The following is a 144,179-nucleotide window of genomic DNA, read 5'->3' as shown; positions in this document are numbered from 1 at the left end:
GACGTTGATGTGGGTGTGGGAGGGGTCAGGACCATCTGAAGCCTCATGCACAGTTGGAGAGGGGAGGTTAGGGGGTCATCTAAGAGAGTCACAAGTAAGGAAGTGGGGAACCTCCAATTTTCTAGGGGTCTCCCCATCAAGCCCACTTCTTAGGCAGACTTAGTGTGGGGTCCTTTGAAAGGGAGGTGTGAGAGGAGTTACAAAACTGACCAAGTCAATACCCCCTAGTGAAAAACGGCAGCTGAGACCCCCCCCCACCCCCCGCCTCGGTGGCTGTTTTGGTTGAAAGACCAATGTCCCTGTCTTGAAAGAAAAGGATCCACATGGGGACGGTGGCCAACCCTAGGCCCCTGTTACCTGTGCCTTCAGCTCCAGTGGGAACCTGGGTGCCTGGCTGAAGGCCCACTTTCGGGGCTGGGGGCCCCCGAGGATCCAGCTTCGGTGGGTCCTGCGCGCACTGCATCCACTGCAAATTCTGAATGTGCATATCCTCCTCGGCTGCAAATTCCATGAACCTGGGGGGTGACGGAGGCACAGGCCACCCTGAGAAAAACGCCTGGGTTCTGGAGCCCAACAAAGGCAGCCAAGAATGAGGCACTGGGAGAGGATGTGCCTTGGGGCCGTCAAGGCCCTGTGAGGTGCTGTCCACAGGAGAGAGCTGCTCCTGGAAGTGATAACAAGATCTGGGACCCTTCCTGCCTCACCAGCACTGCAGGGCATTCAACAGCATAGACCCAGGTCGCTGAATTGAACCAGGTCAACGGGACACATGGCTGACCCAGGGGGCACCCTCCTCATGCCCCCGTCCCCATCCAGGACCACATGCAGGGCTGCCAGCCAGAGGCTGGAACAGGCATGTGCTCCCCACAGGGGTCCTTGCCCGAATCCAGGACCCTGGGCTAGGACTGAGAGTCCTGCAACATAGACCTGGAGACAGGGCCCAGGAGAGGCTGGACGATGTGGATGCTGAGCTTAGAGGAGAGGCCTTCCCTTCCTCTGAGAGGCGCTCGTTTGTTTGGTTTTGTTTCTTAAACCAAGGGGATTACCATGGAGCAAACACTGGAAGGGCCGGAGACCCTTGGGCTGACGACAGCTGGCTTCCCCAGCCTCTTCAGGGATGCCAGGGTACCCACTCAGGGCACTCTTCATGAGGAGAGGTGGTCCCAAATCTATGTTAGTGGCCGCCAGCCACCCACCACTAAGGAAGCAGCAGGCTGGCGGGTGGAGCTCTTTCCCCGCCCCAGCCCATATGGCCGGAGTGGGACCCCTACTGGACTCACAGCTTCACCCTGCCCCGTCCTGAGACCTTCATGTCAAGGCAAGGGTAGGTCAAAATCAGGGGAGGGCAGAGCTCCTGGTGGAGGAAGGACAGAAGTCTCAATCTCTCAAGGTGAGGGAGGGGTTTCTGGGGGACAGTAGGGCCCCTGGGCTGCGGGGACCCTGTGCTGGGTGACAGCCCTTCTCCTCTGTCCTCTCTGATGAGCATCCCCACGGCCAGACCCTGCCCTCACCCACTCGCCTCACCCTCCACGCAGCCCCTGGGCCCAGGACGCTGACTCACTTTTGCGCCGTCTCGTAGTAGATCTTCCGGTCAAGGTTGCTCAGGCGCCGCCATTCCTGCACGGCCCTCCACAGTCCCTCCTCCAGCAGCATGGTGGGATTCAGGCGGGCCACGGATCGAAGCACTGGGCTGTAAGCCCTCGGGGTCAGTCTCCGGGCCCAGCCCAGCCCCCACCTGCCTGACCCCACCCGCCCATGTGGACCACACATCACTCAACCCAGAATGACTGAGCAACAGGAGGGTGAGAGGCGGGCGTCTGGGAGGGCAAAGACAAGCCTTCCCGGCCACTGCTGTCACCGCCTCACACTCACTCAAGGATGACCATCCACTCCCAGGCTAGAGCTGGCACATTGTGCCTTGGGGAGCTCTTTTCCTCCTCAAGGCTGCATTTTCATAATAAAAATCACTATCATCAATGAGGCATGGCAAGTGCCAAGCAATCTGCTCACACTTCATAGATTAGTCCAAGGCGTCTTCTGCACAGTCCTCTGAGTGAAGTGTAATTGTCCCCTTTTTACGAGGGATCGGAAGTTTAGGATGGAAATGCCTGCCAGGCTCACAACTCTAGTGGGAGAGAGCCCACGCCCTTAGGAGAGCTCTACCATCACCCTGTTCCTAGTGGAATTCTCCACAACGAAGTGGAGGCACGCATAAAGCGCTCTCCTGGGCCCCGCGCTCCTCCCCCTCCTCTGAAGTGACCTCCCCTGGCCATGTACGCTCAAGTCCTGTATGAAGGACACGGCACCACAGGAGAGTGCGGCATCCGCTCCTCGGCTCCTCACCTTACACCACGACCCTCTCTGACTGCAAGTCTTCAGTCCATATTACCATGAGCATCATGGAAGAGCAAGCTGGCCAGACTCACACGGTGGTGGGGCCAGTTGAGATAGGGCACATGTCAGTCATGATGTCACGGACTGGCAGGCCCACCCATGTGACCGACAGTGTGCCTTCTCATAGCATGGACATCGCCCTCACACCTTCCTTCCAGTATCCCTAGAAACCTAACGTGCGAGTCCATCCCCAGTTCCTCTTTATCTAAAAGCTCCCATAAGCTCAGGACCCCCTGAGCGTTCACTCACATGAGAAAGCAGGAAAAAGCTTCTGCATCAGGACTCAGGTGAAAGTGTCTCCGGGCCAGGGGCTTGATGTGCTGCCAACGTCGGAAGTTACTGTACTCTCTCTGGGTGTTAGAGGAGCCATCCTGCGAGGTGTTGGACTGGTTGGTGGCCAGGTGGCCCTCCCTGGAAGTGCCATGTGGCCATGGCCCAGAGTTCACTGGGCGAATGAGAGGGGCCAGCTGGGCAGCTGGTGGTGGAGCTTGAGGAGGAAAGCCTGGGGTCCAGCCTCCCTTGCCAGCCTGACGTCCTCGAGAGGGAACAAAGACTCTGAGCACGACCGGGCCAGTGTCTGCTCGGATGGGCCTATGAAGAGCCTCAACATCAATCTCTGGTGGGCAGGCTTCATCACTGACCCCTCGATGGCGGTCTTGGTCGTGCCTCTGGGCACCTTGGCCGGCGTGGGACTCAGATGGACTTGAGCCCATTCCGGGTGCACTGTGGCTCGGGGCTGCCGACCCACCCTCGTCCTCTTTCAAGGCCAGGAGTCGTTTCTGCACCAGCTGGTAGGAGGGAGGAGGACAGTGACGGCTCCACGCGCACGTGTGAGAGGAGGAGCACTGGGCAGTGGGACAATGGCCCTGGGGGGGAGGAGGGGACGGGTGACCCCAGGACTAGACTCCAAATCCAGACACGTTGGCATTCCTGCCATCCTCCTGCACCTTATTCCCAGCTGTGTGTCCTTCCCTGCGCTCCCGGCTCCCCATCCTCCCCTTCCTATCACCCTGCGCTGCACCCACCCCAGAGAGGGCCCTTCCCCATGCCAGGCCTCCGAGGCAGGGAAGGGATGGACAGAGCCATGTGGGCCTCCTGCTCTGGGGCCCTACCTCTCCCCTGCTCACTGGGGTCCCTCCGTGCCCTGGTCTTCCTGGGTGTCCCTTGTCTCCCCTGTTCTACCTGCGATCCCTCCCTCCTCTGGCTCCCCTGGGCCACCTGGTTTCCCCTGTCCCCTGGATCACCTGGGGTCCCCCCTCCCCTGGAGTCCCCTGGCTCCCTAAGTGTCCCTCTCCCTCCCCTGGCTCACTTCTTCAGGGGTGAGTCCTTCCTCCTGCTTCGACTCCTCAGCAAGGGCCGAGACATCCAGCTGTGGGTCTGGGGAAAACAATTCTGCCGGGAATCGAGGGTGAATGACTGCCTCCACCTCGGACAGAAAGAAGAGGCTGTGAGCATCCTTGGCCAGGAGTGGCCTGTGACACAAGAAGACCAGGAGGGAAAGTGAAAAGCAGAGACCCACCCCCACTCTCCTCCACAAGGCGGGGATGGTCAGCACACACACACACACACACACAGGCACATACACAGTCACACAGAAAAGAGCACATATACAGATGCACATACACAGACACACCAAGGCATACACACAGACACAAACATATACACACATACATCTGCGTAAACCTCCCCTAACACCAGGCTCAGGAACAAGGAGCTGAGCTTAAGTCCCATCGGCCTGAGCAGAACCCAGATCTTGGGTGCTGAGAGTTCCATGCCCTGGCATCTTGTAGACCCCAGGCTCCAGGCCCAGCCTACCTTGGTGACAGAGTGTTCCCGGGAACGCAGCTCGTCAGTGTAGCTCAAGAGACACGGGTCCAAGTAGGTGTCGTCCTCTTCCTGCTTCAGCTCATTTCCGGCCTTTCCACATTCTGCATGTGACTTGCTTGGGGCTGAGTGGACGGGCCCCACCAGCGCCTCCATCCTGTCCACATCCTCCCTCACAGCCTCAGGGGGAATCTCCTTGGGCGCCTTGGGCTCCGGGTTCCGCTGGGATCTGTGTGGCTTCGGGTGCGAGGTCTGGGCCCTGGGGCCGGACATCCTGGGAGCACAGGCTGAGGCAGAGCAGGAGGAAGGGAAGGAAGGTGAGGGACTCCCGGTCCACCTCCTGACCACCGAGCGCACGTTGGTGAGGGCATTGTTTGGGGGACGTTGATGTGGGTGTGGGAGGGGTCAGGACCATCTGAAGCCTCATGCACAGTTGGAGAGGGGAGGTTAGGGGGTCATCTAAGAGAGTCACAAGTAAGGAAGTGGGGAACCTCCAATTTTCTAGGGGTCTCCCCATCAAGCCCACTTCTTAGGCAGACTTAGTGTGGGGTCCTTTGAAAGGGAGGTGTGAGAGGAGTTACAAAACTGACCAAGTCAATACCCCCTAGTGAAAAACGGCAGCTGAGACCCCCCCCCACCCCCCGCCTCGGTGGCTGTTTTGGTTGAAAGACCAATGCCCCTGTCTTGAAAGAAAAGGATCCACATGGGGACGGTGGCCAACCCTAGGCCCCTGTTACCTGTGCCTTCAGCTCCAGTGGGAACCTGGGTGCCTGGCTGAAGGCCCACTTTCGGGGCTGGGGGCCCCCGAGGATCCAGCTTCGGTGGGTCCTGCGCGCACTGCATCCACTGCAAATTCTGAATGTGCATCTCCTCCTCGGCTGCAAATTCCATGAACCTGGGGGGTGACGGAGGCACAGGCCACCCTGAGAAAAACGCCTGGGTTCTGGAGCCCAACAAAGGCAGCCAAGAATGAGGCACTGGGAGAGGATGTGCCTTGGGGCCGTCAAGGCCCTGTGAGGTGCTGTCCACAGGAGAGAGCTGCTCCTGGAAGTGATAACAAGATCTGGGACCCTTCCTGCCTCACCAGCACTGCAGGGCATTCAACAGCATAGACCCAGGTCGCTGAATTGAACCAGGTCAACGGGACACATGGCTGACCCAGGGGGCACCCTCCTCATGCCCCCGTCCCCATCCAGGACCACATGCAGGGCTGCCAGCCAGAGGCTGGAACAGGCATGTGCTCCCCACAGGGGTCCTTGCCCGAATCCAGGACCCTGGGCTAGGACTGAGAGTCCTGCAACATAGACCTGGAGACAGGGCCCAGGAGAGGCTGGACGATGTGGATGCTGAGCTTAGAGGAGAGGCCTTCCCTTCCTCTGAGAGGCGCTCGTTTGTTTGGTTTTGTTTCTTAAACCAAGGGGATTACCATGGAGCAAACACTGGAAGGGCCGGAGACCCTTGGGCTGACGACAGCTGGCTTCCCCAGCCTCTTCAGGGATGCCAGGGTACCCACTCAGGGCACTCTTCATGAGGAGAGGTGGTCCCAAATCTATGTTAGTGGCCGCCAGCCACCCACCACTAAGGAAGCAGCAGGCTGGCGGGTGGAGCTCTTTCCCCGCCCCAGCCCATATGGCCGGAGTGGGACCCCTACTGGACTCACAGCTTCACCCTGCCCCGTCCTGAGACCTTCATGTCAAGGTAAGGGTAGGTCAAAATCAGGGGAGGGCAGAGCTCCTGGTGGAGGAAGGACAGAAGTCTCAATCTCTCAAGGTGAGGGAGGGGTTTCTGGGGGACAGTAGGGCCCCTGGGCTGCGGGGACCCTGTGCTGGGTGACAGCCCTTCTCCTCTGTCCTCTCTGATGCGCACCCCCACGGCCAGACCCTGCCCTCACCCACTCGCCTCACCCTCCACGCAGCCCCTGGGCCCAGGACGCTGACTCACTTTTGCGCCGTCTCGTAGTAGATCTTCCGGTCAAACTTGCTCAGGCGCCGCCATTCCTGCACGGCCCTCCACAGTCCCTCCTCCAGCAGCATGGTGGGATTCAGGCGGGCCACGGATCGAAGCACTGGGCTGTAAGCCCTCGGGGTCAGTCTCCGGGCCCAGCCCAGCCCCCACCTGCCTGACCCCACCCGCCCATGTGGACCACACATCACTCAACCCAGAATGACTGAGCAACAGGAGGGTGAGAGGCGGGCGTCTGGGAGGGCAAAGACAAGCCTTCCCGGCCACTGCTGTCACCGCCTCACACTCACTCAAGGATGACCATCCACTCCCAGGCTAGAGCTGGCACATTGTGCCTTGGGGAGCTCTTTTCCTCCTCAAGGCTGCATTTTCATAATAAAAATCACTATCATCAATGAGGCATGGCAAGTGCCAAGCAATCTGCTCACACTTCATAGATTAGTCCAAGGCGTCTTCTGCACAGTCCTCTGAGTGAAGTGTAATTGTCCCCTTTTTACGAGGGACCGGAAGTTTAGGATGGAAATGCCTGCCAGGCTCACAACTCTAGTGGGAGAGAGCCCACGCCCTTAGGAGAGCTCTACCATCACCCTGTTCCTAGTGGAATTCTCCACAACGAAGTGGAGGCATGCATAAAGCGCTCTCCTGGGCCCCGCGCTCCTCCCCCTCCTCTGAAGTGACCTCCCCTGGCCATGTACGCTCAAGTCCTGTATGAAGGACACGGCACCACAGGAGAGTGCGGCATCCGCTCCTCGGCTCCTCACCTTACACCACGACCCTCTCTGACTGCAAGTCTTCAGTCCATATTACCATGAGAATCATGGAAGAGCAAGCTGGCCAGACTCACAGGGTGGTGGGGCCAGTTGAGATAGGGCACATGTCAGTCCTGATGTCACGGACTGGCAGGCCCACCCATGTGACCGACAGTGTGCCTTCTCATAGCATGGACATCGCCCTCACACCTTCCTTCCAGTATCCCTAGAAACCTAACGTGCGAGTCCATCCCCAGTTCCTCTTTATCTAAAAGCTCCCATAAGCTCAGGACCCCCTGAGCGTTCACTCACATGAGAAAGCAGGAAAAAGCTTCTGCATCAGGACTCAGGCAAAAGTGTCTCCGGGCCAGGGGCTTGACGTGCTGCCAACGTAGGAAGTTACTGTACTCTCTCTGGGGGTTGGAGGAGCCATCCTGCGAGGCGTTGGACTGGTTGGTGGCCAGGCGGCCCTCCCTGGAAGTGCCATGTGGCCATGGCCCAGAGTTCACTGGGCGAATGAGAGGGGCCAGCTGGGCAGCTGGTGGTGGAGCTTGAGGAGGAAAGCCTGGGGTCCGGCCTCCCTTGCCAGCCTGACTAACTCCAACAGCTGAAGCAGTCACCACGCTCCCCATCACAGGGGTTGCTACGAATACGGGTGCAGGACATGAAGCACTCCTGCTGAGGGCCCCTGCCGCGCTCCAGTTGAGGGGGGCCTGAGTAACGACAAAGGTCTGAGTCTGGGGGACCTCCACTGTCCTTCCTTGTGATCTGACTTGTACAGTGAGGTTGCAAGCCCCAGGGGCACTGGGGCCACGGCCACCATTAGCCACCAAAGGCGTCCTGGGGAAAGCTGGCAACAGCAGGCTGCTGCCAGGAGGGAATGCTGGCGTGATGGGACGTGGCAGGTGCTGCTGCCAGGGTGGCCGGTGCTGGGCGCCAGGAATGGGTGGAGGGAAGGGCACTGCCGTGAAAGTAGACAAGGAGGCCCCGGGGCTCATGGTCATATCCGTTCCCAGCACTGCAGATGCTGTGGAGGCAAAGGAAAGGAGTGAATGCAGGAGGAGAATGGGCACGTGGCACTGAGGCTTTCTGTGGCATCAGAGTGTAAATCTCCACAGGGGAGGGACACTTGGACAAGGGAAACTGTGCAGCGTGCAAATGTCTTCCAGTGATTTTCATGCCCTGACCTCCAGTTGAGAATTATTCCACTGCTGACCCCGCGCCCATCCACCAAGGTCCCTGACCCCTGTCTGCCGAGAAGAAATCGCCTCAGCAAGCACTGACTTGGAGAGCCTCCCTAAGGCACCCCCTGGCACCTAAGCCTCACAGGCTGTCTCCCAAGACCTGGAACTGTGTGGACATCCGCTCTGTGAGAAATGCCCCTCAGCCGGCGTACTAGCAGGTAGGGACCTTCTCCAAAGTAAGTTCTAGGCACCCAAAGGCCCTTTGTGGACAGGTATTGTGTAAACTATTAGGGCCCCACCTCCTCCTCAGTCCTCCTTTTCCTGATGCTCAGTAGAAATCCCCTCTTTCTTTCCTAGCCTCACAAAACAAAACAAAATGCTGGAAAATATCTCTCTAATGGAATCCCGATACAAACCCAGAACACTGGCCCAGAATGCACCTGCATCTCAGAACAACCCACAGCAGACACGTAACATGGGCCAGGTCCTGCCACCCCCTCCCCAGTGCCCAGAGTCACTGTCATCACTCAGGAGTTCTGTTCCTAGGAGGCGGGGGTGGGGGGAGTGGTGTGTGAGAAGTAGGCACGTGTCCCTTAGATTCTGTCATTTCACAGCCAGTGATGGCTGCAGAGGATTAAACAAGGGCCAGGGAATTGTCATGTTACATTGGTCATGGGAGTACAGACCGCCTGTGGTCCTTCCCCCTCCAGCTCCCAATAACGGAAAGGCAATCTGAGAAGCAGGCATAAGCCAGTTGCCATGGCGATCAAGTTGTCTGGATCACATCCCTGTTCAGGAGAACAAGGTACACACCACGGTGCACCTAATTAACCAGAACAGGTGTCATAGGACGTTTAATAATAACACAGAAGATCGTCTTCCTGCCCCTGGGCTACACTCCTTCCCCCTTTAAAAGAGGAAGCAGCCTTCACAGACATTCCACCCGAAACAACCCCACTCCACATCTGTCCCCTGTCCATGAAGGAGTGACAGGAAATATGAACAAACTCTTCCTCTCAAGGCAGCCTGAGGGTCCACCATGAGATACTGGACGAGATGAAGTAGGTCTGAAGTACTGCGATTCCACAAAAGGAAGAACAATTCAGAGCAACTCAGGAACCTGAGCCCTCTCTTGGCTGAAGTTACACGGTTGCCCATCCCCTGTGGAATCCAAAGCAACAGTTGCCTGAACTGAGAAGTGAGCTCTGGGCTGGGAGGAGTGGACGAGGTGTGGGCTGCGGCAGTTCGAGTAACCTCCGGCCTAGCTCTCGGAGAGGACACTTCACTGCAGGCGTGGCCACACACAGCCCCACTGAATAGTTTTCTCACCAAGACCATCTCTCCCCACGGCCCCCTGAGACACAGTATGCTCCTGTTCAAATCCCGTAGAAAGATACGGTGAGGCAAGCTTCAGGCGCCTCAGGAACACAAGACAGGTCTAGGCTTTCCTCATGACCCTCCCTGTGTCACCACCAGGACATCACACACATCCTTACACACACGTTTCAAAGTGGCTGGTCTCCCTTCTAGAAAGAATCAACCTGCCTGCTGCCATCCTTTCTCCATAGCCAGGGCGATTCCTCTTGATCCACCTCCAATGACCCCTCCTCCCCAGTGCAGTCTCAGGTTTCTTCAGGCTCCCCAGTCTCCCAGGTGAAATGTCCTTGTGTGTCCAGGGCTCTCTTCTCCCTCTACTTCAGTCCAACTGTGTGCCCACCGTGAAGTGTCACGTGTGAACCCGAAGGATGGGAGGGATGGCAGGGTCTCTGAGAACACACCCCCAGCCTATAGGCTTACCTCCTTCTGAAGCCATCCTGCAGGCTTGGGCACGGACTACTGCTGCCTGGTAGCCTCCATGAGAAAAGTCAAGACCAGGACCCAGAGAGTGACCTGCTTCAGCAGACGCTCAGGATCCAAGTGAAGGAGGGCCAGGTTTGAATCATAAAAGTAGAATGTGGCTGAAACGTTCTGCAGTGGGGGAGGGGCAGAGGGCACGTGGGTCTGGGTAGGGTGGGGGTGGGGAGACATTCCACGAGGGCTCTGGCAGGTAGGCAAGAACCGGAAGTTCCTTCCACCTCACACAGTGGCAACACAATTGGCGTGGGCCTCTTTACGCAGTTTATAGACTGTTTTCTTGATTCACGGCACCGAGGTTGGACTTGACGGTCCCTTCCTTTCACTTCTTTTTCCATCAACCTAGTTTTGTGTCCCTCAACACACTCTGCTTCCTACCTGGCTCTTGACTTACTTCAACAGAGACTAGACTTCCTGAACAAAATTCAGAACTGTTAGTCTGATAAACACTTGGGTATTTATGGCCACATGGAACTGAGTATTTGCAATTAGGATTGTCTCAGCAGATCCAGTGTCTTTGACTGCTGTATGTACATCACTCCTAAGGGAGTGGTCCTTGTGCTCCAACCAACATCCAGCAGGACCAGCCTTACTAATGTTCCTTTGTGCTGGAAAGCCCCCGTCCATGAAAAAACCATCATGCAGCCCCCATGTCCAAGACCAGAATTCACTAAATGTCTTTCTCATAGTATTCCATGGTTGTAAAAGATTTAGTTTTGTACCTTTTAAATGATTTTAGTATAATATTTTAAGCGAGCCACACCTTCTCATGGTTCAAAATTAAATTGTGCAAAATGGAATATGCAGTGGCGAGTCCTCCTCCCACCTCTTTCCCCTGTCAACCCAATCCTCTTTCCCGGAGGAAACCAGTGTTATCTCTTTCACTAAAATCTTCCCAGAGATACGTCATGCAACTAAAAGCGAAGGCAATCTGTTTTCAGTTTTTAAAATGCCTTCATTTTTTTTCTAGTTGAAAATTCATGTATGTTCCAATATATCTGAGGATATTTCCAATGATTGTCTTTGTACGGGTATCGTGGCTCCTCTGTTTCTGCACTAGATTCCTAGAACAAGAATTTCTAGTCTCTTAAAATTCAAAGCACCTGAAAGAATAGGGTGGCTCGATCTAGTAAAGAAAAGTAACAAATGCCTAACTGAATTTGACTTTTGAATTTCACATAAACAATGAATTCATTTTTAGTACAACTTTGTCCCATGCAACATTTTGGACATAGTTTTACTGCAAATTCTTTCCCTGTTTATCTGAAATTTACATTTAACTCGAAATCTGTATTTTATCTGGCAACACTACCAGAAAATCAGAACATACTAAGCTATTCTCAGTTACTCATCCTTATGACAAAGAGAACTTGGAGTGACGAGACTCAAGTGTGCACCTTGGTTCCAACAGAAAACACAACTGTAAACATCCACAAAATCTGCAGGCTCTTTGGATGAAATGGATTTGGAAGAGTCATCATATAGCACTGAACATCTTGGCTTAGTAGCGGTAAGGACAGAAGTAAGGAACAAGAAGGCAGAAAATCTTCTTCTCTTTCCTTATGTTAAAGGGACTAAACATCCTAGAGCCCTGGTTTTTCTAGGTGTTAAAAGTCCACTACCCATGAGATGGATGTGCACCTTGACACAGTGCCAAGAGTTTATCCACCAGTGTCCAATCCCCAGACAAGCCCACTTCCATCGAAATCCTAGCCTGCAAGCCCTGCTTACAAGTTTGTTCATTTCCTGTCTGCATTACATACACTTGCTCTTTACAATCTAGGCTCATCATTGCATATGGCCCCATCTGCATGGGAATCATGGTAGCATTCCTTTTACAAAACTTGTTTGATTATGATTTTCATATTGAGAATCCATGTCAGTCAGTTTACCACTATCAAAATGATATGAAAGAGTATTCGTGTTTTGTGTCGTGAGAAGAGAGGACTGTTAGGAAACTTGTCAAGGGAGATGAAGGCTGAAAACCTCAGAGGATGGCAACCAAATCTCTTGGGAGACGAGATTCTCTCACTGCTGTAGCTGCAGTAGAACTCCAACTGATTGTGGGGTGTTGGGGAAGGAAACAGAGGTTTAGAAGGACTGTTCCACAGTGTGAAAAAGACTCCTGTTGGTGCTTAAGAAGTTCCTTGCCCCTTGTCAGGAAAAACTGACTCCGAAGAAGATGAGAAGATAAGGTGAGAATATTTCAAGCAACATCATGGTGAACTTTATATCTAAAGAAACTCCTGTCGGGGGCTGAAAAAAATAAACAGTTTGGGAATATCGCTCAGTACTGGAGCTTTTACAATGAAGGAAAACGCATATGATTTTCACCCAATAACTTCATACTAGAGGGATGGTGAGGCAAAATATTGTACCCAGGCACTCGAGAAAGGCAGGCTTCCTTGTTGCTTCCTCCCTTTGTTCAGTCATTCAACCAATTATTTACAAGATTCTCACTCATAATTCTGATACAGTATTTGAAGGACTCTTCTCAAGGCCACTGATACAAAAATTGCACTGTGCAAAAATTAGCCAGTCCCAATTCTGCAATCACTTTTGTAATACTTCAAAATCCCACACCCCAGGGACAGAGATAATCAAATTAGCCCAAATGTAATTTGGGAAGAGCAGTCACAGAAGGGAGTATCTAAAATTCCTTTGGATCATGATCTCTGACTATTCCTGCACAGAGGCTGCGGGCAGGCATTGACTACTGAGAAAAAACAACTCTGGACATGCATCACAAGCCTCAGAAGACAGTTCATCTTCCACTCAATCACGAAACATTAAAAAAACGAAGAGATACCATGTTTGTGTCTTGTGGAGTTTTCAAGTCTGTGCACTTGGAGGCGCTTAGTGCTGTTAGACGTGAGGGGTCTTCAGAGGCATCCTGTTGAGTGAGAAATGCTCTAATCTTGCAATTGACCAGAAAGAGGATCTGATGATTGAAGTTTCTTTGGGAAGTATTACAAAGTCAGGTCAGTAAGTTGATCCCGCTACTATTTTTGCTGTTGTTGTTGTTATTTTTAATGCCAACTGAAAGTCTGCAAGATATTACAAAAAAAGGAGGGAGGGAAAGTAAAATTGTTCCCATACTACCTGCTGTGTTGAAATTGGCCCAGATTGTCCACTCTCTCTCAAAGTTATTTAAAAAAAAAAAAAACCGTACAAAGGAAACACCTGTGAATCAACATTTATTGAAAAACCTCCATGTATTAAATACACTGAGAAAAAATATTCTAGTAGAGTAAATGCATTTGGAAAAACTTTAGGAACGGAGTCAGGAGACAGTAGCTTAAGAGTGTTTCCCAGGTCTGAATTCTTTGCTAGAATTGTTCTTTAACGGAAACTTCAGGCTTGCTAAGAAAAAGGACCTACTGTTTTTTGAAAGGCATAAACAAGAACCAAGGAACTGCAGTCCAAAGGGCATGAAAGCACTTGCCCCAATTGGAGGCTACTGTGCTTAGAGCAGAGCTCTCCAGAACTCTTTGTAGCTAAGTGCATGGGTTTCACACGTGCAATAGAAAAATCACGAGTGCACATCTCACAAGAGCTGGTTTTAAGAAGAGACCATCACGAAAGTTCCCGGCGAGGAGCGTCGCCAGAGACGCTCCGCAGCGTGCCCGACACTCCACCTCTCTCCTTTCTGGCAGAGAGCTGCCAGAGCAGGTCCCCGCGCGCCCCGCGCCTGCACGCCTGCGCACGCTCACTAGGGCGGGGCTCTTGGGCACGCGGACCGCCGTCCTCCAACTGCTCCTGGCGTCTGTTGGGGCAGTCGGCTCCGGAAGACAGGAGCGCATGCGCGAGCGCGGAGGGTGGGGCCCCAAGGGCCGTCCGGCGGGGGAGGGGCCTGTCATGGCGGCCTCGAGAGTCAATTCCAGGAACCCTGAGGTAAAGGGTACGGGGACTTTTGACCCCTCAGGTGTCACCGCTCTGCGCTGTTGTTCACCCTGTGGGTTGTCTGTGCCCTTGTCCGTGTAAGGAGACTCCCCACAATGTGGATTCACGCCCCCATAGAGCTCGATTCCCTTGAGGGGTTTACCCCAGGGTTATTGGCCCCACTGGAGAGCCGGCTGCATGAAGTGTTCAGTGAATGCGAGGCCTACAGTGGGGGGGAAATAGTGTGTGTGAGCTATTAAACAGGTGCCGTTCTAGGCTGCGCGTTCTGAAGAGTACAAAACCTATAGGGACGTTCTTGCGAGTTGAAAACCCTCATCTGGTTCCAAAGGTGTAGCTCAGGTGATTGGAAAATGAGTGAAGAGCGAAGGAACACACTCATGGTTTCAATAGTGTCTTCCTTCTTATCATAAAAACATCAATCACCACTTATGTTCAAACTGCATTCTTTTGTCAGTGATGGGAGCAACTTTGCTGAATGTGGTAATAAACATGTATTTGTAGTCTGATGTCACATCATGATTGATTTGCAAGCATAGATGGGGTCTGTACATATTTAATTGGTTGGTGGGAATCTGATATGTAGTCAAATGTGTGGGTTGGTTTTGTCTGTGGATGTTTGTGTCTGAAGGGAGGTCGTGCCTGTGTTTTTGTGAGAGCGTGTAAGAGTGAGTGTTGTACTTGGAGGGTGTTGAGATGTGACGCAGGCATACTCAAGGAGTTGGTGGTTAGGTGTTTGTAATTAGGTGTTTGGGGAATATGTTTACATGTGTTTTTTTCACCCATGAATTTGGGGATTTATGTGTGTCTAATGGTGGATTTGGAAGGATTATCTGCATGTGCATAAGGGCAATGTCAGGAAAAGTTGTGGTGTATATTACTTTGGGTGTCCAGTCTGTTTATTTTGTATATTTGGGGAATGTAGGATGATCATTTGTGTATTCAGGGCATGTTGTATGGTTATGGGGTGTTTGGGTGTGTGCATTTTCAGGAGCTGTCTATGTATATTTCGATGTGTAGAGGGCAAGTCTGTGGCTATTTTATGGGACTGGTGGATGTTGTATATGTAGGTATGTTGTGTTTGTATGATTCTGTATTCTGCAAGATGGCAGAGTTAGTTCTGTGTGAGAGGTTGGGAATGTGGGGTTATGTATATGCCAGTAGTGTGGTACTGTATGTGTATTTGGAACAAAGGGCATATAGGGTGATATTATTGCATATTTGTAGTGTACTGGGTAATTGTGGTTCTATTTGGAACTTGTGGAGAGTTATGTGTTAAATGAGTTTGTGTGTGTATTCAAGGGGCATGGCCACTTGGAGGAATATTTGCTGAGGCTGTGCATTTGTAATTTTCGGTAGGAGCCTCTGAAGCTTATGTATTTTGGGAAGTGAGTATATGTGTATCCGATAAAGAGGTGGGGTTCTATGTTTCTACAGGGAAGTTGGACAATTGCATTTCTATGTATTAGAAATATGTGATACGGGTATTTGTGAGTACTTGCATATGTGTGAGCTGGCTCCTAATAGCTAGGGATAATTTGATATATGGAAGTTGTTTCATAAATGGTTTGCTGGAGACACTTCCATGTATCTTACTTGTGTATTCTAATCTGTGTGTGTGTCCATCATCAGGTTCATGCATTATCAAAGTTTGTTCATAAGGTATGGAGTTGTTAGGAGTATTCAAAGTGTATATCTTTGGAGAATGCTAGGGTGTTTATACATGTGTTTGGTAGGAGTAAGAGGTGGTCTGTCTATATATTCAGGGTGAGGGTAGAAATATATATATATGAACACCCACACACACATACACAGTTTATATGTTGGGGTAGTGGCGGGGAGCTTGTGTTCTGGAGAGGTAGCATAATGTATAGTGTTTGGGAGGGGATCTGTATGTTCAGGGCTTGGGAATATTTGCATGTGTGTGTCCATACGTGTGTGAGAATTGTGTATGTATATTAGTAAGACTGCAGAGGTTGTTGGTGTTTTTCTGTTTTGAGTGTGTCTGAGCATTTGGGGTGTATATTCATGAGTAGTTTGTGGGTGTGTGTATTTGTGATTTGTGAGTATAGCAGGAGGCTTAGAGTCCTCTATGTATCTATTTCAAAATGTAATGCCTGAAGAATTGAGTGGTGTTGCTTGTATGTGTGTTCTCAGTATTAGTGAGGTGGACTTATATGTACCGTTGACCCTTGAACTACACACGTTTGAACCACACGGGTCCACTTATAGTGGATTTTTTTCCCAGTAAATACTACAGGACTACTACACGATCCATGGATGCAGAACCACTGCATGGAGGGTTGGCGCCCTAACCCCCAAGTTGTTCAAGGGTCAGCTGTATTTGATAAGTATAGGTTATTTGTGGCTGTGTGTGTTTTTGAGTTCCTGGGGCTTCTGGGGTATGTATTCTGGGGGATGTGAGAGTTTAGTTTGTGTGTTTGGAAACCAGTAGACGGTGTAGGTTATGTGTGTGTGCAGGAATCCTGAAGTATATGTATTTTAGGGCTGTGGGACTGCATATGGGTCTTTTTTGGGTTGCACGTGAGACAGTTGTGTACTTGGTGAGCCTGTGTGTTTAGGTACTCAGTGTGTACATCTGGATGGCATATTGGTTGCACGTGTTTGTTTTCAGGCCCATGTTGTGCGTGTATATATAGTTGTGAGAGTGGAATGTGAATATTCAGGGTGAGTAAGGTTTCGTCTGTAAAAATTTAGATAGTAAGAGGTGGTCTGTTTGTGTATCTATTCAGGGTGAGGGTAGAAATGTACGTGTGTGTTCAGGATATATATATATATATGTATGTATATGTACAAACACATATGTATATGTGGTATCCTTTTGGTTGTATATCTGTGGTGGGAGTTGAGGGGTCTACTTGGGGTGTAAGTGGATTGTGTGCACAAATTCATAGGAAAAGGTATGGGATGTGCTGGAACTGGTTCATACTATCTTGGGATAGTCAATGGTGCATACCTCTTCCCAGCTCTGTGTTCAGTGATGTCAGGTGGGTAGCTTGAAATTGGTCATGCTGGGAATATTTATACCATGTAGATAGCATAAGTGAAGTCTTTCCCACCTTTCTCGGAGAGTTTTTTAGCGCTTCCCAGCAGACCACTGATGTGCGTGTTTGGATGTATGTATGTATGAAGCAAGAATATTTGGGCATCGGTGGATACGTATGGGACACCCATGTGAATTGTGAGTGGGGCACCTGGGGCTATGGGCCCCTGTATATGTGCATTGACCCTGGTAATTGTGAATCATTGCATTGCTCCTATCAGGTTGGTCTGTTCTTTAGGGCCAAAGAATCCCCATAAATGTTGTAGATTCCCAGTAGAAATCATGCAGATGGATACAGGGGTGTCTGTACCTTAGTCAGGTGGACACTCCTTCAGCATTTGGGTGGTCCTAGCATCTGTGTCCCTAGAAGGGGGGGCCTGGTGGACAGATGGCCATGCAGAGCAGAACCTTCACAGGTGTGTTGTTGGCGTGACAGGCAGCAGTCAGAAAGTCACGGGGCTTCCTGGATAGGAGGTCAGATGACCAAGGGCTCTCCCAGGAAAATACCCTGAGAATCAGTTGGACAGCTACAGGCGTTACTGGCTCTTCTGGGGCACAGCTGACGTGCAAGGACACCCTCCACATGGGGTCCAGAGCCACGTGTCCCTGAGCCCAACTGCCCCAGGGTGGTGGGAACTGTTGCGTATCAGGCTGGTCAACTGTATCACTAGGTCTCAACCAACCTGTCTCCATGGAAATCTAAGTCCTCAGGGGTAGGCAGGACCTCTAGGGATCAGTGAGCTGACTAGGACAGGGGTGGGGAGGCTTTGTCCCTGAGGGAGAGTTGGGGACTGAGACCTGGAGAGCCTGGGGAGTCCCACTCTGAGGAGATATGGCTCTGTTGTTCCCAAACCCTTTAGCCATGTTCTCTGTTCTTTTCTGAAGGCTCATGATGCTTCTAGCAGTGGGAAGCTTATCTCAGTTTCATGTTTCTCTGATAGGATGAACTGACCCTTTTATTCACTATTCCACATCGAGCTGCAAACCCATCAGATGGAACCACGTGATCATTGTGGCCACCAGCTGACCCCACAGCCACCTTGTGCCTCCCTTGGACCCACCCAGGAATTTCTGAGCCTTCTTTATGGTGAGTCTTGTGGCCTTTTCTCCCTCATTGGGAATCCTCCTGCCAATAAAACATGCTGTGAATGTTAACAAAAGGAAACCTCAACTAGAATTGGAGTCTGGAAGGCCCGTAGAGGGAGCTCTCATGCCGTGTCACTCATCATCAATTACCCCAAGAGGAAGAGGTCATTCACTGACCCCAAACAGGAAGTGCGACCACTTTACTACCCCAGCTGGAGGAGGCAAGACTTCCTTCCTGGCCAGCAACAAGAAATAGAACATAGAAATAGCTAATAGAGAATTCCGCAGTTTAGCCAATGAGAAGCCATTGTCACCTGAAGTTTCACTTTCCTCCAGTGAACTTTCATTTTTTCCCTTGATGATGACTTTCTTTCCTTGTCCCACCCTCTTTACTTTGAAAGCCTTCTGGGACTTTCCTGGTGGTCCAGGGGCTAAGACTCTGCTCTTCCAATGCACGGGGCATGGGTTCGATCCCTGGTCGGGGAACTAAGATTTCCACATGCCATGTGGCGTGGCCAAAAAACAAAAAGCCTTCCATGTTGTGTAACCCGTTGGAGTATCTCCCTTTCTATCAGATGAGATGCTGCCTGATTCATGAATCGTTTAATAAAGCCAATTTATTCAAACTTCAAAGTAAATCTTCACATTTACTCAGTTAAATTTTGTTTTTTAATACATTGGTGGCATTCAGAGGTGGCCGCTAACAGTTTCATATGTATCCCTCCAGAAATGTTCTGTATCAAAATAGGTATGTGCACTTTTTTAAAATCCACTCTTATGATTCCTCTTGCTAACAGGATGATTTTATGATTAAATGCTTATCTTTTTAAAAAGAAAAACATAAATATATTGGTGGCAGTGATGGGATCTGAAGCAAATTTCTGATAACATTTGGGACAAGGAGAAACAGGTGTAGTGCCCACAACTCCTTTGAGTTCACTGTCTTTCTTGCCATTCCTGAAGGTTGTTGGTAAGCTCCTCTTGGTTTGAGCTCCATTCTCTTTGATTGAGTTTGTGCTCGCAATCTAATTGGCTTTCCTTTACAGGGCAGGTCAGTTTGTCTGGTAGAGGATTCTCCCTGAGGCCAAACCCCTAGCCTTTCAGATGGAAATTCCCAGGACACAGTAACATCTCTTGGTTATTGCCAGTATATTTTTGAGTGGGAAACCCTAGCCCCTAATTTTGTTCCCTGGATTCCACATTGGGCACTGCTGGCAGTGTAGTCTGCACTTGCCCATCTGTTTGGAATCAGCCCTCAGTTTCCATGCTTGGAACTGTTGGTGGCGGCTATAGTTCTCCATTTTGTTTGGCATCAGTTTGCAGTCCCCATTCCTTGGGATTTGCTGGTTGGATCTTTTTCCTCAGTCCAGGGATCCCTGGGAATTGGTGGTGGTGCATACCAGGCCTTCTTTTGGCCAGGACATAGTGACATCTCTTTGTTACTGCTGATATATTAAGGCGCAGTTCTTTTGTGTGTTCTTTTGGGTTGACAAAGGCTAGCTAAGGAAATGAGATCCTTTATCACCAAAGAGTTGAGAATGCCAGCTTCTGGCACACCTGCTTATTTTATATTTGAGAACTATGGTCCTGGAGGCTGTAGATATTTAGAAAGATGGCAAAATTATACTAATATTGAGCTAGAATTACAATGGTCATTGTGGGGAATGTTCCAGTTAGACAAGATTGTTCATTTAAGGAAAACACTAGAGAGCAAGTGTTCCCAAATTGGACAGGGAGAATGAGATGCCTGCTTTAGTTGGTATGTAAAAGTTTACAGAAGGTTTCAAGATTCCAAAATAGCTTCGTTTAGAGACTTAGAACAAAAAGCTAATGAAAAATTGAAGAGACAAAAGGTACCTGAAACAAAAGACCATAGGACGGATGTGACTGCAGATTGAACTCCTACTGTCCCCCCCTTTCCTTTTTCACCTGAGTACTCTTGTTTTACTCATTTTCTGTCTGAAATACTTTTCTATTCCAAAGAGAATATTTAACAATTGCCATTTAAAGTAAAACTAGCTGAGGTTGCAGGTGAGCCCCCTCAGGTGTCCTTTACCCCTTGGTCAAAGACTGAACTGAGAGCTATAGTCAAAGAATTCTCTAAACCTAGCGAGGAACGCCCAACATTTTTTGAAGAATTTAGAGTCACTGTCACGGCCTATGTCCCCAAACTGCTAGATCTTTATCCGCTTGTACACATGTTGGTAGGACTGGGGGAAGCCCCAGAATGGACGTGGGAAGCAAAATGACATAATCCCTAGGATGATATTCAAGATCCTCGACCTAAAAAGGCTTGCAGAATAACAACTAACCTTTTATAAGCTATTCCTAAAATCTTCCCTGCTCACACTTGGTCTATTATTAATTGGCCTAATAATGATTGGCCTATTATTCACTCATACAAACAAAAGAGGGGTGAATCTGTGGAAGACTTTAGAGCCAGTTTGTAGGCTCTCTTTTTACAGCATTTGGGGTTCCAAGCAATAAAAAGGCCACTCAGCCTACTTTAACTGCCCTCTTTGTAAATGGATTATCTTCTGAGATTAATGGATTGATAAACGGGCAGAAAATAGGCTGGGAGGCTGTAGGTCTGACTGAACTCCTGACTATAGCTGAGCATTTTGAAAGGACCTTGGAGTAAGATCACAAACAGAAATCCACCAAGCTCATAGCCTTACAGTTACAGCAGCTCTAAGGCAAGAGACACAAAATAACACCTAGGCCTCCCCCATTACAACCTCCTAGGGGTCCATGATCAATTCGATGACCCAAAGTTGATGTTTCATTTGTAATCAGTGAGGACACTGGGAAAAAAGGTGTCCTCAAAGGTCCTATGCAAACTCTTCACAAATGCTCTCATATCTGTCTCAAAGGGAGGGCCCCCCCATGACCCTCTCCCCTAGTTGGCAGAACTCCAGAGGTTCTCTGGTAAACTATTACCAGCAATTACCTTAAACAGCCCAGAGGAAAATAGAATGAAAATTAATGAAAAACTGCCAAATTTTAGTTGATAGTGGAGCTATGCTTTCTACTTTAAAACCCACTCTCATATTCTACTTTGAAATCTACATTAAACCCTAACCCTAACTGTAAACGTAATTACCTAACCCTTTAACACCCTAGCCCTAGCCCTAACCAGATCTGTGCTTTCTACTCTAAATCCCACCCTCAAAGAACAACAGGTCCCTCTGAGTCAAGAGGATGCTTCCATGGTGGGAGTACCTAATAAAGTTCACAGAGAATTTTTATCTCAACCAAGACTCCTTTTTGCTATGCAATATACCCCAGTTAACCTATTTGGTAGAGATCTCTTTTCTAACTTAAAAGGGCCAGTACATTTTGCCTCCAGTGGAGATCTCACCTTAAAGTTTCCTGATCAACCTGAACCTGATTATTTATGTTCCTTACAATCTGTCCTGGACATAAAAGAGGAAGTTCAGCACAAGTTCTCTAATTTGATGGAGATGCCTGCAAATTTGGGGGCTACTTCTGACAGCGTTAACATCAGAAGAATAAAAAAATGCAAACCTATAAAGATTCAGATAGATGTAGCTAAACCTCTCCCTAGGTTTCCTCAACAACTATTAAAGCCTGCGGTCATACAAGGTCTCACACCTATTGTAGAAGACTTAATTTCCCGGGAGGTAGTCATTCCTGTACTCGTCCCTGCAGCATGCCAATCTTGCCTGGTTGGAAACCTGGCAGGATGGCGATTTGTCCAGGACTTGGGAGCTGTTAATAAAAATAGTTATTCCCTGTTTTCCTGTTGTTCCAAACCTAGCCACCCTTCTGTCACAAGTTTCAACTGACTTGGAATGGTTTACTGTTGCAGACCTTTGTTCACCTTTCTTCAGCATCCCGGAGACCCAACAGCCAATATCTATATGCCTTTACTTGGAACAATCAACAATATACCTGCATTTTTATGCCTCAAGTGTTCACTGGGACCCCTTCTTTTTTCTCCCAAGTACTTCACCAAGATTTAAGTACCCTCTAGTTCCCTGAGAAATCCACCTTTTTACCATATGGAGATAACCTTCTGCTGTACTCAGCTACTGTAAAGATTCCATTAGGCATGCATAAAAGATTCCATTTATTTGCTGCAACAGTTAGCTGAGAAAGAACACGAAGGAAAAATTACAATTATCTCTAGACACTGTTCATTACCTAGGACATAATCTAAGCACTGAAGGAATTCAGCTATGTCCAGAGAGAATTCGGCTGATACAGGAACTTCCTAGACTCACAACTAAGTGCTAGCATTGTGGATTTCTAGGTTTAGCTGGTTATTGCAAGCTCTGGGTTCCAAATTTTTCTCTGTTACCTCTTCCACTCTATGAACTTATTAAAGATTTAGTTCCTGAATCCTTTGCTTGGGAAGATAAACATAAGCAGGCTTTTATAAGGCTAAAACAAGCACTGCAAGAGCTGCCTGCCTTAGGGTTCCCCAAATGATCAGGTTCAGGTTGATCCGGAAACTTTAAGGTGAGATCTCCACTGGAGGCAAAATATATTAGCCCTTTTAAGTTAGCAAAGAGATCTCTACCTAATAGATTAACTTTAGGTTATTCAAAACCTTTTACTTGATTTGTGCATGAATGGCATAATCAGGCCCCGCGGAACTATGTGAGCATGGTAGTAAACATAGGCCTATTGCCTATTATAGCATGCAACTTGATTCAGTTGCTTATGCCTATCTCAGTTGTCTTAAGGTTATAGCCACAACTGCAAATTTAGTGGAAGCCTTGGCAGATTTGACTCTAGAAAATGAAGTTTATTTGCAAACTCCACACATTGTCCACAGTCTTCTTAACTCTGAATTGGCAACGTTTCACTGCAAGTGTCACAAGATTCACTTCCTGTGAAATCCTGCTTTCACCACCTAATCTTTATCTTAAACTTTACAACGTTCTCCATCCTGCTGCACTACTACCTCTGTCTGACAAAGGTGAGGACCATGACTGCAAGGTAACAGTGTCCCATGGGAATTCCCTGGTAGGCCATTGCTTAGGACTCCGAGCTTCCACTGCAGGGAGCGCGGGTTCGATCTCTGGTCGAGGAACTAAGATCCCACAAGCCACGTGGCGCAGCCCAAAACAAAAACAAACACAAAAACAAAACAAACAAACAAAACAATGTCCCATTTTGTGACACCGTGTCCTGAGTAAAGATGTTACCAAGTCCAAGCTTGCTGTGCTTGCCGCACGACAGGCCAATAAATCGGAGATGAGGTGTTGAGGCAAGGAATATGACTTTATTCGGATGGTGACAGGGAATACCTGGAAGGGAGTTTTCCTCTTCCCTGACTCATATGCTGACACTTCCCGTTTAGGGTGTCCCAGTCAGCCTCCGTGGGGTCAAGGGATGATTTGCAACAGCAGCAAGAATTGCAGCAACATAGGAGGCACTTACCTCAGCGGCATTTGCCCGCTCGGGGTGCCATGATGCCCCTGGTAGAGCTGCCTCTGTCATGGGTTAGGGCTGTGTGGGGAACTCATGGATGTATGTTTGGGGTATAGGACGGTTTGGGGTAATAGTAAAGCTGTGTAGAGACTGTGTATGTGTGATCTGGGGAGAGATGAGGGGCCTGAGTGCCTTTATGAGTGTACGGTTGGTGTAGCATGGTGCGGCTGGGTGGTGGGGCTGGTTCTGGGTGTTTTGAGGCTCTGTGTGCAGGCATTTGAGAAGAGGCAGGGGTATGCATTTTAATGTTTTGTGTGTTGGATCTGTGTGTATTCAGAGTATAGGGGTTATACATATGCTCATCCTGTAGGGTAAGAGTTTAGGGAGTGTATTTTTGGTGTGGAGGAATTTGCAGAGACTGGGGATGTCAGTGTAAATTGGGGTTGTTAGCTGTGTGTGTATAATCAGGGGATGTGACAGAGGCTGTTTATGGTATCTCAAGAGGGAGATGGGTGTATGTTTGTATTGGGGGTGTGAGTTCATCATGTGTTCTGGGGGGAGTATTTAGGAGAAGGTTGGAAACATTGTGTCTCTCTGATGGTATTTTGTGTTTGTCTCAGCTTCTGAGGCATTGTACATACGTGGATGTTCACAGCTGTGGGGGGACTGTATGTGTTATATTTGGATTTTGGGGTTTGTGTCTTATATTAAGAAGTATGTGAGTTTGGTTTGAATGTATTTGGCTATTGTTGAAGGGTTTGTGTGTTTGCATTGGGGGGTTATATGGGGTTGGGTGGATTTTTGTGGGATGTGAGGATTTCGGAGTTTGATTATCGGGGGCCGTTGGGGGTGTGTTTTTGTATTCAAGACTGTGGCTGTGATTTTATTGGGGTTTGTAGCGCATGTATATTGGAGCAGGAGGGGTCTGGGCACACAGGCATCTGCTTATAGGTAGGGAGTTTGTGTGTTTGAGGATGTTTGGAGCTCTGTGGGGCTGTGTGATGGTGGCACAGGCGACTGTGGGCAGGTGGAGTGTGTGTTGGGCTGGAAGGGAAACTCGAGGGCATGTTGGTGACTGTGAGGCGCCCATGTGAACTCCCACGTGGACTGACCTTTGTTCCTTCTGACCTTCTATGGCTTGTACCCATCCTGATCTTCTGTGGCAGCTACTCCCCTGGAATGGTCAGCAATACTCTGCTCATTCTTAGCCAGATGAGTCAGGAAATGTCACTTCCTCTGGCAGCTGGATGTGTCTCTTGCAAGTGAGTGGTCCTGGAGTCCAGGGTGCAGGACTGGTGGACAGATGCAGAGTGAGGCTGATTCCCCCGTGAGCCCTCTCCTCAGTGAGGTGGCCAGGAGGTCAGGGCTGTATCTCCAGAGGGTCAGACATGGCCAGTCCTCTCTAGAATGTGCTGGAGGGGCCAACTCATTGAACGGACCCTGCCAGGAGATAAACAGACCCCGAGGACAATTCCTAAGGGAGAAGTCTATACCTACCCATCTTCCACTTTCTCCTTTGGATGGCCTCTACCACAAGGTAAAAGCTAAGCCCCCTCACATGGCCCTTCTTGGCCTGGTCTTACTGACCGGCCAGTCTCTCCCCACATCCTGGCTCACTCTGGGCCCTCTGGTGATACCAGCATGAGGCCCCCCTGCATGTCAGTTCTCACCTCCTTGCCTTAGCCCTTGCTGTTTGCCCTGCTCTTCCTCCCCCAAGGCCGTGAGTCACCTTCTCCAGGTGGGAAGGATCCACTGAAAATGCAACTTTGGGTAATTACTGCATCACCTGAGTCTCTAGCACGTGCCAGGCACTATGACGCTTGCCAAATCCATAAAAACCCCACAAAGCGGATGTGCTATTAGTTGCACTTTGCAGGTGATGAAGCTGAGGTTCAGAGGTGAGCAACCATGACCAAGTACCCTGTATGTACCAGAATATCAATCAGACTGGTCAACGTATCCAATAAAGCCAAACATTAGTCTGATCAGGACGCCTAGATGCCAGGCTGTAAAGGCGCAAAATATGTCCCAGCAAGAGAAGGAGCAGTGCCAAGTACCCCAGCAAAGAAGCAGAGTTCATATCCTGCTTTCTTAATCAAAATAGCTGCAGATCAACCCACAGTTTCCTACTCTGTTAATAGGAGGAAAATACCAATGTGCGTTGCCCCATAAAACTACCTTAAGACAGTATGTATGATCCCGAGTGCTTTGGTAATGACCCCAAATCATCATCATGAAGTTGGGATACTTCTTAAAACACTGCAAGTCTTACACACTGGCATATAGAATCTGTAAAGTCAGTTCTTTGGGTAATGATGGTAGATAGAAGTGGCCCAGAAGGACAGAAGACAGAAAATAGAGCAGAAACTATTTGTCCAGAGGTGACAATGGGTCATAGCCAAGGTTCAAGCATTACTAGGGACGTGGTGAAAATAGTAATGGGCATAGAGTGTAATAAGTCAAGGATATCTCATGTAGTTTCCAATGAAAGTTTGTGAAAGACATATAACTAAAAAGATAATAGGCTGGGAGGTGAAATAGTACAAAACATTTGATATATTTTTTACAAGGATAAAAGAAGATAGAAATGAACATTAAAGAAGTCGGTCAAATAGAAACACTGTAAGATGGTAATAACCTCACAATATGATGAGGCAACTTAGATTTATTTTGTTTAAATAAATTGGTAGACTATATTTAGAGTAGTTTTAAGTTTAAAGAGAATTTGAGCAGAGTATAGAGTTCTCATACACCCCCTCACATCTATTCCCCAAACCAAAGTTTCCCCTATTATTAACGTCTTGCATTAGTGTGGGGCATTTTTTACAATTGATGAGCCAAAGTTCATACATTACTATTAACTAATATCCATAGTTTACATTACAGTTTACTCTGTTGCATATCCTATGGGTTTTGACGAATGTATGACAAGCGTTGACCATTACAGTATCATACAGAATAGTTTCAGTGCCCTACCTTTTCCAGGATGTCATATAGCTGAAATCATACAGTATGTATCCATTTCAGTTTGGCCTCTTTCATTTAGCAATATGTGTTTAGGGTTCCTCCATGTCTCTTCCATTTAGTACTCTTATAGCTCAAGCTGCCATAACATAATACTATAGGCTTGGTGACTTTAACAACTCACAGTTCTAGAGGCTTGGAAGTCTAAGATCACGGTGCTGGCCAATTCAGTGCCTGGTGAGGGCTCTCTTCCTGGCTTGCAGACAACTGTCTTTTCACTGTGTCCTCACATGGTGGAGAGAGACAGAAAAAACTCTCTGGTTTCCTCTTACAGGGGCACTAATAGAGCCTAATCCTCATGACATCATTTAATCTCATTACCTGCCAAAGGCCTCATCTCCAAATACCATCACTTTGTTAGAGCTTGAATGTATGAATTTTGGGGGGACAGAATTCAGTTGATAGCCTCATTCTTCTAACAGTCTAAAATATGACGAATAAAGAAAGCTCATCATTAAATTATCTCTTTTCTAGAGTTTCTGTCCCCATGTAGTTATCAACTCCTGGGTAAGATAGCCTGGGAAAGCAAAATTTTAAAAAACACATGAACAAGTTTTTTTGAATCTCAAAATGATTTGAAGGCAAGAAACAGTGTTTGAGAGAAAATTGGGGAACCTTACTTGCATAAGAAAAGGTGATATTCCTCCTGTTCAGAGTTGAATGCCATTTTGGAGCCAGTCAAGCCAGGCTGAGGAAGCACATTCTAAGCAGAAGCAATAAAAATTGTGTGCAAAGAGCCAGGCTTGTTCTAGAAATTAAACAAGCCCCACTGTGAATGTGGAAGAGTGAATGAAGGGATGAGAAGCAGGATAGGTGAATGGAAACTAGGTTACAGAGGCCTATGAGTACAGATGGGCATATGCATGTAAGAACACTACTCATGGCAGGGAAAGAACCACCTGGATGTATCAGAAGGAACAAGTTCTTAACACTCACAAAGGGAAAAAAAAAAAGAAAGCCTGGTCTTCCCAGCTAGAATGGAAAACTGTTTAATACATGAGTATTCAGAATAGTTTTCAATCCTGAAATGTGGGGAAAAAGTTAACATGGTCTAAACATTACTTGGGTTCCACCTAAAAAGCTTAAAAGCAAGACTCAGAAGGATAAAATTATTTTTAAGTAATTTAACTGCATCCCAGAACAAAGTTCAAGAATATGTACAGAAATACTAAAATATTTAGCACCAGAAAAAGAAAATCTACAGTGACTGTCATCCAATAAAAAAATTACCAGGTATATCAAGAAGCACGAATATAGAACCACAATGAAGGGGAAAAAACCTAATTAAAACTGACCCAGAAATAGAAAAATTAAAGCATTAGTAGACAACAAAACTAAAGTAGATATTATAATTATATTTCATATTTTCAAGAAGCTACAGGAGGGATTGGACATGTAAAGGAAGGTATTTTTTAAAAAGCAAATCAACGTTTTAGAGATTAAAATTAAAATAGCTGAGATTAAAAGTACATTGGATAGAATTAACAGTAGATTAGACATTGCAGAAAAGAATTAGTTAACTGAAGAAAAAGCAATATACATTATTCAAAATAAACACACAAAGAAAAGAAAAAAAACTTTAAAAAGATATGAATATCAAGAGAATGGGAAGTCAAGTCATAGATGGGGAGAAAAAATTTGTAAAAGACAAATCAGATAAAGGATTGGTATGAAAATATACAAAGAACACTTACTGCTTACCACTAAAAAAAGAGGACAACCTGATTAAAAGTGGACAAAAAATCTAAACTGACACCTCAGTAAAGAAGATATAAAATATCAAATAGGCATATGACAAGATGCTCAACACCTTATGTGTTTGGAGAACTGCAAATTAAAACAGCAATGAGAAACCACTATGCAGCTATGAAGAGGACAAAAATTCAGAACACTGACAACACCAAATGCTGGTGAGGATGCAGAGCAGTAGGAACTCTCATGATTGCTGTAGGGAATGCAAAATGGTACAGACTCTTTGGAAGACAGTTTGGCAGTTTAATAAAAGAGTAAATATACATTTACCATAAAATGCAGCAATCAAGCTCTTTGGTATATACCCCAAAGAGCTGAAAATTTACGTCCATACAAAAGCCTGCACATGAATGATTGTGGCAGCTTTATTCATAATTGCCAAAAATTAGAGGCAACCAAGGTGCCCTTCCATAGATGGATGGATTAAAAACAAAGAAACAAACAAACAAAAACCTGTTCCATATTCATACAATGGAATATTATTCAGCAATAAAAGGAAATAAACTACCCATGAAAAGACATGGAGGAACTTAAATGCATATTACTAGGTGAAATAAACCAATCTGAAAGGGCTACGTACTGTATAATTCTTAACTATATGATATTTTAGAAGGCAAAGCTATGGAGACTGTAAAAAGATCAGTGGTTGTTGGGGGTTTGGGTGGAGGAAGGGAAGAGTAGGTTGAATAGGTGGAACACAGGGGATTCTTAGGTCAGTAAAAGTATTCTGTGTGATATTACAGTGGTGGATACATGTTGTATTAGTCAGAATTCTCCAAAGAAGCAGAACCTATAGAATACATGCATGTGTTTGTAACAGGGAATTAGCTCTTATGATAATGGAAGCTGAGAAATCCCACAGTCTGCCATCTGTAAGCTGGAGGCCCCAGAAAGCTAGTGATATAATTCAATCCTAGTCCAATGGCCTGAGAACCAGGGGAGGTGGTGATATAAATTCCAGTCTGAGGTCAGGAGAAGATGAAATATCTCACCTCACACCATGAGGCAGGAAAAAGGGGCAAATTCTTCCTTCCCCCAGCTCTTGTTCTATTCAAGCCCTCAACAGACTGGATGATGTCCACCCACATTGGGGGGGCGGCAATCAACTTTACTGAGTCCACCAATTTCAATGCTCATTTCACCTGGAAATTCCCTCACAAAATATACCCAGAAATAATTTTTAATCTGGGTCCCCCATAGCCAGTTAAGTTGACACATGAAACTAATCATCACAAGTCGACCCTGTGTCAACATGACACCCATATGCATCTCCTCAAATCTTACTTAATCCCCAAATAAGACAATAACAAGGTCTTAATTCCACTTAATATGATACAACAATTCTGAGTCCAATCAAAATACACTAACCTTATCCCCAGAAGAGGAGGTAAATCCTTGTGATATAACTGAAAGTACTATAATGTAAAATTAAGAGTACTTACATATTATGATATAAAATCAATACAACTCATGTTACATAATAAGGGAATATGAGAGAGAAAAAACAAATACACACTTAACACAAATATATTCATAGCAAAAAAAAATGGTGTACTCATGACAATTACAGTCCTCGTTTCTGTAAGTGGTCAGTTATAGCTGGTCTTTGTAACTACTTTCTTATACCCATTCTGTATTCTTTCTATCTTCAGCAAGCACCTCAGCAGATCGTGGTTCTTCCCTGGTGGGTGACCAAATCCTTCCTTCTTGAATAGTCTGGGTCATTAGTAGCCCTGCCTAGACTGGGTTGTTGTAGTTTTCCACTGAGCTTAATCAAAGAACATGGTAATACTAAGGGATGCCTTAAGCGATCTACTATATCCAGATACACTTTTCCTTACCCGCCGGTGGGGTCCGCATTTCTGGGGGGCCGGGCGCCTCAAGCCGGAGAGGGGATGGCGGCTCCGTTGCCATAACGGAGAGCTGAAGCGGCAGCAGCAGCGAGAGCAGGGAAGAAAATAAGGCGGAGGGAGGGGACGCCGGAGAACCCGGGGGTCGCTCAGGCTCGGCCGCGAGGAGGCCCGGGGGTTCCTGCGGCTGGTGCCCTCTGTGGCCCGAGGAGGGGGCCCATGACGCCGCGAAGGCGCGGGCTCTGCCGTGCCCAACACTCGGCGGAGCGCGTCTCTCGGCTCCCGGCTCTCGCTGCTCAGCCGCCGCGGCCGCCGACCCGGGCGCAGCCCAGGAGACTGACCTCAGCGGATAAGCGGCGGCGGCGGTGGCGCCCCGCGCTCCCTCAAGAGTTCTTTATATGTTCTTTATAGATACAAGTTCTTTATCAAATACGTTACTTACAAGTATTTTCTCCAGTCCATGGCTCCTATTTCGATTTTCTTAACTGTGAATGCTTTTTTCAAAGAGCAGACATTTTTATCATGATGAAGTCCAGTTTATTGATTTTTTCTTTTATGTATTGTGATTTTAGTGTCATATCAAAGAAATATTTGCCTAACCCAAGTTCACAAAGATTTTCTCCTATGTTTTCTTGTAAAAGTTGTATAATTTTAGGTTTTACAATTAGGTCTACAATCCATTTTGAGCTAACTTTTGTATAAAGTGTGCGATATGAATGAAAATTTATTTTTTGTTTACACAAGGATCAAATTGCTCCAGGACTATCTGTTGAACAGACGATCTTTTCTCTACTGAGTTGCCTTTGTAGCACAAAATCAAAACTATTATGTCATGAGTTTTGCCCAAACCCAGTCAAATTCCCATCTTGAAAATCCACCTTAAACCATTGGAGTTCAGACCCCTAATCTTGTAAATATGTTCCCACAACTCCTGCTTCTGATAACTGCTAAGATTCTGCCAAGGTGTGGTGTTCTCACTCGCTGATGGAGGTTTAAAAAACTTAGCGGTGCTTCATGGAGAGATAACCAACTGACAAATTCCAACCCAATCTGATAATTTCTTTATTTTAAATTGAAATAATTATTTAAGAATGTGTTTAGATAGGAGATAGTATACATAATTAGGGTTCATTTTGTCAGGTGTGATTTCACAAGGAATTTTTTTATCATAACTTAAGATTTACTGTTGTGAAAAATATTTGACAGTAGCTTTTGAAAAGCACAATTAGTCAAATTTGCACTTAAAATTATAATTCTTTTATTTTTCAATTAGAACTGTTTATCCTTTAATATTTAATAAGGGCTTCATAGGAGTGCTTCTCACTTTTATTTGTTTATTCATTCAAAAATTACTTTGGGGAAACATTAGTTTGTAACACTGCAACAAGAAACTACAGGAACTATAGGACTAAAAACAGTAACATTTGGTCACAGCAACTCATGGCAAACATAATATAAACTACAGCTTAGAGACCACGATGGTATAGATTAAATCTTTGGGATAGAAATGAGTGATCCAAAATGCATTAGGTTATAAAACATATTCTTATTAGCTTCTTGTATTTATTTCTGTTAGTAATTATAAATATAAGCCATTTATTGAAGTCTCATGATATTTCTAGCCGTGACCATTTTCCAGGAAGTGTTTGTATAAAATACACGTGATTTTATTCTCATATTAAAAATGTGGATACTGAGGGCTTCCCTGGTGACGCAGTGGTTAAGAATCCACTTGCCAATGCAGGGGACACGGGTTCGAGCCCTGGTCTGGGAAGATCTCACATGCTGCGGAGCAGCTAAGCCTGCAAGCTACAACTACTGAAGCCCGCGCCTAGATCCCGTGCTCTGCAACAAGAGAAGCCACCGCAATGAGAAGCCTGCGCACCGCAAGAAAGAGTAGCTCCCGCTTGCCGCAGCTAGAGAAAGCCCACGAGCCCAAGGCAACCAAAAATAAAATAAATAAACATAAATAAATTTTTTTTAAAATGTGGATACTGAGATTTAGAGAGCTCTGGTGAGGAGCAGAGCTCCAACGCCTTCCTTGTCTCCTATCCTGTTGGGCTCTGTACCCTCTCCTTCCCTAGGTCCACAGAGCCTCAAGTCTATTGAAACTGATTTGGTCCTCTCTCCTCAACGTCAACCTGCCTGTTTTCTTTGTTACTTCTTTGCTCTAATACACTACCCAGATCGTGGCTTGGAGGATTTGTATGCGGGGTTATTTACCATACACAATTAGGAAACCCCTCCCCGTGTGTTCTTCGGTCTCTGGCCATGGCGTTGGCAGTAGTCTGGGCTCACTCTCACTTATCACTGAGCCTCTGATTGGAGTCCTGGCGGCCGAGGCACTGTCACTCATGACAGCACAGCCTTTCTCCTTTGATACTTTCATAATCTGAAAATGAAATGCACATCTTTCACTGGTGGATTAGAAATAGAATTTTCTTCTCTACTTTTCGTTTGCAGACTAGGTTTTATAGCCTCAAGTGACTGTGTGAACTTTATCTTGTCTCTGCCAGCAGTCTGCATCAGCAGCATGGGGTGACTTTGGTTGCTAGACCTTTCTCATGCTATCCACCCATCAAATGGCTTCAACCCAGGGTCCCAGGAGTGTGTTGGTTTCCTGAGGAACAAAATCCTATCTTCCAATAGAACGCTTACTTCCAGCTACTCACTGGCACATACAGAGTCATACAGAGTTTGTAAACCTAGCTTTTCTTCTTACTACTTGGAGATTAATCCTATAATGCCCTCATTCTTCCAGAACAATAGTTCTCCACATGAGAATTAAACAACTGCTTCTTTAAGCCACATTGAGCCACATCTGGCAGGAAATGTTGTACTGAAAATTGGAAGATCTAACTGGTGGCTGGATTTGACATCGCTGAGTCTTTTGTAATATTCTCTGCTTCATTTTGCTGAGAAATGAAAGTTTGCATTAGGTGGTCTGGAGTTGTGAAACACAAATGTGGACATATGGAAAAAATTCTCAAAGCTCTTTTTATTTTTCTTGAAGTGACAATATTGCCTTATGTTTAAATCCACTGAGTAGAATAATATTACTTATTTAAAAGCCTACATATTTTCAGCTTTATAATATCAGGCACGCCTATGGAAAGAAGCCTTTCATCAGAGAGGGGAAATAGTGAGTATTTAGAATGACAATTGTAATTTTAGCAGTTTAACTGGGACTTTTTATTTTTTATTATTTGGTTAAAGGGCCAGATAGTAAATATTTAGGCTCTGTGGGCCTGCAACTCCTGAACGCTGCCACTGCAGAGTGAAAGCAGCCTTGGACTGTACTTAATGAATGGGTGTGGCAGTGTTTCAATGAAACATTGTTTAGACAGGAACAAAGCAGATTTGGACCTCATGCCAGTTTGTTGACCCTTACCCTAGAAAAAACTCTGAGTTTCACATTCTTTTTTTATATCCCCATGACCCTCCTTTTTAAAATCATCTGCCATCTATACCGTGCAGTGCAATGTTAGGTTGCCAGATTTATATTTGTTGATTGTAAGTATGTCTCCCAAACTATATATTTATATGAAATTCAAATTTATCTGGGCATGGTGTATTTTACCTGGCAACCCTATCCCAGTGACCTTTTTCCCACATATTCCACCTTAATTTGGAGCTTGATGTCCTTCCCTAGATCAAAATCTTCTTTGGAAAATGTCTGAAGTTCTTAAAGATCAGCTGAGGGGGAATTTAGGGCCACACTGCCTTTCCTACAATTGCCTTTGTTGCATGTTAGGAACAATAATGAAGGAAAAGGAACAAAGTTTTTGTCTCAGGCTAAATACAAACACATCTGTACTTGTGCAAGAGAGGTTTGGTGGAGCCGTAATTTCCTTTCCATTCCCTGAACATCTGCCCTGGTCACAGGTTACCTATTGTTTCTAGGTAAGTGAATCCTGATGGAGTCAACATGGAGGACGATATTCAGAGAAGAGGGGTCTTAAAGGGATATGATACAGAAGAGAACCTACCTAGTACAGAGTAAATGCTTCAGTGCATACATGTTCATTATCATTCCCTAGTCCTTTAACATCCCAATTATTTCAATTCATTCAATATAAAATATTCAAAGAAAAATTCTGCCCATATACTCTGTACTTGCTTAATAAATAAGCCTCATTAAAGTTAAAATTTAGAAGAATGAGACTATACAAGTCACAAGATCAAGGTATTATTTCAGTCATTCTAAATGATGTTGGTATTTGAGTTCAAATTACATTGCACGCTGGCTCTGAAAGGGGCAGAATTATTTTCCAGAAAATGTTGGCAAAGATCTGCTAGGCTGTGAGAAGTTGGTTCTCATGTACTCTGGGCTGTGAGAGAACACTGTCTTTTCCCATAAACACGAGGGAAGGTGAAAGGGCTCTGGGGACTTCTGATGGGGAAGATAATGAAAGGTGCCTTCATACCTCAGCTGTTCAGCACCATGAACCTTCCCAGTAATTGAAACACACAAAAGGGGGGGGGGGTAAGTGAGAGGCCTCCCTCTCATATATTACCTGGCAGGTACAATTACTTAAGCCTTCAAATAAAGGAACGACTTTAGGTTCCTTTTAAACCATTCTTTACAAAAAAATCAACCAAAGCTTTTTGTTTTTTAACTCTAATGTTATAATCATTTCTTTCTTTTGATTTGTGCCTGTGGATTAAAGCATACCCAGCTCAATAAGGTGGGCATTTGTTATTTAATTAATGTAACTAATAAAGTCCACCATGTAGAAAAGGTTACAGCAACAAAAAAAAGAGGTCTTAAAGGTTTACCATAGGAGACCAATTTACGATTCAAAGTGGTTTTAGACTGACAGGCAAAAATAAGATTTCATTTTCCACATGGAAATGAAAAATACAAATGCAAAATTTTAATCTAGTTCAAGCTGAGGAATAACATCATATTGTAATTACAATACAAGGAAAATGAACCTAATCCTATAAATGTGTGTATGGACATGAAGGAAACTAGTTTTCATCAGTTATGTCAATGACATAACAATAGAGCAATGGAAGTGTCTGTGTGTGTGTGTGTGTGTGTGTGTGTGTGTAGGGAGTTGTTATTAACACTTCTCTATGCGAATTATACATGTACATATAAGAATGTATTTCTGTGATAAGACAAGAACATCTAGAAAAGCATTTTAAAAAGTAGTTATCTTTGCAAAAGCTAAAAGTTCCTATAATTAAAAAGCAAGTCATCCAGCTCATGTCACATACTCACAGTATCATCCAGTGGCATTTATATCAAAACTTGCTATTATAAGTTAGATTGTATTTGCTTTTGAATCTACTTGAATTATGCAGCCATTATTTGAGCTAAATTACAAAAATGTTAAATGTTTCTATTATCTAAATCACGATGAAACAGAAAGATATTTCAAAGTTTCTGATACAATTTTTTTTTCTTTTTTAAAGGGGAAGAGGAGGAAATGAGGAGTCTTTTTTTTTTTTAATTGATTGATTGATTGATTGCTATGTTGGGTCTTCGTTTCTGTGCACGGGCTTTCTCTAGTTGCGGCAAGCGGGGGCCACTCTTCATCGCGGTGCGCGGGCCTCTCACTATCGTGGCCTCTCTCGTTGCGGAGCACAGGCTCCAGACGCGCAGGCTCAGTAGTTGTGGCTCACGGGCCTAGTTGCTCGGCAGCATGTGGGATCTTCCCAGACCAGGGCTCGAACCCGTGTCCCCTGCATTAGCAGGCAGATTCTCAACCACTGCGCCACCAGGGAAGCCCTCTGATACAATTTTAAGTGAAAATGGTGAGAAAGTGAAGCTGCCAGATGGCAAATATTTAATTTCTGCTCAGTTTTCTTCCATCACAAATACCCTGTGCTGGGCAGAGACTGAGGTCTAAATGGTCCTCATTCTTCACGCTCCTGGATTCACCCTCTTTGACACATGGCTTTTCAGCTCCTTTTACTGAAGAGGCAGAATCTGTTCTCCCGACGCTTGATCCCGAGTTAGGTTATGAGATTTACTTCGGTCAATGGAATGCCAGCTGATGTGACACACGAAGATCAGAACAGACTTGTATTTTTCTGCTTCTTCTCTTAGTTCTGTGCCACCGCGGTGAGAGGTGCCTGGGTTTGTTTGCTGAGCAATGATACACAAGTCCAGTCATCTCAGATGGGGCCATTCTCCATCAGCGGACAACAGCCTCCCCAAGGCAGGTGCGCAGGAGACCAGAACACCTGCTGAGCCAAGAGTGTGGTCTTGAGACCCCTGAGCTCAGTAAAGTGGTGTCTGCCACTGAGGTTTCTGGTTGATTCACAGCATTATTATGGCAGTAAATAACGGATATTGCTGCTTATGTTTTTTAACTCCCATTTTTCAGTTACATTTCTATTTGGAATAGTGTGGTAAAGTAGATGTCAATGGATTCAATGTTTTTCTAGAGTTTCTGTATTCCTTTTTAAAAACAACTTTGAGATATAATTCACCTACTGTAGAATTCACCTACTTAAAGTGTCCAAATCAATTGTTTTTTTGTATATTCACAGAGTTGTGCATTCATCTCCACAATCTATTTTATCAATTTTATTGATAAAAAAAATTTTGGAAATTTTATCAATTTCCAAAAAAAGAAATCTTTCTTTTTCTAGCCTACAAGTCTCCCATCTCCCACAGCCCCAAGCAAACACTCATCTACTTTCTGTCTCTATAGGTTTGTCCTTTTTGACATTTCATATCAATGGGCTCATATAATATATGGTTCCTTATGACTAACTAATTTCACTCAGAGTATTTTCAAGATTCCTCTACATTGGAATACTTCATTCATCAGTACTTCAGCCTAAAAATATATCACTGGAATTATGGAATAAACTTAATCCTTAAGGGTGTATTTTTTTAATTAACCAGCACTATTACGAGTTCTCAGTCTTGTTTTCAATTTAAAAAGACTTTTAATGATAATCATTGAAATGCTTATGGTTGAATTTAGATTCAATTCTGTGCAATAAAATCAAAATGGTTATAACACAATAAAGGCCGTATATGAGAAGCCCATAGCTGATGTCATACTCTGTGCTTTTCCTCTAAGATCAAGAATAAGAGAAAGATGCCCACTCTCGCCACTTTTATTCAACATAGTATTAGAAGTCCTAGTCAGAGTAATTAGGCAAAAAAAAAAAAAAAGGAAATCAGCAGCACCCAGCTGGAAAGGAAGAAGTAAAATTGTCAATATTTGCAGATGACATGATATTATATATAGAAAACCCTAAAGACTCCACCAAAAAAACACTGTTAGAACTAATAAACAACTTTAGTAATATTGCAGAATACAAAATCAATATACAAAAATTGGTTGCATTTCTATATGCTAGTAATAAAACAATACCACTCACAATTGCATCAAAAGAATAAAATACCTATGAATAAATTTAACCATGGAGGTGAAAGACCTGTACATTGAAAACTATAAGACACTGATGAAAGTAACTGAAGGAGACACAAATAAATGGAAAGATATTCTGTGGCTCAAAGATTAGAAGAGTTAATATTGTTAAACTGTCCATACTACCAGAAGCAATCTACAGATTCAATTCAATCCCTATCAAAATTCCAATGGCATTTTACACAGAAACAGAGCAAAAAAATCCTAAAATGTGTAAGGAACCACAAAACACCCTGAATAACCAAAGCAATCTTAAGAGAGAACAAAGCTGGAAGCATCATGCTTCCTGATTTTAAGTTATATTACAAAACTATGGTATGGTATTGGTATAAAAACAGGCACATTGATGAATGGAGCAGAATAGAGAGCTCAGAAATAAACGCACACATATATGGTCACTTAATTTATCACAAAGGAGCCAAGAATATACAATGGGGAAAGGACAGTCTGTTCAACAAATGGTGTTGGCAAAACTGGACAGCCACATGCAAAAGAATAAAACTAGACTACTACCTTACACCATACAGAAATTAACTCAAAATGGAATAAAGACTTGAATTTAAGACCTGAAATCATGAAACTCCTAGAAGAAAACATATACGGTAAGCTCCTGGACATTGGTCATGGCCATGATTTTTTGGATATGACACCAAAAGCAAAGGCAATAAAAGTAAAAATAAACAAGTGAGACTACATCAAACTAAAAAGCTTCTGTACAGTAAAGGAAACCATCAACAAAATGAAAAGGCAACCAATTGAATGGGAGAAATATTTGCAAATCATGTATCTGATAATGGGCTAATATCTAATATATATAAAGATCTCGCACAACTCAATAGCAAACAAACAATCTAATTAAAAATGGGCAAAGGATCTGAATAGACATTTTTCCAAAGAACACATACAGTTGACCAACAGGTATAGGAAAAGATGTTCAACGTCACTAATCATCAGGGAAATGCAAATCGAAACCACAATGAGATATCACTTCACACCTGTTTGTATGATTATCATCAAAAGGTAAGAAATAACAAGTGTTGGCAAGGATGTGAAGAGAAGGAGACACTTGTGCACTCTTGGTGGGAATGTACATTGGTACAGACAGTATGGAAAATAGCATGGAGTTTCCTCAAAAGATCAAAACTGGGACTACCATATGATCCAGCAATTTCACTTCTGTGTATTTGTACAAAGAAAATGAAAACACTAACTCCAAAAGATATATGCACACCCATGTTTATTACAGAATTATTTACAATAGTTAAGACATGGGAACAACTTCAGTGTTCATTGATGGGTGAATGGATAAAAAAATGTGATACACACACTGGAATACTATTGAGCCATTAAGAAAAAGGAAATTGTGCCATTTGTGACAACATGGAGGGACTTCGAGAGCATTATGCTAAGTGAAATAAGTTAGAGAAAGATAACCTCTGGTCTCACTGATATGAGTAATCTTAAAAAGAAAAAAAAGGAGCTCATAAATACAGAGAACAGATAGTTGGTTGCCAGACTGGGGGGGTGGGGATGGGGGTGGGAAGTAGGTGACATGAGTGAAGGGGGTTCAAAAGGTACAAATTTCCAGTTATAAAATAAATAAGCCACAGGGATGTAATGTATAGCATGGTGAATATAGTTATTAATACTGTATTGCATATTTACAAGTTGCTGCAAGTAAATCTGAAAAGTTCTCATCACAAGAAGAAAGAAAAAAATCTGTGACTGTGTATGGTGATTGATGGTAACCAGATTTACTGTGATGTTCATTTTGCAATACACACAAATGTCAAATCATTGAATTGTACACCTGAAACTAATATAGTGTTCTATGTCCATTATACCTCAATAGAAAAATTCTTAGGTCAAGATCAGATGTTGATTTTAATTTTAAATTAGAAAAGGACTTTTAAGGATGCACTCAACTCTGCCTCCCTCTTCCTACCCCAAAGGAGTAAAGAAAAATTGTGACCTTTTATGCCTTTCATAAAATTAGAAATTTTGTTTAAAGGGTATAATATATCTCAATTTAAAAAGTTTAAAAAAAAAAAGAATTTTTTTTCCTGGACACTCATGTAGTTGATTCTGTGAATTTATCCTTCTTTGTGATATGATAGAAGGAAGTTCTAGAATCTCCCTTTTCTCTCTATGTATGCACCTCAGCTGCTGCCATCAGTGGACATGTGTGCAAGATGATATTGGAGACTGTGGTGCTTGAATTGGGTAGAATGCTGGACAGCTGACTCTGCACTTCATTTTAACGTTAAGCCTCTCTGATTCTACTTGTGCCAGAATGTCAGGAAAAGTGTGTTGTTTATGCACAATCCTGTGAAATGTTTATTAAGCACTTTTGGAAATACCATGCAGTATTGCTTTTATACTTCAAGTTCTTAGTTGTGGTTTGTTCTATCTTAGATACCAGTGTTTGTTAGTCCCCAAAAGTCCTACTGGGTTGAAATGGGCTGAATTGGAAAGAAATATTATAAGCAGATAAGGTAGGGGGTCTATGGAGAAAGAAAACCAGGCATGGCTTTCTGGACATAAGAGAACACCTATTAATTTAGTACAAGCCATTTTGTGATCTAAGCCTGGCCAGAGTGCTTGCCCTTGAACAGGTCTCAGTAATGAAGGATCTTAAGGGAAAACAAGAATGCTGACTGTTATCAGGCAAGAGAAGTAGCACTAGTAACAATGTATCAGTTGTAAAGACTTCCAGTTCTGTTTCCATGGTAAAGATTAGCCTGAAGCACTCAACCACCAGGTCAAACGGAATCTAAGGGATGATGGCGTTGACCTTTTCTGATCCTCCGGATTTCAATCAACTAAAGCCTGGGCTCTGCCTACCTCCCAAGCCCTTTCATGAATATACATGTACCCTTAGCTTAAAACTTCCCCAGTTTTGCTGTTTGGGGAGACACCGCTTTGGGAAAGATCCCTGGTGTTCTACTTACTTGCTGCAAGTAACAAATCCTTCCTTCTCTCACTCTTTGTCTTGGTTGTGTCTTTTGGCTCGACACCCACCAAGAGGCAAACTTAGTTTTTCGGATAACAATATGAGGCTGACTATTCTCTAGCTGAGATTTATGTAATTAGATGCATAATCCTTTGGTTGTTAAAACCAGGGCTTCCAAGGGCTAGTTACAGGGAACATAGCTCATCAGAGATAACCTGCGAAGACACCGTGCAGTGTGTTTTTTATCACACATGTGACAATTCTTCTCCCTGCAGTCTGTCTCTCCATAATTGTTCTTCAGGATTTGTTGCCTGGGGGCTTATGGGAAAAATAACTCCTAATAGAAATACGATTATATTTTATTCACAGTATTCTTTCAGAGGATTTAATGATACATCTGTTCCCATTACAAGAGTAAAGTTAAATGTATTCCCAGATTTAGATAAAACACGCAGAAATAATTTACAGGGAGAAAACTGCTGAATAGAGAAGAAAAATGAATGGAGTCATGTTTTGATCTATGGAGAGCATTGAGAAAGGATTTCATTCGGGTGGGGTGAGTTGATCCTTCCTCTTCTCGGTAGGGAATCCTGAGTGCACAGACTGCTCCCAGGTGAGCAGGATAACAGAAGACTTTGGTCAGGAAATGCCAAGGGTGTAGTTTCACTTAGAATATACTTTCCTAGGCAGCCTGTCTGCACTTACACATATGAGGGTCCACACACTTCTGAACATCGGAAGTTGATTTCTTGTCTTTTATTTGTGACGTGTGCTGATTTCAAGTTCTCTTTTGTGTTTGGTGTGAACTCTGCAGACACATACATATATGCGCGTGCGTGATTTGTGGGGTTTGAATCATCACTTATAGAAATGTGCAAGATTAGATCTACACATTTTCTTCACCTTTGCTTTGTTTTGATTTTTTAAAATTTAATTTAATTTTATATTGGAGTATAGCTGATTTACAATATTGTGTTAGTTTCAGTTGTACAGCAAAGTGATTCAGTTATACATATACATGTGTCCATTCTTTTACAGATTCTTTTCCCATATAGATTATGACAGAATGTTGAGTAGAGTTCCCTGTGCTATACAGTAGGTCCTTGTTGATTATCTGTCATCTTTCTTATATAAAAGAGCAAAGGGCTGTGCAAACAGGTCACAGAATGCAGCGGACTGCCCCTGACCTGCAGGGATTTAGCTTGGAGGCCTTGGCGGTCCCGTTAGGCATCCTTTCTCCTCTGAGCCTGGAGCTCTAGCATCAGCCTACCTGATCCAGCGCCCTGTGGATGAGCATGGTGTTAAGTACTTGACATTTATTTTCTCCTGTAACCCTTGGATCAGTTCTCTGCTGGTAAGACTTCTATTTTCTTGTGAAACAGACAACGAAGCTGAGGATCACAGATGCTGAGCAGCTGCCGGGGGTCTCACGGGTGGGTACCAACTCCCAGGGCAGCTCTGGGACTGGTACGTGGAATGCTCAGCAGTTTCCATCCCTTTGTGGGGGTTTCAGACCTGTAATTTCATAATGGCTCTATGACTGGCTATCATCACCATTCTACACACAAGAAAAGTGAAGCACAAAGCCACGAAGTCTCCAGCGAAAGAAGGCAGCTGGAAAGCGGTAAAACCAGGAGTCGCATCAGCTGTCTGCTAGCAAGTCCCTGCTTTGGGCCTTGCTTTGCCTGGTCTCTTCAAGCCTCCTCACCTGGGGCTGCCCTTGTCTTGGAAGATCATGTAACAGGCCCAGTGCTGTCCAGTGGTCAATGCTGTGCACTGCACAAGGACATCTGCCTGCAAATCTCAATCCCTCGTGGGCTGTTTCATCTCTGACTTGGAAAATCCATCCTGAATGTCTGCTCAAGTAATTTACCAGCATTGTCCTTTTTGGTTTTAATTGACATCAATTACTGAGGCGCCTTCTAACCCATTTTAAATGGATTTCCCATGAACAACTGAATAGAGTTTTCACAGGTGACAACTTTTCTGTTTCAGAGACCTGAGGGCCAGTGAGAAGGGGTTTCAGAGCTCAGCTGACCTGGTCCAAGTCTGGCTTGCTTTGTGACACATCCATTAAACTCTCTGAGGTTAGTCTGTCTATCCATTAAATGGGCAGAGTAACATTTACTTCAAAGGAATGCTGTGACCATTTATTTAGATTACACACACACACAGACTGTCTGTTGTATAGGCTTTAAAAAATATTAGACACTTAATGTAAATCATTAATTTATATTTGCTTTAAAAATTAGAAATACCATATTCAGGTTCTGGGACATGTATTAGGCACTAGGAAAATGTCTGACTAATAAATGAAGGTCACTCTACCGCTTGTGGCTTTTTTCAAGGTTCTAAATGCACCCTCCGAGCAAGCTTTGCTCAGTGTTTCCCAGGACTGCTGATTGATGGGGTGGGTGGGAAGAGTTCCTGATTCCCAGGGGCCCTGAGTAGGAGTGGAGAAAGCTGGAAAGTTGGGATCAGAATCTACATATTTGGGTCAAATTCTACTTGTAAATTCTGTGGCCTTGCCAAGCTATTTACATTTTCTATTCCTGTTTTTGTTTTTTACCCAGGTTGCAGAATAGAAATAATAAAAACAGCTTTTCTGCTTTGTTCTCAGGCATATAATGCCCTACTCAAGGTTAAAGTTACTTTCATATTCTGATCACTTTGGATGGTGCAAGAATGCCTGGACACTGTTCCTAAGTCTCAGCACATTTGTCATGAGTCTGGTCACAGTTTTAGGAGAGTATTGATCCTAGTGATGCCATGCTCATACCTCCTTCATTTACATCTGCTGGCAGCCTCTTTAGGAAGTAGAGGAGGCCATGTGACTTACCTCAAGGTCATGGGTCTTGAAATCCTTCTTCCTCCATGGGCCATCAGGCCTCTATCTGTATACTCTGAAACAATTTATCTATTTATCTGCCTATCTATCTATCCATTTATTTATCTATCCATTTATTTATTTATTTAAGATGCCTTTTATATTCCATCATTTTTCAATATGAACTTTTGGGTAATTGTATTAAAGAATTTGAATGGAAAGGAATACACATACAGTATATAGAAGTTGATTCAAAACTCTTCATTCTTCAATTAAGTGTATTCAGTTTACCTACTTAACATAAGGTCACTTCCCTGATGATATTTGGAGTAAGATTCCTTCTCCCAGGATGCCAGTTTTTAGTTTTATATATCTGCTGACCACAATTCTCAAATCTCCAAGTAGGAATATACATAATAAAATGCTGACATTATAGTAGAAGTCGGGTCGGTGTTTTAATTAATTATTTTTTACTTTGAATATTTTCCAGCTTTATTGAGATGTATTTTGACACATAACACTGTATATATAACCGTATATATTTCGAAATGATTACCATAATAAGGTTCTTTAGGTTTTTATTTTTAAATATGAATCATTAAATGAGTTGAGAAAACAAAAGCAGTCTTTTTTACAACAGTTCTCAGTACATGTAAATATTTTCTTCAAACCGGGTTAGTTACTTGTCCTAACTTCTTTTCAACCAAAAAAAAAGAAACTCACATTTTTCCTAGCATCGGTGTTAATGCTCAAGCATCATCAGCGTGGTGAAGCTCGGTCTCAGACTGAAGTCCACTGACCTGCTCAGCTGTTCAGAGTGGGAAACCAGCCGGTGAAGGAGCTAGGACCGCGGATTCGGATTCGGAGCGAGTGCAGGTTGAAGACCTTCACCGACTTGACTCGCACTTCCTCCCGCCACCGCCAGGAGCGCCCGGGATGCGTGGAGCTCGCAGCGCGGCGGGAGCGGGTGGGGGTGGGGGTGTGGCTGCAGGTTGGGGCTCCCGCCCCGCCGGCTGCGCGGGTTCGCCGAGCCCGGAGGAGGGAGCGCTAGCTACCCCGAGCGGGAGGGAGCTTGCAGACTCCGGCTCAGAGCAGCTGTCTGGACACCTTGGGTTTTGGGGTGGGGAGCCCCGGCGACTGTGAACATGGACTCCGCCGCGGGAGCCTGTCTCATGATGCTCTTTCTTTTGTCTGCCCAGCCCTGGAGTACATTACCAGCAGGGAATACTTGTGAGTACAGCAAATCTTTTAAAACTTATACTGGCAACTGAGAATTCGTGTTTTTTTAAAAAAATAATTGAATTTTACAAATGGAATCACTGGTCTGCTTCTGAAAATGAGGCATTTAAAAAACATCGCAAAGTCCCAACGCTTGGATAGGATGGTTTACAATGGTTTTTCCACTTGTCAAGTCTGTAATACACAAAGCCTGTTTTGACTTGTCTGTGAGGTGAATTTTGTCTGTGTGCTGTTGTTTTGAATATTCATTGAGAAAGCTCAAGTTCTAGTAAAACCTAAAATTAGCATGAGAATATTGAGGCGGAGAGAGACCAGAGAGAGAGAATAGCAGGAGATGAAGACAGAAGAGCATGCCAATATGTCATTTATTTCTTTTTACTATGAATACATTTTGCAGGATTTATGTCAGAAAGGAAATCGTTGTCCGACCTGGCCGGGTCCTGCATTAGCGTAGATGTTTGCAGTTGGCGCCCTGCGGAATCGGGTACCAAGAACTCGGGCGCTGCAGCGGCGGGCAGGCTCCGCAGCAGAGCCCAGGCGGCAAACCTGGTTAGTCCCCAGAATTATGAGAAGGATAGACCCCTCAGAATTAGAAGGCTTTTGCTTAAAGGAAAATCATAACCTGCCATTCAGGTTCATTTGCAAGTGCACATGCTTGTATATTGTGATGTGCTGTGTTTCTCATTTTGTTGGTTCACTGAAGATGTATTAACCTCTCAGTTCTGGACTGGCAATGTGAGTCTGATCTAAAGATGCTAGCCAAATTGATTCAGCCGACCTCAAGGCATTTTAATCTGGAAATCGGAAAAAGTTTTCGAAGTGTTATTCAGATTGAAATCTCCATCACAGGGCTTTTCTTTCCTTGAGGGATTGGAAGAAAGCCCCGTTAGTCCTACATCCACACCCCATCCCCCTCAAGAATTTTTTTTAAATCAGGTTGTAGGGAGTAAGGCAAGCTATTATGCATTTCAAGAAAGTGCTAGTAGGCATGTTAGAAACGACCTTGCTGCTGGGTATCCAGTGTTATCTGGGGGTGGGGTGGACTGGGGAACTCTGCCCTTACCAGGAAGTTTGTGCTAAAGTGAAAAGCATATTGTACAAATAGTTACCCTTCCAGCATTCATCCATATATGCCCCGAGGCTGTGATAAGTTTGTGTTGTCATCATTTAGTATCAGCTCATTTAATGCCATATTATATGAGTCACTCCTGAAAATGAGCCTTAGTCTCCTTTAAGAAAATACTGCTCCGTGTTTCAGACAGAATTTTAATTTAGCTTTGGGCACAATTTCCATGAATTAATTAAAATGGAGGCATTTACATGAAATCCTTAGGTCCTGCAGTAAAGCATTTATCACTTTGCTAAGAAATTTAAAATGTAGTACTAAATGATTTGCTAGTATAAAAGAATTGTAGAATAATTTAACATAGTACACTGAGGTGCAATTAAAAAGTCACCAGAGGTCACTCTTACTTAAAGGAAACATGGCTTCAAAAATCCTTCCCTTATAAGAGAAGCAGAGTGCTGTGCTGCCTTTCTTGTCTCCTTAGTTGTGATTACAGGATATTGCAAGATCAGTTATTTTGATATTTCTTTATTTTCTGTTTGTATTTTATTCCCTGAAATCCACAGAGGTATCATGTTCTTCATACTGAGCATCTTTTTTAAGAGTCACATGCTCTGAGGTGCTCCATGTCTGAATATCCAGGCAGATAGCCTTTTCTGAATTGAATATATCTCTAAGCTCAGTTCGTCTGGGTCTCTGGCTGACTCTTCAAATGTCAATGCTAGTTTTCACTTTTCAGCCTCTGTTTTATTTAGATGTGTTTAGTACTCTGATTAAAAGTTCAGTAAGTTAAAAGTACCTATGTAAATTTGCATGGCTAAGAACATTTTAGATACTATAGAGTCCTTGATCACCGCAAAGATGGCTACTATAGTTGTTCAAGTGTCAAGTATATATTTAAATGTCTTTGCAGACTTAAAGATTCATAGAGGGTACACAAACTGTGTTTGATAATTGCTTGCTAATCTCATTTGACAGTATCCTTTGTAGCAGTAGAAGTAATGGTGAATGAATCTTATTATAGTCTAGATTAGCTAATTTGACCAATTGGATTTTTCCTTAACTCTCGAATATTTGGGAGGTGTTTGTTTGTATGTGTAGATGTATATACAAGCAAGGTATTTCAAACCCATATTTGAAATTTGTTACTACATAAATCAAGGTAGAGGGTTCTTTTAGTCCTGTCCCATCCTTTGAGAAATTCTAAAGAGGAGTTTGCCAGCAGGATGGGATTTAGGCTACCAACAAGAAATCACGAACACCAGCATTTGCTCAAGTCTTTTGATCGCTAACCTTTTATTCCTAAGAAGTGTTTTAAGAACTCAAGTAATCTTTTCAGACAAGACTTTAAGACTAACAAAAATGAAATATTCTTAAGCCCTGATAAAATAATGAGAACTGTATGTAAATTTTTAAAAAGGTAAAGATCTTCTCCCCAAAAGGATACAGTGACATTTTTCCTCTATTTACAACTGGTTCTCAGTAGTAAATTAGTCAGACGGGGCGGGGGGGGGAGGGTCAACCTGGGTGAGGTTCTGGCATAAGACATACTCTCATACAGGACTTGGTTGAAACATTTGACATCTCAGAAATTATCCATGTTTTGACATGAATCTTTATAATTAATGGGAAATTTTAAGTCAGGAGGAGTCTACACAGGGCGAGAGTAATGTTTCTAAATAGCCAAAAACATGGGCTTTTTTTTTTTTCTCTTATTCTCTGTCTTTTTGAAGGTAAAACAAGTTGAATGGACAGCATCCTCTAGGACCTGATATTTAAAAATTGTGCATCTCTACTTGGTCTGCCTTCTAGAACTCTTTGTATTTAGTCAAGATGAAAGTGTTATTCTAATGGAGTTATCCTCTTAAATGGAATGCAAGAGGAAAGTTAGAATATAGATTCCAAGTTAGAGCCCTGTTTTCCAGAAGTTGTTGTGCAGACAGTGGTTGGTTTGCTCACTTCCTACCATGAGCCACAAGTGGAAGAGGGCAGTAGCTCTCTGTTTTAGGATTATCCCTGTGAATCTACTATTTGTTTATGAACTTTCAGATCTTTTGGGGGGGGGGGGGAGGAAGAAGAGATATAATCTGAATAAGAAAATGTCAGTATTTTGATTGCATATTTAGTATTGTAAATCTGTCTCCTGGATCGCATGTCACTTTGAGGAGTAATGTTCACTCTTTCCCGATTAAGGAACAACACAATTGGAAGTTAATTTACAGCTGAATTATTTTCCCCATATAAGTAAAGTGCCAGCTATAGCTAGTAGCTGCTGTCCTCCCTAACTCTGCTCCCCAGTGAAAAGAAAAAGGACTGAAGTCTCTGAAAAGGACTGAAGCCAGTGTTAGACATTTCAGCCGCTGTTGATGGTGATTATTTGACGTAAATGATGATATTTGTAGACCCAGGGGTTCAATTTAGTGAGTGTTACACACTCATCCGCACCTTGTTAAATCTCAGTACTTGTAATTTTCTCTAGAAGTCTTCTTTTGTTTCCTTCCCCTGTCAAAAGTGCCCTTCTTGTTGTGAGAAGAAAAGATGTATTTCTGGCCCACTACAGGTGGGGCACACAACTTGAATCACTGTTCTAGGAGTGGTAATCAGGATTTGTTTTTATCCAACAATGTCTCCTCCCTGTTATGTCCTGCATATGTATGAGAGGTCTCTGCCCTTGGTTGGGGGAGCAGATCAAGCCCATTTTGTTGGCCAGCATGGGAGACAAACATCATGTGCTCTTCATGTAATACCTAGTGCTTGATCTAGGCAAATATATTAGCACCTCAATTTGAAGATTTGTATCAGATTTGAATCCTTTCTTCACTGGAGCAATGGCTCCTTATGTGCTAAAGTGTTACTGTATCATCTTTAATGAAAGTTTATTAATATGATCCTCTAATAGATATTATCACACAATATTATTCTTTTAAAATAAAAATAACATACATCGTATAATAGTGAGACACTTGTATAAATTATCCTAACCCAATAACATGATTAACCTTAAGAATTTGGTATAAAAATACATGAATTGCAGAATGGAGGAACTGAACATAATGCTACAACTGCTAAGAAGTATAAAATCGTGAGAATTGATTTAAGTGAATGTCTAATAGTGTGTTTATCAAATATCTCTTCTCAAGGGTATTGTTTGTCAGAACTCCTGTCATTTCAATGGGCACAGATTCTTTGTAATTATTTGCTAAGTGTCATCAACATATTCTATTGCTATGTGAGCACAATCTCAAGTAATGCCGTGTGTGCTAAGACAATACAGTCCATAAAGAAGTTTTCACCTTGGGTAATATGGACTAAAATCCTGCTGCTGTTTTAATTGGTGCAGGCTTCTTTTTGTCTCAATAGTGTGCTTAGTGGTTTTCTAGAGTGAGTCGAATCCTCCAAGTTAATCAGGATTATCCCTGTGAATCTACTGTTTCTTTATGAATTTTCAGATCTTTGGGGAGGAAGAAGAGATATAATCTGAATAAGAAAATGTCAGTATTTTGGTTGATATTTAGATTGAATTACTTATGTCTACCTATTTCTGAAAGGCATTAGACCATATGTAATATGTTCCTTGGTTTAGGGAGGGAGCCTATCAGAAGATGTGCCCCTGGAGCAGGTGAATGGGGAATCCATTCGTGATTCAGTGAAACATGTTGGGGAAAATGAGCATAGAATATGGAGAGAGGTATTTAGTAAGCACTGGAGCTTGGACTTGTTGGAAAGAGTCTTCAACAAACTGGTAAACGGACCGTTTTTTAAAAAAAATCATATTTGAATAAACTTCCCAGAAATACTGAGGTCAGAATATTTTTGAAAACTTCGGGAAAACAACAACATTTTTTTCTCCAAAAAAACTTACAAAGTCCATGTGACTATCAACACAGAGTGACAGGCAAGGCTAGAGCTGTGAGGGTCCTGAAGCTTATGCAACTGGGGGAGACTCTTTAAGCAAACAAACAAACAAAATGACCCTAAAGACACATTATCAGTGACCCTCCCACGCCTGAAAGCCTGTTCTGGGGAGAAGACTGGAGCTCAAGAATGTCTGCTCCTTTGAGTTGATTTGGAAAAACAACCCCAAATCATTCAAGAGTACTAAATAAAGGACATATTCACTGACAAAAATCTCAATTAACTGAGCAAATTTGAATTTGAATTTTTCCCTTTAAATCAAAATCAGAATTTGAATATAAAAGTATACTTATAAAAGTATAAAAGAGTTCAAACAATTTGGAATGAATAGATCCAGGGTTTACCTGCAATTCTAATTCTAATCCTGAAAAACAAATATGAAATTAACCTCTGGATCTTCTCCCCACTTAACTTTTCAGAGCCTTTAAAGGCTTGGCTTCAACATACAAAGTTCTTCAGAGTAACTTCCAAAGTGTCCCCACTCAATCTGCCTACCTGGGGCCCGTTGCGGTGCTGATTGCTATAGGCTCTGTTGCATCATATTGAATAACTTTTAAAAACGGAATTATTTATGTCTACCTATTTCTGAGAGGCAGGAAACCATATGTAATACGTTCCTTCAAAATATCATACATGTTTTTTCCAGTTTGAGTTCTATGGCATAAGGTTAAAATCTGTGTGCTAATTAAAGTTATACACAACTTGTAAATACTGTAAAAACTAACACAACATTGTAAATCAACTATACTCCAATGTAAAATAAAAAGTTAAAAAAAGAGAGGGTATGATAGAGTGACCTTTTGACATTATGCAGGAACATTGTTTAATAGGCCCACATGATTGTTTAATTACCTAGAAGAATGCACCCATGTCTGACTTGGTCATTTACTATTTGATTGGAGTTTAGAAGCTGAAATTGATGATTTTTTTTTTTTTCAGGTACATATGGTAACTACAAAGGTTTTATTGCCCTGTAGGACATTGATCAGTTTTTTTGTAACCTAGCAATCTCATTCTAATGTTCTTCTATAAATGCCTGTAAATTCCTAGTTTCTCAAAATGCTCTTTTACTGGATTAGTCATTAATGAGTTTATGATTCTTTGGCATGCATTTGTTCTATATTTGTACGTGTTGTGTTTTTAACTTTTTGAAAACAATGCTTTGACATAGAGATTGCACATGTCTGGTAGGTGTACACATAACCTTGTGTGATAATACATGTGCTTAGTTTGAGTGTTGCTTTACAATAAATTTCCTTTCTGGTTCATTAGAAACTTTACTTTTCAATAATAATATAGGGAGTCTGGCTCGCCATAAAAAATAAAAATATTCTCCTTAGTTTCCAGGTAATGGGTATTTTCAGTGTACTGATTTGAAATAGAATTGAAACATAAAGTACTTGAAATTTTGAGTAGTTTAAAGTTAGAAACTATATAATTTTTATTTAAATATATGCCCATTTAATGGACCAGTTTAAAAAAAAACCTCCCTCCAAGGCTGTTAATCACAAATGAAAAAATGATATATTTTATCTAGGCTATGGCTTTTATTAAGTTTTTACTCGGTAGTACATCAGGAAAAGATACTCATGGAGGATGTGCTAGTTATAGCTAACTCATGGAGAGAAACTTGAAAAAAGTTTGTTTTTTAAACTGGCAAATATGATACTTTCGGATGAGTCATTTTAGGGCTATGGTAAATGGTGTATCAGATATTTAAATGTATGTGTTCCTAAGTTGTATCACCTGTGGTTCCATCTCTGGCCTTAGTGGCTGTCACCTGTGGAGAAGGCATTTTTATGCCACGTGTTCACTGGACCACTGTGGGAGGAAGGGGCTGGTGAACCTTGTTTGGAATCAGTGGCAGTTTCGATAACCTCAGAAGCCACTTAACGCTGTGGCGTAGACCTAGGGTCCCCACATGCTCGTTTCAGTAGCATCTCATTACTTGGGGTGTTCGAGACCCAACAGAGGGTTTCTCTGGAGCTTAGGAGCAAGCAGTGACATTGCTGCTTGGATGATGCAGGAGCGACCTGCTGCCTTGAGACATAAGACCAGGTGCCACCTGCAGTTCTCAAGGTTGTAATTAGTTTTTATTTTAACATTTATAAATCCTCAGGCAGCCAAAGAGCTTGATAAAGTTAAGCTAAATACACTCTTCCTCGGAGTGGTGAATTGGTGGGAGAAGTGGCAGGATGTACCATGTGTGTGTACGTATGTTTGTGTGTCTTAAGGGAGGCTGGTTGGGTAGAGAGACCTGCCGAAGGAATTAAAAACCACTGTCAATAGTTGTAAGAGAGGCACAGATTAGATTAGGTGACAATCCAGTTACGTGGGATTGAGCTATTTCTTACTTGTTACCATGCAGAACGGATATTCTCCACTTTGGATTTCTGAGCATGTGAGTAATCAGGAAATACAAAGACATCTGCCCTGACCCAGTTGAACCCCAGTTGAAACTATTGCCTTCACGTGTCAGAGGTGTTTTGTGTTCTAGGATATTGCTATGCAGCCACCGTTAGAACCAGCAGCACTTAACCTGCCTCTGAGGCCTTCCCAGGTCCTGCTTCCTGTTAATACAGTTCTAAGGAATGGCTGGTAGGATTTTGATTTAAAGGCGAGTAGATATAATAAAGGGAATCTGATTAGCATGCGAAAATAATTCAGTAATTTGATTCAGGTCAAAGAAAGTAATTTTAATATAAACTTCTATTATGGAAGAAAATATTTTAAGAACTGTTAACTATTTTAATGTCTCAGATTTGGCTGATGTAAGAAAAATAATACGTTTCTATAGACATCTGTTCAAATGTTTGGAGATTATCAAAATTAAGGATTTGTCATATAGCTTTACGTTTGCTGTGTCTTTGATGATTAGAAACTTGAGAATAAGGACATTGCTATACACTAAAAGTATAATAATACAACATAAAAAGAAAAATACAGCTGTGTAATGTCATCAAGCTGGCTAGCTGCTGTGTGTCTGTGATTCTTAGGCTTCTCTGCAACGTTGTGTTAATTCATGGAAGTTTTCTTGTTTTAATTAATTAATTAATTAATTAATTTTTGGCTGTGTTGGGTCTTCATTGCGGCACTGAGGCTACGGGCTTTCTCTAGTTGCGACCAGCGTGGGTTACTCTTTGTTGTGGTGCGCGGACTTCTCATTGAGGTGCCTTCTCTTGTTTCGGAGCGTGGGCTCTAGGCGCAAGGGCTTCAGTAGTTGTGGTGCGTGGGCTTAGTTGCTCCGCGGCACGTGGGACCTTCCTGGACTAGGGATCGAACCCGTGTTCCCTGTATTGGCAGGCGGACTCTTAACCACTACTCCACCAGGGAAGTCTCGATTCACGGAAGTTCTGATAAGAAAACCTGTGAGCCTTGACATTTCAGAGCACATCCTTTTCTATGGTGTGAACCATGCCGTCATTGCGAGGGGTTAAAAAAATTGGGGGACTGAAAGAGGATATGTTGACTAGAGTTTAGTTAAGGTACGTATAAGAGAGTTTAAGGGAGCGAACGCCAAATTACTCTTTGCTTTCTTAAAGTGACAAGGAACATTTCTGAAAACTATTTTTTCTGGCATAGAACACAGTAGAATTGACAGATCTCAGAGTCAATTACCTATTAGAGGTAAGTCAAATGATCTATTTTGAACTATGGTACAAGGTTAACAAACATAATATTGATTCTCCAGTTTATAAGAATAAACTTTGGATCATAATTATTTACTATTCTTTTGTCATGATGAACTACTGATCTATTTTAAGAAACCTGAAAACCTGATCTTTGGGAGATTTGCATCGCTATGGACTGATTTCACTTGTTCTTCTTGTAAGTGATAGGATTCATTTGTTGGAAGATAGGCTGCATGCTTGCCTAGGGAAAGTTCCTTTTCCTCATGAATATTGCTGCAAGGTGAAGCAAGAGTGGGGAGATACATCCTGCAGGCTATTGCGCATTTGAGCATGAAAAGGACATATGTTGTATCTTAATCTCCATCCCAGTTCCCTAGGGATGAGACTGGCTTACCCACCCTCCCAAGGCCTCCTTCCCAACCCCCAGCATCAACATGCCCAGAGCCTTCACGAGCATCTTCTTCCATTTTCTTAGATGGAGGTGATGCCGAATGACTTCCTGGGTTGACTTGCGTGGATTTGGCCAGCCAAAGAGGTGTCCTTCCTCCTTCACTACTTCCTGTGGGATCCATCCCCCTGAGGTCTTCCACTGTTATTCCATTTCCCAGGTGTAAGAGGGACTGAAGTGGGAGGATGGCAGTGAGAATGAAAAAGTGACACTGCACACAAAGAACACTTTCAGGACTTAATGGTTGTTTGATTCTATGTGGAGTAATAAGAAATGGGAGTGTGAAGGACTGGGGTATTGGCAAGTGACTTAAACAAAACGGGGAATTGTTGGTTCACATCATTGCATTTCAGGCAAGGTTAGATCCAGATGAGGCTGTGCCATCAGGATCAGCCTCTCTTCATGTTTCCGCTCTGTCTTCCCAGTGTCAGCTTGATGCTCAGGCAGGAATCTGCTTGGTAGCTCCATGTCCAAGGTCGACCTTCCTAATCACAGTGATAGAATGCTTTCCTCTATTTGGACTTTGGTCCTTATTACCCTGAAGCACTAAGCATGTATTTATTTGTTTATTCCCTCAGCTCAAGCTCCAAGAAAGCAGAGACTTCCTCTTTCTTTTTTGTTGTTATTCCTACTTCCTAATCCCCAGAGCACAGGGATGGTCCTGGAAGACAGTGGGTTCTCAATACATATTTGTTGGATAAGTAAAAAGGTGAATGATTCTCTTTCCCCAAACATCCAGCAAGATCCCCAGATCTGACTTCCACTGTTTTGTCTGTGTTGTGACTGCTCTTATCCAGCTACTGTGACAGGAAAGGTTGGCCCTCATGACCAGTGGTGGAGCCAGGAAGTGATTGCAACTTGATCCTTGACCAGGTGCTTTGACTGCATCACTTTGACAAGAAAGCAAAATGCACAATCCATTTAGGTAATTAGTTTAACATCTATTATGAAAAGCACTAGCTTTCAGGCTCTTACTGGCTTCATAGAACAGATGCTTGGTTACATGTCTCCCTCCTTAATCAGATTTTAAACTTCCTGAAAACAGAATCACGCTTCTTTGTTCCTGCAGTGCTTTGCTGATGGTACTCAGTAAGTACCAAATAAATGGAGAAATTAATATATTTTAAATATGCTACCTTGAAAGTATATAGAATATCTGCAGAATCCCCCCGTGTATTTTATAATCATTTTTTAGGTGGCCTAATAAAAATGAATTTTTATGTGACTATCCCTGAGCTCTCTACTAGCCAACTGATTTGTTCATGGAAGGATCCATTGGCTGATTTTGAGTGTTTTGTTTTCTTCCAGTAGGAAAATGCCTGACATAACTTCTGACCCAAGGCTTTGATAAAAAGCATGGTGCCTGTTCTAAAAGTTGCTGGGAAGCCCTGAGGGAGAGCTTGAAAAGGCCAGGTGTCAGGGGAACTACCAAAGACCAACAAGCAGCAAAGAGGAGGCCTTCTGGCAGGTATTATTAGGCAAGATGACTATTATCTAGGGAGATCTTGATCAAGTCTGATCTCAGCAAGGCTCCATATTCAGGAGGAGCCTGAAACAGAGGTGCCTGGGGGCAGTGTGTAATTGGCATTCTCCACAAGCCTGGTTCATAGTGTCTACCTGATACTTGAAGCAGCATCTAATCCAGGTGGGAAAGGCTCACTGCACATCAGGGCAGAGGGCCTGCAGGTGCACAGGTGGCCATTGCACTTCAGAGTAGGTGTCCAGTTGTCTCCTTGACACCCATGAGGCTAAATTCATTTGGGTCACAGCTGCCTCTGGGAGTGAGAACCATGGACTCTGTGTCCAGTAACCTGCAACATCAAGTGGAAGCTCCCATTGTGCTTGCAGACTTGACCCCCTGGTCTAGGGTGAGGAATTTCTGAGTCTGTTTATGGCTGGCCATTACTGTCAACAAAACCTGTTACTATCTTTGAGAAGTTTTATGACTAGCTAGCTCAAAGGCATGACAAAATGCACATGCTATCACTTAAAGACTACCTCTATTTTCAAACAAAGATTGTTCGTATTTTCAGAATTACATAGAAGGGCACAGTGGAGGTATATAAATGAAGATGATTCCAGCAGCACTCCTTCAAACAGCATAAAACTATAAAATTCAACAAGATGTACTAACATAATGAGTCACAGTTTCAGATAGGCAGTGGAATGGAGTGGTTATGAAAGGAATGTTTGGATTAGGTTTCTGCTTCCACTGATGAATGCCAGCTGTGTGACCCTGGGTAATTTGCTTATCCTTTCTGTGTCTCAGCTTCCTTGTCTCCAAAAATATAAGTAATAATTATAACCCATCTCATAGACTTGTTATAAAGATTAAATTAATTAATATATATAAATAATGCCTGGAACATAGTAAGTCCTCAGTGAATTTTAGCCATTACTATTGCTCCTGTTGATCTCAAGTGTAAAATCAGAAATGTGACTTTGGTCCATGATTTTGGGTAGAATAATCAGATAAGCAATTTTAGGGAAAGGCATTTATACTGGGTATTTCCATTATTCAAAGTATTATCACTAATACTGCAAGATTAAGACAATATTACAAAAGAAGACTATTTAAAAATAAGTTTATGTCATAGAATTAGAAACTCTAACAGTACATTGATATGTTTCAGCTTTCTGTAATATTATATCTCTCTAAGCAATAAAGCTTTTCAGATTAAGCTATTTGGATTAAATTGTCACTAGCAACTTTGACTTCTTTCGGTTTTATATATTTTTCCGTTAGCTGAAAAGGACTCCCCAGATTAAGACAATATGCTGCTGAAACATATACTGCTTGTTATCTGGCTGTTTTTTATGAAGTCTTCTAAGACATATAGTATCTGACCATCAATATGGGTTGTTTGACATTTATGATAGTGAAATGAGTGTTAGTGTCCAAGTCAAACATATTTTGTATGCTTTGGAATGTCATCTCACTTAGAATGGGTATGAAAACTTTGGTGTGGATCCTTGGAAAGAGAGCATTACTGTTTGATTGTGAAAGGTTAGGTTTAGCCCCATCTCTTGAATTTTCTCATGTCCCCTTTTCTTCAGTCATCCCATCACTGACTTATTCAAACCCTCTAAATCTCTGGCATTTACTATTGTTGTCTTCATGATTTTCCTGTCTCTACCTCACCTCCTTCTGATCCATTTGCTATCCTGCTGCCAGAATAATCTTTCTAAAGACCACTTACCTGATGATCTTGCTTTTCTGGGTAAAGATTTTCGAATCTTCCCTCACATCACACACACACACACACACACACACACACATTTATTCCTTGAAAGGTCCCTTCCCTTCACTTCCTGTTCCTAGTCCCTCCTTTAACTGACCCTAAACTACAACCACCACCTAGCTACACTGGCATTCTTCCATCAGGACTTTCAGTTACCCCTCCCTCTACTTCTGGCACTTTCTCTCCATGTCTTGTCTTCCTGTTGAATATAGTCATCTAGGCTCTTACAGATCCATTTCCAGGAAACATATGCTCACAATAAAAATAAAAACATAAAATGCAAGAGGAAGAATCATCAGAAATAATAAACTACAGAATTAGACCAAAATAAATGTATATATTGAAATAGATTTAGGATATAAAATTTGTTTTATATGTATAAAGAAATAAAAGAGTAGAAGAATGGAAAGAATAAGAGACTATCAAAATGATCAAGTAGAATTGAAAAAGAGTAGTATTGAGAAATGAAAAATGTAATCACTGAAATAAAGAATTTAGTGAATGCTGAAACAGCAGATTAGACACAGGTGAAGAGAGACTCAACAAATTAGAAGACACGTTTGAAATAAATAACCAGCATGCACTACAGAGAGATGAAGAGATGGAAAATATGAAAGCCAGGTTAGGGGACAGGGTAAAGCGATTGATTTTTGTATCTGATCTGAGTTCTAGAAGGAAGAGCATGTGGGAAAAAGAAATACTTAAGAGATAATCTATGGGAATTGCCCAAAATTGAAGAGAGTCACCAATGTTTAGATTCAGGAAACCTCTCAAATCCCTAGTGATACAAAGGAAAATAAATTCCCACCCAAAACAACACTTTATATTGGAACTGTAGAACACCAGAATCAAGAGATGTTAAAAGCAGATAAAAGGTAAGAATAACAAATAAACAAACAAAATCAGAGACAAGAACTGTTAAAGTTCTGAGAGGGAATAATTACCAACCAAGAACTGTAGACTCATTGACTTTCTCTTTCTTTCTCTTTCAAGAATGAAGGTAAGATAAAGCCATTCACAGAAATATAAAATCAAAGAGCATTTAAGGCCAATTAACCTTCACTAAAGAAGTGTTAATGGATATACTTAGCAAGAAAGAAAATTATTACAGAAGGCAGTTATGAGTACTTATAATCTAGTAGCTAGAAACAAATGGCAGGTCCTCAGGTATAATCACATATTTGAACAGTAATAAAGCTGTTTGTACAACAACATCTTTATGAAGTTGATGGAATTCAAAGAAGAAGACAAGATAAATCTAAGAGAACAATTGAAAATATAGTTGGAAAAGGCTTACCAGACTTAAAGCATTCTAAGGTCCCTGCATTATTTTGTTTAATTTTAGGCTTTGTTAAATTGTTAAGCAGAATGCAGTGTAAAATTTTAAGGATGACCACTTAAAGAAGAGTAATAAGACATACACATTTCAAACCAGTAGGAAAAATGGAATGGGATGGGGGTAGATTTCAGTCTGTTCAACAGAAAGCAAGAAGAGAGGGGAGGAGAAAATAACTGAGAAAAATAGACAAATAAGCATAAAATAGAATAAAATGAAGTGATAAGGATATAGAGATTTGAATAAATTATTTCTAACTTTGATTTTAAGGATATATATATAACAGTTAGAAAATATTATGCAGGCTTTTCAATTACATGTGGAATATTTACATTTTTACTTAACCATAAAACCAGTTTCAATAAATTTAAAAGAATTAGTAACATAAAAATAAAATTTCTTAAAACTGAAAAGCAATAATGTATCTCACTTATAAAAGCTCATATTGTGCTGCGTTAGATGAATGGAAAACAATAATTAAAAAAAAAATACCTAGAAACATGGTCACATTTTAAACCACCAAAAATAATGATATAAACTTATTTGCTATAATGGAATGAGAGCTAGTTTAACTTCAGCAGAGCTGTAATACAAGAAGCAAAAAGAAATATAGAAACAAGTATAAGTTCTGAAGGAAAATAACTTTTTTACTAGAAACTATTATTTAAACCATCGTAAAACATGAGTGGAGAGGATGAAGAGGGAGACTAAAATCTTGCTAATGTTCTTTGAGACATAAGTAGAATTTAACCATGGACATTGTTTAAAAATTGAGATAAAGTGTTGCGTTATAAATAGAAGGATGATCAGTAGAAAATAAATTAAATGTGATATTTTGTGTGCTTTTCAAAATCATGAAACTGATTTTCCTCCTCAGAAAAAGTCCTGTTTTCTGTTTCATGTTTTAATATGATTGCATGTTTTTTCATTCATTGTTCTTTCATCTGATAGTGAGAATATTCTTGGTTAAACAGTGAAAGTTTGTTTGTACTTTAGAATAGGTGTATGAAGCTGTTTAAGCATGTGGATTTTTTTACCCAATCTATTTTTTTTATAGACTACTGTTGGCTTGCGGAAGCAGACCTGTGAAAACTGTTAAGGATGATGAGTAGCACCACTGGGTGGATTTGGGTGACACAATATAATTCATGTCCTTAGCATCTTACTATTATTATACATAGAAACTTTCACCAATTATTGTTGCTGAGAAATAACTGAAACATTCTCCTGTAAGTGATTAAAATATTTGTCGATTTCTCAGATTTTTAAATAGAATGAAATTGGATCTTATCATGAATTTTCTATAAAAATCTGGAGTTCCTTTTAGGTTAACAGATTTGTATCTTTTATAAACTAATTTTAAGTTCTATAATCTTATATAATGCTTATATGTAGTCTTATGTATAATATACAGATAGTCAGGTTTACGAAAGAGAAGGCCATTTCCATACCTGGTATAATTCAACAAATTCTGTGAATTTTTAATTTCCACTTGCTGCGGAATTAAAATGTTTCACCTTCTATTTTGACATGAGTGCTGTATACCAGCACAGTTTGGAAGTTTTGTACAGAAAGGGAAAAAAACACCCTCTTCAGAAAAATTTTTAAAGAAATGTTTAGTTGTACCTTGTGAAAATAATACCAAATAGCTATTTTATCTTTTTTTTTTTTGCAAATATGGACATTTTTTTAATCATCTTTTTTGGACTATAATTGCTTTACAATGGTGTGTTAGCTTCTGCTTTATAACAAAGTGAATCAGCTATACGTATACATATATCCCCATATCCCCCATATCTCTTCCCTCTTGCGTCTCCCTCCCTCCCACCCTCTCTATCCTACTCCTCTAGGTGGTCACAAAGCACTGAGCTGATCTCCCTGTGCTATGCGGCTGCTTCCCTCCAGCTATCGGTTTTACATTTGGTAGTGTATATATGTCCACGCCACTCTCTCACATTGTCCCAGCTTACCCTTCCCCCTCCTCGTATCCTCAAGTCCATTCTCTAGTAGGTCTGCGTCTTTTTTCCCGTCTTGCCCCTAGGTTCTTCATGACCATTCTTTTTTTTTTTTTTTTTTTTTTTTAGGTTCCATATAAATGTGTTAGCATACGGTATTTGTTTTTCTTTTTCTGACTTACTTCACTCTGTATGACAGACTCTAGGTCCATCCACCTCACTACAAATACCTCAATTTCGTTTCTTTTTTAGGCTGAATAATATTCCATTGTATATATGTGCCACATCTTCTTTATCCATTCATCTGTCGATGGACACTTAGGTTGCTTCCATGTCCTGGCTATTGTAAATAGAGCTGCAATGAACATTGTGGTACATGACTCTTTTTAAATTATGGTTTTCTCAGGGTATATGTCCAGTAGTGGGATTGCTGGGTCATATGGTAGATCTGTTTTTAGTTTTTTAAGGACCCTCCATACTGTTCTCCATAGTGGCTGTATCAATTTACATTGCAAGAGTGTTCCCTTTTCTCCACACCCTCTCCAGCATTTATTGTTTGTAGATTGTTTTATGATGGCCATTCTGACTGGTGTGAGATGATATCTCATTGTAGTTTTGATTTGCATTTCTCTAATGATTAACGATGTTGAGCATTCTTTCATGTGTTTGTTGGCCATCTGTATATCTTCTTTGGAGAAATGTCTGTTTAGGTCTTCTGCCGATTTTTGGATTGGGTTGTTTGTTTTTTTGATATTGAGCTGCATGAGCTGCTTGTAAATTGTGGAGATTAATCCTTTGTCAGTTGCTTCATTTGCAAATACTTTCTCCCATTCTGAGGGTTGTCTTTTCGTCTTGCTTATGGTTTCCTTTGCTGTGCAAAAGCTTTTATGTTTCATTAGGTCCCACTTGTTTATTTTTGTTTTATTTCCATTTCTCTAGGAGGTGGGTCAAAAAGGATCTTGCTGTGATTTATGTCATAGGGTGTTCTGCCTATGTTTTCCTCTAAGAGTTTGATAGTGTCTGGCCTTACATTTAGGTCTTTAATCCATTTTGAGTTTATTTTTGTGTATGGTGTTAGGGAGTGTTCTAATTTCATTCTTTTCCACGTAGCTGTCCAGTTTTCCCGGCACCACTTATTGAAGAGGCTGTCTTTTCTCCATTGTCTATTCTTGCCAGCTTTATCAAAAATAAGGTGACCGTATGTGCTTGGGTTTATCTCTAGGCTTTCTATCCTGTTCCATTGATCTATATTTCTGTTTTTGTGCCAGTACCATACTGTCTTGATTACTGTAGCTTTGTAGTATAGTCTGAAGTCAGGGAGCCTGATTCCTCCACCTCCGTTTTTCTTTCTCAAGATTGCTTTGGCTATTTGGGGTCTTTTGTGTTTCCATACAAATTGTGAAATTTTTTGTTCTACATCTGTGAAAAATGCCAGTGGTAGTTTGATAGGGATTGCATTGAATCTGTAGACTGCTTTGGGTAGTATAGTCGTTTTCACAATGTTGATTCTTCCAATCCAAGAACATAGTATATCTCTCCATCTATTTGTCTCATCTTTAATTTCTTTCAACAGTGTCTTATAGTTTTGTGCATATAGGTCTTTTGTCTCCCTAGGTAGGTTTATTGCTAGGTATTTTATTCTTTTTGTTGCAATGGTAAATGGGAGTGTTTCCTTAATTTCTCTTTCAGATTTTTCCTCATTAGTGTATAGGAATGCCAGAGCTGTCTGTGCATTAATTTTGTATTGTGCTACTTTACCAAATTCATTGAATAGCTCTAGTAGTTTTCTGGGAGCATCTTTAGGATTCTCTATGTATAGTATCATGTTACCTGCAAACAGGGACAGCTTTACTTATTCCTTTCCGATTCGGATTCGTTTTATTTCTTTTTCTTCTCTGATTGCTGTGGCTATAACTTCCAAAGCTATGTTGAATAATAGTGGTGAGAGTGGGCACCCTTGTCTTGTTCCTGATCTTAGAGGGAATGGTTTCAGTTTTTCATCATTGAGAAAGATGTTGGCTGTGGGTTTGTCATACATGACCTTTATTATGTTGCGGTAGGTTCCCTCTATGCCTACTTTCTGGAGGGTTTTTATCATAAATGGGTGTTGAATTTTGTTGAAAGCTTTTTCTGCATCTATTGAGATGATTATATGGTTTTTATCCTTCAATTTGTTAGTATGGTGTATCTCATTCTTTGATTTGCGTATATTGAAGAAGCCTTTCATTCCTGGGATTAACCCCACTTGATCGTGGTTTATGATCCTTTTAATGTGCTGTTGGATTCTGTTTGCTAGTATTTTGTTGAGGATTTTTGCATCTATGTTCATCAGTGATATTGGCCTGTAGTTTTCTTTCTTTGTGACATCTTTGTCTGGTTTTGGTATCAGGATGATGGTGGCCTCGTAGAATGAGTTTGGGAGTGTTCCTCCCTCTGCTATATTTTGGAAGAGTTTGAGAAGGATAGGTGTTGGCTCTTCTCTAAATGTTTGATGGAATTCCCCTGTGAAGCCATCTGGTCCTGGGCTTTTGTTTGTTGGAAGATTTTTAATCACAGTGTCAATTTCAATGCTTGTGTTTGGTTTGTTTATATTTTCTATTTCTTCCTGGTTCAGCCTTGGAAGGTTGTGCTTTAATAAGAGTTTGTCCATTTCTTCCAGGTTGTCCATTTTATTGGCCTAGAGTTGCTTGCAGTAATCTCTCATGATCCTTTGTATTTCTGCATTGTCAGTTGTTACTTCTCCTTTTTCATTTCTAATTCTGTTGGTTTGAGTCTTCTCCCTTTTTTTCTTGATGAGTCTGGCTAATGGTTTATCAATTTTGTTTATCTTCTCAAAGAGCCAGCTTTTAGTTTTATTGATCTTTGCTATTGTTTCCTTCATTTCTTTTTCATTTATTTCTGATCTGATCTTTATGATTTCTTTCCTTCTGCTAACTTTGGGGGTTTTTTTGTTTTTCTTTCTGTAATTGCTTTAGGTGTAAGGTTAGGTTTTTTATTTGAGGTGTTTCTTGTTTCTTGAGGTAGCATTGTATTGCTATAAACTTCCCTCTAGGACTGCTTTTGCTGCATCCCATAGGTTTTTGGTGATCGTGTTTTCATTGTCATTTGTTTCTAGGTATTTTTTGATTTCTTCCTTGATTTCTTCAGTGATCTCTTGGTTATTAAGTAGTGTATTGTTTAGCTTCCATGTGTTTGTATTTCTTACCGATTTTTTCCTGTAATTGATATCTAGTCTCATAGCGTTGTGGTCGGAAAAGATACTTGATATGATTTCAATTTTCTCTAAATTTACCGAGGCTTGATTTGTGACCCAAGATATGATCTATCCTGGAGAATGTTCCATGAGCACTTGAGAAGAAAGTGTATTCTGTTGTTTTTGGATGGAATGTCCTATAAATATCAATTAAGTCCATCTTGTTTAGTGTATCATTTAAAGCTTGTGTTTCCTTATTTATTTTCATTTTGGATGGTCTGTCCGTTGGTGAAAGAGGGGTGTTAAAGTCCCCTACTATGATTGTGTTACTGTTGATTTCCCCTTTTATGGCTGTTAGCATTTGCCTTATGTATTGAGGTGCTCCTATGTTGGGTGCATAAATATTTACAATTTTTATATCTTCTTCTTGGATTGATCCCTTGATCATTATGTAGTGTCCTTCTTTGTCTCTTGTAATAGTCTTTGTTTTCACGTCCAAATAGTTATTTTATCTTTATATATGTATCTAATGAGGTACCTGAGAATGCACTGCTTTATTCAATAGTAATCTAATTTTTTATTTACTTGTTAAATATGTGCGTGCACGCATGCGTGTGCATGTGCACACACACACACACTTCCTAAAATGATTGGGTTTCCTACTCTTGTAACAGCAGTGGCCTGTAATTTTGAATAAACATGAACAATTAAGCATAATGATTGTTTTATGGAAACTTTTTGGTCAGAGACCCAAGTTTTCAGTGAACTGTTGCTATTAATAATTAAATAATTTTTAGGTAAACATTACATTAAACAGCAATGCTATATTATAATAGTGTACCTCAGTAGATTAAACCTGAAAATATTTACCAGGAATTAATTATTTTAAAACTTTAGGTGTCATTTGGATCCAAATTCCAAACTATAAAATTTTCCTTTTTCCCCTATATATTTTGTGTATATTCTTGGAACTCTACAAAGAAGTTACTGTCTTGTTTTTTTCCCCTCTGGCAAAATGAGAAAAGCGGTATTTTATGGAGGGATCATTAACAGGTACTTGTGCTTTGAATGGATTGATTGTACTTGCTGCCTTTAGCTATGAACATCTTTTTGACAACTGTCCCCTGTTGAATATCTTGGAGAAAAGAAGGAAGAGAGGAAAGGAGGAAGACAAGGAAGAAGGAGAGGGTGGGAGGAGGAGAGATGGATGGACAAAAGGAAAGTATTTCCAAATTGCAAGACAGCGTATGAATCGAGTTTTATCCTAGTTAAACAAGCTTTTTGAAACGCCCAGTTGATTATTTAAAGCACCAAATACACATTTCTTTGCAATGATGTGTATTCTCTTTTCTCATTCTACCACAAAGCAGTGAATCTTTAGCTTTGGAATATGTTGGTTATTTTATTTTAAATTTTTTCCAAAGAAAATGCCCAAATTACCAAACATAGTGTAAAAATTTCTTGTGTAACTTAAATCTTGTCCTAAAATTTTAACAACTGTTATAGTATTTATGGATCAAATATTACAGTATAGGTGTTATTTTTTTGTTAAATTTTGTAAGTTTTTAAAGTTACATGGACTTTTAGAAGAAGCACTCCTGTAAATATAAAGGAACATCTAACCCTTTCATGTTCATCACAGGTTTTTAAAAAATTTGTGCAGCAGTTTTTAACTCTTCTACAATCACATAATACAGAAAGAAATACATAATTTTGCCTCCAATTTTTAGTGGAGAAAATTGAAGGATAAAAAAATCTCTAAAGTTTCAAAATAAATTATTCACTCAAAAAATATTTATTAGGGGCTTCCCTGGTGGCGCAGTGGTTGAGAATCTGCCTGCCAATGCAGGGGACACGGGTTCGAGCCCTGGTCTGGGAGGATCCCACATGCCGCGGAGCAACAAAGCCTGTGAGCCACAACTAATGAGCCTGCGCGTCTGGAGCCTGTGCTCCGCAACAAGAGAGGCCACGATAGTGAGAGGCCTGTGCACCGCGATGAAGAGTGGCCCCCGCTTGCCGCAACTAGAGAAAGCCCTCGCATGGAAACGAAGACCCAACACAGCCAAAAATGAATTAAAAAAAAAAAATTTATTAGGTCCTTGCTCCATGAAGCAACTTATATAGCAGCAACATTTGTAGAAGAAAATTATGTGATTTTGGCAATTACAGTAATTTGGTAATTCACGTGAACAATGTATGAACAGAAAAATATAAAATTGCACACTTTTTTATTGAGTAAATTTGACTTGTAACATTGCATATGTTTCAGGTATACAGTATGTTACTTTGATACATTTATATATTGTTAATGTGATTGCTGAAGTAATATCACATTACATAATTATAATACACATGATCACGTTATGTAATTATAGTACAGTATTACTGTCTATTTATTATACTGTTCATTAGATCTTCATGGTTCATTTACCAATTCTTCCAAGTTTGTACCCTTAAAGACCATCCCTCTTGTCCCTGTCCCTGGTAACCACCGTTTTATTCTGTTTTTCACAGGTTTAACTTTTAGATTTCACATGTAAGTGACATCATACAGTACTTGTCTTTCTCTATCTGACTTACTCTCTTAGCATAATGTTGTAGCAAATGGGAGGATCTCTTCCTTTCTCATGGCTGAATAACATTCCACGGTGTATGTATACCACATATTTTTTTACCCATTCATCCACTGATGGTCTTTTGGGTTGTTTCCGTATCTTGGCTATTGTGAGTAATGCTGTGATAAACATGGGAGTGCGTATATCTTGTCAAAATCCTATTTTCATTTTCTTTGGTTGTATACCCAGAAGTGGAATACCTGGAGTATATGATAGATCTACTTTTAATTTTTTGAGGAGCTTCCATCTAGCTTTCTATAGTTGTTAGACTAATTTACATTCCCACATCCTCACCAGCATCTGTTGGTCCTTGTCTTCTTGATGATAGCCATTCTCACAGGTGTGAGGTAATGTTTCACTGTGATTTTGATTTGCAGTCCCCTTATGATTAGTGATGTTGAGCATCTTTTCATGTGTCTCTTGGCCATTTTGATGTCCTTTTCGGAGAAATGACTATTTACTTCTTCTTCCCATCTTTTAACCAGATTGTTTGTTTTTTGTTATTGAGTTGACTGAGTTCCTTATATATTTTGGATATTAATCACTTATTCGATAAATGGTTTGCAAAATTTTTCTCCCATTCTGTAGGGTGTCTTTTCATTTTGTTAATTAATTTATTCTTTTGATGTGCAGAAGCTCTTGAGTTTGATGTAGTCCCATGTTTTGATTATTTTCTTTTATTGCTTGTTATTTTGGCATCATGCCCACCAAATTATTGCCAAGACCAATATCAATAAACTTCTCCCCTAACATTTTCTTTTAGGATTCTTATGGCATCAGGTCTTATGTTTAAGTCTTTGACCCATTTTGAGTTAATTATTGTGAGTGGTGTGAGATAGGGGTCTACTTTCAGTGTTCTGCATATGTTTCTCCAATTTTTCCAGCACCATTTGTTGCAGAGGCTATCCTTTCTCCACCGGCTATTCTTGCCTTCCTTGTTGAATACTAGTTGACCGTATATACCAGGGTTTAATTCTGGGCTCTCTATTCTGTTCCGTTGGTCAATTTGTCTTTTTTCCCCCCAAGTACAATACTGTTTTTCTACTATGGTTTTGTGGTATAGCTTGAAATCCAGAAGTGTGGTATCTCTGGCTTTGCTCTTTTCTCTCAAGATTGCTTTGGCTGTTTGAGATCTTTTGTGGTTCCACACACAGTTTAGGATTGTTTCTTCTATTTCTGTGAAGAATGCCTTTGGTATTTTGGTGAGGACTATGTTCAATTTGTTGATGGCTTTAGAACTATTGATATTTTAACAATATTAAGTCTTTGGATCCATGAACATTTGTTTGTGTCTTCAATTTCTTTGATTTTGTTTGTGTCTTTCCATTTGTTGGTGTCCTTGATTTCTTTCAGCAGTTTTGCAGTTCTAATTGTACAGATCTTCCACTTCCTTGGTTAAATTTATTCCTAAGTATTTTATTGTTTTTGATGCTATTGTGAAAGGGATGGTTTTCTTTATTTCTTTCTCAGATGCTTTATCATTAGTGTAGAGGAATGAAATTGAGTTCTGTACGTTGACTTTGTATCCTGCCAATTTACTGAAATTGTTGATTAATTTCAATAGTTTTTTGGCTGATTCTTTGGGATTTTCTATATATTCAATCATATCATCAGCAAATAATGACAGTTTTACTTTTTCATTTCTGATTTGGATATATTTTATATATTTATATATATATATATTTATATATATATTTATATATTTATATTTATATATATTTTATTTCTTTGTCTTGCATAATTGCTCTAGCTAGGACTTCCAGTACTATATTGAATAAGAATAGTGAGACTGGGCATCCTTGCCTTGTTCCTGGTCTCAGAGGAAACACTTTCCATTTCTCTCCATCAGATATAATGTTACCCTTGTGTTTGTTATACATGGCCTTTATGTTGAAGTATGTTCCTTCTATACCCAGTCTGTTAAGGGTTTTTATTATGAAAGGATGTTGTTTTATGTCAAATGCTTTTTCTTTCTCTGTTGAAAAGATCATGTGATTTTTATTTTTTCTTTTATTGATGTGATGTGTTGGATTTATTGATTTGCATATGTTGACCCATCCTTTCATCCTAGGAATAAATTCCGCTTGGCCATCGTATATACTTCTATTAATGTGTTCTTGAATTTGGTTTGCTAATATTTTGTTGAGAATTTTTGCACCTATGTTCATCAGGGATATTGGTCTATAGTTTGCTTTTCTTGTGGTATCCTTATCTGGCTTTGGTATCAAGGTAATGCTGGCCTCATAGAACAAGTTTGGAAGTGTTTTCTCCCCCTCAATATTTTGAAAGAGTTTGAGGAGGATTGGTATTACTTCTTTAAATGTTTGATAGAATTATCCAGGGGAGTTTTCTGGTCCTGGAGTTTTCTGTGTTGGGAATTTTTAAATTACTGATACAGTGTCTTTACTCATTATTGGTCTGTTCCTACTTTCTATTTCTTCCTGATTCAGTCATGGTAGGTTGTGTGTTTCTAGAAATGTATCCATTTCTTTTAGGTTGTATAATCCATTGGCATATAACTGTTCATAGTAGTCTCTTATGATTCTATGTATTTCTGTAGTATCAGTTGTAATGTCTTCTCTTTTCATTTCTAATTTTATTTATTTGACTCTTCTTTTTTTTCCTGAGTCTAACTAAAGGTTTGTCAATGTTGTTTATCTTTTTGAAGAAACATTTTGTAGTTTCCTTGATCCTTTCTGTTGTTTTTCTGGTTTCTATTTCATTTATTTGCATTCTGATACTTACTATTTCCTTAGTTCTGCTAACTTTGGGCTTAATTTTTTCTTCTTTTTCTAGTTCCTTGAGGTATAAAGTTAGGTTGTTTACTTGAGATATTTCTAACAGCTTAATGTATTTATTGCTATAAACTTTCCACTCAGATCTGCTTTTGCTGCATGCCATGATATTTGATATGTTGTGTTTTCATTTTCATTTGTTTTGAGATATTTTTTATTTCCTTTTTGACTTCTTCTTTGACACAATGGTTGTTTAGACGTGGGTTTACTTTCCACATGTTTGTAGATCTTCTCATCTTCCTCTTGTTGTGGACTTCTAGTTTCATACCAATTGTGGTCACAGAAGATAGCTGATATGATTTCAGTCTTCTTAAGTTTGCTAAGATTTCTTTTGTGACCTATCATATGATCCAGCCTGAATGTTCTATGTGCACTTGAGGAGAATGTGTGTTCTGCTACTGTTGGATGGAATATTCTATATGTGTCTATTAAATCCATTTGTTCTAAGGTGTGGTTCAAGTCCAACGTTTCTTTGTTGATTTTCTGTCAAGACAATCTATCCATTGCTGATAGTGGGGTATTGAAATCCTGCAATTACTGCATTGTTGTCTATTTGTTCCTTAATATCTATTATTACATACTTGTATATTTCAGTGATCAGGTTTTGGGAACGTACATATTTATTATTGTTATATCTTCTTGATGTAGTGACCCCTTTACTGACCTTCTTTGTCTCTTCTTACCTTTTTTGGCTTGAAGTGTGTTTTGTCTGATACAAGGATGGCTATACCCACCTTCTTTTCATTTCTATTTGCTTGGAATATCATCTTCCATCCTTTCACTTTGAGCCTATGTGCCTTTAGAGCTGAAATGAGTCTTCTGTAGAGAGCATAGAGTTGGACCTTGTTTTTTCAGCCAACCACCCACTATGTGCCTTTTGATCGGTGAGTTCAATCTGCTTACATTTAGGGGTGATTATTGCTATGTAAGAATTTACTATTGCCATTTTATCTTTTGCCTTCTGCTTATTTTGTCTCTCTGTTGTTCCTTTTTTCTTCTCTTTCTGTCTGCCCTTACAAGTTGGTGGTTTTCCATGGTGATTTGCTCACTCTCCCCTTTTTTATGTTTATGTTTCTGCTCTAGATTTTTGCTTGTGGTTACCATGAAGTTTACATAAAACATCCTACAGGTAAAATAGCCCCTTTTCTGCTGATGCCAGTTTATCTTCATTCACCTATAAAGGTTTCATCTGCTTACTCTTCCCCTTTTATATTTTTAATGTTAGAAATGATCTCTATGCTGTGATTTCATTACCAAGTTGTAGTATCTATAGCTATTTTTAATGCTCTTTTCCTTTAACCATTATATTATAGTTAAGAATTTAATATACTGTTCTAGAAAAGATTTACAGTATTCTAATTATGAGTATTTATCATCTTAATCAGAGTTTTGTGTACTTTTGTCTTTTTGTTTCAGCTTGAAGAGCTCCTTTCAACATTTCTCATAAGGCAGGTCTAGTGGTGGTAAACTCCCTCAGCTTTAGTTTGTCTGGGAAAGGCTTTAATTCTCCTTTATATCTGAAGGATAACTGCCACATAGTCTTAGATGGAAATTTTTATCTTTCAATATTTTGAATATGTCATTCCACTATCTATCTCCTGACCTTCAAAGTTTCTGCTGAGAAATCTACTGTAGCCTAATGGGGGTACCTCTGTAGGTTGCTGTCTTTTTTTTTTCCCCCTGCCTGCATTTAAAATTGCTTCTTTATAATTGAATTTTGACAGCTTCATTAAAATGTGTCTTGGAGGTCTTTCTGTGATGAGATAACAAGATATTCTGTTAGCTTCGTGGATCTGTATATTCATCCCTTCCCCAGATTTGGGAATTTCTCAGCTCTTATTTCTTTAAATAAACTCTGTCCCCTTCCCACTCTCTTCTCCTTCTGGGATGCCCATTATTCTTACGTTTCCCTTTCCAATAGAATCAGATATTTCTCATAGGCTTCACTTTTTAAAAATCTTAGCTCTCTCTTTTCTTCCACCTGAATTATTTCTATATTTCTATCCTTGAGCTTGCTAATTCCTCTTCCACCTGATTTGCTCTATTTCCAGTGCATTGTAATGCATTCTTTATCTCATTTGAGTTCTTCAGCTCCAGAAATCTGTCAGATTCTTTTTTAGAATTTTAATCTCTTTGGTAAAGTATTCCTTCTGCTTGTTATTTTCATTCCTAATATCATTGCATTGCCTTTATGAGTTTTCCATTGAATTTCTTCGTAACAGCTATTTAAAACTCTTTATCAGTTAGAGCACAATATTCCATACCTTTGGGTTTGGCTACTGGAAAATTGTCTTTCTTTTTTTTGTGATACCGTATTACCATGATTCCCTAAATAAAAAATGGAACACCATTTTTATTTAGTTAAGACTTTGTTTACTTTGATCCTAAGAATGCAACAGGTCGGTAGTTAGGAGCTTTCCTTTCCAGAAGGTGGCGCTATGGCACAAGTTTTTGGTTTCTCTTACCAGCGTTAACTAGCGGCTTCTAAGATTGGGAACCCACACAGTTAAAACAAAACAAAACAAAAACAACAACAAAAACAATGCGTGGTGGCAGAATGTGGGCGCAGGGGGGAGGTGTGTGTACTTAGCACTTGGGGCTTTGTGGGTGTCCATGGCCTGGTAGAGGTATCCTCAAGTTGGGATGGGGGCGGTGTCCCAGGGGTCCTAGGGTGGTCGGTCCCCTTGCCTCCAGGGGCAGACAGCAGGAGACATTTTACTTCAGTTCTCTTTGTCTGTCTACTTACCTTTCCTTTCCCTCTGCCCATTCACTGCAGTCTCTCCTCAGAGAGAGCAACTGGTCCCGCCAGCTGTAACACACGTGGCTGGGCAGACTTCCAGTCACTGCCTTCATCCTCCAGCTCCTCTGCCAGAAAGGTGGTGCTGGCTCGCTGCCAGAACAGCAGCCGCCTTCTGTGCTGTCACAGCCTCCTGCCACCAGCTCTGCAGCCACTTACCTCAACCCCTGCTACCTACTCCATGGTCCAATCCACCCACTTTGGATGCACAGGTGGATGGATCTCTTGGATGTCGTTGTATGCTGTGGATAGGTGCTTTTGCTTTTTTTTTTTTTCTGGTTATGGACGTCCTAATAGTTGTAAATCAAAGGAGAGAGAGAAAAAAGGAACGATTCACACTATCATGATACTGACGTCACCCCAAAACCGCATATTTCATTGCTCTGTGACTATTTCAACAATTTGAGTAAGTTGTGTGGAATATTAGACTTTGCCCCTTAAATGGATATTTCAGATTTATATACAAGCAAGGAAGTTTTCCAGTTAATGAGCTATGGATAGTGAAAGTCTTTTTAAACTAAATATCTAAAGTAATATCAATACTAATATGAGTCAACAGCTGAGTTTCCCAAGTGCATCTTTCTGGGCACTAGCGTGATAGGGCTTCAGATTTTTGAAAGTATGTCTTTTACACTGCCCAACTCTCCAATTCTGGTTTAATAACCACAGAACATAATACAGATACCAGGGCTACTCATATGAAAACTGCAATTTAGTGCACACTCCTGGTGGCCACGTTGAGGGTCTCTCCTGGCACAGTTGAGGTTTTCATCCACTGCAGAGATCTCTCAGCTCCTGTCCCGAGTGTTGTACATTTCCTTCTCTGAAGAACAGAATGTGTCTGCCTTAAGTACACAAATAACTCCTCTCACTAAATCAGAATTTCAGGGGCAGGGATGGGGAATTGCCCCTTGGGTATCAGTGTCTGAAAAACTGCTGTGTCTATTTCTCCCCTGAATTTCATTGCACAAAATTATACAATCTTGATAAATCTAGACATGTTACTTCTAACACAGACATGTTCTCATCTTTCCATTTGTGAATTATTTTTGAAAAATATCTGAGTGTGTTGGATTGCTGAATTTTACTGACATGCCCTGTTTAAGCAGGAATGAGAATGCCTTCTGAAATGAATACTTCATTGGCAGTCCCTTCCTATTAGTGAGAACCCCTCTTCTCTATCTATATTTTCCTGGGTCCCACTATCACATACCTACCCCACACCCAGCCTGGAAGTTAAGACCGCATGATTTTTCTTTTAGGATGAACTTGGCTGTTTCAATGTTTTAAGCTCAATATATGTCAGGGTTGAAATATAACTTAGATATGGAGATTTAAGAAAGTTGCTCTCGGACTTGTGATCAATTTAATTCAGCAAACATTTATCAAATGCTTACCATGTGCCAGGCACTGTGATAGAAGCTGAAGAAATAAAGATAAATAGTGGTTCTTTTAAAAAAAAAAAAGTGCTGTTCCTGTATGAGAAGCAGTATGATTCATTAAACTGCCACAAGTTATAATTTTAGAAACACTCCCACCACTGGGAATCTGTTCCTTTTGTCGAGTATAATTTTTCAGCAGTCATGAGTGAATAATAATTGGGATAATTAAAATTGACCTTTAAAACAGGTCTAAATCCTTGTCTGCTTAGGGTGCTGAAGCAGGACAATCCATGAAAAACTACAGCCATTCTCCCTCCAGATATTTGATTCCTCTGAAGGCTGGTAGAGTCACACACCCTTGCACAATTTTAAAACCATGAAGGGATAGAACTAAGTTTTATAAATGGGCTCCAGGATGTATAACTGGGGGGAAAAAACCCTGAAAGTTTCTCTTCTTTCTCAGTAAGTTATTTAAATCATAGCACTTATTTTTAAGTGAATACTCAGGGTAGTTGATAAAGAGAAAGCCCCCCTGCCCTTTTTTAAAAATAAACTTTATTTTTTGAGCAGTTTTAGGTTTATGTAAAATTGAGCAGAAAGTACAGAGATTTCCCATATACCCCCTTCCCTCACACATGCTTAGCCTCTGCCATTACCAGCATCCTTCTCCAGAGTGGTATTGATACTTTTTTTAGTTTACAATTGGTGAACCTGTGCTGACACATGATAGTCACCCCAAGTCCATAGTTGATGTTTCACTCTCGGTGTTGTACATTCTGTGGGTTTGGACAAATGTATAATGACATGTATCCAGCATTATATTATTATACAGAATAGTTTCACTGCTCTTAAAGTCCCTTGTGTTCCTCTTATTCATTCCTCTCTCCCATCTAAACACTGGCAACCACTGATCATTTTACTGGCTTCACACTTCCGTTTTTTCCAGAATATCATATAGCTAGAATCGTATGGTATGTAGCCTTTAAAGACTGGCTTCTTTCACTTAGTAATATGCATTTGGGTTTCTTCTGTGTCTTTTCGTGGCTTGATGGATCATTTCTTTTTATTACTAATGTTCCACTATATGGATGTACCACAGTTTGTTTATCCATTCCCTACTAAAGGTGTCTTGGTTGCTTCCAAGTGTTGACGTTTAATGACTAAAGCTGCTATAAACATTTTTGTGCCTGTTCTTGTGTAGACATAAGTTTTCAACCCCTTTGGGTAAATACCAAGGAACAGATTTTGGATTGCATGTAGGAATACGTTTAGTTTTGTAAGAACCGGCCAAACAGTCTTCCAAAAAGGCTGCACCATTTTGCATTCCCACCACCAATGAGAGTTCCTGTTGCTCTACATCCTTGCCAGCATTTGGTGTCATTAGTGTTCCCGATTTTGACCATTTTCATAGGAGTGTAGTGGTATCTCATTGTTGTTTTAATGTGCATTTCTCTGAAGACGTATGATGTGGAGCATCTTTTCATATGCTTCTTTCTCATCTGTATATCTTCTTCGGTGAAGTGTCTGTTAAAGTCAGCTTAGGACCATTTTTTAATTGGAGTTGTTTGTTTTCTTATTGGTAAGTTTGAGTTCTTTGCATATTTTGGATAAAAGTCATTTGTTCGATGTGTATTTTGCAAATATTTTCTCCCATCCTATGGCTTGTGTTTTCATTCTCTTGACTGTCTTTTGCAGGGCAGAAATTTTTAATTTTAATAAAGTCCATCTTATCAGTTCTTTTCTTCATGGATCGTGGCTTTGTATCTACAAAGTCTTTGCAGAACACAAGTTCATCTAGATTTTCTCCTATGTTATCTTCAAGGAGTTTTATAGTTTTGTGCTTTACAGTTAGATCTGTGAACCATTTTGAATTAATTTTTGTGAGGGGTAAAAAGTCTGTGTCTAGATTCATGTTTTTGCTTATGGAAGTCCATTTGTTCCATTACCACTTATTGAAAAGACTATCTTTGCTCTATTGTATTGCCTTCGCTACTTTGTCAAAGGTCAATTGATTATATTTGTGTAGGTCGACTTCAGGGCTCTCTGTTCTGTTTCACTGATCTATTTGTCAGTTCTTTTGCCAATACACTGTCTTAATTACTGTACCTTTATGGTAAGTCTTGAAATCAGGTAGTGTCATTCCTACCACTCTGTTCTTCTTCAATATTGTTTTGGCTATTCTGGGTCTTTTGCTTTACCACATAAACTTTAGAATCAGTTTGTTGATATCCACAAAATAACTTGCTTGAATTTTGATTGAGATTGCCTTGAATCTATAGATCAGATTGGGAAAAACTGAAATCTTGACAATATTGAGTATTGTCCATGAACATGGAGTATCTCTCCATTTATTTAGTTCTTCCTCGATTAATTCCTCAGAGTTTTGTAGTTTTCCTCATATAGATCTCATGCATATTTTGTTAGATTTATACCTAAGTATTTTATATTTTTTAGGTGCTAATGTAAATAGCATAGTGTTTCAGATTCCTAATTCCACTTGATCATTGCTGGTATATAGAAAAACAATTGACTTTTGTATTTTAACCTTGTATCCTGTGACCTTGCTATAACCACTTATTAGTTCCAGGAGTTTTTGCATAGATGATCTTGTCATCCATAACAAAGACATTTCTTTCCTAATCTGTATCCCTTCTATTTCCTTTTCTTGTCTAATTGCATTAACTAAGACTTCTAGTAGGATGTGGAAAAGGAGTGGTGAGAGGGAAAATCTTTGCCTAGTCTTGATCTTAGTGGGGAAAGTTTCCAGTTTCTCACCATTAAGTGTGGTGTTAGCTGTAAGTTTTCGGTAGATATTCTTTATCAATTTGTGAAAGTTCAACTCTATTCCTAGTTTACCAAGAGTTTTTACCATGGATGGGTGTTGGATTTTGTCAGATGCTTTTCTTCATCTATCGATAGCACCATGTGATTTTTCTTTGTTAGCTTGTGGATGTGATGGATTACATAAACTGAGTTTTGAATGTTGAACCAGCCCTGAATAACTGGGACAAATTCCACTTGTTTCAGTATGTAATTCTTCTTCTATTTTTTAAAAATCTGTTAAAATTTTTATTTTATTTTACTTTATTATTTTGTTTTTGGCCACACCGTGTGGCTTGTGAGATCCTAGTTCCCTCACCAGGGATTGAACCCGGGCCCCCTGCAGTGGAAGCATGGAGTCCTAACCACTGGACTGCCAGGGAATTCCCTGTAATTCTTCTTATACATTGTTGGATTTGATGGCTAATATTTTGTTGAGGATTTTGCATCTGTGTTCATGAGAAATATTGGTCTGTAGGTTTCTTTTCTTGTAATATCTGTGATTGGTTTTGGTATTATGGTACTATTAGCCTCATAGAATAAGTTAAAAAGTATTCCTCTGTTTCTATCTTCTAAAAGGGATTATGGAGACATGGCATGATTTCTTCCTTAAATGTTTGGCAGAATTCACCAGGGAAGCCCTCTGGACTTTGTGCTTTCTGTTTTGGAAGGTTAGTATTATATTATTAAAATAATTATTTGAATTATTGTTTCAAATTTTTTAATAGATATTTGTCTTTCTCCGTCTGACTTATTTCACTTAGTATGATAATCTCCAGGTCCATCCATGTTGCTGCAAATGGCATTATTTCATTCTTTTTAATGGCTGAGTAATATCCCATTGTATATATGTAGCACATCTTCTTTATCCATTCATCTGTCCTCAACAAAATACTAGCAATCCAAATCCAACAGTACATTAAAAGGATCATACACTATGATCAAGTGGGATTTATCCTAGGGATGCAAGGATTTTTCAGTATCTGCAAATCAATGGCTGTGATACACCACCACAAGTTAAAGAATAAAAACCATATGATCATCTCAATAGATGCAGAAAAAGCTTTTGACAAAATTCAACACCTATTTATGATTAAAGACTCTCCAGAAAGGGTCCTAGAGGGAACATATTTCAAAATAATATAGACCATATACAACTAACCTACAGCTAACATCATACTCAACAGTGAAAATCTAAAAGCATGTCCTCTAAGATCAGGAGCAAGACAAGGATGTCCAGTCTCACCACTTTTGTTCAACATAGTTTTGGAAGTCCTAGCTGTGGCAAACAGAGAAGAAAAAGAAAAGGAATCTAAATTGGAAAAGAAAGAAGTAAAACTGTCACTGTTTGCAGATGATATGATATTAGACATAGAAAATCCTAAAGGTGCTACCAGATAACTACTAGAGCTCATCAATGAATTCAGTAAAGTGACATTTTCTTTGCTGAGGAATTTTTAGTCTACTTTAGAACATAATGCATATTGAAAAGATGCCATTTATATACAGTTGTGTATAAACTGGATTTGAAAGTTCTGAAGAAACTAAGAGCATGCATCACCAAGGAGCTGTAGTAATCCAAAGAGATTTGTCTGGGACTGTTTTTTATTTATGGAGGGGGTAGATTTAAGTAGTTTTAGGAGGAGGTCAAGGGTCTGGAAAACACTCAGATAGTGTCACTTAGATTGAGAGGATTAAGGCAACTATGTTTTCCCCAGCTATGGGAAGTTCCAAATTTCTAAGATTTTACCTGGAGAAAAGAATATATATATAATATTTAAAAACAGAAGCTGAAATATTGTTTAATAATTTCAGTATAAAGCTGTTCTGTTGGCAGGACAAACAATAGGCTATTGATTAAAATGATGTTACAATAGGTACAACTACTGAGACAATGTTTGCTCATTTAATACATAAGAACTTATTCTAGAAGCATGCACACAAGGCTGTTCCGAGCACTCTGATCTGAATCACACATAAATCGTGAACAATTACGGTGTGTCTGTATTTTCCACAAGACACGTTACAATGGATCATCAGTTTCCCTTTAGAGTTCCTAAGCTTTTCTGAGAACATTTGAGCTTCTGAGTACATTTGAACTTTTGAAGGAATAAGTGCATTTCAAAACTGAGATTATTTCATAGAATAATTTCTTCTTAATATGAGTGTTATTATGAAGAGAAATAAACTTGCTTTAGCCTATTGAACTGTAATATTATCTGTCTATTTTCATTTGTTAATTCTTACAAGATCATTACTTGTACTCACCTCATTTTCCCCCTAAGTGGTAAATAGTTGTACTTTTCAGTTGTTTTGCCATCTCGTTTGTTAAAAACAATTATTTATGAATAATTGTTGTAGCTTTGAAGCATTTCAGGATTCATCTTTTTTTTTTGGATAGAAATAGTATGTATCAGACTATTGATAAGAATAATATTCAGTGGAAATCAAATATTTTTTAATGATTCCAGAAAAAGAAAATTAAATTGTGTCTTAACAATTTTGGCTCCAGGAATCGTAGTATAAAATATAGACATTTCAGATTGAAAACAATGGTTTAGGAGATTTTTGGGTGGCATCTGAGACTTCACCTTACTTGAATGTAATTTAGTTAAAAACACAGTGAATGTACAGAAAACACTGTCCAAACACAGAGCAGCTCTTTTCCAAGTACCTTATTGGACGTGGTCACGTTTTTTGATCACGTGCATTCTCAAATTTGACTGTGTGGAAGTGAATTGGAACAACCAATTAGGGTTTTAAAGAAAATGATCACTTTTAAAATTGTTTCTCAAAGGCAAAGATGACTTCATAAGAGCAAGTACATCTTACTCTTTTTTTTTTTTTTTTTTAAAGGCTAAGATTCATATGCCTTCTTTTGAGGAAAGAATAAAAAATGAGAATATGGCTTGGAACGTTGAATGCTGCCTTCTATATCTCTCTATAGGGAAAACGTCCTTATAGAATATTTTGAAGAAGCTTATGTGATGACTTGTCTTACCATACTGAAAATAATAAAAGCAAACACTATTAATCCTCATAGAAACCCTATGAATTGTGTGATTCCCCTTTGTCCAGTTGTGTGATTCAGTTGTGTGACATCCTCATTGTACAGATGAGGTAACTGAGGCTTAGGGAGGGCCAGTGACTTCCCAAGAGTAGGCAGCTTGGTAAATGTCATGCCCACACCCTGTCTGGCTCCAGAATCTACACTTGGTCCTCACTGTTTCCAACCCAGAAAGGAGAGACCCCAATACGGTGAGATGAGAAAGATGTGAGCAGAGGGGACTGAGTGGGGAGCATCTGGGGAGACTCAGAAAGGAAGCCCTGCTGGGGGGGTTGGGGGAGGCTGGGAAAGGAGCAGGCTTCCCAAGCTAAACAGTTGATGGAGATAATCTTCATTTACCCTCAACCAGCTCTGTGACTTTGAGCAGGTTACTTAGATCCCTGGGACCCCTTTACCTAAAGGGGGAATGATGCAGGCCTGGTCTGCTCAACAGGCAGAGAAATTGTCCCCTGAGAAATTGTCACGTTAACATTCGAGTTAGCACAGCTGACTGTGGATTGTGGATGATCCCAATCTTCTGGAATTTTCTGAATGGCTAATAATGCCCCAGTAATGTCTCAACAGCTTTGTACTTGCAGTGCACACACTCACAACGGGTGCTTCTTTGCTCTTCCTTTTGCCAAGGACCCTTCGGGCACTTTGCTGAAGCCTGACTCCTTCTCACAGCAATGCTTGTAAATGCATAAAATGTATACATAGGGTTACAAAGTAAATAGTTATATTGAAATGCTGATATCAATGTACTAGAAATTGTAACATAGTGTCTTCTTAGTTATTAGCGCATTCAAAAACAAGATCTAGTGGTGACTTTAATAAATACTGTTATTTTGAAGTAAAGGGGACCATAAACAATATTTCTAGGTGTCTGTGACAACGATTGCTATTAAAATATCTGTAACTTATGTTGGTAACATATGCACGGGCACTGGTGAATATAGTCTGGTTTGTCTACATTTGTGACTGAAGAATATGCTAAATTTTAGCTAGAGGTTAGTGAAAATAAAGATGTAATTTTTTTCTATTCATCTCAACAGACCCCCTATATCATATTTGTACCACATGTTAAGAACCCCTGAGCTGTGTGGTTCACTGCTTCAAGTTCTGTGAAAAACCCTCTTGAGCTTTGATTGAACTTCTAATGAATCTTTAGATCAAGCTAGGGAAAACCAGTACCTTAAAAGTAGTCTTCCTATTTGCAATCATTGTAGTCTGAATTTATGTAGTTTTTCTTTAATGTCTTTCAATACAATTTTTATAATAATCTCCATAAATGTCCTGCAAATTCTGTAAGATTCATTCTTAGCTACTTTATATGTTTTGTTAGTATTTGCTATTCTATTTAATTTCTAACTATGGATAAGTTTAGAAATACTATCAGCTTTTGTATAATGAATTGTTAAGCTAGCCAATGACTTTCAGAATTTCTACCTCCATAATCGTATCATCTGGAAACGATAATGGTTGCTCTTTTTTATCCAATTTTGTGCGTTTAATTTTTAAATTTTCTCTTACGTACTGATAGGACTTTCAGTGCAATTTTCAATAGAAACAGTGGTGTCTGTGAAAGTGTTCTTTCTGATTTTCAAGGAAATACTTTTAATATTTTCCCATTTAGGAGGGACGTGCTGGAACCAATTTTTAGCAGCTAGCAAGAGCCAATCATTAACTTTTCATGAATTTTGCATGAGAATACAATCATTATTAAAAATTAAATTATATAAACATAATTAATTAAATCATATTAAAACAAAAGTAATACATTCTGAAAACTCACCACTTCCTACTTTATTTTATGTCATCTTGCTGTTATCAGTGCTCTTGAGGTGATTTACATACCTTGTGTCTGCGTGGTGAAAATACTATATAATGATTCTTTTTCCAACTTCCTGGTCAGTGACATCACGTTGATAGCTTTGAATTGGCCATGGTAGGAGTATTTACACCATGGAAAGTGGCAAATGCTGCCAATCAGGGTTTTTAATTTTCCTTAAGAGCCTGTTGTTCAACGTTTACTAACACACCTCTGATCAAGACTGATGTTTGCCACAGGCTCTAGCATTTTCCTAGCCTGTTAAGTAAAAAGAAAGGAAATTAAGGAAGAAGAGAAGGGAGGGTGGCAGGGAAATAGGAAGGAAAGGAAAGTAAAAGGGAAGGAAGAAGAGAGGAAGAGAGGACAGGAAAGCTTTACTCAGTGTATTAACCCGCACGTGGTGTTTCCCCCCAGATAGCTGTGACGCTCCTCTGGCGTCTGCCCTGCCCCGGGCTTCCTTCAGCAGCTCCTCAGAGCGGTCCAGCAGCCACGGCCCTGGCTTCGCAAGCCTTAATCGCAGAGACGGTGAGTCTGCAGCTGTCTTCTTGTCAATCCACGCTGATTCTTTCCCAGAGAGAATTATATTCATTTTTAGTTCATATTCCTTCTTATAGGTCAAAACTTAATTATATTGAGTTTAATGAATGAAACTGAAGAAAGCAGCAGGTTCATCATATCTGCTAGTATTCCTCTGCTAGCTTTCTTCTTGCTTATGATCCATTTTTTGGTTTGTTTTGATATCTTCCTTCCCTGTTGATTGCCAGCAAATGATCATCAATAAGATTTATGAGAAGGGAATTATTGGAGTCTAGATTTTTTCCGGGGTTATCATCCCTTTTTAGTTTTAGGACCGGCGACAGAAGGGTGACTAGTCAAGTGCGCTGGTCATGAATAACTAAAACAACACAAGAAGGAGCCAGTGCTGCAGCCACTGGGGAAAACTGAACAGGCCACCGCGTGATGTTTGCGAGATGTGAGGCTGCCAAAGGATGTCATGGGAAAATGACTCCATTCCCAGGACTTGGCCTGGGAGGAGACCAGGTGAAGGCTGCCACTGAAAATAAAGATTCCCTTCCTATTAGTGGGAAGGGAGTTAATGACTTACTTTTTGGAAAGGTCCATTTTTGCTACTTGAATGTTGTCCAGTGAATTACCTCTTCTATTGCACAAATACTAATTCAGTGGATTAAATAAGTGAATACATACACTTCAAATTCAAATGCTTTGCTACTTTTTTTGATTAACTTTTATTGGAGTAGGGTTGCTTGACAATGTTGTGTTAGCCTCCACTGCACAACAAAATGAATCAGCCACACCCGTACAGATATCCCCTCCCTTTTGGACTTCCCTCCCACTTAGGTCACCACAGTGCATTAGGTAGAGCTCCCTGTGCTATACAGTATGTTCCCATCAGTTGTCTATTTTATACATAGTATCAATAATGTATATATGTCAATCCCAGTCTCCTAATTCCTCCCACCCCACCCCTTTCCCCCTTGGTATCCATACATTTGTTCTCTACGTCTGTGTCTCTATTTCTGCTTTTGTTTTGCTACTGTTTTAAGGGATAGATTTTTTAAATGAAAGATTAATTCAGAAAGTAAAAGTTAAAAATTAACTGTGTCCCATGTAAACGCACTGCTGTAAATTCTGGAGATAATACTAAGGAATTGAGTGTTTTCCTCCCTTTCTTTGACATTTCTAAGATCAGAGTTAAAGTCTAGCTTGAGCTTTACTGTGTCCTTAAGGATCAAATTTGGGAACCTAGTAAGTGATCAAATAGATTGGCAGGGAAGAGTAAGAACACAGGTGAAGAAATTCAATGAGCTCAGGATGGGAAGGCATGTCCATTAATTGTCCAGCTTCATGGTCTTTTCCCAGGAAAAAGCATTTTGTGGCCAGATATTTACTCCTCAAAGCATCATTCATAATCATTTTTAGCACCCCAGTAAAAATATATTCTCATTGAAACCAGATTTCAAGAAGATCAGTTATCAAATAACCCATTTTCGGTCTGGTGGTTATTCTAATATCAGCTTAACATCTAAACTTTCCAGTGGTTTCCCTAAAATTGTAAAAACTAAGTAAGCCATATTTAATTAGTTTAAAGAGGCCCGAGGGGCTTGTGTGTTGTGTTTCTAATTTGCATGTGTAGAGTATCTTTATGATTCAGGCCTCCAGTGCTATCAATATGGTGGCACTGGGAAGTTTATAAACATTAGAAGGGAAAATCCTGAAGCTTAAGATGAACTTATTTCCATTATATTTAATTAAAAAAATAATAACTCAGAATATTATAAGCCATCATTATAAAATGGTAAGTACAAAGCTTATCTTTTATATTTAAACTACTCTCTTTGCAAATTTAAATTAATTATTTTAAGAGTGGCAATCAACTGATGAGGGTTTCTTTTTAATGGTTGTTGCTACTCTGATTGCATATAGTGTACATTTCACTAAATATCCCTAGATATTACCACATGATTTCAGACCCATTTCTAAAGCATGCTTTAGACAGCACAATTTATCAATATTCCTTCTGAAGGATTATCTATATGTGTTTTCTGTTAAAAGCCAGCATCCCAGAGTCTTTATTGACATTTCCTTTGCCTTGGTAAATGCTAGAGAACATATTAGTTCACTTTAGTTTATATTATTATGATGTAAAATGTGGATAGTGTGAAATGTGGATGAATATAATGAGGGCGATGATTCTTCATATATAGTAGTTTTAGCTTTTTGGAATATTTTGTGTATGATCTAGAGAGGAAAATCATGTTAGACTCCCTGATTGTATGGTTAAAATTTCCTTGGTCTGTGTTGTGGTATTTGGAAGTTTTAAAGAAGGTGGTCTGTCTTACATCCCTAGTTTCTTATTTTGCCCATAAGTCATTGCGCTTCTAGAATGTTCATTAAGAATTAGAAATGTCTCAAATATCACAGCTTCCACCAAGAACTTTATACATAGCAGCTGATCAATTCATCTACCTGATACATAAAGGTAGTAAGAGAATAGTCTATACATAATTTTTGATTGTATGTGTGTGCATATATATAAATTTGACCCACTGTATAACCCCCCAAAGCCAAATAATTCAAACTTTAAGGCATTTGATGATTTTAAAGTACTTCACTGATTCAACACATAACAAATGTTAATTAATTGACTAGAACTTATTGCACATTTCATGTTTTCTCTTTTACATATTTTTTACTTATGCAGTTTATGTATTTATTTTGTTTTCTATTAATTTATGAAAAGTAGTAAAATATTTCTTAGAAAAGACTTTGCAATAAATAGAAGAAAGAAGTCTACGAAGGATATTAAGAGGAATGAGCAGAGAAGTTAGGAGGGATCCAGGCGTTTCTAGGGACAGGTGGGCCAAAGCAGAGAGATGCAGACCTTGCATCTTTGAAAACCATGATTCCTGAGCATGTTACCACCTGTTTGCCAGTGTTTTCTGTGAGCTCCCTAATGGAATTGTTGGTTATTGTAGAGATAGTAATGGGCTAGTATCATCACTCAACATTGGACTAAGTGCTCCTGGAGTTTACTTTTGAAATTTCTAGTCTGGTTCCTCTAGCATTCCCATTTTGAAGTCTGGGATTGGGTTCCAGATAATACATTTAACAAAGTATCCCCTCTGAGGTCATACACCTTACCTTTTTATACAGAGAAACACAAATTACTGGAAATGCCTGAATGTATAATTTTTCAGAACTGATGGATTTTTTTTAAGGGGTAAAACACAGACACGTACATGTATTCATATACCTATTCAAGAAAATTGATGCCATTAGCTAAAAATGTAAAGTTCTTGAAGCTTTACATCTTTACAGTCAAATTGGGTTTGACTATTCATATTAGCTGAATTTCTTTCCATCAATATTAAATTGATATTTCCTAGAATTACAAGTGACCTAATATTTCTCATATAAAATCAAGGTTGCTGAAATCTGTGTATTCTAAATAAGAACATGCTATAATATTGACTTCATTTTTTTCTTCTCAAAAATCTCCTAAAGGAACTTTATGCAGTTTATCCAAGTTTATTCAAAACAAAAGTTAAAAAACCAAAACCAAAAGTAAAAAAACTACCTTAGAGTAAACCATGCTGGACTTTCATTCTAGATCTTGCATGTGGAAATAACCTTTTGTTTTTACAATTATTGTTACTGTAGGTGACCCTTCATGAAACTGGCTTTAGCATTTCAGATGCTGCTTTCCAACTCCGGATAACGTGTTCTTTTTAGCCATGTGACGTGTTCTCTTTAGTCACCGCAGGCATGGTGGTGAGATGAGTGGTCTGGCCAGAGCTGATTGAGATTGATTAGGAGGAAGTGTACACACATTTTGTTCTCCTTTTTTGTTCCCCCAAAGTGCTTGCATAAACAGTCATCCCCAGAAAGAGGGACAACTCCATTCATGGCCCAGATGCTGAAAATCACGCCCTCTAATGGGGCAAGCCACTCGATCACTGACAGCGCAAATGAGACTGCTTTAAATTTAACTTGATCAAAAATGGCATATCAGATTACTATATTGTGTATTGTAAACAGAAAGTAGATGGAGACAAGCTGAACTGACTGGATGTTTTCTTTTCTCTTTGTAATTCTTCACCTTTCCCGTACTGAGACATTGATCATATTTCCTCTCAACAGACTTATGTGTTGGTGGAGCCAGGAAAGATTTTGTCTAATGCTCCCAATACAATTAATGGCTGAGCATATTAGCAACAATTCTCAGCTTTAAGATATTTATTTCTCACTTTAGGAAGTACATTTACTAGTACAAGTTAATACTCCAGGTTTTAGCAGGAAATAAATACACATGATTAGATTAGCAGAAAATGCTTAGGCCTGGGCATCAGACACTAAATATTTTCTTATAACCTGGAACGTCTGATTATTTGGACTCTGCAATATCCCAAATAAGCTATGATGTAAAATTTACTGTTTTTCACAAAGAAATGTTAGAAAATGGAAAGAGTGAATAATAATTTAAAATATCTAGACGTATATCAACTCCTGATATAAATCAGAATATTACTGAATACATCAAAAATGTTTGATGCAAATCTTATAATAATAAACTTGTCCCTCATATTTTTTCATAAAATCGTAGTTCTCCAGTATTTCTATCTTTTATTCACAGGCTAGGTGCCTGGTAGAACTGGTCAGTATTCCCAAATACTAGTCTGAGCAATTCAGATGGCAATAAAAGGGCTTGCAAACCAGATTTTTATAAGGGCATATGAATGTACTGGGGAATTTTTGCCTCTGGATGTCAGATTTTTCATTCTGTTTATCTGTGCTTCCTAAAAGTTTTTAGACCTATTAGGGCCAAGACACATTCTTTTTCCGATTTTTCTTAACAAATGATCCTGCAGATGCAGCTGTGGGTATTGAGTGCAGTGGACAGGCCAAATGTAATAGCATCCATGTAAAATACACCCATGTACTAAAGCACAGAGCACTGTCTTGGTGACCAGGCAACTTTATTAAATCACGGCATGATGGTAGCATGTGAGAGGAGAAGCCCCCAAATCCCAGGGTTCGTGCAGACCCTGCCATACAGTTGTCACACAGAACTCATCTGCTCAGATTTTCCCATGGTCCTTTTCAAGGTCTGGAGTCTCCAGGTTACCTCCATAGAACCTAAGATGCTAGATGAGACAAACCAGAACAAACCAAACGTGTTTTTAAGCGTTGTCAACAACATTCAGGGAGGCAATGTTGTCATTTCTCTCTACCAAGTAGCCCAAATTATAGCACTACCCCCAGAATAAGGCAATCTTCAGTCTCTTTTGGATTCAGTGGACTCTTTTGAATGGGTGAACATCTTCCAGGGATGCTCAGATTTCTTTGTTCCTCCTTCTTTCCAAGACAGTGTTTGGGTTTACAGAAGGGCTGGTGCCCTCATGGAGCTGGATGGTGGGGCTTCTCACGTTGGGGCTCAGCTCCTTGCTATCTGCTGAAGGGAGTTTGTCTGCTTTTAACGCTGAGGGTTACTTGGCACCTGCTCCTGAAGCCTGTGGCGGATTTACCTCTTGGTAAGACCGTGTTCCCAGGGAACAGGTCATTGTCCCTTCCGGGATCTTTGCGATGTCACTTCTTGCCTCCCTGAAGCCTGACCATGAGTCTCATTTGGTTTCCAGCCTGAGCAGCCTTGGTTACAGGTTTAATTTGCCTTTGCCAAGTTGACCTTCTGTTCAGATCCAGTCAGACTCTCATCTCACTTCTGTGCCCCCTTTTGATGGCCTGTGGGCAGTCTGGTTCACCATATCAAGGGGAAAAAGATCGTGAAATGGTTTTGTCCTGGCAGTTTAGTCCAGAAGTAACCTATCACTTCCACTCAGAGCTTGTTGGCCAGAACTGGTCACATAGCCCCACCCAACCACCAGGGGGCGTGGAAATCGCAATCCTCCAAGTGACTGGAAGGTAGAAGAAGGGAAATAGTTGGCAACCATTAGTAATGACTACACAGCCCCCTACAAGGTGATCTCCCAAAATTCCAAATGGAAGCCAAGACAAAGCCTTTTCGCAGCTTGCTTATTCCTCTCACTTTTCTGATCTCCCTGGGACTTCGCTCCTGAGCAAGGTGTCTGAATCACCCTCCCACCACCTTTTACCCTTCCTCCATTTCCTCTCTTTCCCACGATCGTCTGGGTTCCCATCTCTTCTTCCTGCCAAAGAGGGAGACATCACACGTCCTGTTTCCTATTTTCTTAGCTGGTCTTTGCCCTCCCTGGCTTCGCTAGGGCTTCATGGGATAATGATCACCGGCTAACAGGATTTACTGGAGAGGAATGAAAAACACAACAGTTTATCCTTGCAAAATTATGTCTGTGTTTATTATCTGCCCAGTAAGTATCTTATGGTGGCCACAATTTTGCCATAGTATTTTTCCAAAAGTAAGTACTGCCTATGACGTACTTGGCAACTTCCCAAAAGATATGTGGAAGCCCTTCTAAGCACTATCCAAATTCAAAAATAGTTGTCTAGCAAATTCTACTCTGTTCTTTTCCAAAGTAATCACTTTTATATCATGTATAATATACAAAAATGTTCATGAAAGTTATTTATTTAACAGTATGTATCCTTGACATACACCATGATGTCTTTGTTTACTCCACTTTTAATAAATATTATTGGCATCCCTATGGAGATATATTTTATCCCATTACATACTGCTTTACTCATCCAATGCAATTACATTGCCTCTTGTAGGGATATTCCCTTTTTCTTGTTTGGAGTCACTGATGAAAGACGTACCAAGTGAGGTGACCTTCAATCCTGCCAAAGGGGTGAGGTTCAATTAGCAACCTTTCATGAGGCATCTGGGATCACTAATGACCAAAGCACACAGGAGTCTTGAACTTCTGGTTTAACTTGTGGCACAGAGACTGGTCCAGGAAGGCCACAGCCAGTGGCAAAGGCTAATGGAATATCTCAGTGGACCCTGTGGTCAGCTACTCCCACCTTTGCTCTGAACATTAATGAGGAGCTTCTGGACTAGGGGCTGACTGGAAGATGGTATTTCAGGGGTTCCCTGTTCTCTCTGTCCTGTGGTCCTTGCAGTAGACTCTTCCTTGTTGCCGTGTTTCCTCCAAGGAAATCCAGTGGAGCTGGCTTTTCTCCGACACAAAATAATGCCATACTTTGCTGGGGATGAATGCCTACCCCCCAAAAAATGCACCTTTGTCAGTAGTATTTACATTTTGTGATGCTCAGACCTTATCCTTTTTGCATTCTCATTTTACCACTCTATTTTGTATAGCAGCTCGTCTGTACATATCTCTTTTTATCCAAGGCTTTCACAGTGTGCTTACAAATTGTAATGAATTCAGCTCCATAACATCACTAAAGAAAATGTAAGTTTTACCATCAATGGACTTTTTTTCCAAAGGCTTCTGGTTAACTGAGCAGTCAAGTATGGATGGATAATTTAGTACTCATGGTTTTATTTCTAAGCATCTCACCCTTGCATTTCCTGACATGATCCTACACTGAATTTAATTAAAAAGAAAAAGGAGCTCTTGCCTTAAGAAGAGTAACGGTGTGTCCCTGGGAAGTGGTGGGGGCCTTGGAGCAGAACGCCTGGCCTCCTGCCTTTCTGGGCAGCCTGGATTCCCCACTGTTCTCTACATATCAGAGGGAGATGCAGCTATTCTGAGTGGCCTCAAGAATGATCTGGAATCATATCTGTTCTGAATAACTCAGGGGGCCTCTGAAAGATGCACAATGATGCTTTTATAGAATTAGACCAGATCTCAGAGCTGCATCTCTCCTAAACATGAAGATTTCCCGGGAGATGCACAAATAAACTTGGTCATACATTTTATTCAGTCATGAATGAGGTATTTAGTACATGTTCGGATGGTTTATAGGCTTGCTGGGCAATTCGTATTTTATTTCTAAGGTGAGAAATTAGCAAAATCATCTTATAGTCTTGTCAATACAGAACTTCAAACACATAAGAACTGCAAAGCCTGAGATCAACTCAGATCTGAATGCCTCGCTACTGTGTGTTTCTTTAAAACTTGGTCAGGAGTGTCTATGAGAGAAGCAAAACAAAACACACAGTAGCAGTGGATTTTTGTTTATTTTATGCAGAAAGAGCTGCAGCGATGAATGTTAATTGCCAAGGGCATTGAAAGTTGTCCCTCGGGACACTGCACACAGAACTTAAGGGAGTCACGTGTGAACAGTCACACTGTACTTTTTTTCTTTAATATCACTGGCATTTAATTTGAATCACAAATTAACAAGTATACACTTATTTTTTATTTAATTTTAAATTGTCTGTTTACAAAACCATTACTGGGTATGTCTGCATTTAGTAGAGGAATCTGTTTTACAATTAGGCAGCTCTGTGTGATTTTTTCATTATGGATGCACTTTTTGGAAAACTACCTGTTGTCCCCTGCTCAGGCTGCTAGCAGACTGCAGGAAGCACAGCAGAAAGGGAATCAGAGGTTACCTAGACAGGTCCAGAGGGAGGATTTCTGCATTTTTTACATCCTGATAGCCAGAAATGGTATATGTAGAGAGTTGGAATTGCTCCTTAAGAAATCAGAGCTGGAGCAAATGCTTAAATTTCCCTCAGCAATGTAGGCAGGGTTGTGACAAAAACACCAATATATAAATCCCAGAGATCTCTGAGCGGGATGGTCAGGGAGCATCCCCAGGGCCTGCTGCCCTATGGCCCCTTTTTCCTGGGAACATCTGTTACTCCTGCTTATCTCACCCTCTCCCCACTCACCCAGCACCGCCTGGAATCTGGAATGAGTTTTCTGTGAATTAAGATGCATTGAAGTGAGGAAAGAAATACACAGAGCTTGATGAGCTCCCATTTGAGACAATGTAATGAAGATCTTGGAGGGAAACTTCCCTTGGTTACAGTTTCAATGTAGCCATTTACTTGCTTGACATTTAGATGCCCTGGAGATAGGTTAGTCTGTTCACTTCAGATTATCCCACTTGACTTTGCTCCCTTTGGTATCTTTCTGCTCTGGACCTTGTTCCAACTTGAAGAAGGCATGAGCTATTCTCCTTTTCACCTCTGGGTAATTTCCACCTCTGGGTAATTTCCCCCTCTGCACAAAGCTGACACTCATTATGACAGTGCATGCCCCGTGGCCACCAGGGGCAGGGGTCATTTTCATCTTGATCAGTGACCAGAATAATTAAGGCCCTCGCTGAGAGTTTCCTGTTCAGCCTTTCCTCTCCCCAAAGACACAAGTCACTGCCTGTGTCTGAGCCAGCGAAAGGTGGGGGAAACAATCACGCAGGCATAACTAGAGACAGAAACCTTCCAATATATCTGCCAGTGTATCACTATAAAAGACAGTCTGCTATTGATGAGCAAACAATACTGAATAACTGACACATCACAGGGATATGTTCTTAGAAGGGGTAGAGAATGAAAAGGGAGCTAAGCTTTAACAAAATACCCTCACCCCAACCAAAAATGATTGTTTTTTGCTTGTCTGCAAAGCAGAGACTGTAACACCCGTCCCACTTGCCGGGTGCATGGAGGAGTTGTGAGGTAGCACTTAGAGCATCTGGCAGGGTCCTGAACACATCACATGCTTGTGACAAGTTTTGGCTTTCCTCATTTTCTCTCCTTTATCTAGTATAAAGTGGCAGGTAACGGGCCATTCAGTAATGAAAAGACTGCAATGCCCCACACTCTGGATGTCACCCCTCTTTCACCATGACTGTCTCCCGTCTTGTGATCGTGTATGGGAGAGAAAGTATTGTGCTAGATGCTCTAACACAGTTTCTTGTTGAATTCTCATTGCAGCCCTAAAGCATACCTATCACACTTTGCTGGGAGGGATGTTTTGTGTTCAGTGTCCTAAGCTGTGGAACCTTGTTCTGTGCAAGTCAGATCCTCTGGACATGTTTTCCTTTGTATGAATTGTGACACTTCATTCAACTAAGGGGCTGAGGCAGGAGACAGGACGGTGACAATGGAAAAAGACAGTCTGTGGTGTGGTCAGGGGAAGAGCTGGGTGGGAGGGCAAGTGCCTTTCTTGTGGGTTCAGCACTGGTGACTCCAAAACAGTAATTGCAAATCCCTGGGCTCTGTTTCAGGGGGTGTTGGTTCCCAGGGGGAATTTACTGAAGATTTGCAACATTGAATAATGCAGGCTGATCAGTTTCAGAACCACTGCTCTGCAGCTAAGAGCTGGTGGGGCGGCTGTGCTCAAGCGTACCCACTTTAATGTTGTTTCAGTGTATTTTGTTTTGTTTTCCATTACAGAACAGTGATCTCCCTTACCCGTCAGTAAAACTGTTCGGGGCTCCCTAACAGTCCTCAGGTTATGTTTGTGCATTTCCCACTTTTTCCAGTCATTAGAAAAATGGGCATCTACCCCAGTGGACTGCGTGCATGGGCAAATGCACAGTAATTCAACATCATCACCCTACAGGGGTCTGGGGATTACGCCGTGGCTGTGTTACCCAGCTGAAATGAATTGCTTTGCAGCACAGGGAATTCTGCAGTTTCATTACTTTATCAGAGTACCTACTTAATCAGATAGCTTAATTTGCATACCAGTAGCACCTTCTCACCACAGGTAAGGAATATGAAATGTTCAAGGTTGATTACCTGCAGATGGTGAAGAGTGGCTGACAGAGACGTGGCTGCATCTGTGGGAGAGGCTGGTCCCAGGGCAGATGCTGGAAGCATGCTGACGCTTTTTACTCTGTTGCGTTTCTGTACATGTGGTGCCCGTGTTGATGATACTTCCCGCTTCAAGAGAGATGAAAGATGACAGAGAAAGATTGTGAAATGCAAAAAGAAGAAGTATCTTCAGTACATTCTTTACAACCTTGATACTAAGAATACAGGACATTTAGCAGTTTCTCAGAGATTGAAACTGATTCATATAAAACTTCAAATGTAGAACCTTTAAGTTAAAATGATCAGCTAAAAGCCAACACCTAATTTCTGACTTCTTTTGGCAATTATTATAAAATTACAGGCAGTTGCAGAGTAATGTTACTTGGGACTGTTAGTTAACCCTCAGCTAGAACCCAGAAGGACTTATCATTCATCAAACATTAGATGGGACCTTTGCACAAATCAGTAGAAGTAGCAGGGAGGTGTTGGGTGGTGATCAATCTTGTTATTAAAGACAAAGAAAGACTGAAAACTATCACAGGTTGGAAGACACTAAGGAGACAAGGTGACTAAATGCAATGTGGGGTTCTGAAACAGAAAAAGGGAGTTAGTTAGTGGAAAAACTGGAGACATCAAAATAAAGTTTGTCGTTTTGTTACCATTGTACCAGTGTTAATAGCTTAGTTTTGATCAAAATACCATGGTGATGTCAGATATTAACATTAGGACACACTGAGTAAAAAGTAGACAGGAACTCCCTATCCCATCTTTGCAACTCGTTTGTAAATCTGAAATTATTTCAAAATAAAAAGTTTAATAATGCATTACAGAACAGCCAGAGTTGTGGCATGTTTAAGATGTGGATCAAAGGAAAAGACATTGTGCTTGTGGTTGAGAGGAAATTTTGGAATTTTGGAATAAAGATTGCAGGAAATGAGGAAATCTTAGAAAGAATTTGAGTTTTAAAGAATTTGTAAGCTTTAAATTTTGCTAAGGGTTATACACGTAGTGCCATTAGCGGAGGACATAGTGAAGCAACAGATGTGCCCACTTGGTAGTTTCACCTCCACACCCTGATGTAAGCGCTCCACTTCCATTTTCCTTTGAGCTGTCTTGTAACCATGTCACACACCTCCTGACATGTACTTGGTCGTAACAGCTTTTGTAAACAGGACATGGATGTTAATAATAGCCCCTAATAAAAAAGATAATAAATGTTGTCTAAAGTGTCAGACCTTATTATGAGAGCCTCAAATGAGATGTCAGGACAATGGGGAAAATTTTTTTTAAAGCTAGTTTTTTTGTGTTAGGGACTGTTTACATGACACTGTGTTTTCTAGACATGGATAATTAGCAAAATATCAGTTCCAGAATGCATTTCAAACCTGTTTCCCAATTTTTATATTGCATAATAATTTAAATTCAGAAAATTTAATATGACATCTAAATCCAAATTCAAAACTCATGTTTCTGTTAAACTAGAAGAACAAGATATATCAATCATACATTCACAGGTATCCCTAATTCTTCGGTGTCTCACAGGCACTGGAGAAGACAAAGCACAGTAATTTCCACTCTGCACCTATTGTCTTGAATACCTGAGAAACTCCTCCTCATTCACTTCCTCTGGGTTCTCTCTCACCCTCCTTGCTACCTTTTTAGAACTCTCCCTCCCTGCACAGAAATCACTTTCACCTCCACCCCTCCCATATTGCATTTCAAATTGTTCTTTGAAATGTCTGCTTCTCCTATGAGTCTGTAAGCACCTTGAGTGTAGGGCTATGCCATAGCCATCTTTGTTATCCCAACATTCAACATGGTACTTCCTCATGCTGGGAATCCAGAATTAAGGTTTTCTAGCTTTATTTTCCAACAAAGGAAAGTTTGTTATTTTCCACCAAAGGAAGGTTTGCCCTTTGTTTATGTCCAACAAATGGCAAGTCATGCATTGAAGCCAATAAAGACACTAGTTCCAAGCACTGATGTAATGGCATGGTGTTTAGTTGTCCACCTATTACATTAAGCAATTTCACTTAGCGGGACACCCCAATACCAGAGAGTCAGGGGTTATGAACTAAGAAACAAAACAATTAATATAGGCTTCATCCATTTACATTTAACCTGTGTTTTTATTTTGTGTTTGTGTGTGTGTATGTGAGTGTGTTTATATAATTATGAGGCACATTATATAATGCAGAATTTGAAACTATGATTTTCATAAATCTTATTTATGACCCCATTCTTACAGGTTAATATAGATTTCAAAGATTTCTCTGTCTTTACCGGTTTTCTTATTTTTATTCCCACAAAAAGGAGCTGGTGGCTGGTCTCCCCTTGTGTCAAATAAATACCAGTGGCTGCAGATTGACTTTGGAGAAAGAATGGAGGTCACAGCTGTGGCCACCCAGGGAGGATACGGGAGCTCCGACTGGGTGACCAGCTACCTCCTGATGTTCGGCGATGGCGGGAGGAACTGGAAGCAATATCGACGAGAGGAAAGCATCTGGGTATGTGCTTTATTGAAAAGCAGTCTGTCGGAGTATGAATTATGCCAGTTACTGCCTGTTGCTGCCCATCTGTCAGATCAAGTATAGAACCAGAGCCTCCTAAGTTACTTGAAAATGTTTCCACTGAATGTAAGCCACATGTGACGTTCCAGAATACACCGTCCATGGCTAATTTATGAAATAAGTAAAACAATTTTATAATGTAGCGAAATATTGAAAATGTCTTCCCATTATTCCTTTAAATAGTGTGAAGTCTAAGGAATAAATAAGTCACATACAACTGATTTTATTTTTGTTTTATAACAAACACAATAGTTTATATTGCCTCAGCATTTTTAAATAAAGCAAATTCATTTTCTCTGTGCCCTCCGATAAACTGAAATTTCTGAAAGACCCTGAACATGTAAAAATAGATGTAATGGAGAGTCTCTCTGTGGAGGACTTGTTGAGGGATATGTTGAGTTCCTGCTCCACCAGGACCTTGGGCACCATGTGGCCCCTTGTAATTTATGGACAATAGATCCCTAGGATTCTTTGGAATCATAACTGTTTTACATCAGTGACATAGTTTCTACTTCTGATTACATATCCATGCTTCTTTTAGAAGAATTAAATTTTGTTTGCTTAACTTTTTGAATATTAAAATTTATGTAATTTATTCTATATTTAGCATTTCATATCTTTAAATCACAGTCTGCTCTGAATGAGAAGCTCTAAGAGTAGAGTGTTGTAAAGGTCTGCAGCAGGTTTGCAATTGGCTGATGGGGTGTGGCCTGAAGAAGATTCATCAGGTGGAGAAGAAATTACTTTTTTCTTCTTATGAAAAATATAATTTAGATGGTTGCCAAGAGCCAGGGGAAGGGAGTAATGGACTGTAAGTGTTTTAATGGAGACAAAGTTTCAGTTTGAGAAGATGAAAAAGTTCTTGAGATGGAAGGTGGTGATGTTTGCACAACAATGTGAATGTTAATGTCCAGAACTGTACACTTAAAAGTGGCTAAAATGCTAAACTTTTTGTTATGTATATCTTACCACAATAAAAAATACACAGTGTATCTTCCATTTAATTTAGGCTAAGAATGTTGTATCACTTAAGAAATTTTTTTTCTTAATTGTCAGAGTAAGAAGAAAATTGTCAGCTAAAAAGCCGTTATGTCTTAGCACATAGCTTATGTATAAAACTAACAGGCAACAAAATGATAATATTCGTTGTGTAACAAACTGCCCTCATTTGAATTTCCTTAGAACTCTGTAGCTTATTATAACTTAATGGATTGTGGTCTACTTAATTTCTTATCCCTGGAGCTTTTATTAGTTAGTCAATAAATGTTGATGCAAATTGAATCAAGAAAAACTAGTTAGTTGTCTAATACTAGATAAAAGAACAAAGTGGGAAGGGCTATGTGAGTGTTTTTAGGGCTGGCTGACCTAAGGTTTCCAAACAAGTAATTGCCATGTGTATGATCCGAAGCAGATATTAATGTTGTGCTTATTCTAAGAACACCAAGTCCAAAGCAGGGTTAAGGTCAATATTGCTTAAGTAAGTTAAAGCTTAATGAAACATCTACTTACATAGAGAACTTTTGTTCAAAATTAAATATTATTTTTCAAAATTAGTTAACTAATAGTTAATGCCTACTTATTCTTCATTGTATTAATTAAGGTTCATATTTTCGCCCCGCTCCAATCCCATTTGATTGAGCAACTCTAACAACTCTTGTTTTTAGTTAAGCAGGTTGGAGAGGAATCAAATGTAAGCATCACCCTCTGCTGATTTCTTTAAAGGTCAGGCACCCTTGGGGAAGTAGGGTCAAGAATATAGTGGCATTATTAATCCTAGATCATGCAGGTGAGGGCAGAAGTGGACCCCTCAATCCTATCCATCCTGTCACACAATAAACATGGGTAAAGTGGCCTGCCTTACACTCCTGCTGAGCTTGCATCCCTCCCTGTGTCCCCAGCACTTCATGGTGCCTGGGGCCAAGCACGTTGGTAAATGTTTGCTGAATTAAAACGAATGAGTGGAATCTACGTTCTGGCAGGATGCCTTCCTTGGCTCCCTGCTCTGTGCTTCTCTGTAGCCCTTGGTCTCAACTTAGTGATCCTTGAAGCTCCAGTGGAGGTGTTTCTCCTCTCTTACAGTTTGAGCTCCTTTAGGAAAAGGGCTCATCCTCACATCTTCTGCGTGCACCACCGTGGGTTAAGTGAATTCTTCTCCTAATCTGGGCCCGACTATACACAACTGGCATTGACAGCAGTAAATCACACTAGTTGATGATTCTGACATTATACTCACAGTTTCTTTAAAAAGATTGGGCTGGTTTGGCTGCTTTCCAGACCTCTCACAAAATGTCAGCTGCTCTTAAAAATCAACCATATACCTTACCAGAGGTTCTACCCCTTCTTCACGTGGTTGTTTTAGATATGAATTGCTGATGTTAACTTGAGAATGAATTTAAGATTTTAAAAAATGTCCTTGAGATATTATACTCTTCATTAGTGAAAGTAATATGTTTATTCATGGTGCCATTTACTTAATTTCCTATCACTGCTTTAACAAATTTTCATGGATTTAGTGACCTAATACAAGACAGAGTTATTATGTCATAGTTCTGTAGGTCTAAAGTACAGTAGACCTGGCTGGGTTCTCTGCTTAAGGCATTTTTCCTGGAGCCTCTGGGGAAGACTTGTCCTTCAAGGTGTCTGGAGAGTCCCAGAACCTTCCCCAGGTTCCATGATTTGCTGGGAGGATTCACAGGACCAGTGTGTAGTCATACAGCTATGATTTAGCACAGTGAAAGGACACAGAGCAAAATGAGCAAAGGAAGGGGGTGCTTGGGGTGAAGCCCAGAGGAAATCAGGCCCAGGTTTCTACAGTCCTCTCCCAGGGAAGTCATATGGGACTAGCTTAATCCCCCAGCAGTGAGTTATAGAAACCCACATGGAATATTACCAACCAGGTGAACTCATGTACTGGGGGCTCATCATGTAGGCACCCTCTGCCTTGCATGTAACAAAATCCCAGACTCCCAGAAGGAAGGCAGGTATTGAGTAGGAACCACACTGTTTGAACAAACATTAGGCACAGTAAGCCACCTTTATCATTAGAGTCTTGGGAATGGGCCAGCCTTGCAAGCAGGCCTTTCAGAGGGCAGCAGTCAGGACTGCCCTCCTGATGCTTCTGCGTACACACTCACTCACTTCCTTGTGGGTGTAGGACTGAGACACTGATCTCCTGTAGGTTGCCAGCTGGGGGCTGGTCTTTGCTCCTAGAGGTTTCCCACATCCCTTATGCTTTCTGTGTGGCCTGTTCTTGCAGCAGGGGGTCAAGTCCCTTTCATCTTTAAATTGCTCTTTGTTCTTGTTCTTCTGCTGCACCTCTCTGATTTCCTCTTCTTCTAGCTGGAGAAAGTCCTCTACTTTAAGGGCTCATGTGGTTAGACTGGATCGACTTGGGTAATCCAGGACAGTCTTCCTAACCATAATCCCATCTGCAGAGTCCCTTTTGCCATGCAAAGTAACATATTCACAGTTCCTTTCTTTAGGGCCTGGACATCTTTGAGGCCTTTCTGCCCACCCCACTGTATTTATACATCTCTGATTTTTTTTTTCTTTCTGCATTTGGTATCCTTTCCTAGCAAACACATTTCTCATTGGATCTGAAGATGTTTTCCAGAGTCATATGAAGTCATGTTGCAGGGGTATCTGAGCACCTGCTCGCAGTTGGTGTGTCACAGGTGTCCCCCCTGAGAGGCTGCTGCCCCGCCATCACTAGTGTTGCTCTCACCCACAGCAGTGTCCCCAGCTTGTGGTCTCGCTGATGTAACCTTGACCCCCAGCAAGAAAGACTGTGTATTGGCTTTCTTCTCAGGAAGCCTCCTTCTACTTTTACAAGAAAGTCCAAATCAAGCACTCCTTCTCTGGCCTTAAAAGTTTTGTGGATGTTCTCCCTGTCATAATTTTTTTAAGTGACTTTTCTTGTTCTTCTGGGTCTGTCTGCTGTCTGTGCTAACTCTGTCCGCTAATACATGTTAACTCTTTCCAAATTCCGAAAACTCTGAGAAAAAGGTCTATCCTAACTCCTTACTGAAAATGGACATGAGATGATAATAAGACAAAAGGTCTTTACTTATGTTCCTTTGGGCAAGTTGTCCATATGCTTTGCCACATGTCTGCCATGGAATATTAATTAATATGTGAAATGCAATGTATACCTCTTTAAATTCTCAAAATTATAAAATTGAGACATGGCTGGCCACAAAGTCTTTGACTAAAAGATTTGAGGACTGCAGGTCCAGTTACTGAAGGTTAGTTATCCAAATTGACTTTCTTAAAAAAAGAAATTATGTTCTTCACTGGTGATATGGTCCACTTTAATATTTTTTCTTAATGAGTGACTGCTTCCATGGCTGAGTTGGATTTCTATGTGAAAATAACCAAAAAAATTAAACAAATACTCAGATCTGTGAAATACATTCCAAAAGGGTTTTATTTAAATGGAAATATAGGCATGTGTCTTACATGACAGAAAAGGCATCACCATCTCTCACCAAGGGATGCACTACATCTCACGACATACAAACTCTTTTGATGTGCAGAGTAAATGTCCTCACTTGAAATGTAGTGGAAGAAGTATCACTGTTGGAACAAGTTTAGAAGGGGTGCATTTCCTATACGATGTGAACAATCATGGTTTATATCGGTCATTTAGTAAACCAGGTGGCTTGACCAAGCTTGGTGCTAAACGTCCATAGGACTTAGAAGATGAGTTTGCAACTTCAGCCCAACTAAATCAGGAAGTGGCCAGAGTCTTAGGACGCTGAGGATCATAGAACAGCATTGCAGTGAGCAGTGCAGCAGATCAGTGATCACTGACAGAGCTCACTAATGTTTATTTTCTACTGTTTCCCTGAGAATATGTCAGCCAACATTTACATCAATCTACTGTGACTCTTAGATTCATTACAAGAATTTTGTGGGGCAGCCCTTGCGAACCAGGATTCTTACCTGCAAGCTAATGTGAGCTCTGAGCTCCCTGGGGGCCTCTGGACCAGGCTGGGGAGAGGTGTGGGCGCCAACCACTGTCCTGCTCTGAGTCTGGGTCTGTGAGCATCCCTGGTGGGCAGGAGAGATCTGTGAGTGGGCAGCCTAGAGCGCTGGCAGTATTCTAGAGGGGTGTTGGGGCAGCTCCATCACCACCCTCCTGGGCACCTATTTGGTCTTCTTGGGACCCTATAGCAAGCCTTGTCCCTCCCAGACCACCTGCCTGCCCTGACTCTGTCTCTTCTCCCTCCCCGTTCCAGTTGTTTGGGAACAATGGGCTGACTCAATGAGAGCCAGGCCAATACCCACCTCTCCTTTCGGGAGACCGTGCCTAATGGTGTCCACTGCAATGGTGTCCTCTGTTGAGGCTTATCTGGCCCAGGGACCACTGGGTCCCTATTGGCCATGGGGACCTTTCCTCCTGCAATTCCTGGGTGTTTTTTCTTCTATTTTATCAATACTTTGTCTTCATTCTCATCTCCTTACTATTTCTCCCTCTTCTCCTCTATCCTTCTATTCTTTCCTTATGTATTTTTTTCACCTATCATTAAATACTTTTCTCCTTATTTCTCTCTTCTCTCTCCATTTTTCCCTATATCCCTCTTCTATCTGTATTGTTACAAATTCTAGAAAATCAACTTGAATCAGTCTAGGTAATTTGGGAATCCGACCACACGGAGAAGGGGAGGATTTAGCTGGGTCTCTGGCATGGCTGTAACTAAGAGGCAGCCCTGCCCTGTGCCTTCTGTGGATTAGCTTCTGGCATTCATTTTCCTATATTGGTTCAAAAATCTGAGGAAATGCTCGGACTTACTTGGCTCTGGCTGAGGGGAGTCTCAGATCTCACCACCTGTGAAGAGCTGATCTGATCAGGACGGCTCCCAGGCCACCCTACACTTAGCACCGAAGCCCCTGGATTGGGGGGTGGGGCCATGTAAAGACTTGATGTCCACCCTAATGGGGGCACTTAGAAGGGAGGGATGCTGGGAGGGCCATATTATCAAATTTCCTGTTCTTTGTCTCTCTCTCTCTCTCTTTCACTCTCTCTCCGTGACCTTTTGCTTTCTTTTCTATTTCTCTGCTTTCCTCTTCTTATACATCTTATCTTTCTACTCCTCGCCTTCCTTTTTTCTCTATGAATTAAAGGACCTAGATTGCTATGAGTCCTGCTACTCAACATGTAACCTACGGACCAGCAGCATCACCCGGGATCTTGATACAAATATGGAATCTCAGCCCCCACCCCAACCTATTGAATAGAATCTGCATTTTAACAAGATGAGCAGGGGATTCCAGTACAAGCTAGATTGTGAGAAGCACTGACTGGGATGAACCAAGTCCCATCTGTGGGGGAAATTGTTTTGCCCCTTAACTATCCTCCAGCTGCCTGGATCAGAGGAGACTGTGCCGCCTGCTCTAGGATGCAGCTTATCCCACGCACGTGTTAGCCTGAACAGGTGATGCTCTCTGTAACAGGGCCTCAGGAAGCTTGCTCCAGTGCCCTCTGACTGCAAGACACCCTCTTTCTTCCTGATAGTCACCAACCTAGGGGGGCGGAGCCCAGGTATTTTCTCATTGTTATCAGTGAATAACAATCAAGTGGTTAAAGTTAGTCCTATCTTTGAGAACTATAATATTTCCTGAATCGCTATACTCTGCATTCATTAGGAGTTTATTCTTCATATTAAAAACTCATCAGAACTCTAATTCAGAAGTTATATCCTTTATGAATTTAAGATGGAAATTGTTATTCAAGATGCATTGAATTAAACTTAGAATTTAAGTGCATTTTTCTTCCTATGCAGGCCCTCTGTGTGAAAAAGGCATTCTTCTAGGAAAGGACTGGCAAAATATATTTGAGAAAAATAAGAAAAGAAATTACTTGAAATAAACATCAGTTCTAGTATAAATAATTCTATTTAATAGATTTCTTTCGCCTTGAAAAAATAGGTAGCAGTAGGTGCTTAAATGAATATAAAATAGACATAGCAAATCGTTTGAACCTTTGTTCTTCTCTAGATCATTTCCAACCTAGAACACCAAGTAGACTAATTAATAAGGCTAATTAATATTGTATTGAAAGATTCACAACAATCTCACAGTGCTCTAAGAGAGCAACAAAGGTGACCCCAAATTTGCAGGGCAGAAGAAAGACACGGAAATACTGGAAGCATGGGGGTTGGGAAGGGGACTGTTTGTTATACCTGCACCACTTCATTTATTTAAGAGAAAGAGCTGATGCACATATGGCAAAATATTTACCTTGTTAAAATAAATCTAGATTATCAGTACATGCATATCTGTTTTGGGGGGATGTTTGAAATATTGCATAATCAAATTAATAAAGAATATTGGATTCAGGTTTAAAAGAATTACGTTTACTTGGTATAAATAGAAAGATCATATGACTGTGTAGTTTCAGAATAAAGAGGGATAAGAACAGTGTCAAATCATAATAAGAAACACTGGACTCAGAGATAAGGAGGGTTTGTATGTAAGGAAGCAGACACTCTGCTAAGTGTGAAGCTCTATTGGTAGAAGGAGCGGAAATTCTCTTGACAGAGATTCCTGCTAATTCAGTCATTTAAATATATGTTGGTTTATTTCAGGTCTAGGTTAATACATTTATTGCTAATGAGTTGATGACTCAACAGAGCCAAGCCCCACATCAGGTAGGAGGTTGCAAAGAAGGGTCTGCAGAGTGTGCCTTGGCTGTCTGAGGCTTGTGCCAGCTCCAGGCTTGCCGATTTCAAGTTTGGCTCTGAGACTGGGTGGTTTTGGGCAGAATAGGAGCAGCCTTTCAATGATTCTGTATCGATCTCTTCCATGTACTTGGCCTTGTCAGGGACACGGCCCTCTCCGTCCTAACCATTCACCTCATTACGTCAAGCGCATTGATCCCCGAGGCAGTGACTTTGTACCATGGACAGTCTTGTTGATTGCACTTACCATTGTGGACCACAGTCGAATTTTCTGTACATGTCTCCCCCTCCTGGGCTCTGAGAGCCGTTAGGTCAGGGGTTAATCTCCTCAGAGGGCGAGGCCTATTACAGATTCTCAATAAGGAGTTGTTAGATTGAGTTAAGGAAAAGTTGCTGTTCTCAAACAGACCTCAACCCAGATGGTTAGTTAAGTTAAAACTTAGCCAACTGTGTGATGCTGCTTGTGTGATGAGAGGCTTTCGGTGCCAAGCCTGAGTGTAACAAGAGGCTTAACACTTCTTCCCCACAAAGTTGTACAAGGACGATGCCCTACTGAACCTGAGAGAGAGGTGGTTCCATTTGCCCTTCATTGCAGGTCTCAGTGACAATAGAGATAAAAGCTGGATTTGGTCTGTCGAAAACTCTCAGAGCAGCTGAAAAGGTTGAGGCAGAGAAGTGAATGAGACACCTGAGCTGCTACCACAAAGTAGCCGATGGGTCCCTGGAAACCCAGGATCCAGTAACAACTGCCTCTTGCCAGGGCCAGCTGCATTCGGTGGGTGTGGAGCGTCCTTCCTTCCATTTGTCGATTACACTCCTTCCCAACTTGAAAACCTTCACTCAAATCCCTTTTACTCTGTACTAAAATTGTGTAGACACGCCCTTCTTTTTCTACTCCTAGGATTTTTCATTTTTATTTCTCAGGTATTACTTTTCTTTTGCCATATTTATTCACCTCGTGCTTATTTCACATCAATTGTGGCATCAGGGACTACAGCTTGTTTATCCCGATATCCTTTGTACCTACTTTATTGCTTTGCAAAAGTAACGATTTTGCTCATTTGAATTGCCAGGTGTTATCAGGTTGGGAGGGAGGGGTGTGGTGGTGAGTAGAATTTTAAATATGCAGCAGGATAAATAGCAACTCTTGAGACATCTTACAAATGACAGTTTTACTTTTCCTGGAATGAAGTAGTTCCAGAAGTGGTGTTATTAGAGATATATGGAAATTAGGATATATTTTATGAAAACGGTAAATCTTAAACAGTAATATGAACAGAGTATGGCAGAGCTGTGGGGGAAATAGCTTTATAAGTAGACTTTTTTATTCATTTGGGAGATGGCAAAAGTATTGTTTTTGATCAAGAAAAGTAAATGATGGAAAAAGTGAATTTTTACCAAAAAAGGTGCTCCGGCAGCAGACTCATTGAAAGGAAGTGCTGCAGAGCCAAGTTTTGGGAAGGTGGAAGGCAGGACAGCCCAGGGAGCATCTCACCAGGGTTTCATGGAAATTCTTCCTCGTGACTGCAGTTCTGGCAGCTTAGCTTCATAGGATGTTGTACTAATAGTGGGTCTCATAGGGAACGACAGGCAAAGTCTACAAATTCTACAATTTGCACACATAATGTAAATGTACAGAAGGCACAGATATGGTATGTACTTCAGGCTATTCATGGGTGATTTCCTGGGTCTGTTGTTTTGACATAAAAGACTCAAGTGGTTTGGTACCAAACTAATTGGGATCTTGCGAAAATGGCCCACAGCAGAGGTGGAGTGTTTAGAGCACTGCTGTGTTCACAGCCCTTGATAACGCCTATGGTTTCTGCACTCTGCAGTCCTATGCCACTTAACAGTTAGAACAATTTTCTGCCTTTGATGCAGACCACATTTTATATATTTGTATAGACAAAAGCTGAATGATGAAATTTTAAAATTTTGCAAAACAGAAAGACAGGCTTTGAGTACTTTTTTTTAATATTAATATCACAGTCTCAAAACTCTTGAGATGTTGAGAATTTCTGATCAGCAAACCTCAAACTTTCAGAGTGGCTAAGACTAGGGCAGCAGTTGAGAAGCTGGATGCTGTTCAAGCATGTTTAAGGGTCTCAGACAGAGAGAAATATTGGTTTAGACCAGGGGCCAGCCAACTTTCTCTATAAAGGGACAGATAATAAATATTTTTGGTTTTGTAGACCATGCAGTCTCTGTTGTGACTGCTCAACTCTGCTGTTGTGTGAAAGTAGCCAGAAGCAATATGTAAATGAACGAGTGTGGCAGTGTTCCAATACAACTTTATTTAAAAAGCCACACAGCCAGCTGGTTCTGGGTTTAGGTTGCTTACCCCTGGTCTAGTCCACTTTGTATCTATTTAAGGTATGATGTATGGATTCAGTATGAAGAAATGAAAATTACAACATCAGTGTGACACAATGTAACCTCTCCCACTTGAACTCCACAAAACCTTTGCTAATACTCTTGCTTAGGACAGTCCTTTTCAAACTGTGTCCTAGAAAAACTTTCTTTTCATTTTAAATGTATGCATGTAATTTGATGTCTTTCAGAATAAGATATAGATAGTATACATCTGATCTATGATATTATTACATAGCATTTAGCATAAAACTAAGGTTAAAAAGAGAATCAATTTAAAGAAAACTATTAAACCAATAAGAAGTGTTATACTGAGTACTTAGTGAGTGCCTGACACTGCTTCATGCGCTTTATACATATTTATTAAACACATCCTCACAACAGCCCTCTTATGCCCAGTTTACAGAAAAGGACACTGAGGCATGAAAAGTTCAAGTTCACTATCCTCAAATCACAGAACTAGTTAGTGATGTAACAAGGATTTGAACCCTAGCTGTCTGGCTGCAGGACCCACACTCAAACCACCTCACCACAGTACAGAGGATTCATGTTGGAGGTGAATAAAGTGATGATACAGGATGGGAATCCTCCTCCTCAGGGCGTGGGAAGCAAGCACTCTCAGACAGTGCTGGTAGGAGCATAAAATGGCCTAAGATGGGGATATGCCCAAAGCGTATACCCAAAGCGGGATCTTGAAGAGACGTTTGTACACCCATGTTCATCACAGCATTATGCACGTCCTTGGAGGACAATTTCTATAAACTTAAGTGTTCAAAAGCACCCGCTAGTTAGAGCGCTGAAGATGACAGCCCAAAAGGAGTAATGCTTTGAAGTCCTGTCAATATATCGTCTACACCAAGTAACAATTCCACTTCTAGGAGTTAGTCCCACAGGAACACTCAGAGGTGCACAGAAAGTGCCTGTAAGAAAACTAAGTGCATTGTTTACAGTCAAGATCCAGTTTTCTGTCAATAGGTGAACACAAAGAAATTACGATACTCCATTTTATGGAATAATATAGTATTATATGGAATTCATTCCTTTGAAAACAATGAGGTTATTTAATTAATTGATCTGTTTATTTATTTGAGGTAACGTTGGTTTAAAACATTATATAAGTTTCATGTGTACAAGATTATCAAATGCATTTATTCATAATGAGATTTAAGAAACCTTTTTTTTTTACAGCTAGGAAAAGGGATGTATTTATTGTGCTCCCATTAGAAATTTCCAAGATGAACATATACGTATATGTGCATGTAAATATATATAGACTATTTCTGGAAGCATACAAGATAAATTATTAATAGCATTTCTCATTCTGGGTAAAGATATGCCATGAGTACGCGATGAATGGTATTTTTAAACTACATGCGTATATTGCTGTTCAATTCAATACCAGGTTTTGAAAGGATTAGAGGAAAAAAAGCAAAGGAAATACAAAATAGTTTTTTAATTGTGGTAAAAAAAACATAACATTAAATTTACCATCCTTACCATTTTTAAGTGTACGGTTCAGTGGTGTTAAGTATATTCACATTGTTGTGGAATAGATCTCTAGATCTTTCTCATCTTGTAAAGCAAACTTAAACCCACTAAACACAAATTTCCCTCCCCATCCCCTCAGCCCTTGGCAACCATCTCTCTACTATCTGTTTCAATGATTTTGACTACCTTAGATACTTCATATTAGTGAAATCATACAGTATTTGTCCTTTCGTGATGGTTTATTTCCAGTAGCATAATGTCCTTGAGTATCCATATTATAGCACATGACAGAATTTCCTTCTTTTTAGGGCTGCATAATATTCTATTGTATGTATATCCCAGATTTTGTTTATCAGTTGCTATGGTCTAAATGTTTGTATCCCACCAGAATTCATACGTTGAAATCCTAACCCCTTAAGGTGATAGTATTAGTAGGTAGGGGGTTTTGGGAAGTGACTAAGTCTTCCACTAAGAAAGGGCTTAGTGACTCATAAAGAGGCTCCAGAGAGATCCCTACCTGATTCCAACATGAGAGAATGCAACAAAAGTCTGAGACCCAGGGCTTCCCTGGTGGCGCAGTGGATGAGAGTCTGCCTGCCAATGCAGGAGACACGGGTTCGAGCCCTGGTCTGGGAAGATCCCACATGCCGCGGAGCGACTAGGCCCGTGAGCCACAATTGCTGAGCCTGCGCGTCTGGAGCCTGTGCTCCGCAACAAGAGAGGCCGCGATAGTGAGAGGCCCACACACCGTGATGAAGAGTGGCCCCAATTGCCGCAACTAGAGAAAGCCCTCGCACAGAAACGAAGACCCAACACAGCCATAAATAAATAAATAAATAAAATAAAATTAAAAAAAAAAAAAAAGTCTGAGACCCAGAAGAGGGCCCTCACCCAAACTTACTGGCACCCTGACCTCAGACTGTCAGCCTCTAGAACCGTGAGCAATAAATTTCTATTGTTTGTAAACCACCCAGTCTGTGGTATTTTGTTATATCAACTTGAATGGACTAAGAGATCTATTCATCCATCTACGGGCAGTTGGGTTGTTTGCACCTGTTGGCTATTGCGAATAATGCTGTGATAAACATGGGTATACAAATATCCCTTCAAGATCCAGATTTCAGTCGTTTTGGACATATACCCGGCAGAGGAATTGCTGGAGCTTATTATGCTAATTCTATTTTTACTTTTTTTGAGGAACCTTCATATTGTTTTTTATAGTGGCTGCACCATTTTGCATTTCCACAAGGGTTCCAATTTCTCTGCATCCTCCCCTAAATAGTGTTTTTATTTGGTTCCCTTACCCACTGAAATAGCCTCAAGATATGTGGGGAGATGCAATCCACATGGACCCTGAGTGCTTGTGTGCTCTTTCTAGATAGGCTAAGAGTGAAGGCTCTAGCTGCATTTTATCCAGGCCATTCTCAGGGTGTGCTAGCGAAACAGCAGTCCTGAGAGATGAGAGGCCAGCCTTCCCCAGGCAAGGAGCAGGTCTGCATCTTCTCATTACAAGAGCAGTGAATCCCCCGAGCGTGGTGCTTGATACTCTAAGGCAGCCCACTGCCTGCAGCATCATCCGTCCTGGACCCTTTGCATTACCTGCAGCACATAGGGAGGTTCATGGGAAACCGAGGCAGTATTCACTAAGCCGTGTCTCTGCCACGCGAACAGCTTCCAAAATGGTGCCGTTTCTCAGATGTCTTTCTGGATGACCATGAACTATACGACGCTCAGTCTCTCTGTGCTGGTGTTTGGAATGCTTTCAGTTATCGTCTTTTCTCTTTCATGGTGCTTTTCTGCTGATCTTGTTTCCCAAATTATACACTCGACCTAAATTATGTCAAATATAAGATCTGTGTACTAACTGTTAGAAGTCAAACCATTTATATGGCCTTTTTATTAAACATAAAAAATATAAAAATATGCTCATTACTTACTTGAGATTTTCAGCTCAAATTGGGATTTAGACTTAAGTTTCCTTCATGTAAGTAGATTCTAAGTCATTTCCTCAGTGAAATATTCCTAATACAGGCTTTTAGATGATATAGATAAGAGTAAGTACTATTTCAAGTTAAGAAAAACCTTTTTGGGTGACTTTCTTCTTTTTTAAAAATGAATTTTATCGAAATATAGTTGATTTACAATGTTGTGTTCATTTCTGCCATGCAGCAAAGTGATTCAGTTATGTATATATACACATTCTTTTTCATATTCTTTTCCATTATGTTTTATCACAGGATATTAAATATAGTTCCCTGTGCTATACAGTAGGACCTTGTTGTCTATCCATTCTATATATAACAGTTTGCATCTGCTAATCCCAAACTCCCAATCCATCTCTCCCCCAGCCCTCCTCACTCTTGGCAACTTCAAGTCTGTTCTCTATGTCTGTGAGTCTGTTTCTGTTTCCTAGATAAATTCATTTGTGTTGTATTTTAGATTCCACATAGAAGTGATAGCATCTGATATTTCTTTTTCTCTATCTGACTTACTTCACTTAATATGATAATCTCTAGGTCCATCTGTGTTGCTGCAAATGGCATTATTTCATGCTTTTTATGGCTGAGAAGTATTCCGTTGCATATGTGTACCACGTCTTCTTTATCCATTCATCTGTCGATAGACATTTAGGTTGTTTCCATGTCTTGACTATTGTAAATCGTGCTGTAAAGAACATTGGGGTGCATGTATCTTTTCTAATTATAGTTTTCTCTTGATATATGCCCAGGAGGGGGATTGCAGGATGATATGGCAACTCTATTTTTAGTTTTTTGAGGAACCTCCATACTGTTTTCCAGAGTGGCTGCACCAGTTTACATTCCCAGCAACAGTGTAGGAGGGTTCCCTTTTCTCCATACCCTCTCCAGAATTTGTTATTTGTAGACTTTTTAATGATGGCCATTCTGACTGGTGTGAGGTGGTACCTCATTGTAGTTTTGATTTGCATTTCTCTAACAATTAGCAGTGTTGAACATCTTTTCATGTGCATGTTGGCCATTTGTTTGTCTTCTTTGGAGAAATGTCTATTTAGGTTTTCTGCCCATTTTTCAATTGGGTTTTGTTGTTGTCGCTGTTATTGAGTTGTATGAGCTGTTTGTATATTTTGGAAATCAAGCCCTTGTTGGTTGCATCATTTGCAAATAGTTTGTCCCAGTCCGTATGTTGTCTTTTCATTTTGTTTATAGTTTCCTTTACTGTACAAAAGCTTGTGTGTTTGATTAGGTCCCATTTGTTTATTTTTGCTTTTATTTCTATTGCCTTGGGACACTGACCTAAGAAAACATTGGTACTATTTACGTCAGAGGTTGTTTTGCCTATGTTCTCTTCTAAGAGTTTTATGGTGAGGTGGCTTTCTTCTGGCATATATAAGGGTAAGCTAGGGCTTCCCTGGTGGTGCAGTGGTTGAGAATCTGCCTGCCAATGCAGGGGACACGGGTTCGAGCCCTGGTCTGGGAGGATCCCACGTGCTGCGGAGCAACTGGGCCCGTGAGCCACAACTACTGAGCCTGTGCGTCTGGAGCCTGTGCTCCGCGATGGTGAGAGGCCCACGCACCGCGATGAAGAGTGGCCCCAGCTCACCGCAACTGGAGAGAGCCCTCGCACAGAAACGAAGACCCAAAACAGCCAAAAATAAATAAATAAATTTATTTTTAAAAAAAAGGATAAAATCAATCAGTTCAATTTAAAAAAAAATAAAATAAAATAAAATAAAAGGATAAGCTGGCTCTGAGATTATATTACATTGGTCTGGATGCATGGACAGGAGTGCATCTGTCTGCCATGCACCCTAAATACCTATAGGGTGAGCTCCGGACCTGAAGCACATGACTCATCTTCCAGTCATTTTCCCAATTACCCTGTGGTGTGCTTGAAAACCTCTGCTTATTTTATTGGCATACTCTACCTTTCACTTTGTCCTTGAGGAGGGATCAGTTAAGAGCTAAGGAAGAGCAGTTTTGAAGAAGAGTCGAAGGTCAGGGCATTTTTCTAGAAGGAGCTGTGCATAAGAAAGAAGAAGGGCAGGTGGTGGAAATACCAGAACTTAGCCTCACACTACAGCTATGGCCAAGGGAGAGAAGTTCAAAATAAATAATGTTTGATGTGCATTAGACAAATGAAGTTTATTTGGATTTGAACTCCTGTCTTCTCTTTTGTGTTTTTTAATGTTCTTAATCATTCAACCTGAATGGCTTATCTTCCTCTCACAGCTTTGAACATTTTAATGATTCAGTATCCTTCTTTTTTAGAAGAGAGAGAAGAGAAAAATCACTTGAGCAGTGGAAAGAGATCCCTGGGGAGCTCTTGTGTATGCTGCAGCAAATGCTTTATTAGCTAAAGTTCCCACTGATGGAAAATTCAGACATAGGAAAAGCTCCTACATTTTGGAAGCAAATTTGAGAGTTACCAAAAAATATCGTCAGAATGGAATGCAAAATTACTGTGGCAACACTTTTTCATCCATATATACCCAAGTCATAATAAGTGAAATGGTCAGTGAATTACATCGCCAATAAGTTTTCTAGCCTTAGATTAAATAAATAATAAATACATGAGTCACTTATTAAAGGAACCTGACTGTGATATCTAGGGTCTTTTGAAAACCTTCCCCTGTCAAACAGTACAGGGCACCTTTAAACTGAAAGGAATTAAATCTCTCCCTGTATTTGTTTCCTAGGGCTGCTGTAACAAAGTACTGGAAATTGAGGGGCTTAAAACAACAGAAATTTATTCTCTCATAATTCTGGAGGCTGGAAGTCCAAAATCAGTGTCTTGGCAGGGCATGGGCAGGGCAAGGGTCTCGGGAGAATCTCTTCCAGGTCATTCTCTTAGTTTATGATGTTGTCAGTAATTCTTGGAGTTCTTTGGCTTGTAGATCATCACTCCAATATCTGCCTCCACTGTCATGGGGTGTTCTCCCTCTGTGTCTTTATTTCATCTTCCCTCTGTGCATGTCTCTTCTCTTCTTGTAAGGACCCAGGTCATATTGGATTAGGGTCCTCTGTCATGACCTCATCTTAACTTGATGACTTCTGCAAAGACCAGATTTCCAAATAAGTTCACATTCACAGGTTCCGGAGTAAGAACTCCAATATATCTCAACGTGACCATGACAGTGGCCTGGAAGGACAGAGGTGGCTATCGTCAAACAATGCTTATCGTAAAGGAAAAGAGGCACTTTCTCATTTTGTTTGTTGTGCCCACTTTTTGTAAGGGAAGAAGAAGATTAATCTGGAATTGATGAGAAATTGGTAAGAAATGCTCTGGACACCATGGCAAATGGAATGTGGGAAAATGAGCAAACAACACCCCTGAGTATTACAAGGAGTGGCATCTAGAAAGGGAGGCTGGAGTTTGTGTCAAGGTGAAGAACCGTGGTTGGTGTCTGACATTTACTGAGTGTTTATTGTGAGCCAGGCATGGTTTTAAGCATTTCAGGTGCATCATATCATTTAATCTTTCTCCATGAGTGTCTTCATTTTACAGACGAAGAAACTGAGGCTCAGAGTTACACAATGGTCAATTTCTGTGTTACTCTGGAATATTCTAAGGTATGATTGAAGTAGCCCTTTATTTTCCTGTTTATTATTATTATTAATTATGTGCAGTGAGATAGATTCCCAGAACACACAGAAGAAAGAGAGGATGAGAGGGAGGAAGACTTTACAACGCAATCGTGTTCTTGGTGGGGCAGAGGCAAGTCTGGGTCACCTCAGGGCTGGGTTTAGGAGGTGAGGGTGCACCCAAGGGCAGTGGTCAGAAAAGACCTGGAGAACTGCTGACCTCAGGATCCTGAATGGACACCTATGTGCTGTGATTTTGCCGTTGTCCCAGCCCAGGCTGTGGCTCTGTTCTTAGGGATCTGCCATCTTTGCTCAAGGTTCCACATAGAAACAAAGATGCTGGGTTGTTTGGTGCCTTTGTGAATTCTGTCTCCCTACTGGGAGTGAGATGTAGAATAGACACAGATGTTCCTGCCAGGTTTGGAAGCCAGCGACGAGGAGTTCAGCGTTGGACAAAACGCATTCCCTGCTTCATAAAGGGGTGTGGACTTGCTCAGCTCAGGACCTGGGGCGTCTTGGTTCAGGGAAATGAGAGACAGAGCAGTTCCAGGCCAGGCTTTGCTTTTCTGCCCTCTTATCTGGACACAACCTCTCTGAGCATCAGTTTTTCCTGAGTCTTTGTCCTTTACTGGTCCTTTCCTCAGTCATAGGAAGCCCTCAAGATGCATCAAGATGTATATTATTCCCTAAATCAATCTGAACCCAATGCTTGGTCCTCAAGAACTACCTTAGGCCAAGAATCAACCAGGGAAGGGGAGGAAGGATGAAAGGAGGATGCAGGGGAGAGGTGCACAGGTAAGGGTCCTAGCTCAGCTGTCACCTGCAGAACAGAAGCAAGTGGCCTTGATTGTTCACACCTCACTTTACCTGCCTCCAGATTGGAGCCTGAAGAGCTTGACTGGATTCAGTTCTCTCTATTAGAAAGTTGTTAGGTCATTTTCAAATGTCATTTTAATTTATTTTCTCATTTACACTTACTTTGGTTTTGCTTTCTGCTTTTTTCTCCTGATTTTGGCTTTATTACTTTCAAGTAACACTTTTCTTTCAATCACCATTTTCTTCTTCTTAATGCCAGTTTACGTTGTTTGCTAAGGGCTGATTTTGTTACCTTCACTCCTGTTTTGTCTATTTGACAGCCCCCTGAGATGATCTGTTTACTGCACTGTGTTCCCCAAGAAACAGTGGGGAAGCTGCCTAACAGACAATCTCCTGGGAGACTTTCCGCTACCCGTTTTCAGTGGGAAGCAGTTTCAGTCAGAACTGGCTCGCTCATCATAGCTGGGTAATATAAGCATCCAAATCACAGGGGGTGGGAGCACGTGGCCTCTCGGCGTTTATCTTGATTGAATCATGGGTGTGTAACTTTCCGTCGTCGTTCAGCTCTTGATTTGTATTAATGATTCAGAGTTCATTACCTTAAGATAAAAAAGGTGTTCCTGCTGGCAAGAGCTAGATAAGATTGTGGGCAATTTGAGACTCTCACTGTGTGAAGTTGATGATGACTATATTCCCTGGTAAGAACTGAGAAATTCTGTCCTGTCCTGCCACCGCGTGACACCAAGCAAGGTACAGTCGCAATGGGCTTTGTGTCACTGACATGAAATTGAGGGTGGGCGTGGTGGCACCCACCCAGAGTGCCCAGGAAATCTGCAGCAGTGGCTGGGACGAGTAGAGTTTCCCATTACCACAGGGAGTTCATAGGCAGGAAACTTTCTGTTTCTCATTGTATCAGTCTGGGTCTCATTGCTAACATTTCACCTAAATGAAAATGCACTTTTACTTTGTTTAAATTTTTCTTGTGGTAAAATATACATAACATATAATTTACCCTTTTAAGTATTTTAAGTGGCATTAAGTACACTCACATTGTTGTGTCACTATCACCCCACTATTCATCTTCAGAATTTTTCTGAGAGGTAAAACAACTAATATTTACTGTGTATATTTTTTATACAATTTTTAAAGGTTACACTCCATGTTCAGTTATTACAAAATATTGGCTCTATTCTTCGTGTCGTACAAGGCATCCTTGTAGCCTCTCTTACACCCAATAGCTTGTACCTCCCACTCCCCACCCTTTTTTTGCCCCCCTCCCCCCGGTAACCACTAGTTTGTTCTCTATATCTGTGAGTCTGCTTCTTTTTTGTTATATTCACTAGTTTGTTATAGGTTTTAGATTCCACGTGTAAGTAATATCAGACAGTGTTTGTCTTTCTCTGTCTGACTTCTTTCATTCAGCACAATGCCCTCCAAGTGCATCCATCAGAACTTCTTTCATCGTCCCAAACTGAAACTTGCTACCCATTAAAAACTAACTCCCCATTTCCTTTCTTTCTCCAGGCGCTGGCAATCACCATTTTACTGGCTTTATAAATTTGAATAGATACCTCATATAAGTGGAATCATATAATTTTTGTTCTTTTGTAACTAGCTTATTTCACTTAATGTTTTCAAGGGTCATCCATTCTGTGGCATGTGTCAGAATTTCCTTCATTTTAAGGCTGAATAATATTCCACTGTATGTATATCCCAGATTTTTTTAATCCATTCATCTGTTGGTAGATATTTGGATTGTTTCCACCTTTTGGCTATGGTGGATAATGTTGCTGTGAACATGAGTGTACAGATATCTCCTTGAGACCCTTCTTTCAACTTTTTTGGATATATACCCAGAAGTGAAATTGCTGGATCATATGGTAATTCTATTTTTAATTTTTTGAAGAACTGCCATAACGGTCTTGCAAGTGGCTGCACTGTTTTACATTCCTACCAGCAGTGCACGAAGTTTCCTATATAACCTTGCCGACACATCTTATTTTCCATTAAAAAAAAAAAAATAGCCAATCTAAAGGGAGTGAAGTAGTATCTTACTATGGTTTTGATTTGTATTTCCCTAACAAACATCTTTTTCTGTGCTTATTGGGCATTTGTGTATCTTCTTTAGATAAATGTTTATTGCAGTACTTCGTGCATTTTAAAATCAGATTGATTTTTTTGTTGTTGAGATGTACAAAGTTCTTTATATATTCTGGATATGAACCCCTTATCATATATATGATTTGCAAATATTTTCTGTTGTTCCATTGGTTGCCTTTTTCACTCTGTTGATAATGTTCTTTGATGTATCCAAGTTTTAAATTCTGTTGTTATGTTTTGATATTTCTTCTTTTTCAATGTAAGCATTTATAGCTATATGTTATACTATATGTTAACATATATGTTTATATGTTTCTTTGGCAAGAAATCATTGCCAAATCCAATGTGATGAAATTTTTATACTATGTTTTCTTCTAAGTGTTTTATAGTTTTAGGTCTTAGCTTTAGGACTTTGATCCATTTTGAGTTAATTTTTGTATATGGTGTAAGGTAAGGGTCCAGTTTTATTCCTTTACATGTGAATATCCAATTTTCCCAGCACCAATTGTTGAAAAGACTGTCCTTTCTGAATACATGGTACCCTTGTTGAAAATGATTTGTAGATCACTTTGGGAAACATTGACATCTTAAAAATATTAAGTTTTCTAATCCATGAACACAGAATGGTTTTCCATTTATTTGTGTCTTTAATTTCTTTTAGCAATGTTTTGTAGTTTTCAGAGTACAAGTCTTTTGCCTCCTTGACTAAGCTTATTCCAAAGTATTTTATTCTTTTTGATAATGTTGTTAATGGAATTGTTTTCTTAATTTTATTTTTGGATTGTTCCTTACTAGTGTATTGAATTGCAACTGATTTTTGTGTATTGATTTTGTATCCCGAAACATTGTTCCCTGATTAGTTCTAACAATTTTTGGGGGGGGGGGTGGATCTTTAGGGTTTTCTACATATAAAATCATGTTGTCTGCAGAGATAATTTTACTTCTTACTTTACAATTTGGATGTCTTTCATGCTTAATTTCTGTGGCTAGGACTTCCAGTATTATGTTGAACAGAAGTGACAAAATCTAGCATCCTTGTCTTGTTCCTGATCTTAGAGGAAAAGCTTTCAACCTTCACCAAAAATTATCATGTTCAGCGTGGGTTTTTCATATATGGCTTTTTATTATGTGGAGGTAGTTTCTTCTATTCTTAGTCTCTTGAGTGCTTTTATCATGTAAGTGTGCTGACTTTTGTCAAGTGCTCTTTCTATATCAGTTGAGATGATCCTGTGCTTTTCCCCTTCATTTCATTAATACTGTATATGACATTGCTGGTTTTCTATATATTGAACCACCCTTGCATTCCAGAAATAAATCCCACTTGGTCATGGTGCATAATCCTTTTAATATGCTGCTAAATTGGATTTACCAGTATTTTGTTGAGGATTTTTGCATCATTGTTTATAAGGCATGTTGGTCTACAGTTGTCTCTTCTTGTAGTGTCCATGTGGCTTTGGTATCAGAGAAATGCTGGCCTCAGAATGAGTTAGAGAGTGTTCCTTCTCCTTTAAGTTTTGTAAGAGTTTGAGAGGATTGGTGTTGGTTCTTCTTAGTTCTTCTAAATATTTGGTAGAATTCATCCATGAAGTCATCTGGTCCAAGGCTTTTCTTTGCCAGGAAACTTTTGGTTACCAATTAAATCTCCTTACTAGGTCTATTCAAATTTTCTGTTTCTTTTTGATTTAGTTTTGGTAAGTTATGTGTTTCTAGGAATTCATCCATTTCACCTGGATTATCCAGTTTTTTAGTGTACAGTTCATAGTAATCTCTTATAATCCTTTTATTTCTGTTAAATATGTAGCCATGTCTTTGTCTTTATTTCTGATTTCAATTATTTGAGTCTTCTTTTTTTTATTTTCCTTAGTCAATCTAGCTAAAGATTTGTCAATTTTGTTGATTTTCAGGGAACCAACTCTTGGTTTCATGGATTTTTTTCTATTGTTTTTCTAGTCTCTCTTTGTTTATCTCTGCTCTAATCTTTATTATTTCCTTCCTTCTTTGAGCTTTCAATTTAATTTGTTCTTCTTTTTCTAGTCCCTTAAGGTGTAAGGTTAGGTGGCTGATTGTGATATGTTTCTTCTTTTTCAATGTAAGCTTTTACATTATATTTTCCTCTAAGTACTGCTTTCCCTGCATCCCATGAGTTTTGGTAAGTTGTGCTTTCACTTTCATTTTCATTTCATTGTTTTCTTGATTTCCTTTAGTTCTTTGTTGGTGTATTCCTTTAACCTTTTGAGCATACATAAGATAGTTGTTCTAAAATCTTTTCCCAGTAAGTCCAAAACCTGTTTCTTGAGGTATGGTGTCTGGATATTTATTTTGTTCCTTTGAATGAGCCTAGTTTTACTGTTTCTTTGTATGCCTGGTGATCTTTTGTTGAAAACTGGGCATTTTAAAAAACAGCCACCTCTCCCAGTCTTCTTATACTTGCTCTACACAGGGGAAGACCTTTGTAATCAGCCTAATGTGATGTCTTAGGGTCTTTTCAGGCCTGTGTTGTCTCTGGACCAGTGTGTGTGTTTTTTTTTCCCCAGTTCTCCTATTTATACATCTGCTTTTAAATGTCTTGCTTTTCTAAGAGTCTCACTCTTGCTTACTCTTGGGGCCTTAGCTGTTCTATTGTACTCCTCAATCAGTAATCTCTTGTCCTTGGTGTCTGTGGGTCTGTAGTTACCTTTGCAACCGTTTTTACAAATCATACCCGCTGCTTCCCATGGCTCCCTTATTCTGAGATCTAAGCCATTTTTGTTTGTCTGAACTCTGAGTTAGGTGTCAAAAGACCAATCCTTAGGCAGCCCACAGACAGGTTAGAACATTGCAGATCAGTCTGCTCTCTCTCAGGTTTGCAAAAGGGGGCTGGGGATCTGGCTGCCACTTTCCTCAAGCTGCACTTAAAAGTGACTAAAAAATGCCACAGGTTTCCTACACTTTTAAATGTGACATTTTTTTGATGGTGCGTTCGCTTGGTTGTTGTAGATCTTTGACTCATTTCTATAGTTTGTATAATGCCTTTTTAGTCTGTTTCTGGTTATGTACTTAAATCAAAATAAGAACATATTCTCATCACTGCTGGAAGAAAAGAGTCTTTACTCTGCCAACCTGTCACGTGTGATGGATAAAAGGGCCCTTAGGACTGCACGTGGACACTGTCACTTTTTACAGAGAACCAATTGACCTTGTATAACTGGAGATGCTTCCCCTCAAACACAGCTCTGCTCCCTCTGCTGAGGGTGGTGTCAGTCTCTCCAGATGCTGCTAGAAATGGAACACTGCATGCCTGGACACCCCACAAAAATAAAGGGTACTGACGTGCTCCCAGGCCAATACTTGTTCAGGAAGTGAGAGAAGTACTGTAGATATAAAAACATGCCAGTTTCTAAGGCAGCCTTCACTCCACATAGGAAGTACCTGGCCAGGATTTGATTTGATAAAAAATTAGTATCACAGTTAGAAACCAGACCTGACCCTGAGCTCCTTTAATGACTTCATCTAATGTCTCCCTGTTGACCCACCCAGGCCTTATCTTATCCTGTGTCTGGCTATCATTGGCTCTGCCGGTCCCCTAAGCCCTTCCCTGCCCCAGGATCTCCTCTCTCTAGGTGCATTCCAGGTGACCTACACTTACCAATTTCTATCAGATGTTTCCTGAGGGCCATCTGGATGTGATCCTAACAACCCGGGCTGAGTGATGCCACTTTGTGGAGTCACTAAATGACACATTTCTGTGGGTCACGTCCTCCCAGCCCAGCGGCCCTAACAAGCACCAGCACGGAAGCTGCTGGCAAACGCTGGGAGGAGCCCTCAGTACTGCAGGGAGCTGCCGGGGGCAGCCTCTCAGGGCCCCACACCCAGGGCTCATCCCAGGAGACACTCCTGAGGAGGGGAAGGCAGGGCTGTGCCCTTGAGGAAGGAGGGACCGCTCACCTCTCTGACCTCGGGCTGGAGAAGGACGAGGGCTCGGGACCGTGGAAGACGGCAGGGAGCTCGCCCTCCTCCCTGAGAGCTCGGTGAGCTGCATCCAGGCGAGGAGGTGAGACCCTGCTCACTGCCCCTCCCTCCGGAATGCAGTCACTGCTACTGAGAACTCTACCCCAGCCCTGATTTCATTGTGGCTGGTTAGAAAAAAGGGAAAACAAACAAAACTAAAACCAAAACCTGACTCTGTACCAGAAGATAAATGAACTTCCATGTGTATGTAGCACCTTTTAAGGATTTGTCTAATTCCAAATGAAATGATCTCTATTTTAACTCATTACTGATTACTAATTTTCTTCATTTCAGATACAGTCTATAACAATAGATTCCCGTCTGTGTTCTGAAGCAAATCCCCCAGCCTCGCCTCCCACCCCTGTGGGGCCTGGGGAGGGGGGAGGCATCTTCCCCCAGAGAAGGTGGGCATATTCCCCCCTCTCCCCCGTGCCTCCCTGGGCACCCCCTTGCCTGGGGACTGCGGTCTCCCTTCCTTACTCTCACACTCAGGGCCCCTCACAGAGTGGCCCTGACCTGACTCCCCAGACTCTTCTCACCATCCTGTTTCCTAAACTTCAGCCAAGTTCCACCCAGCATCCTGCTTGTCGGGAGAGTGTACCGCCTTCTTCCAAGTCCAGGCCTCTGCATGGAGGTTTGCTCTACCAGAAATGCCCCTCCTCTTGTGGCAACAGTTTAAATTCCTCGTTATTAAATTACAAATCTGCAGCCTCCTCCTCCTTGAGCATTGCCTGATTTCCTAGCAAACGTATCTGCTGCAATTCCCTGCAGAATCACGTCAGGTCAGGGGCCACTTGGTGCTAGTTTCGGTTCCTGCATCCCAGCCTGTGCATCCCTGAGCACACAGCTCCGTCTCATTTGTCTCTGCCTTGGGTGTTTCCTCATCAGTTAGTCTCCGTAAACGTTGTGAGTGAAGTATTTTCTACATTTCCAGGTATAAGCAGCTGCCATCTCATAAGGTAACTTTCTTAAAAGAAGTGATTCACGGTGTATAGAGCATATTGTAGTTTAACCAGTGGTGGGGGGCAGGGTTGATACAAGTTTCTTCTCATTATTCCTAATACCAGCTCACCAGAGTGATGCTTAAAGGCAAGGACAGCTATGCTAATTTTTGCAGAATAATTTTTAATTCACAAAAACCATTCATTCTAAGACTGAAAAGTTGTATGTGAGATAAGCGTATCGTTAATACATCCACAAGCAAATTTTTACAGCCCTGGGACATTACGATGCCCTTAAATCCTCTTGGAACAGGTTGAAAGTTAAACTGCATTGAGGATTTCTGAATTGCTGATACTATGATATACCATAGTTCTATAGTTCATCTAAATTAATAAAATGAGATTTAAAAATCATATTCAAAATTGAGCAAAAGCCAAACTAACTCTTTTCATATTAATTAAATGATAATAGTGAGAAGTATGATTGTCCCTTTCGTAAAACATACCAAAATTATATGTTAGATTACATTCACTTAGCACAAAATGTCTTTCAAAAATAAACTGTAAGCACTAAACAATCTGAGGGATACACCTGCACAATTTTAGTTGCATATCTGCGTGTACATGACTGACATCCCTGACAGCTTGTAATTCATGTTTTAAAAAATGATTCAGTATTTTAAAAGAATATAGCAGAAGGATAGCTTCTTATGCCTAAATCACCTGTTGTGCAAAGTCCTCACTCTAGTGCATTTTACACAATAGGGTTTTATTAGTCATAAACCATGGCTGACAGTCCTAAGCGCCAGTGTAAATGGGGAGGATGAAAATAAAGATGGGGCCTGAGAAACTGAGCTATTGTGAGCCAAGGTCCGGGAAACAGACTCTCTAATAGCTTATTGGGTGTCTAGGAGCCAACAGAACCTTCTAGATAGTCTGTATAGGAAATCATCTAGCTTTCCCAAACTGCATACATTTGGAATTAAAATTCCATTTGCTGCCAGTATCATTGTAAATGGGGGAGTAAGTCCCCCTTGTAGGGTCTTTAAGGGCCACTGCAATATTTCTGCAGAAGAAATTACAGGGTTTATTATACTCACAGGTCCTAGAGGAGAAGACAGGGCGCACCTCACCATTCAGCAGCCACCTAGCAGGTGGGGAGTCGAGAGAGAGTGAGGACCTTGGGCAAGTCTGGGTGGAGCAGAAACAAGGCTTGAGGAGATTTCATTGTTTCTTGGAATGTCTAGGTCACAGTCGGGGAGGGCAAAAAGGGAATCTTGCGGCAGGAACCAGCCTGGGCACACCCACGCACCTGGTCCCCTGGGTGTTGAGGCAGCAGGAAAATAGGAAATTTAAAAAACAATTTACAATCCAATCATCTTCACTCTTTATTCTCACTTTCAACCTTATTTTCCAAAATATACAATCCTTAGTTCTCCGAAAGTTAGGGAGAGGAAACTGGCTTCCTATTAGTTAACGGTGATGCAACATTGAAACACTGGACATCCTGCTGAGGTTTCCATGGTGTCCGCTGGGCTCTGCAGCACCCAGCTCCTGGAACTTTTCAGACTCCTCAGTGAATTCATTATTGTTTAACAAGAAAAGAACACCCCGTCTTTCTGTTTTTGTTCCTTCTGTCACTGTTTTTATTCTACCTTGCCTCATTCTACAAACCATCGGCCATGGAACTCCTGTATAGTTTTTCATTGTACATAAAACACCAATACATCTTCCATCGTGGAGGTAGTCAGGGCAATCACTGTTACCTCTCTTTTGCGCAGAAAAATGGAGGTTCATGGAGATTAAGAGATGTATACAAAGTTGGAATCACAACAGGTCAGGAACTCTAATTTAGTTCTTTGGACTTAAAAAAATATTGTTTTCTCCACAAATTCATCACTGCCTCACTAAGTTTGTATGTGCAGCAAACATGGACAGAAGGCTCTTAGGTCTGGGCATTCATCACTACCTCCAGGGAGGGAGCTCTCACTGCCCTCAATCTCCACCTTTGCTCCCCTGAGCTCAGGTAGGACCCTGTGGGCAACTCATATGGCCCCCCAGGGCTCTCCTAATGGGTCCAACATTGAAGCCAGGACACAGACCCCATGGGGCCTGTAAACTGCCTGCCCATTTGCACAAGGATGACAGGCAGACTCAGTGATAGGACAGGCAGAGCCCACAGAGAAACAGTAAGGAAGTCACCTGCTCCTCTGTGCTTCATTGAACCTTTGAGAGACAGGCACGGAACCGAAAATGCCATCCTTGTATCAGGACACCTACCACACTTATGTCACTTTCAAACACAAAGTCAAAGAGACTTTATGTCACTCAAAAACACCAAGTAAAAGCTTCTTCAAGACAGGAGGTGAACAGAAGAATTCTATCTTTGACTATTCCTACAATATTTGTAGTGAGTATTTAACACGAAAAAGTAGTCAAAGTATTTTTCTTAAAATCACCTCCTATGCAGCTATATAAATCTTTAAGTAAAATAGTCCAGGATAGAAATATAATAGAGACTGCACACATTCATGAATTTATCTGCCTCCTAACAAGCCCAACTTGTGAAGTGTAGAGCATTTTATATGTTAGAGGCATAATTATAAATCGCTAAAATACCCGCTTGATCACACTGCAGTACATTTTCATTGCTTTACTTGAATGCTCACCTAAGATTTTTCTCTGAAATGTACTCAGAGCAGAGACAGTTATACAATGAAAGTGAGAAACTGTAAGAGCATAACACTGTCTTAGAAATAGTCCATGTAGAAACCACTTACCCCAGCACAGTCTTGCCACATGTTTTATGTTCTGTCCACAGAGCCAGCCCATGGCAGCTCATAGTAAGGCGGTCAAAGAGAGTGTTCTGTCCTTTCCCTCTTACCTACTCAGACATCAACATTTTCTCCTGCTCTTTCTGTGTCAGCTGCTCTCAGGTGAAAATAAAGGAGGTGAAAATGTGAGCTTTCCTAGGAAAGCTCTGCCTCTGTCTCCCATCCTCTTCAGAGCCTTACACGGCGCCTGCTGGCAATTGTGGTTCAAGTAATATTGTTGGATGAATAAACGGATGAGAGACCCTGACTTGAAAGATTCACTTTGTTGTACAACAGAAACTAACACAGTATTGTGAAGCAATTATACTCCAATAAAGATCTATTTTAAAAAATAATTAATTAATTAATTTTTTAAAAAAAAGAATGCCACAAAGGGTAGTTCCATTTCAGAAAGACACTTCTTAAGATTGAAAAGTCTTTGAGATTCACAGTAAATCAATATTTCAATGCCATGGTGCCCCCTTAGACACTATGGGGAAGACTAGAAGGGATATTTTGAAAGACACTGCTATTTCTAGTATATTTCAAATCGTACCTCATGGTTTGCCCAGTGATTATAAATTTGATGCTGTTCATCATATAGTCCTTCTGTATAGTGAGGCGAGCGGGGGCTACTCTTCGTTGCAGTGCGCGGGCTTCTCATTGCGGTGGCTTTCTCATGTTGCAGAGCTTGCGGGCTCTAGAGCACAGGCTCAGTAGTTGTGGCGCACGGGCTTAGTTGCTCTGCAGCACATGGGATCTTCGTGGATCAGGGTTCAAACCCGTGTCCCCTGCATTGGCAGGCGGACTCGTAACCACTGCGCCACCAGGGGAGTCCCTGTAGTTTGTCTTCTATAGACGTTTATTCATCTGTAGTAGCCTGTAGTAGTCAGGTGTTAAGTAAGTTTAAAGCATTAATTCTGCTATCTTGCTTTTTTAGCATTTTTGTGAATGAGATAAATCTTTGCTTTTACTTATTTGTAAAGAGTATATTATATTATATTACATTCTATATTTGCATTTCTGAAATTTTTATAGCTAAGACATGATAAAAACATGGGAAGATCTGCTAAACTAAAATGGGGAATTTTCTTCTAAAACTTCGATCTAATGTCTGTGAAATAATCCAGAAGAGAAGTAATAACAAGCAGTTTTCTTTATAAACCAGGGAACATCAGTGAACTCTTCCTTGCATTTCAACCAGTCAGACTGATTGAATTCATATTTAGGTGAGAGTGATTACGCTGTCGAGACAATTAAGTGAGGTGATCTAAGCCAAGTGCTTGGCTCAGGGCGTCATTTATGGGAAGCTCTCCACAAACACACAACATCATTATCATTATTATTTCATGAATAATTTGATAATATATTTGCTCCTGGCTTGGATTCTTCTCTCTTGGATACTTTTGCTAGCACAAAATTTTTTTTCAATTATTGTAAATTTCACTAAATTTTGGAAACTGCTGACGTTTTGTTGCCTAATGGTAAAATACCATCGGATTCTGATTTGAAATGGTACATAGAAAAACTCCTCTCTCATGCAGTTAAGAAGTGATTAGTTAGCAGTGTGCAAAACATTCAGGTAGAAATAGTGCCTCCAGGAGTCTCTATTTCAGAATTCCCCAGATAAGGGTAAACTCCCTGCTCCCTCATGTAAACCGACATGTTCATGTTATTGTAGCATGGTCTGTCATCCCGTTGGTTTGGAAGGAAACTAGGATGGTAGAAAGAAACATGCAGAAAGATGCAGTCCCACTTAAGTAGAACCTGTTTTTAAAAAGTGACCCTGTGATACTAGCCCATTAAAAGCTCCCTTAGGAACCTCTGACATCCCCAGGGTCAAACGTGCATCATTCAGTGGCTGTTTCATTATCTCAGTCCAGTGGGTGTCATCCTAGGCACAAGCTCCACCATCACCTTTATTTTTGTTCTTCACTCTGCCCAGATCAGAAGCTGCAAGTTGTTAGGGAACCAAAAGTGCAGCCCCACTAGAAATGGGTAAAAAAAAAACCCCAAATGTTTGTTTAGATGATATTATCTATCAGAGCTGGAGAGACACGAAGCCAATCATGAGAGAAGAGTCTCTGCTGTATATTAATGTGAACTTTTCTGGAACAACATGCTCTCTTTAGCTTTTCCACATGTCTATAATCACGAAGGGCTTGTCTAGCTACATGAAAAAAACAAAACCAAAAGCCCCACAACTGCCTAGAAGCTTATCAATATCAGAAGGGTACATCATTTTAAGTCCATTCAGTATAACACCATGCAGCTGTTAAAAAAGAATGAGCAACACTGAGATGTTCTGACATGGAAAGATCTATAAGACTTGAGTGGTTTAAATGGAAACAGGAGGTTGGAGAATAATTTGCAAAATATGATTCCATTTCTCTTAAAATGCATGAAGACAGCTCATGAGTGTTTGCACAGATTAAAAATAGGTATGACTATGATGGTAAAGGACTAGAAACACATCCACTGATGGTGACCCCTGGGAAGAGGGTGGGCAGGTGGGTAAGAGATGATTTACATGTTTTATTCTGTACACTTAGTCTTGGAATATTTTATAAGAATGCGTTGATGTCTATAAAGTAAATAATAATAAGAGCAGATACTTAGCACTTACTATGTGCCTGGCACTGTTCCTCAAAGCATGCTTCTGAAGTGAGTACTGTAATCATTTTACAGATGGAAAAACCGGGACACAAATGGGCTGAGAAAATTGTCCAAGACCCCCCATTTAGTGATTTAGTGATTGACAGTGAGGTAAACAAATTTATTCTATAGCATAAAGAGGGTTGGATCACATGAGCTCTAAGATCGCTCTTATTTTTTTTAAACGTTTGTTGTTGTTCTATTTTATTTTTGGCTGTGTTGGGTCTTTGTTGCCACGCATGGGCTTTCTTTAGTTGCACCCAGCGGGGACTACTCCTCGTTGCAATGCACGGGCTTCTCATTGCAGTGGCTTCTCTTGTTGCGGAGCATGGGCTCTAGGCATGTGGGCTTCAGTAGTTGTGGCCCACAGGCTCAGTAGCTGTGGCCCACGGGCTTAGTTGCTCTGCGGCATGTGGGATCTTCCCGGACCAGGGCTCGAACCCGTGTCCCCTGCCTTGACAGGCGGATTCTTAACCACTGCACCACCAGGGAAGCCCTCTAAGATCTCTTGAGTGATCATGTCTCAAAGGGCTAAGAGGCTGGGCCATGGATTCAGATGTCCCTTGTAATAATCCAGCTCTGAAACTGGCTAGTTGTTCACCGGGGGCAGGTAACTGAGTCCTTCTGAGCCAGTTTCCTTATCTGTACAAGGTAGAGTAGGCACTGCCTCACAGCATTACAAGTGAGGACATATAGGGAGGAATGCCTAGAGACCCAGTTGGACCCTCAGAGTTGGTATGGAGATTATTTTAAGCTCAAAACATTTGGGAATCAACAGATGCAGAAAGAGCTTTCCTTATTTGACGAAAAGCAGACATTTCTGAGAAATGAGGCTTCTATGATTCCCTCTTCAAGACAGGTCTACTCCCAGGAGAGAAATCAAGAGTAAACCTACCACAAATCCCCTCTCTGGGGAGATTCGCATAGAAGAAGGAAAGACCCCTTGAACGTGCAGACACAAAATAATCACAAAATTACTTATCGTTCATTTATTCTTCTAAAAGAATAGAAGTCCTTTCTTCCACTTTCCTTTTCTCTGCTAAGTTAGATATATAAACCTCTAACTTTAAACATTTAGTGAGATAGTTACTTCTCTTGTTAGCTCCCATATATATGAATAAACTTCTTCTCCTGTTAAACTATCTTTTGTCATTTTAATTTGCAGGCCTCTAATTACTAAACCTAATAGGGCAGAAGAAAAGTCTGCTTCCTGACACTAGCAATTGGTTGGTGAATGATACCATCATTGCCTGTGACTCTGAAATCGCAAGATCATAGATTAATCTGCATATCTAAAGAGTCCAACCTGTACTCTGAGGTTAAAAATAAGATCATCAAAGCATACTGAAGTATGGATATAAACATTTTGAAATGATAAAGACCTGGCTGTACACATAACATGTTTCTTCAATTCTGTTAAATTTTATGTAGGTGGAAATTTTACTGCAGAAACAAACTCAAAGACTGAAATTACATGAATAGAATATGGTGTAGCAAAATTTAGAGCTGAGCAAATGTGACATATAGTTAACGAGATGCATGCTTTTTATTATGTCACATTTTAATTAAAAATGAATGGTAATCAGTTCACAATAGTGACTTCAGTTGATCCTGCTTCTACATGGTTAAAGCAAAAATAAGCTCCTGATCTGCTCTTCAGAAGATTAACTATGGCCATGGTAGATCTTTTTCTCTTTCCCTTTTGGAAGAGAAAAGGGGAGGGTGTCCCCAGGTGACAGGGACTGGAGTCTTGTGGGCCCAGCACACTTCCCTGTTGGGAAGAGGAAGGAGGAAGTATTTGCTTACGTTTCCCCCAGTGCCTGGAACCTAAGCTGCAGCTTCCCTAGAACATTGTTAATGATGAGAAGGATCTCATGGCAGAGGGATGGTGGCCACCGTGCCTAAACCAGGAACCTGATGCCTTCCCTGTCTTAGATTGTGGAGTTTCCTACCAGAAAATCTGAAAAGAAAGGATTTATGGGAAGCAGTAAATGCAGAAGTAAAAGACAATTTTTTTAAAGCAGATATTCATTTTTAATTATTTATTTATTTATTTTTGGCTGTGTTGGGTCTTCGTTTCCGTGCGAGGGCTTTCTCCAGTTGCGGCGAGCCGGGGCCACTCTTCATCGCGGTGCGCGGGCCTCTCACCATCGCGGCCTCTCTTGTTGCGGAGCACAGGCTCCAGACGCGCAGGCTCAGTAGTTGTGGCTCACGGGCCTAGTTGCTCCGCGGCATGTGGGATCTTCCCAGACCAGGGCTGGAACCCGTGTCCCCTGCATCGGCAGGCAGACTCTCCACCACTGCGCCACCAGGGAAGCCCAGACAATTTTAATAAACCATAAAAATGGTTAAGTTGGTGCTGGGTTGGAAAGAGTGGCTTCTGTGTTCCTTAAGCTTTTCTGTACTATTTGAATTTTCTAGCCAAGTGTGCCTATGTCTATTATTTATTTTTTAGGTCACCAGGGATTTTCTGACTAGTGAGACCACAGACTACATTTTTTTTCATTGTTATTTTCTATCAAAAAACAATGCAATACATACCATTTTTAAAAAGGAAACAAAGAAGAATTTCTAATCATGCATCAATAAAAAACAAAAGAGCACAAACATACATATATATTTTAACATATTGAGCAGATCAATATGTTAAAATATATAAATGTTTGCATAGTGATCTGAAATAAATAGATTATTTAGTCATAGACCTTTTCATATGCATTCTATAGTAAGTCTTCTGAGAGATGAACTTTAATCTTTCCATCCAGAACTTTGGAGTATCTGAGATTTTGCCCTATTTGCAACAAGTTAAGCTGCCGTTTTCCATGGATGCAGGTAGAAGACAGAAGACTTATGGGTCAGAAACAAAGGACTCTATTACTTACTTGGTTACTCATAAACCACTGCAGCCAGCATGGGCATCCGAATATTTGCCTTGGTTCTTCTTGACCCTGAGTCACACAGGGGCTGTGTGGCTAGGCCCAGATGGATGCCTGCACACACAGTGGGTTATAATACAAGAGTTCAGGGAATCAGAATCTTTTGGGAGGTAAGCATGCTTGCCCTTACCTCTGGAAGAAGACATTATCTTACAAGGCTGTTTTCTATATAAACATCCTTGGAAAGATAGCTGAGCATAAAGGGCTGTCGGTGCTTCTGTTTGTAAGATGTGCAGAAATGTGAGAAGCCCATGGAGAATTGTCTTACCTCTGCTCTAACACATAGCCTTTTACTTTTCTTATGAAATGGCAATTATATGTTGCAAAGGACTTATTTGACATTTACTTAAACTTAGTTTTCAAATATATATTTCTTTGTCCTATTCTAAGATTAACTTCTCTTGTGTAAGAGTTAATTTTGAAATTACAGTGTGAACCGTATGACCTTAATCATTTTGGTTTAACAGTATTGCTAACTCAAATTTAAAAAGCATCTCTATTTTGTCACTAAAACTACCAAAAGAGCTTTAAATACACAATTAGTTTAAAAACAGCTGTTTGATCTTGACATATTTTTTTAAAGAGCTTTTTCATATGGACCATTTTTAAAGTCTTTATTGAACTTGTTACAATATTGCTTCTGTTTTATGTTTTGCTTTTCTGGCCCTGAGGCATGTGGGATCTTAGCTCCCTGACCAGGGATCAAACCTGCACCCCCTTCATTGGAAAGCAAAGTCTTAATCACTGGACCACTGGGGAAGTCCCAATCTTGACATATTTTTAAACATATTTGGCTAAATCCTATTTAAGTTAACACTTCCTCTGAAATCGAAATTGTGACAAATACTGTAAGAGAGCTATTTTTTGCATAAATGAGAGCAAAATCTTGTGGTAGTAAGTATGTTTCCCTTACAAACACAGTGTAGGATAAATCTAAATATTCTGATTTGAGAAGAAAATTTTGAATGGAGGAATTTTTCATTCCACTGTTGCAGGATTGTCTACTTTTCCCTAATATTAAAATGGACAGTTAGCCTCTTGAAAGAGGTTAAAAATCCATACGGAATGTCTCAGAAGGGTTTAGTTGTTCAGTGGCTTTCACTCTTCCTCACAAATTATTTAAAAATGGAATTTTTGTTCAAGATGTCTACCATTAGCGTGAAATTTATTTTCCAGTTTTATTGAGACGTAATTGACACATGATACTGTGTAAGTTTAAAGTGTACAACAGAATGATCTGATGTATGTATATATTGTGAAATGATTACCACAATAAGTTTAGTTAACAAACATCACTTCACATTGTTACACATTCTTTTTCTTGTGATGACAAGTGTGAAGTTTGATGCTTACCTGGTTCTCTTCTTTTGGACTTTGGCAAATCTAAGAATTAATCCTACCACACATAGCCTATACTAGTCTACCCAAATCTAACAGTTAGTACAGACATTAACACATTTATTTGTTTGTATGTTTTATTGAGCGCAAGATAATCATCTCATTCTCAGAAGCAATGAAATCACCGAAAGAGCCAAATCTTGAGAAAGCCTCGTAGAGTTGCCCTGTTACTAGATAAAGCGCTTGGAATATATAAGTATGTTGTGTCACGCGTCTTCCTGTGACCTGTGATTGTTACTTGAAAGTGTGGAAATGCAGAACAGATCTCCTGTTATTATGAAAGGCCCATCTGTGACAGGTGGAAAGGAGGACGCTATGTTAAGAGCTTGTTCTGTGCAGTTCTCATGGAGGTGACTTGTGTCCTATAGGGAATGTCTCCAGGCTGCATTCCACTCTGGGTTCTTTGCCTCTGGCAGTTCTCCGTGATCACTCCTGTATTGGGGTCCCCCACGCCACTCCCAGGCTCCATGATTCACTGGAAGGACTCATAGGAATCAGCCTAGGGTTATATTCACAGCTGTGATTTATTACAGCAGCAGGACACAAAGTACAGTCAACAAAGGAAAAGGCAAGTGGACCAAAGTCTGGAGGAAACCAGAGGCAAGCTCCCTCGAGTCCTCTGCCAGTGGAACCACACAGGACACGCTTAAGTCCTCCAGCCATGAGGACAACATGTGTGAAATGTTGCCAACCAGGGGAGCTTAGCCTCAGCCTAGGAGCCCAGGCTTTTATGGGGGATGGTCATGTAGGCACCCTCTCCCTGGTACATATCAAAATCCCAGATTCCAGAAGGAAAGCAAGTGTTCAGCACCAACCACATTGTTTGCATAAACATCTTAGGCAGCAGTGAGCCACTCTTATCAATTCTGGGAGTGGTGAAAGCCCTCCCAAAATTCAGGTGCCTAGACACCAGCAAGCCTTTCTCAGGATGGTGACTCAGGCCTGCGATGTTATCACTGTTATCTCTTTTGGTTCTGATTTTTTTTCCTCCTTTCCTTCAGTCTTTCTTACCTTCAGTCTTATATTCTATTATTTTAATAAGATGATCTGATTTAACACCCTTAGTTTCTTACATGAAAATACCAGCATGGTCCTGCGCTAAGGTGGACAGAACACACCAAGTCCTTCTGAAGCTCTGGAGGCTCTGCTCCTGAGGAGGGCACGACCAAGGCCCTTCATTCATTACCTAAGAAATGGTCATTCCCTAGTAAGGCGCTTAATCTGTCACATTTCAAAAATAAGTGATGCCACATTTCAAAAATAAGGACTCAGGGTGATTTCCCTGAGTCCTTAAGAGCGATGGCTCATAGAGGACACCTCTGGACTGGCCCTCTCTATGGGAGAGAACAAGGAGCCTGAGCTAGAAAGAATGGAAAGGCCTAGAAATGACCAACTGGCCCTGAAAATTGAGTCAGTGGACAAGTGTCTGTTAGGCACGGACGGTGTGGAATGTGGTTAAGGATGGTCTGAGTTAGCTAGGAGGTACCATCGTGGTCCTTCTCAGACACAAACTCTTCCGGGAATTCAACTGGCAGACACAATTAAACTTGAAAACTTCCTGAATTTCAACAATGCCACCGAGTGCCTTCTGCTTGCCAGAACTAGACTGGTCAGTGATGGTCTGAGGAGAAACTTAAACTACTTTGGAAATAAGGCAGACTTAGAGAGTGGTAGCGAACATGGCACCCACCTAGCATACAAACCTTGTGAGACCCTGAGGGTCATGAGTATAACGGATTGTGGCTGAGCCGGAAGGGACTCACCGATCCAAGTCACTCAGCAAGGCCACCACAGGCCAATCCAGAAGCTAAGAGTATTATTTTCTTCGGGCTGCAGTAACAAAATGCCACATTCAGACGGTTAAACAACAGAAATTTCTTTTCTCACAGTTCTGGTAGCTGGAAGTCCCAGATCGAGGTGTTGGCAGGGTTGGTTTCTTCTGAGGCCTCTCTCCCTGGCTGACAGATGACTGTCTTCTTGCTGTGTCCTCACATGGTCTTTCCTCCGTGTGCACACTTCCCTGGTGCTTCTCTGTGTCCAGATTTCCTCTTCTAGTAAGGACACCAGTCAGATTGGATTAGGACCCACCCTAATGGCCTCCTTTTACCTTAATCACCTCTTTAAAGACCCTTTCTCCAAATACAGTCACAGTCTGAGGTACTGGGGGTTAGGGCTTCAACATAACAGTAGGTTAAAGGAATTCCCTACCATTTGAAGTAGTTTAATGTTGAACTAAACACATATTGGTATCCCTTTAAGTCAATGGAACTTCTTAATGAGAAATCTTCCTAAATTTTGTACAAATGACCCAATTTGCATATTACTATTTTCAACATATACAGGAGGCCACTGGGTTAGTGCTATTCTCCCAGTAGTCCTAAAACAGTCTAGACTCACAGTTAAATACTTTAATTCCTTTAATTTCATTAATTTATTTAATTCCTTGAAGCTGCTAATAGAATATGCCCACTACCCAGCACTCCTTTGAGGCATTCCTTAATAACACTAAGCATACTTCATTTTCTTCTTTTGTGTTACTCTTGAAGTTTAGAAGCCAATTCATTTGTCAGAACTAAATTTGTGCCATGTATCAAATAACATACTTTTATTTGCAGTGTTCTAGTATTGTATTCAACAGCCATATATTGATTTTGAGACAGGCTGGGACCTGGGACCCTTTGCTGGGACCTGGGGCCCTTTGCTGCAGTGTTGCAGTGCTTGCACCTCGACACACCTCTCCTCGAGCAACAAAATAACAAAGAAACTGTATGGGACTAAAAATAACGACGTGCATGCCCAGTTGGGGCAAATTCTGGACAAAAGATACAAAGAGACCAAAAAACCCAACTGCCACTTTTGAAGATCCCAGAGCAAAAGCAGGGTACTGCACGTGCCGCCTGCACACAACACCACCTAAGCGGTGGGCAAACCACCTAAGCCACCCTTCTGGCCCGACCCCTGGACACACCCCTGCCCTCACGCCATATAACAGGGGTCCCCAACCCCCAGGCCACAGCCTGGTAGGAATCAGGCTGCACAGCAGGAGGTGAGTGGCAGGGGAGAGAGTAAAGCTTCATCTCCTGCTCTCCATCGCTCACATTACTGCCTGAAACATCCCCCCACCCCACCCCCTGCCGGTCCGTGGAAAAATGGTCTTCCATGAAACCGGTCCCTGGTGCCAAAAAGGTTTGGGGACCACTGCCATATAAGCAGCAAGCTCGCCCCCGCTTAGGGAGCACGCAAGCAAAGGAACCTGTTGTTTGTTCTCGCTCCCCCCTGCTGCAGCAGGGGCCCCAATAAAGCCTTGCCTGAATTTCTTGTCTGGCCTTTGATCAATTTTTATTGTTTAAGGACGCCAAGAACCCTGGTCGGTAACAATTTCAAAATACGGTCTTGATGTCACTGGAAGTAATTTTTTTCTGACTTTTTCTCTGTTTTCAACATCTTTGCCAGCAAAAGATATGTTCCCAGATGTCTTCTAAAATGTTTTCTTCCTGATCATTTAGAAAGATTGGGAACGAAAGAGTATTGAGAAACTTGAGCTGTACTTTTGCTGCACAGGAAGGGTGAGCTGTGTTCCATCCTAGATTAATAATATTTCAAGCAGGAGGGAAAAAAAAAAAGTAAAAGCCTATAACTTTAGCAATGTGTTTGAAAAATACTTGATTTCAATAATATTTCTATCATGCTTACGTTGCAGCTGTCTAAACAATACAGATAACAAAAGCATGTCAATTAAAAGCAGCATTTAGGACCCAGTTTCACAGATCTGCATTGGCCCTGGGGTTCGGATTATTTCAGGGCCAGGCGCTGTGAGTTCCTGTGTGGTGTAGTTGTGCTCAGCCATGGGGCAGGTGGGTTCCCTCTTGCTGTAGGAGAAGGTGGTGGGACACACGGAGATGGTTATCTCTTTCTGCTTTTGACTCTCCTGACTTGTTTCCACCAAGAGGCCATAAACCCAAACTGGAAATACTGATTAAGTGCATACTTTTTCCAACACATTGACCACAACTTGAGATTTTCATGGCGGAATATATTACCTAAATGTCTGGAAAGCAAATATTTTAAGTGCACTTTAGGTAGATGTTTGCTTACTTTAATCAAGCAGAAGGAGAGATTATTCTTTTCCCTTCTGGAACGTGTTGAGGGAAACTTATCTACAGAAGGGAAAACTTTAGAGTTCACCTGGTACAAAGCACCCGCATCCGGATAAACTAAGGTTGTTACCGAGTCCAAGCTCGCTGTGCTTGCCCCACGACAGGCCAATAAATCAGAGATGACGCATTGAGGGAAAGAATACGACTTTATTCGGAAAGCCAGCAGACCGAGAAGACGGCAGACTGAAGTCTCAAAATAACCATCTTATCGGGGTTTGGATGCCAGTTTCTTCTATAGCACAGAGATGGGGAGGAGATGAGGCGGTAAAGTAAAAGGGCCATAAGTTTTGCGAATATCCCCTGGAATGGCCAGCCTCAGGGAGGGGATGTGTTAATTTCTTTTTAATTGCAGCCATCCACAGGTGGACAGAGTCCGTCTGTTTCTCTGAACAAAGGCACTTTGGATTAACATTCAGACAGAGGAACAGGGTTCCCAGAGGCAGGACATTATGTATCCTTTTAGTGAACAAAAGCAGCGGAAGGCAAAGGTTAAAGTAAAAGAAACAGATCCACCGTGTAGTCAGATTTGGTTCTTCCCTGTAACAAGGTCTCAAAGAGTGAGCGACTCCCTCCAGGTCACATATAATAATAATATATATAACAATAAAAATTATTCTGGTAGAGAAAAGAATGCAGAACTCTAGCCACTCTAACTCCTTCGTTAAAAAATGAGATTTATTTGCAGGATAAGAATGATGCTGCTGTTAAAAACAATAATAGAAATAGCAAGTTTGAAAACTTTCACGTGGACCTATTCAGGTGCTTAATTGGCATTTAAGGCCTTCTAAGTATCTGTACTAGCCTCCTTCAGGTCAGCCTGTGTTGCTGGGAAACTGCTTTTCTCACTACTCTCTGGACAAAACTCTGGGTCTAGTTTCCACTATTCCGTGGAGTGTTTTTAGATCCCACCCGTTGTTAAACACACACACTTTTGTTATTAATACAAGAACAGATTTTTCAGAGTTTTTTCTTTGTCTTTTATTGTTAAAATTTTTTTAATTGAGGTATAATTGATGTAACATTACATTGGTCGCAGGTGTACAATGTCATGATTTGATGTTTGTAGATGTTGCAGAGTGATCACCGCAATAAGTCCACTTAACATCCACCACCTCACATAGTTGCAACACTTTTTTTCTTGTGGTGAGAATTTTGAAGAGCCACTCTTCTAGCTACCTTTAAATATGCAATACAGTATTATTAACATACATAGTCACCATGCTGTGAAAGTTCCATCCCCATGACTTACTCATTTTATAACTGGAAGTTTGTACCTTTTAACCTCCCTCACCCATTTGGCTCACTCATCCCCTGCCTCAGGCAGCCACCAGTCTGTTCTCTATCTGTGATCTTGACATTTTTTTGTTTGTTTTTTAGGGTCCCATATATGTGAGATTATATGGTATTTATCTTTTTCTGTCTGGCTTATTTCACTTAGCATAGTGCCCTAAAGGTCCATCCATGATGTTGCAAACAGCAAGGTTTCATTCTTTTTTATGACTGAATAATCAAAAACAGATTTTGTATTGGTTCTTTAGTAGATGCCAGCTTCTGATATCAGCCTTTAGGTGAAATTCTTGTTAAATCTTTTTATGTGTGATTTTATGAGTCAGAGTTCAGAAGACCATTTGGATTTGCTATTGTAGGCAGATGTTGAAAATTCAGGTTTTTAATAGAATCTTGTACTGTTTTGTAGATTTTACTTTTTGGATTTGATTCTCAAAAAGAAATCTTAACCTGTAAAATGTTTCTTACTTCCTTTTCTTACCAGGAAGAGATATTAGGAATCATCTAGGAAACAAATGTAGCAGTTTTATGCAATTTAAGCAATAAAAATGAGTTTCAAAATCCTCCTTTACTACCAGTAAAGCTTGAATTTTGTACTTAAATATAATATTTTCCCCCTTCCCCTTTTACCCAAGATTTACCCGCCTATTAATGTGCTGCCCTCGTTGTCTCGGTGAATGAAGTGGGCTATTGGAGAAGGTATGACCAGAAAGGATCATGCCGATGTATCTAACCAGCTGGTACGTATGTTTTCTCCAGGATTGTGTTTAAAGAAATGAATACTTTCTCAGTTCATTCTGCTGTCTTATACCTCTTGTCTTTCTTCCATATCACTTTTCTTCTCCCCCCATCAAAGTAGAATTTTAATATAGAATATATAATATAGAAGACTGGAATACAGAAACATTCATTAGAGCCAAACAGTCTTTTTCATAAGGATAACTGCTCATGACAAAGATTAAAGATCACATGCTTGAAACCCACCTCTAATGCTGTATGAGATAGTTTTTAAATAAAAAAGGCATAAGACGATTAAGTTTTTAGTAGTAACCTTTATTATAGAGTATTTCTGAAAGACTATTCTAACTAATTTTTTGTTTAACATATTAGGCAATCACCAGAACGCTAAGGGATACAGCTGTGTATATTCTATGAAATCCTTGGTTTCTATAGTCCTGAGATTGTATACCAAGCATAATTAAAGAAAAATACATTTGACCTTAAAGTAGAAATGATAAATAAACCTACTGATAACACAGATATTTTTTTTTGAATAGAATTTAGAGATGGATTTCTCCTATTGTGTAAGTTGTGATTTTTAAATGCTCTACAAAATGGAAGCTCATTGATATATTGAGGGAGTGTATTTTTTGTAGAGTGTTAGTAATGTCTATGTATTGCATGCCTGAAGACTCCTTTCTTAGTGAGACTACTGTATAATAAAGTCTTTCCAGTACTTGCATATGTGAATTATGTTTGGAAATAATGTGAAATACTGTGAAGATAGCTACAGCAATACACTTATATAGCCCAGAGTACCGTTACCATTTATAAAGGTTCATGTAAACCTTCTTTTCTCTTTAGTATGCGTGCTATGCTATTGGTAAGGATGTGCAGGCCATGAAAGCCGTAGTTGGAGAAGAAGCCCTTACCTCAGATGATCTGCTTTACTTGGAATTTCTGCAGAAGTTTGAGAGGAACTTCATTGCTCAGGGTAAGATTACTATTTTCCTATGAATAGAAACCGCATCATATGTAGTTTTGAGGACTTCTTCCCTAGTCTGAGAGAATTTGCATTGGTCTCCATACAGTTTTCCTTCTGATGAGAGAAGAGGTTCTTCCAGCCGCCTGCCATGTCTTTGTTCTTAGCCCTCTGGTTCCTTCCCCTCTACCTTCGATGTCTTTATCCCTTTATTTAGCTCCTGTCTTATTTTTTATCTTCCTTACAACCGGCCTTCTGCTCTCCTACCTCCATTGCCGCTTCTCCTCCCTCTTAACCTCTCTGCAATGCTCTCCTCTGGCTTTGGGGGTTTTGGACTTTCCCAGTCCATCTGTTTTCATCCTCCTGATTTCTTACCTTCCTGCTTCTTAATTGTTAATGTTCCCAAAGGCTTAATTACCTGTTCTTTCTGCGCTTTTTTTCCCCTATGCTGACGACTAACTTCCTGTGTATGAGCCTTTACCCTCTTTCTGAAGCTCTAATCCCACATCTCCAGCTAGGAAGCCTGTGTTTATGCCACCATCCTCTCTGGCTCAGCGTGGTGAGAGCCAGAGTATTCTCCCAACTGACCACCTGCCTAGCAATTCCCTTTTCAATTTCTGTCTACCTCTGGCATGACCATTACCCTAGTTAGCCCAAGCTCAGGAATTGGGCATTCTTAAGCCTCTTCATGTATTCTCCAGTCATCAAATATTTGCTAATTTGCATTGTTCTCCTTTGAAACATCTTATCCTGTTCTCTTTTCATTCCTATTAAAAAAACTTAGGCCAGTGTTTCTCAAAGTTGAATATGCTTTTGAATCTACCAGGGATCCTGTTGAAGTGCAGATTCTGATTCGGTAGGTGTGGGTGGGGCCAGAGAGCCTGTATTTTGACAAGTTCCTGGGTGACGTTGAAGCTGCTGATCTCTGACCACTCTTTGTGTCCCAAGACCTAGTCCAGACCTTTGTCCCATCATCCTTGACCGTTAGTGCCAGCATCTTCACCAGTCTCCCTGACTCTCTATGTGCCATTGCCGGGGTAAATTTAGTATTAATTTTATTGATTGTCCTTCTGTTAAAAAGTCTATAATGGTTTTTATTACATAGCATGTGTAGGGCTTTCAAGCTGTTTTGTTTGGTCTCTTCCCTGCCACCCCTGCTAATGCTGGTAAACTCTATTTTTGACCTCAGTGATACTTACAAACGATGTGTTTGTTTATTTTGGAATAATGCATCAGCTGCACACTTAGGATTTGTGCACTTTTCTATTTGTGTGATACATTTTTTAAGTAACATTAAAATCCCCAGAACATATGATTGTTGGGTTTTCTAAAAAAAAAAAAAAAATTTATGCAGAACCTTAATATCTTAAAAAGATAAAAATTATTCTGGTAGAGAAAAGAATGCAGAACTCTAGCCACTCTAACTCCTTCGTTAAAAAATGAGATTTATTTGCAGGATAAGAATGATGCTGCTATTAAAAATAATAATAGCAATAGCAAGTTTGAAAACTTTCACATGGACCTATTCAGGTGCTTAATTGGCATTTAAGGCCTTCTAAGTATCTGTACTAGCCTCCTTCAGGTCAGCCTGTGTTGCTGGGAAACTGCTTTTCTCACTACTCTCTGGACAAAACTCTGGGTCTAGTTTCCATTATTCAGTGGAGTGTTTTTAGATCCCACCCGTTGTTAAACACACACACACGCACGCACGCACGCACACGCCCAACGTCTCGCCTGCGGGCTTTCTCCCTTTTCTCTGATTCCCAGGGGTACTTACTGTCTAGACCCTCATTTCCACATTTGGTCACATCCAGTCCTGGGAGACCTGACTGCTTTGTGTCTCTTTTTTATACTTCATGCTCACAGTGCTAGACCCATAACAATAAATTTTGAATAACGCTGATAAGTTGGAAGTACTTGGCCTTTATTCATCTAATCTCAATGTTTTGTAAGGTCCTTAACGAAAAGCACACTGTCTATGAGACTTTGGACATTGGCTGGCAACTGCTCCGAATCTTCCCCAAAGAAATGCTGAAGAGAATCCCTCAGAGCACCTTGAGCGAATTCTACCCTCGAGACGCTGCAAAGCATTAGCTGCTACTTCATCGCTGGCTCGATGCTCTTGTGAAATACTGGTTCTGTTTTCTTTATTCCTTTTGCACTCGCCCATCCCCACCTTTGTGTTGGAGTTTACTGTGTTGCCCTGTAATTAAAAACAAAGAATAGGTAACATATTGTGCCAGTGTTGCAATGTTTCAAACTGCTAACAGACTTTAAAATATCCCCTGTTCAGAAAACCTGGACCTGCAATGCTTTGTTTAAAGTAGCTGAGGGTTGGAGGTGAACTTTTCGTACTGATGTGTGTATTTGTACGTAGTGGTGTAGTTAGCTGCCTAGTGTCCTCATTATTTGGGTCTCTCAGACCTTCCCTGTCCACCCCCTCCAGAGTATCACTATCTGAAGTTCTAATGCTTTGATCTCCAAACTAGGGACAAGATAGGGTCTGAAAGACGCTTCCTCTCTGAGCCGAGACGCTTTCCTGAGCACTTGTTTTTAGATTTCGGTGTGCCTCTGGGTCTGCTCTAGGCAGACGGCTTTTCCTGTCCACCTGCTGTTTCCTGTTTAATGAATAGATTAGAAAAGGAGTTTCCTTTTCCTCTTTGGTACGGATAAGTTTCAACTCCTGTGTCTTACCGTTCTCCCTCCCTCTGAGTAACACAGAATCATGCAGCTTTTGCCCAACTGGCATTGATCTGATAGTAGTGAGATGCCCTGTCTTGATGATCCCTTACTGGGTTTCCATGCAGAGGAATCATAATGAAAATAATTAACAGAATTGTTGGTTGGAAAGAGTTGGGATACAATTTTTTAAGAAAGAAAAAACCTATATCGGTTCTACATTCGGACATGCTAACAGTGGTTTTAAGTTTCTAAAGTGTTGACCGGATGCTAGAGGCAAGGTGGGGAAGAGAAAGCTCTTCTGTGTATGGAGTTTTATATATATATATAATCTATGGATATTTTAAACTCTGTTAGATAGCAGCCTTTGGAAAATCCCCTGTTTGGTCCTGCTTTCTGACCTATCTGCCTTTTCAGGGTAATCTTGAGGCACAAGTGATAGCATTTAAAAGCTTTAGTCTTTTAATTCCTCCTCCTTCCTGCTGCGAGCCCTGAGCTGTCTTCTATGCACTTCTGACATGTCTACTGTTTGGTCTCTCTGTGTTCTTTGTTACTTGGGTGCAATAGCAACTTCTCTGTGCATTCCATCTTTCTTTCAAGTTGTGTAAAGTTCTTCACTTTTTTTCTCTGAGGGTGTAGGGGGTGGGGGGAGTCAGCATGATTTATATATATATATATATATATATATATATATATATATATATATATATATACTTTTTTTATGATTATATTTTAATGTAGAAAATGTGACCCGGATATGAAATGAAGATAAATATTAAATTAAATGGAAGTTTCCTAAAGTGACTCTGTATCTTCTAATCAGAAAAGCAATAGCAACAAGCAAATATATAATAATGCACCTCTCTTTGATTGACAGTTTTGAACATCATGACCAGTATTGTGAACCAGCCCCTTGATTCACAATATTATGAACCATGTCCCCTTTACAGGGACATGGCCCATGTTCTGTACCCTCTGCCTTTTAGGCTGCCCTTTCAAGCTCTTTTCAGTAATACCTCTTCCAACATATTGTAGTTTGATCCAAGGTTGAGAGTTGCTAGGGTGTGGGGTTGTTTGTTTGTTTATTTGTTTGTTTTGCAGATTGTTAGTGGCTGTAAGTTCTCTGAAACTTGAAGTTTTGATTCAGGGTCCACTTAGCATTTTCGAGAGTTACTAAGGTGTTTTATAGCATTCTTTGTTTCAGACATTCTCAGGACCTCTAGAGCCTGTCTGCCATGAATGAAAGAGGGTAATAAATAGAAAATGAAATACATACTGAAGCAAGCCAAAACTTGCTTCAAATAAAATCTGAAATAGATGGTCCAGTATATAAAGAAAACATACTGGTTAAAGCACAGGATGTGGCATCACGGTGGCCTCCCATTTCTTTCCCCTCTTCAACTCAGAGTGACATTTAGGAGATGTAGAGGAAGAGGCTCAGTCATAGCAAGAGTAGGTAGACCTGTGTTCTGATTCTGGTGCTGCCACTAAGTGTATGGTCTTGCTTAGTCATTTAACAGATTTGTATTCCTTTCAGGGTTATTATAAGGACTAGAGATTTTGCTTTTTATATTGCTTTTTAACTTACGTAAAAAAAAAAAAAAGTTTGTTGTATTGGCATGTGTCTATTTCTGTATTCTCTATCCTATTCATTGAACTATGTATCTATCCTTCCACCAATACCACACTGTCTTACTTATAGCTTTACAGTAGGTCTTAATATCCTCTAACTATATTCTGCTTTCTCAAAATTGTGTTACTTGTTCTGGTTCCTTTGCCTTTACCTTTTGTTCATACATTTTAGAATAAGCTTGTCCATGTTGACAAAAAAATTCTGTTGGAAGTTGACCTTTTATTATGTTGGGTCTTCCAATCCATGAATGCGATATGTCTCTCCATTGATTTAGGTCTTGTTTGGTTGTATCATACAGATCCTCTATTAAAATATTTATAATCAAATATTTCATGTTTTGGAAGCATTGTGTATGGCATTGTGTTTTGTTTTTTTTTTTAATTTTTCTTTTTTTCTTTTTGTCTGTGTTGGGTCTTCGTTTCTGTGCGAGGGCTTTCTCTAGTTGTGGCGAGTGGGGGCCACTCTTCATCGCGGTGCGCGGGCCTCTCACTGTCGCGGCCTCTCTTGTTGCAGAGCACAGGCTCCAGACGCACAGGCTCAGTAGTTGTGGCTCATGGGCCTAGTCGCTCCACGGCATGTGGGATCTTCCCAGACCAGGGCTCAAACCCGTGTCCCCTGCATTGGCAGGCAGATTCTCAACCACTGCGCCACCAGGGAAGCCCCGGCATTGTATTTTTAGTTTTGGTTTCCAGTTGTTCATTGTTAATATTTGGAAATATGACTAATGTTTTTGTGTTGATCTTGTATCCTGAGACTTTGTTAAAGTAATTGCCACTTATAAATTGCTTCTTAGAGATTTCTTGGGATTTTCTATGCAGACAGTCATGCTATCCATGAGTATGGACAGTAATATTTCTTCCTTTCTAATCTGTGTGTCTTTCTTTCTTTTTCTTGCCATGCTGCACTGGCTAGTACCTACAGTACTAAGTTGAAAAGGAGAGATGAAAGAGGACATTCTGGCCTTCTTTTGAATTTAGGAGGAAAACATTCATTCTCTCACCATGAAGTATGATGTTCACTGTCGGTTTTTTGTAGATATTCTTTACTGGGTTGAAGTAGAGTCCTTCTATTCCTGAGAGTTTCTGACATGAATGTGTGTTAAAGTTCATCAAATGCTTTTTCTTCATTAATTGATGTGGCCATGTAGATTTTCTTCTTCAATCTATTAATATGGCAAATTACGCTGATGCTTTTTGAATAGTAAACCAAGCTTGTGTTCCGAGAATAGACTCCAGTTGATCAGAGTGTATTGTTATTTGCTTCCTTCTTCATGTGTTGATTTTATTGTGCAATTTTTTTCCCGTTTCCGTGTGTGAAAGCTTAGATTATTGATCTGAGACCTTCCCTCTTTTCTATTCTAAGCATTTAGTGCCATTCGTTTCCCTCTTAATAATGGTTTATCTGGATCCTTCCACATTTTATGTGTTGTATTTTCATTTTCACTCAGTTCTATTTATCTTAAAAATTTTCCTTGAAATTCCTCTTTAACCATGGATTATTTAGAAGTGTGCATCTTAATTTCCAAATGTTTGGAGGCATTCTACTTCTCGTTCTCATTTTTATACAATTTAAAGCTTAGACTGTGGACACAGTGGAATAAAATGCGATTATGTTTGTTTAGTTATTTTATAGAGGTTCTTCAAATATCACTGGAGTGAAGTTTTCAAATATTAGTTTTCCATAGTAGTTCTCAGTCTTTTGCACTTGTAACCATAAGAGAGTTCCCTAAAAATATGTAACCCTGGCTGCTGGAGCCATGTTTATCAGGGGCAGTTCACAGTCACAGGAATAGTGGGTAGTTTGTGGGTCCCCACTGCACACTTTGTTTTGGGCCAGCACACAGGGATCCAGTAGGGATCCAGGGTCCAGGAGAGGGACCCAAACTTTGGGCTCTGGTGTTTATATTGCAGAATCAGGGAAGCCCAGGTCCCGTGTGGGCAGGAACTAGGACCAGCACTGGGACACACAGGACCCAAGTCCAGTCCCTCTCCATGGAACGAGCACTCAGGCTGAGGGAGGCCCAGCCTCTCTCCTGCTGGTCAGGGCTGAGCCAAGCTGCGGTTGCAGCTGTATTGCTCAGTAGGCCCATGGCTGAGTCACCAGCTATGACAGCCGTAAGCCCTGGCTATGGGGAGTGTCCATGAAGTCTTGAGGAAGGCCGGCCTTCCTCCTGCAGGGAGGCAGTCTTGAACAAGTCAGCCCTGCCCTGTCACTACTTCAACAACCCAAATTTTCATTACTCCCTCTTGCTCCCCAACCCCACTCAGATAAAAGCATAGTTTCTCATGGGGTGGCCTACCTTTTATTTTTCAAACATTATCAACATCATTTCATCCAAGAAAGGACATTCGAACCCCAATTAACTAAGAAGCACATATTGCAGAATAAGCTCGTTTGCCCTAAAACAAGACCCTTCGCTATTTCCATGGACCATCCTTGATTTCTCCATTATGCTGCTGAGTAGTGCAAAGTTGGTGCTCAAGAACTCCTTGGATGATGGTGTGCTATCAACAGCTGCTGTGAACGCAAGCAGCTGGCACCCTCGGTGGCTATATGGGCAGAGGAGTTGAGGAGACAGTAGGTGATGGCTCTGTGCTGTCAGTGAGGGCTGTCCTCTGCCCGCACCCCTTTTAATCCCTTTGTATCCCTACCACCTGAGGAATAAAGGCAGTGATGAGTTATTGGCAGAATTGCCCTGTCTGATAAGAGGGTCACCTGCAAGCCAGAGGGCCCAAATCCTCCCTGGAACACATCACTCCCTACCCACCACTTAACAATTCCCTTCAAACAAAGGTGCAAATTTGTAATAGCTGTACCGTTAAGATATGCCGTCTGTGATTCGGACAACTGTGACTCCTTGGCCTGTTCTTGGAGGAACATGACATTTTGTAGGGAGAACCCAGGCCAGGTGGCCAAAGTCTCTGTCAAGTCTGTTTCTTCAGCCAATACTTGGATTCAAGTTGAGGGTGGTGATGAGTGGGCCTTCACCATGATAGCCTTTCCCTGGTATCACTGGCCAAGGTTCCCTTTGGTGAACATTACATACAAAAGCTTGCCCAGCACATGCCTCGCTCTCAGCCGAGCCGTGGCCACGCTGCTCCTGGGATTAGGCACCTCCTTTGCACACCCTGTGGATGGTGCTCATTTCCTTGATTCTGTGAATGGGGCATTTGTTAAACTATTATTTCTTTCTTTTTTTTTTTTTTTTTTTTTTTTGGTTGTGTTGGGTCTTCGCCTCTGTGCGAAGGCCCTCTCCAGCTGCGGCAAGCGGGGGCCACTCCCCATCGCGGTGCGCGGGCCTCTCACCACCGCGGCCCCTCCCGCCGCGGAGCACAGGCTCCAGACGCGCAGGCCCAGCAGCTGCGGCCCACGGGCCCAGCCGCTCCGCGGCACGTGGGATCCTCCCAGACCAGGGCTCGAACCCGCGTGCCCTGCATTAGCAGGCAGACTCTCAACCACTGCACCACCAGAGAAGCCCTAAACTATTATTTCTTGATGTCTGTGCAAGTTTCAATTCTGCAATTTCTATTTCCTTCTTCTTACGGATTGAAAAACACTAGTGAAATTCCTCATCTTACAATCTATGCTCCTTAACATTAACTGTAGTCTTCTTAAAGTCCTTGGTCTTGCTCTCTCAAAGGCTCCCTGGGGCTTGATTCCAGTGGGCTGGTGAGGTGGACACCACTGAGCTTGACAACATGCCATACTCCACCCAAGCCTGGAGATCTC

General features: G+C 41.0%; 1 long non-coding RNA gene across 1 annotated transcript; it reads left to right on the top strand.

Moving 5' to 3' along the window:
- Positions 1–36,013: 36,013 nt before the first annotated feature.
- Positions 36,014–94,044, top strand: LOC309665301. The gene is made up of 4 exons (XR_014266337.1): positions 36,014–36,223; positions 42,398–42,489; positions 80,956–81,066; positions 93,989–94,044. It is a non-coding gene; the product is annotated as an uncharacterized lncRNA (long non-coding RNA).
- The last annotated feature ends 50,135 nt before the right edge of the window (positions 94,045–144,179 follow it).

This window comes from Balaenoptera physalus, assembly GCF_965194825.1.
Source record: "Balaenoptera physalus genome assembly, contig: SUPER_7_unloc_5, whole genome shotgun sequence".
Classification (NCBI taxonomy): domain Eukaryota; kingdom Metazoa; phylum Chordata; class Mammalia; order Artiodactyla; family Balaenopteridae; genus Balaenoptera; species Balaenoptera physalus.
The sequence above is the reverse complement of the archived record's forward strand: the minus strand, read 5'-3'. Positions and strand labels throughout refer to the sequence as shown.